A 144,179-nucleotide genomic window follows, 5' to 3' on the forward strand; every position below is an offset into this window, starting at 1 on the left:
GTGTATTATGTGTGTTCTGCAACGTGCAGTGCTTTCATCTCAAGATGAAAGCACTGCACCTCTTCACAGAGACCTGTCAAAACCCAGTGAGTATTAATCTCATCACACTTTGTACAGTCACTTTTTTTTCAGGCCTTGTGAAATTTAAGAATATTCCTTGTGTTTTTCACGATCTGGACATGTAGCAAGAGGTTGTGCCAGGGATGGCTATCGCTCCAGGTAAAGAAACAGGATAAGGCTCAAGATCTCCAGCCATTTCAATGTTATGAGATGGTTTTGTATTATGTCAGTTATAAAATGGCCAAGTGATCATAATACGTTTAAATGGTACTAGGTCCAGCGGTGTCTCCATACTAGAGATGCGCGGATGAGCTAAAATGTCACCCGCATCCGCTGCTTCAAATCAATTATCTACCCGCCATCCACCCGCACGTATAATTTTCTATGATATAGATATCCGCACCCGACCCACACCCGATCGTCACTTTAATTCATCTAATTAATTTCTTTAAGCATGATGTTATCAGATTCAGCGACGTTAGAACTAGTCTGTCAATATCCGATATTAAAATGAAACGCTAATCGTAAAATGCTTTTAAATGAACATTTATTAGTATAACAAAAAGTTTGGCCAAACACAGCTCAAATGATTTGAAATATTATAGCCTACTGAAACATTCCAAAAACAGATATTCAAAGTGACAATTAAGAACTTTTTTTTCTTTCCAGAAAACAGAACATACGTTAACAAAACGGAGCCAATTCAGCTTAAATGCAATATCAGAGTAGCTACTTGGCCTTTTCTTTTCCACTGTGCAAAAACAGAATGGCATCTACTGTGCCAGGATTCAGACGATTGCGCCTCGCCTCTAAAACCCGGCCTGCTGCACTAAATGAGCGTTCGCTTGCAGAGCTTGTTGCAGGAATGCACAATATTCTCCTAGCAAGGCGCCGCAGTCGTGGTAATAGGCGATATTGTTTGTCCCAGAATAATAGCAAATTTTCCTCTGAGGACTCATCTAACTGAAAGTTTGAAAAACAGTATTGGTCCACTTCATCCATCATTCTGGGTAGCTCTTCATCCCATTCTGCGAAGTCCACTTTCTGTTTTTTCGCTCGTCCGCTGCCATGTTCCGCTGCGATGGGGGATATTAAACTTGTTAGTGCACACCGACCAACAGTTTCAGTGGTCTACGTGCTCAGGTAATGCGGGACAAAATTTTATTATTAATGCATTGTATAATTAATTTATTGTATTAATTTTAAAAAGTAGTATTTTTTTCTTTTAAAAACAATAACATTTTGCCTACCTTGTTCTGCCGCTGGTGAGGAGAGAAAGGTGCCTTCTGCGTTCTGGCTGACACTGGGTTCCTCACTTATAAGCTCCCGCACTTGTCTCTGCACCTGTCATCTGGAGTCAACATTTTTAATGATTTAAATCTGGGACAGAGAAAAGTTGCGATCTTGTGTGTGGAAGTTAGGAGCATCTTCTCATCAAGCAGGCTGGATGCGCGATCACGGAGAAGGACTATGTATGATGGATCTCCAAACTTGGGCTCACAGTGTCTCTTGAGTTTGAAAAACCAAAGTAACACCATGTGAATTGTTGGGTATTTTTCTCCTTCAAGCTCATTAATGGCTAATTTGAAGAGAGTGAGGAATTCGATCAAGTGAGTGAGCTGGTCTTGAAAGATGCCCTCCATCCGATGCAGCTGGCCTTTGTCTTCCAGGAGCTGTCTGATGTCACTATACTGTTTTAGTATAGATTCCATCATGTCAACTTTGCTGTTCCATCGAACTTCACATTCTTGAATGACAGTGTGCGTTAATCTTGCAACAGCACCGGTTCTCTTCAGAAACGTCACCAGGCTTTTGCACGTATCTATCATTTCCAGCACGTCTTTGATGCCTTCTGGTGCATTCCTCTCACTGAACGTGTGTCTTAACACAGTGTTCAGCGTGTGTGCGGAGCACGGAACCCAGTGGTAGGTCCGAAGTGCAGCCTTAATGTTCGGGCCCTGGTCACTGACAAAAACAATTTTGTCTGCTGTAATTCCATAACTCATTAAGACAGTGGTTATTTGATCATGGATATTTTCGGCGTTTTTTTTAGATGACTGTCAAATTCCACTGTTGCCAGAATGCGGCTTTCCAGATGCCACTTCTCGTCGATATAGTGACATGTAAGAACAGTATATGCCCTCTTATTAAATTCGTCTGTCCACATATCTGTGGTAACAGCAATCCCACTGTATTCCAAAACTTTTTGGATGGCCTCTGAAAGTTTTTCTTTACCAGCGGCAGCTTTTTGCTTTGTCCTGTCACAAACAGTTTGGCGATGGGGAATGATAGCATCAGCGTCAACTGCACCGTACTTGGCGCCAATATTAATAAGTGTTTGGGCCACTTGGAGAAATCCCTGGCCAGAAACAACATCGAAAGGCCGTATATCTAGACAGCACAGGTCCACGCATGCGTCCACGAGACTAGACTTAACGTCCGGCGGTAATTTTTTGCTGTCCCTACGGATATACGAATGTAAAGTGTTTGTCTGACGCGACTCGCCTTTCGAATTAGCACACACATGATGGACCATATTCGAGGTACCAGTTTTGTGGCTTTCATACACATACAGTGCATCACAGCTGTTGCATTTCACATATCCAGCACTTGAATCATCTTCGTTGACCTCTTCGCTAAAGCGCTCCCACACGGCACTTTTCTTTCCTACCTTTTGTTTGGTTTTTAATTCTCCCTTTTTAAGTTTCTCCCGGATCTGTTTCGCCTCCATTTCTGCATTAAGAAAAGGACCCCCCCTCCACTGTCGACACCCGCGTATTTATTTTACATGAGTGAAAATTGCCGTTTACCTGATCGAAACTGCTATTGAAACACATTCGTATTTTAAATAAATGTTGTTATAAATAATTGTATTTTTAACGAATGATCTCATCAACCCGCGACCCACCCGCAATTAATTAGAATATATTTTTTATTACCCGACCCACCCGACCCGCGGATCATCCGCAGCGCCCGCGGATTTAACCGCCATCCGCGCATCAATACTCCATACACAGCGATGTCTCCAGTCAGAGGTCCATGTCCTGGAACAGTGATGGTTCGAGGCACGCTGACAAAGCCAAACATGACAGATCACGACACGGGTCTAGACGCCATAGTGACGCCTCTAGATGTGATTCCAGATCCCGTAGTGATTCCAGATCCCGTAGTGATTCCAGATCCCGTAGTGATTCCAGATACCGTAGTGATGCCAGATCCCGTAGTGATTCCATATCCCGTAGTGATGCCAGATCCAGTAGTAATGTCTCAAGGCCCCCGCCAGGTCAAGACATGATGGAAGATCAGGGCACAGTGATCTCACCAGCATGGTGAGTTGTCAAAGCACTTTGCAATTCAGTAAGTAGTAACGATGCACCACTAATCGTTACAATATTACTGATTTATTATTTCTCATTTGAAATGGCACAAATCTGTTGAAAGTTTTGTCATATGGTAATTTCTAAAACAGACTTTCTGTGGTGCAGATGCAATGACCGAGAATGGAAGATGGACATTCCCATTAGCTTGGGATGGTAGGTGTTGATTTATCAATTGTATGGTGGTTTCTATCATTAAAGATAACATTTGTTTCAACTTTTTTTTCTTTCTCCTACACTCTACTGTATTTATAAAAAGACTGAAGCTGCTTACAAAGTCATTTGTGTACCAGCTAGCTAGCCTTGCTATTCTTATTTGAGCTAACCATTGTAATCATAAATGTTTATTTTAGTTTTCCAGAAAAAGGTCTTAAGCATGCTGGTTGACCTCCGCAGTTGCCATAAACGAGCACAGCCTGCCTCTTCAGCAGTACACATTGAGCGGATGGAGACCATAGGCCTAGAGGATTTTGAGAGAGAGGAGCAACGCCTCTGTGATGCACAAGCCTTTGATACCCTGGTAATTTTCACAAGTCTGGAAGTAATTGATACTCGCACTCATACACTGTTAGGTTCCTCTGGGTAGTGTCAGTAAACTTAATGGACTTATTCCAACAGGTGCTGCAAATTTCAAGAGTAGGAGGGAAGAACTAGGAATAGGAGGGAATAAAAGCGTCTGCTAAATGACTAAATGTAAATGTTAAAAAAAAAAAAAAACTTACATCACTATTCTTAGCTTTTTATACTGTGCTGTTAATACATAATGTTGTTATGATTGCTTTCAATGTTTCCTCATCTTTAAGTCGCTTTGGATAAAAGCGTCTGCTAAATGACTAAATGTAAATGTAAATGTAGAACACCAAGGACTGTGTCCACAAAGTTCTTGACAGGTAGGTTTCTACATACAGTATGTAATGTGTGAGATGTTAGGGTGCTGTGGGATTTTCAAAGCGTGAAAAAAAAACTTTTCTGGGTGTTTGCATTTTTTTTATTTAACCCTTGTGCACCTCTTGGTACATTTTTCAATAAAAAAAACTCTATTGCAAGTTCACAACACAAAGCATTGTGAGCTTATAGACCAGCGGTTCTTGACAAGGAGATATTTATTAGGGTGGTAAAATGAGGCAACCACCCTAGGGGGACACTGATCAACTTATTATTAGGTGTTTATGATATGCGTAATGTATATATATATATATATATATATATATGTATATATCATTCAAGTTGATTTATAAATCTAATTCATTTTTTCTTTAGGCTCTTCACAAACTCCATGATGGCTCAATTCAATATGAAGGGGAAGGGCAAAAAGGGAAAGAAGTCTTTGGAGAAGACAAATATTTATAGCAATTACACGTAAGCCTCTTTTTCATGTTGACCAAGGAAAGATTATTAGCTCCTGCCAATCTGTTAATGACTTATTTGGACAAAACATTTTCTCCCCGATGAGATTTAAAATACAATGCTGACTTGGTGTATGACAAGATTACCATCCACATCTCTAATCACAGAGGACTTCATAAGGATGAACACTTCAGAGCATCTGAAGCATGCACCGCAGAGAAGTGGAGGACAAACAGCAGTCACTCAAAACTGTGACATTCACCACAATAAATATTTATTCCTGTTAACACATATTTTATAAATTGTCTTTTCTGTGTGTGTTGCTTATGGTTGACTTTTTTTGTCAAAACACTTTCAGTTTAGCACTTGTTTTGTTTTATATTATTATTGCTGTATATTTGTTGTTGTGGTACAGACCTAAGTTAACAGTGCCAGTTAAATAAAGATTGAAATAAATGAGTGGTGATTGAATTGTGTTTCTTGTACCAGTTAACTTCCTGTAGCTTCGTTTATTGCCTCTAAAATATGTTTGATTTTTATGTTGAAAAAACCCCCAAAACAACCACATTTGGACTATATCTAGACCATATATAGAGGTCCTGTGTACGTTAATACTGGACGTTCAGTAGACGTTGAAAAAAGGAGACGTCATCTGGCGTCACAGTCCGCACCTGCGGGTAACCCAAATTGGACGTGCAAAAATGACATACAAAAGACAGTCAAAACCGAACACACGATAACCAAAGCCGTGGGAGACCTTAAACATGCCCCTGGACGATCTGGCGGTAGCGGGCACACTGATTTTGTATTTATTTTTTGTTTATAATCGATTTTCAATTATTTGTACGTAATAATAATAAATGTTTTGTTGTTGCTTACTTTTTTGTCAGTTTGTCTTATTTTAAAATTATAATAATGAATGATGAAATAATGAATATATTTATAATTTAAGTCTAAAAAATACCACGACTTTACCTCGACCAAATTTAGTCTTTAAATGGCTACGACTTGAAAAAGACATCTTTTCACCTTTCACTTTTCAACCATATTTGGACGTCTTTTTAACGACTTATTGCTTGGTGGGTATTCATACAAAATTATTGTATTCATAAAGGGGACGAGCATTCAAGCGCGCTCTCATTCCATGTTCTTCTCTGAAGGCAACTGGCCTTTTTCACTCCTCCAATACTAAAACTAATATTGTATTCATCTAGTTATTTTGATTATAAAGAAATAGTTCATAAAACAGTTTTTTGATCTAGTTCAAGTCAGCCTGAAGAAGGTCGATTTTTTCAAAAAAGCGGTCTTTATGAAAGTGTTTAACCTCATTTTTGGCCATATATTTTCATTTTGGAATTTTCACCCGTTTCTATAATCATTTTTATTGTTTAACACTATTTCCGGTGGGCGTGACGTCATCCGAGGTCGATTTGCACTCGTGGACGAAACCGATTTCACTTGACTACTTTAAAGCTCTTTTCACCTAAACAATTTTTTATAGGACACTTAAATCATGCATCATGCTTTGATGATAAAGTTGGACAAAGGACGTGGCGACTCTACGAAACTTCAGCCTCTAGATTATTAATGATAATTTTAAATCTAACTTTTGTTATTTTGCCTTGTTGTTCTGATGAACATTTCTTCAATGTTCTGCGTGTTCAGAATTGGAGAGAGGCCAGTCAAAGTAAAATCTTGAAGTTTATTGATCAGAAGATTCAAAGTACAGCTGGGTGGGTTGCCTCAGACTCAGTTTTACAAGAGAACTGATATCTTTACAAGAACCGACCACGAAAAACACTTTTACATGGTTATTTATAATATTTTGGTATCTTTTCTTAGTCCGAGAAGCTGATGTCCTTTCTCGGCCGTGAATTCCTGGGAACACGTCCAATCCGCTTTCTCTCCTTTGTTCTGCCTCAGCCAACCAGCTCACACTGCTTGTCCCGACTATTTGTGGAGCATCACACGTAACTCCATACCTCACCAAATTCTGACGAGCTCTGCGTAATCTGATCTTTACACACACACACACACACATATTATTTTGGTACAGAAAGTTCACTCCAAATAAGTCCTTTGGTTAACTCACACACTTGTTATACTTGTTATAACATATTATGCACAGTTAATGATCAATAATGAAATCATAAAGCATATTAAATGTAAAAGCACGTTTAAACCACAATAAAAATCACAATAAAACTCCTCCAGTCCCTCTCTTGACCACTGAAAGTGGTCATATATCATCACAATCATCGTTATCATCCTCATCTAGGAAGTGGTCGCCAGACAATAGAGGCATGGTATATTTTGGGAGGGGTTAGATCTGTTTTTTCTATTGCCGCTAATATTAATCGGTTACATAGTGATCTGATACAGGGAATACAACAGCATCCACATGAGTACAAAATACCTACAAATACAGCTATTGATACCACAATCGACATTATTCGATTTCCATTTGCCTAGTGCCTTGTCTAGCCAATCTCCAATAGGATTATTCACTCCTGAATGTTCCTTTATTTCGATAGACAAAGTTTTCCATCCTTCCAATGCCCTCGTTATTGATCCGTCTGGGGCAGTATTATTGGGAATGTACGTACAGCAAACATCACCAAACATTACACATACTCCTCCCTTTTCTGCCAACAGCATGTCCAGAGGATATGGATAGTTCTGGATAGCCATCAGTGAAGTTGGTGCAAGTTGCTCCGCTAAACCATCTACGGCATCTCTTGTCATATTTGCTAGTCTCATCACATTATAATGCACATAATTAATCCTATCTACATTCTTGTTCGGGGTGACTGGAAAAATAGCAGCTATTATTGGTATATTCTCAAAACCTGCTGCCACTTGGTTCGCTAGCCTGTATTCATCTGGTACACCTCGTGGAATTCCTATCACATCGATATACGTGGGACTATTTAATGTCAAATCTACACTTGAACCTATTGCTCTCCTTCTAATGATGTGTCTCCTACGTCTTCTAGTCAATGTTGCTGAATTCACGGTTTCCGTTCTGACTGCTCTATCTCCTATCAGGGTTATTGGGGCTTAGTTCCATTATCTACTATTATCTGATCACACCACTCCTTGTTTATCTCCCCCAGGTTGCTAGTTGGTGATTGACGTTCAATATCATAGCAAGTATAATTTGCATTCTTTGGTGTAAATGGACCTGCCCGTGAAAGATTGGTTATTGGTGGAAATATTGCTGCTAGTGTGGTACAATTTGCTGGACTGGCCATCCGTGTCAATGCCAACATACACTCATAACCCCACGTATCGTTTTGGTACAACGGGGCTGGTTCAATATATAAATGGGGTCTTGCATTAGCACATCCTACACAATCATCTAAGCATTGCATTTTAAAATCAAATTTTGCCGAGGTACGGGTCCAAAGGCTGGGTTCTTTCGGGGTCCAACCACCGGTATATGCTATTACCTTATTCCATGACGGACACCATTCACCCCTATGGGTTTGCCTAGACTGGTACGCCTTACAAACACTGTCCATATTCCCGTCCATACATACATATACCTCGTACCCCCTCCATGAGCTATTTTTTCCCCCACAATTTATGACAGCGCATAGGTCAAAAGTAAATGATGTGGTCTTACCCCAAACATAGTTAATTACAAGTTGTTCACATGGTAACCTCGTGTCGGCAATGGCTCTTTTGTGTCTCGGTTTCGATATGGTGTTGTTGCTTTCCTGACCCTCAGTTAGGCTAAAAATTATTCCTACTACAACTCCTGAAATTAATAGAATCCCCAACTGCTTACAGTTTTCCCACAGCTTCATCTCGTTACCCTCTCTTGGACTTTAAAGGAACAATAAACACACTCTTGAAAATTTAAATGATTAAACACACAGTATACTTAATGGGAATAAAAATCACACAAAATTTACCAAATTGTAAGGAATAAATGGTTATACGTTAATGAATACGGCAGTATGCAAATCACAATAGCAATAATGAATATGAAAAATAAAGAATTAGAAAGAAAATTAAGATATAGAGATTATGATAAAAATAAATACGAAAATGTTGATAACCCTTGATTAATAATGAGTGTATAGTTATCACTTATCTGTACTCCTGTGAACACCTGTCTCAATATATTCTTAACTTTTTGAAAATCTAATTTGTCCAAACCACATCCTTTTTGCACTAGATTTTTAATGCCACTGTTGTTGGTGCTTGTGTCCCACGTTCTGCTCCACTTTCTGCTCCAGAGATACCCTCCCTCTCTTGGACCTGAGCCCTCAGGTCCACAGCAGTCTCTGACAGTGACCTGTTTGGTGGATCACAGTTAACACAAGAAGACAAGTGATACCAGGTGTCGCCCTTGCCAGATAGACGGACACAATGTGACGTCCTTGCTGTCACTTTCAGAGGCTCCGTCCAGCGTGGCTCATTCCACTTCCTTCGAAACTTCTTCAGGCGAACCCACTGTGAACGGGGCTCGACAGGTTCTTCAGCAATGTCAGAGGGAGTCTGCTGAGATAAATGTTGAATCATAGCAGTCAGTTTGTCAAAATATACACAGGTGTCCGGCTGCAGCGGCGTCGACGGCCCTGGAAAATATCTACCTGTAAGCAATTCAAAAGGTGTAAAGCCAGTAATTCTGTTGACAGAGGAACGTACAGACATTAGAGCCAACGGAAGAGCTGATAGCCATGATAATTTGGTCTGTGCACAGATTTTAGCCAATTTAAGTTTCAGTGTTAGGTTCATCCGTTACACCTTACCTTGCGATTCAGGATGATAGACGGCCCCAAACGCATGCGTTAGGCCCAGCGATTTCTCTACGATGTTTAAATGCTCATTTTTTAAATGCGATCCGTTATCTGAACGGATATGCCTAGGAAAACCGCGGGATATACTGATTTATGAGACATTTAATGACTGCAGTACTGTCTTCTTTCCCACAAGGAAAAGCCTCAGGCCAACCTGTGAATTGGTCAAATATCACCAACAAATACCGTTTCCCTTGCACCCTCTCTACCATGTCTGTAAAGTCAATCACGATTTCCTCTCCTGGGCCTCGCAAGGGCAAAAATGTACCCTTCAACTGTTTTAAGGTTGGTTTGATGTTATGTTTTTGACAAATGTCGCATGAAAGTACAAAGTTGGACACCATAGCTGTCAAATGCCAGGTCAGTGATTGGTGCACAGTCATGTGGTTCCCCTTTGGTGAACAAATCTGCCATGTTAATGCCGTCGTGTTTATATGTTATGTTTGGCGCCGTTAGACATTTGGACAGTTTTCTCTGCCTCAATGGTGAAAATGTAAATGATTCAGAGTTGACAAACGACATGACAGAGTGCGTGGTCAGGACCGTTAACTGATGACCCATCACAATGTGTGATGTCTTTTCAATGATCTTTGCCAATCCTGCAACGAACCTGGAACAAGCCGGCTGGCGTTCAATGGCGTCCATTAGGACACTGACATACATGAGCACACGTCTAGCACTAGAAAAGTACTCCATGTGCGCTATTCCCTGTTTCAGAGACGTCCAGGAAAAATGCCTTGCTGTAATCAGGGCTATGCAGATATGCTGCATGTGACAGCTCCCCTTTCAATTTAATGAACGCGGTTTCTGCTTCAGGGGTCCATGTTAACTTTGCCTGTACATTTCGCATGCCTCGTTCCTTGACCATGTCTCGTAATGGCTTAGTGACTGCTACATACATAGGGATATAGTTTCTGCTGAAACCTGTCAATCCCAGAAAGGAAAGCATGTCCTTCACATTGTGTGCCTTTGGGTGTGACAAAATGCCATCACGTTGGCGATCAGACCATGTTGTGCCTTGGCCTGTGATTAAACGGCCCATGAAAGTAGCAGATGGCCTGCTGACCTGCAGTTTTTCTTTACTAACCTTGAACCCAGACGCATGCAGCTGTCTCAGAATGGCGCCCGTTGCTTTTAAGCAATCTTCGTTGGTTACAGCTGCCAGCAAAAGATCATCAACATACATTATTAGAACGCAATCTACAGGTAACACACAATTTATCAGCTGATCTTTCAGGACCTGATTGAATATCCCTGGCGATAAAATGAAGCCCTGTGGAAGTCTGTTATAAGAATATTGACATTTTTGTTATGTGAAAGTCAGGCACGATTTACATTCTTCTGAGATTGGTATACAGAAAAAAGCGTTGGCAAAATCAATGCATGTGAACCATTGGTGAGCTGGGGTCAAATTTGAGATGGCAGTTTATGGGTTTGGTACGGCCGTTGTTGGTGTTGCCACCAGGCTGTTTACTCGACGCAGATCATGGACTAATCTATATTTGTTTGTGCCTGGTTTCTTGACAGGAAAGATCGGGGTGTTCCATGGCGATAATGACACCTTTCTCCACTAAACCTTGAATAGTGGGCGCAATGCCTTCCTCTGCCTCCCTTTTGTTAGGATATTGTGGGACCCAAACTGGTTCTGTCGATTTTAACTGAAATGTGACTGGCTCAATGTTACAGAGGCCAACATCCGTTGGACCTTGTGACCAGAGGTTGTGCGGTTGGCTGTCAATTAATTGCTCAGCTCCGGGACCATCTGTTAGTTTGCGACCATGGCTTCTTGTAATTTCGAGATGAGTCAATTGGCCCCTGTCAGACGTTTTTTGTGGTACCCAATATGAATCTGTAATATGCGAATGCAAAACCCCAACAATTCCAGAGGGCTCCCAATCGGTCACCAAGCGCAACCTCTTTGTCATAGCTCCTAACTCTCGAGCTTCATGGCCTGGATGCGGTGCCATAGAAATGTGAGGTTCAGCTGTGTCTGCCATTTCATACCATATCTGTTGTTCTGGTGTCAGTGTAACGGGAACTACTACACCCTCTTGTCCTACATATAGGCCATCCCCTGTGAGTGTTCACATTTGGCCCTCAATGTCATGGAACATTTCCTGATATGTGACATTGTCATTTCGGTCATAAAATAGTGTACAATGCAGGGGGTCGATGGGAGGCAAATAAACAGCTAAGTCTTTGATCCAGGGCCACTGATTCTTATACAGTGCCCTGGCCCCTGATTGAGAATCATCTAGTTCCACCCAATATATGTCTGCCATTTCCTGCAAGGGTCCTCCCAACAAAACCTGCTGGTGGCCCTCTCTACTGTGTGCCTGTGAACAGTCGACTTTAGCGCCGTCCGGGAACGTGACTGTGACACCCTCTGGTGAGCATAAAATATTTGCACCCAATTTAATCAACAAATCTCTGCCCGATAAGGGAACAGGTGCTTTTGTGGAGTACAGAAATGAGTGTGACAGGGACTGATTTGCCACTTTCGTGGTAAGAGGAACAGTAAGATGCCAATGTTCTAACCCTCCAGAGAATCCCATAACTCCAACAGTCTTATCACTTAGGTCTTTGTCAGTGATTGTGCCCCTCGTTACTGTTGAGTATGTTGCTCCGTTATCTACCAAAGCTGTTAGTGGCCTGTTGTTAACCACTAAAATCATGTAAGGCTCAGCCAAACCTCGCATGATTGTTCTCTGTTGGCCTCTTCAACAATCCCCCGCACCTACCCCCTGGCCGCATGTTGGGTGCATTTGCGCCTGAATCGAGTGGGGAGGTGGGTGTTGTTGCTCCGGGTGTTTTGGAGTTTGTGGTCCTCTGCCACGACCACTGGACCCACCTCTATGAGGATCCCATCCCCCCGCAGGTGGTCCCATATACTGGCTGTCCCCTGTCAGGGAACAATGTCTCCTCCAATGATCAGTCCCCCCACACTGATAACATGCATCCCTTGGGTGCATCCCTCCCCATTCGGCTTCCCCCTAGCCCATCCGCTATTGCCCCGTGGCCTATACCCTCCCCATGGTTTTATTAATTGGAAATTAGGGACATGTCCTCCCTGAGCATAGCCAAAAGTTTCAGGTGTGACTATGGGAAAAGGTGGGGTCTTTACCCCGGGCTGCCCGTCAAAGCCGCTGCTCACAGGACGTTGTGGCATTTGTTTTGGTTTTTTACTGTCTGCCTTAGCCATTTCTAATTGTAGTTTTAACAATTGTTGCTTTGTCTTTTCTAATTCCTCCTGTTCTTTATCCTGTTTATCGACTGATCTATCAATATGGAACACCAGATGTCTTTCCCACATTTCGTTGCTGGCAACTGGAGTGTCAGGATTACATTCCATTGCCTGCTTGACACCGTTGGGGGCCCCTGTCATTACGGCAGTTCTAAATATATCACTCGTAATTGGATTACCTAGACTGTTTTCTTCTAGCATCTGCTCCCATTCAGCTGCGCATCTGAAATAATAACTTGCTCCAGTCTCACCAAGCTTAATGCGGAACTTAATGTTTTGGTATACGGTTGGGGGTGTTGGAAATTTTTCTCTGAGGGCCCTGGCGATCGCTGTACTGACAGTGGTATACCGTGCGTCATTGGGTTCGTCTTCAAGGTTTGCATCCTTCTCAAACTCTGCCAAATTTGGCTCAAAAGGCATCTTATGTCTCCCACCGCCAAGGTGGTGCCGTGGCACAATGCCATCAACTTTGTAAGCCATCTGCCTCCACCAGATGTAATGGGGGGCAATTTTGCCAGCACAGCTGTCATGTCACTATGGCTCCAGGGCTGGTACTTTGGTACCCCTCGGTTGCCCTGTATCAGAGGCATATTAGTTGCCCCTCCTGACATTAGTTGGGCGTTTGGCACATTTACATTTCTTTCATCATACTCACTGCCTGGGCGACACATAATGTCCCATTATCTCTCTTGAGGGGGAGTGAATTGACAGGCTGGAGTGTATTGACAGGCTCTGGTACGACTCCTAGTACCCTGTGACACTGGGGTAGACATCATAGTTCCTTTACATTTACATTTACATTTAGTCATTTAGCAGACGCTTTTATCCAAAGCGACTTACAGATGAGGAAACATTGGAAGCAATTATAACAACATAGGCAACGAAAATACATAAGTGCATCAAACTAGTCCATTAAAGCCTAGCACAGTATAAAAGCTAAGAATAGTGAGGTTAGTAGTTTTTTTTTTTTTTTTTTTTTTTTTTTTTTTTAAGAAGGAAAGGGAAGAGAATTTAGGAAAAACTCAATCAGCAACGAGTTGACGGAAGAGATGCGTTTTTAGGTGTTTTTTAAAGATGGCAACCGAGTCTGCTGATCTTGTAGCAGCTGGTAGATCATTCCACCAATGTGGAACAGATCCAGTGAAGGTACGGGAGAGTGACTTTTTTCCTTTTTGGGATGGTACCACTAGTCGTTGTTCCTTTGCAGACCGCAGTGATCTGGCAGGAACATAGATCTGCATTAGCGAGTGGAGATACGATGGTGCAGATCCGGTGTTGGTCTTGTAGGCCAGGAGCAAAGCCTTGAACTTTATGCGGGCGGCAACAGGGAGCCAGTGTAACCTGATGAAGAGCGGAGTTACATGCGCTCTCTTCGGTTCATTGAAGACCACTCTTGCCGCCGCATTCTGGATCATCTGGAGAGGTTTGATTAAACATGTTTGTTTAAACTTGCATGCGCTTTTTCCGCCATTTCCCTGATTTTTGGTGTTATCTTAATCAATACATTCTCTGATTCTTTCCATACATTTTCCATACATATCTGACTCCATTTACTCTCCCAAATCTTTCTTTCCTTTTTATGATTTTTTGGGTCCGACTGAGCCATTAGCATATCAACTATTTTTTCCCACTGCATAGCTACCGGGGAACACCCATAAATCACACACTTCCTCTCAAATTCAGACATTTTACACAACAATATTACAGTTTACAATACACAATATACACAGTTTAATCGGCTTTTAGCGTATCTTTATAAATAAAATCGTGACGCGGCCTTTCACCCCATCTTGTTAATATAAATAAAGTCGTGACGCGGCCTTTCACCTCGTCTTGTTAATATAAATAAAATCGTGACACGGCCTTTCACCTCGTCTTGTTAATATAAATAAAATCGTGACGCGGCCTTTCACCTCGTCTTGTTAATATAAATAAAATCGTGACACGGCCTTTCACCTCGTCTTGTTAATATAAATAATAAATAAAATAAAATAAAAAAATATCCTTTTATTCTGATCAACAAATATCATCAATTTCTAATTTGTAATCAATGGTACGGATATACTTCAAACTCAACACATAAATTTGGAATATTCAATCTGCAGAAGTTTGTTTAAACAGGTCTCTGCTTACCTTATCTTATTCTGTCGACAGTGTGTTGTAGTTTAAAGTTGTCACGTCCCGATTTTCGGTCAATCCCTGAGTTTTACAATTCTTTTTAAATGCCTTTTTCTCCAATTGCGTCTAGGGTCACCATCTGATGAACATTTCTTCAATGTTCTGCGTGTTCAGAATTGGAGAGAGGCCAGTCAAAGTAAAATCTTGAAGTTTATTGATCAGAAGATTCAAAGTACAGCTGGGTGGGTTGCCTCAGACTCAGTTTTACAAGAGAACTGATATCTTTACAAGAACCGACCTCGAAAAACACTTTTACATGGTAATTTATAATATTTTGGTATCTTTTCTTAGTCCGAGAAGCTGATGTCCTTTCTCGGCCGTGAATTCCTGGGAACACGTCCAATCCGCTTTCTCTCCTTTGTTCTGCCTCAGCCAACCAGCTCACACTGCTTGTCCCGACTATTTGTGGAGTGTTGTGGAATTTTCTTATTCCTTAATCAAGGTGAGTCAATTTTGACAAACGCAATATACAGAGACATCAGGTACTTTGCAAAGTATTTTATTGTCGTTTAATCTGCATCACAAGCAATGAGCATGGTGCAGAGCAAAGGCCCTCTTTCCTTCTGCACCCAGAGTATGTATATGATTAAAAATGTGACACGCCCTCCCTTTGCCCCCTAACAAGAATCCCGAGCTGGTTTACGAGAAGTAAATTCCAAACAGAACATCTTGGTCTCTGCTCGAGGGCAAAGGCAGAGTGGTATGACGCGTATAGAGAAAAACATGATAACATAGAGAAGAAAACATAGATAAAAACTTCATAAACATATAGACAGACACATCAAGAAGCTAGACTAGAAAATTTCCATTACATTCCCCCCTTTTACCATATTATGGTAACCAAAATCTTTATACTTTGACCCGTAAGATGAGCAACGCCCTTTCTCTTACAGGTTTCATTCTTCTATCTAAACAGTTCTTAAAATCCCACTAGAATTGGTAACACCACCTGCTTCAGCCCCACTCCCCAACTTTAGGCTGTTCAGTCATATCATCCAGCTTCCTGAATGTAGAAACAACAACTGACCCCGAGCATTTTGCACACACCACGCTTTTCTCTGCGGTGATCACATCTAAAACTAACCTACCCTGCAATCCTAATTCCCTACTTCCAAACTGTTCAATTCTGTACTTTACTTACCACCTGGTTCTCTGCACTCTGTCTTTTCTTCGGCCTTGTTGGTGCTGTTTGCAACTGTCAACAGGGTTGTGACTTTGCAGGGTAATTGACCCTTTAGCCTTTTCCGGTCCTCTAAGAGGACTGACTTTTGAAGCCTGCTCGAGTCGCATACACCACCAACAACTGTCATTCACTCCAACCTCTTTCCTTTCTCCAATATCGCCTTTCTCATACCTACGTTTGTCTCTCCTCGGTCTATCCATGTTCTAGCCTCTACTACTTGTGCCTCTTCTTCTGCCTGCTCTGCGTCCTGAAAATTCCTTGGCTGAAATGATATCTGAACCTTCTGACCTGTGTCTTTCCCCTCAATCTCATACACCAATACTGACCTGCTTAAACCTTCATCACTTGCTTAAACCCTCATCACTTGCTTAAACCTTCGTCACTTTCCATATTCTTACTCTCATTTGTGAAATTGCTCCCGTTCCCTCATAATTAAAATTTTCTGAGTTAGAGTTAAGTTTAAAATTTTCTCCTTTCCCTTTTTATTTGGCCGTCCCAGGGGACATAATGGCCCACATTTTAAAATGTTGTTGCCTTATCCACAACATCAACTTAGGTACACGTACCTCTACACAAATACATATTTGTTCCCCAGTACCTAACAGAATTAGGGTAACACTGTCCCTCCCCATACCATTTTATTAAACTTGGAATATAGTTTTGCACAAAAACAAAATTCTATAATCTCTAATTTCTCGGGGTTCGATGCGTCCCCGCCTCGAACAGTTGATTCCCTTTGTCAGCACGACCATTGCGAAGAGCCATTGTGGATGCCATTTTGAGGGCCTACGGTTGGAGTTGCCCCTCCTTGGACCCCTTTTGCTGTGGGAGGCATGTCTTTCCTAAGACTTCCTGGAAGCTGTGTAATGATTTGTCAGCTCCATTTGCTACTGCTCTTTTGACCTGCACAAATATTTTGAGAGCAAAAACACAAAAACACATTGCTTGTAACATCCCCCCTTTTGACGCGTGGTCTAGGCCATGCGTCAAAATCGCAAAAGCAGAGAAAAAATGTTTGGCAAACAGGTGAGGCCATTTGGGCCCCCCCAAACATTGTCTGTGTATTTAAATGAGCACTCCTTCCAGAGTGCACGCTCAGCTGGTTCTGCAAAATGTTTGCATCTCTGCAAGAGAAAGAGTTTTGTTAGTGATTTCTGGAGAAAATCTGTCTGTGGCTCCGATGTTGCTTGCTTTGCTGCAAGGTCAGCTCGTCGGCTTCCTGAAAAAATTGTTTCAGATACAAAAGTGTGTGTGTCACAGTCACACACAACAATGGCAATTGGGAGAAGAATGGCAGATAGCATATCAGCAACCTGTGTGTGATTAAGAATGTTTTTACCATCCGCTTTTACAAAGTTCCTGTGTTTCCAAAGTGTGCCAAAATCATGAGTTACATCAAATGCATATCTACTGTCTGTGTGAATGTTGACACTTTTACCCTCTGCCAATTCGCATGCGCGTGTGAGTGCAATGAGCTCTGCTGTTTGAGCAGAGAAATGGTCAGGCAGGCGGCCTGACTGTACTGTTTCAAAATCAGACACAACAGCAAACCCCACGTGATTCTTTCCCGCCTCATCTTTTCGTGCACTGCCATCTACATAGAAAGTCAAGTCTGCATTTAGCAGAGGTTCGTCTCTGAGATCAACACGTGGCGAGCAGACTTGCTCTAAAGTGGCAACACAGTTGTGTGGGTCACCATTGTCAGTAATTGGCATCAACTTGGCTGGGTTTAGTGTGTTACATCTCCCTACCGTGATGTTTGGCAATTCCAACAACGTCAGAGTATATCTCAGCCACCTCGCTGTAGATAAATGTGACACTCGTTGTTCTAACAGAATCATGGCCACTGCATGGGGAACAAACACAGTAAGGGGAGAATAACCAACAAACTCCCAATAGGCCATCACTGCTTTCTCTGCCGCTGCTACTGCGCGCAGGCACGGTGGGAGACCTTGTGCCACACCATCTAATCTGGATGAAAGATAAGCAACGGGGCGCAGCTGGTCTCCGTGTTTTTGGAGCAGCACAGAGAGCATTGTGCCGTCTTTTTCGTCTACCATTTGTGTGAATGGTTTGTCTGGGTTTGGGATACCTAGCGCAGGCGCAGATTGCAGAGCTCGCTTGAGATTACCAAAAGCCTCAACCCCTGCATCAGTCCATTCAATCTGCGCATTTGCAGTCATGGGCTTCCCGTGAATCAATACCGTGAGATGTTTTTCCATCTCTGTGTACCTCAAAATGAAATTTCTACAGTAAGAGGTCATCCCTAAAAATCTCATTAGTTGCTTCTTTGTTTTTGGGCGTGCGATGTCTGAAATTGCAGACACGCGCTTTGCGGACAGCTGTCTGCCACGGTCAGTAATTTCGTGACCCAAAAAACGAACAAATTTATTTTTGCCAGCTGGACTTTGGAGACATTTTACTTTGTGTTCTTTTCTCTTATCTTTTAAACTGGAAACAAAGGCCTGCGCACCGGTAAATTTGGACATGGCACAACTATGCCTTTATTTTTTTAATCTTTTTAAACTCATTAAATATTGGCCTTATGCCATTGAGGTCTTCTGATTTGAGGCTTCTGTTTTGAGGGGGTATTGCTGTTTGCGTGGATGAAAATTACCCTTCGGCGTTATCACAACAGGCTCACAGTTCCTAATTAACCCAACATAATATTTTTCCTGTTACCAACAGTTGAACGGGCACCTTTCCCGAAATTTCTGGTATGTCAATACTCTTCATTAATCTTTTTGTGTGTGAAAACACTTCAAGTCCCCTTGTTGCTGACAGACAGGCATGATTCTCACGATGGGCGTGCAACAAATTTGAATATTACACGTCATCCCTTTTAACCCATTCTATGGCGTGCGCACATTTGTCAGAAAAACACCCACAGCTCCCCACACCATTGTAATCAACGTCATGAGGCTCTGTGAGGCAAAACTTTCTACATCATATTTACGTAATTCAATATTACATCGTACAGCTGTACGAGCGCTGCACTCGGGTCGTGTTGGTATCATGCTCAATCTGTCATCATACACATTATGACTCTGCCCAGCAAATGAATCGGGCAGCAGTCAGACATGAGAAACCTGTGTTGAAATTTGACACTCCCCAACTCACATTGCACCCTTTTGACATAAATTATTCTACATTAGAGCCACTAGCATTTAGGGAAAACACAGCTAGTTTAGACTCTGGCAAATTTAAACACTTCTTGTGAATCACAGTAGGCTATTTGTTGCCCCTGAATCTATCAAAAATTCAAGCGGTTTGTTGCACACAAGCATTGTGCATTTTAGCAAAGTTCAGAAAGCGTTTTCATTCATCATGGAATGTGAGCTAAGCAGATCTTCATTGCATACAGTAGGAAAAAGCATTTCTTCATTGCATATTCTAAGGGAAATCATACTCACCACCCTCGGAATGATGCCTCACCTCCTCACTTCCATCTACCTTTTCTCTTGACCTCCGCGATCTCCGAGGCTCAGGACAATCATTTCGCCAGTGCCCCGTTCTTCCACAATTGAAACACTTCTCTCCATACATGCCAGAAGGTTTAAAACCTCCTCTCCCTCGCCATCTTCCTATTCTTCCGTGTTCTCCTCCGATATTCATTAGAGCCATGTGGAGTTCTTTATCTTGGATGTTTTTCTTTCGGCGTGTACAGCATGACGGACAATCTCACTCATTCTCCCGCGATCCGGCTCGATGCATGATTTTTCCACTTCTCGTCTCAGCTCTTCTCTGAGGTTCCGCAGAAAAGCGGATCTGAGATGTCCTTCGAACGGACCAATGTCTGGTCCGTCTGCATCAGGTTGAAGTCCAGAATGTTCTTTAAATACTTCCTCCAGTCTGGCCAAGAAATCCTCCACTCTTTCATCAGTCTTTTGCACACAAGCAGCGATCTTATCCAGATTCAGAGCTTCGGGAAAAGTAGATTTTAGTCCTTCTAAGAATTCTTCCAGAATCCTCCTGTACTCAGCATTGCTTGCATGCGACCAGTTGACATGTTCCCTTCTATAATCCTCCACAGGCCATTTACCCTGTAACTTTCTTAGGTCAGATGGTTTCAGTTTGACTTTTAACAGTCTCTCTAATTCTTTCATTGAGGGTGAGAATTCTCTTCAAAATGTCAAAAGTTCTTTGTCTGTCGGTGCTGGTTGCGCTCTTTCCTGCTTTTGACGCACCATCGGCTGTGGTGGAGACGGCACTGGTGCTGGTGGAGACACTGGTGGGGGCACTGGAGCTGCCTCGATCGGGTTCAGATGTCGGTGAGGAGGGACACAATCATCCTCCGGTTGGTGTTTGTAGCAAGTCATAGATGGGGGTAAAGGAGACAGAGGGGTTAAATCATTATATTCAGGCAAAACAGGGTACAATGGAGTTTTCGGTGGTGGCAGTTCTTCCAATGCCTTTTCTTTAAAAACATAGTCACGTCTATTTGCTTCCTTTTCCCATAACCCTAAACATTTACATGCTTCATCATATTTTTCCCTTTCTTTTTTGGACATTTTAAATATGTCTTTTTTCCCCATATGTTCTCTTATTTTCTCTAATTTTGTGGTACTAAATGTACCGTTTTCTGGAAAGTTACCTTTTTCTTTTAAATAGGGTACACCTTGTAAACTTCCCGTTCCCCAATTTTTCCTCATTTCTCTGTATGTTGGTTTATCCATATTCACGATTCTGAGTAGTCCCCCCTCTAATCAGGCTGTTTAGAATCTAACACGATTCAGAGTAGTCCCCCCTCTAATCAGGCTGTTTAGAATCTAACACGATTCAGAGTAGTCCCCCCTTCTTAAATCAGACTGTTTAGAATCTAACACGATTCAGAGTAGTCCCCCCTTCTTAAATCAGACTGTTTAGAATCTAACACGATTCAGAGTAGTCCCCCCTTCTTAAATCAGACTGTTTAGAATCTAACACGATTCAGAGTAGTCCCCCCTTCTTAAATCAGACTGTTTAGAATCTAACACGATTCAGAGTAGTCCCCCCTTCTTAAATCAGACTGTTTAGAATCTAACACGATTCAGAGTAGTCCCCCCTTCTTAAATCAGACTGTTTAGAATCTAACACGATTCAGAGTAGTCCCCCCTTCTTAAATCAGACTGTTTAGCGCTAAGTAGTCTCCCCTTAATCAGGCTGTTTAGAATCTTTTTGACTCACCGTTTTTCACTTTTGTGCCTTGCACTGAGTTCTTTTGGGATCACGTCAGCTTGGGGTCCGGAGTAGAGTTCTCTCATCCCTGTATGGGGTTAGAGCTGGATTTGCTATGTCCAGGATGATCAGTCAACTCTAGTCCGTTCTCCGTCAGCCTTGTGATCCCATACCTCGTCGCCAAATTGTTGTGGAATTTTCTTATTCCTTAATCAAGGTGAGTCAATTTTGACAAACGCAATATACAGAGACATCAGGTACTTTGCAAAGTATTTTATTGTCGTTTAATCTGCATCATAAGCAATGAGCATGGTGCAGAGCAAAGGCCCTCTTTCCTTCTGCACCCAGAGTATATATATGATTAAAAATGTGACACGCCCTCCCTTTGCCCCCTAACAAGAATCCCGAGCTGGTTTACGAGAAGTTCCGTTATTCCAAACAGAACATCTTGGTCTCTGCTCGAGGGCAAAGGCAGAGTGGTATGACGCGTATAGAGAAAAACATGATAACATAGAGAAGAAAACATAGATAAAAACTTCATAAACATATAGACAGACACATCAAGAAGCTAGACTAGAAAATTTCCATTACAGGAGCATCACACGTAACTCCATACCTCACCAAATTCTGACAAGCTCTGCGTAATCTGATCTTTACACACACACACACATATTATTTTGGTACAGAAAGTTCACTCCAAATAAGTCCTTTGGTTAACTCAGACACTTGTTATATTTTTAACATATTATGCACAGTTAATGATCAATAATGAAATCATAAAGCATATTAAATTTAAAAGCACGTTTAAACCACAATAAAAATCACAATAAAATCCTCCAGTGTGCACACTGTAGAGCTTGTTCAGAGGCTGCAGTTTTTGCTAGAGGGGAACTGGAATCCCCTGGTTAGGCCTGGTTTCCCTCTGAGTTTTTTTTTCCCTCCAATGGAGTTTTGGGTTCCTCGCCACCGTTTGCATACTGTTTTGCACTGTTTGCCTGGCCGGGGGGGCTGCTAGAATTTGATAGTCTTATTTAATTAACACTGCATATAGGAATTTATTGTGTGTCTGATATTTGATCTGTTTTTTGACTTCCATAACCTTTTATGTTTTACTTATAGTCAATGTTTTCTTGTACAGCTGCTTTGTAACAATGAAAATTGTAAAAAGCGCTATATAAATAAAGCTGACTTGACTTGACTTGACTAGGACCCTATGGTGCTTCAGGAGATCACCATCCCACAACGCTTCTTGTTCAAGGCTGTCCAAGGAATCCATTTCCTTACCCACTGCAGCACAGCCCAGCCTGTTCAGTGGAAGACATTTCCACGACCAGACTTCTTTTGACCACAGAGGAACGTAAATAATACTAAACAAACCTTTTTCCAGAGACATTGGCATTTCAGGATTACACCCTCAACCACGCCTCAATCACCCTTCACTCCGCCCACGCGTTCATCATCACCCGAGTTCTAATCACCACCAACTGGATCCCATCACCAGCTCACCCTTCATAACCAGCATTCTGCCTGATTTCATCTACTTCTGTGTTCCATCATCTTCACCTGCAAGAGAGACATTAGTAATACGTAGCGTCGTCATCGTCGTCGTCGTCCAGACTGTTTACTCACAATCATCTCTGGATTCCGTTCCATTCTGCATAAAAAAATATTAACCTTACCACCCTGTTTGAATCCTGTCTGAACTCTGACAGCATCAGTGTATTATATATGATTATTTGCTTAAGTTGCTTGTGATATTAAATAGCTGTTTATCAAATGTCTTGCAAATAGTATTATTTGTATAAGATATAAGGTCTTATTAGAGACAGATACAATTATGCTATTCAGCAGCCACCTGTTTTATATTATTTTCAATTTATTTTCCAACATTACCATCCTTTAGCATTTTAGTACCATTTAGTAGTTCAACTTTATCTTGTCAATCTTTTGTTAATACATTCTATTTATTATTACATATGTGTCTACTTTGTGTTTATAATACAGTAAATGATTCTACAAGTTAGCTCAATCTAAAAACCTTCAGATATACCAAGACATTTACTTATGCCAATTAACGTACATCATTTTCATCTTTTATGATCTATTTGGATAATTTTTACTGTTAGGATGAAATTCCCTGGACTGATTTAGATGGAGGGAGTGGTCATCTAACACACACACACACTTGAGGTGATGTGTGACCAAACTCACAACGCCTCTAGTGTCTTGTATATGGCTAACTACATCATTTGGTGCCTGTGTGAAGATCACTGCAGCCGTCAGGGCCAGCAGCCTTGCGTGTGTTGATCTGGCACAGTACATTGTAGACATCTGTGGAGGTGAGTGTGAGGGGCTGGTGCCTGCAGAGGGTCTCATTGTGATGTTTTTCTCTTTGTTGTCTTTGTCAAAGCGAGGATAATAGTAATTAAACTTTATTGCTCAGAGGTTAGAGGATGGAGCTGGCAATTCCAATGTCATAGGTTCGATCCCTGCGATTGCAAATGCTCGAAAACAATTTATGATACTATAAAAAAAATGTAAGTCGCTTTGGATAAATGCGTCTGCCAAAAGCTAAATTAAATTTAAAGTAACATTTACCCATATTAAGGAAGGAGACATCTGTGTCATTCAGCATGGAGTTGCTGGGCTTGTAGTCACTGATGGTCAAGTCAGCTTTATTTATATAGTGCTTTTAACAATTCTCCTGCGTCCTGCCTGCTCTGGTAACCTTTGAACAATGAGAAAAGACTGGCTGAGAGTAGAGTACTGTTCTGCACTCTTAGATGCAACAAATACATCAGTTGTTACTGGAAGGGTTCCTGGTACCGGTTGATCTAAGATTTAAACTGACAGAGTGTGTCTGCCTCCCGGACAGTGCAGGTCAGAAGGTTTCAATGTTTAGGTGCTAGATAGGAAAAGGATCTACCGCTGACAACTGACCGGATGCCTGAGAGAATAGTGCACGTGAAGGACTGTAATACAAGAGAAGTTCACTCAATTAGTGAGGAGCTAAACCATGCAGGGCTTTATAGGCAATAAGTTAATGTGATGCTTTATGGGTAACCAGTGCAAGGTTGACAGAACCGGGCTAATATCCTCCTACTTTTTTGTACGTGTAAGAACTCGAGCTGCCGCATTTTGGATCAGTTGGATTTTTTGTAATAGGCCTGCAGGTCAACCACCTAATAGTGCATTACAGTAATCTAGTCGTGATGTCATAAAGGCATGAATTAGCTTCTCTGCATCTGATGGTGACAGCATATTACATAGTTTAAATATATTTTTAAGATAGAAAAACGCAATTTTACAGGTGTTGGTGACCTGGTACTATCGAATAAAATGCCAAGATTCTTTGCTGAAGATGAGGGTTTTATGGAACATCCATCAATAGTTTAGCAGTATTCTTGGTTGTTATGTATGGAGGTTTTTACTCTTCCACTTTTTTATATCGACTATGCATTCCAGATGGTCTGAATGCCATGTCACATGCTTCAAGGTTCGGAATTGTGCATTATCACATTATTACACTAGTGCCGAGGCTGGCGGGGACTGCATACTGGCTACGGCTTCCCCTTCCTTCCCGGGTTTCGGCACCAGTGTAATACAATTCGTAATGGTAGGGAAGAAAGGAGACAGGGTCGGCGTAGGCTGGGAAGCACCTCACATTTTATTATTTTTGGAGATGTTAAAGGTATAAAACTGTTATATTAAAAGTCTAAAATGTTCTTAGGTTTTAAAGAGACAGTCAACTTTAAACTGAAATCACAATTCAAATTAGTTTACGTTATAATACATTTTACCTGTGCCTTAATTATGTTTTAGATGGAATGGACTAAATTCCAAATATATTTTCGGAGCAGACAAGTAGAAAAAATATGTAAATATTGTTCCGCCCGCTTTCACGCTTACACTGTTCAATGTTTCAGTGGTGTCCCACATTGTCCCACACAAATGTATTACCTGTCCCACATTTGGTTTGTTGAGTGGTGGTCACCTTACAGATGGTTTCAACATATACAGGGATAGTTTCAGAGTTGTATAAAACAATGGATGTCTCATCTGCTAATTTGATCATATGCCGCACATTGGGTAATTACAATGCTTTATTATCATTTCGTTTGAAATGAATATTTTATTTGATCACATTTCTAATAGGCTACAGCTTAGCATAGTTTATTGTCAGAGGTTTAGTCAAATATATTGATCGATACCACATCTGATTGTAATTAAACACAAGAACTAAAACCGGATTTGATCAAACTTCAGCCCTTTAATGCCCACTGCGGTGCTCGGGCCCATTATCAATGCCTTCCACAATATTAAAAAAAATTGGCCATTAAAAAGATAAGAAAAATAAGAAAATAAGAAACAGAGATTTGCATAATATATAAAATATTTTAAAAAGAATCATAAAGATAAAATGTAAAAACATTTTCAAATTTCTAGCATTTCTCCTTTTACAATGTGGTAAAATTTTTATAATTTTGAAGTGGTTAGAGCGTTGGACTTGTGATCAGAAGGTTGCCGGTTGGAATCTCAGTGCCAGCAGGTCATGACTGAAGTGCCCTTGAGCAAGGCACCTTACCCCTGATTGCTCTGCAGTAATGTGCCACTGTAAAAAACTACTTGTAAGTCGCTTTGGATAAAAGCGTCTGCCAAATGAATAAATGTAAATGTAAACAAAGGAGACAGCCTCAGAAACCACCAATGAGTTATTTAAGGTAGAACTGTTAAACAAAATTAGCCAACGTTTCTAAGTAACCTAATGGTGCATCCTCATTAAATGGCAACTACAGATATTACTATTAGAGACTGCTATCTTGGTCAAAACATAACATAAAAAGCATTCATTCTAGGCAGCCATGGTTTATGTGTAGTAATTCAAGTTGCGCTTTAATACAGATCACAGAGCAAAGTTACATGAATAATCTGTAAAAAAATATTAATTTGAATTTAAATCAGTATTGAAACGACTTGTCAAAACCCAAATTTTGTTGTTCAGACAGTTAAACATTAGATTTGTTTAGCATGTGGCGAACACCGGTTTCAAGGTATACAGAGGTCTGAAAGATTCAAAGTTTCAAAACAATTTACATTTTCTGTGATTCGGTTTCTAGTGTATGAACTGTTAACACAGAAAAAATAAGTCATGTAATGCAATGTTTGAGGTTTACGTCTACTATGTGTGCTTTGACAAAAATATAATTTTTTAAAGAGTATTATATTTGAAGGCTTTATTTTTACCTGACATATGTTTTATGAATGTTGGTTTAAAATGAAATGCATTTTTTGTCCAGTTGTAAAAAAAATTGTATACGCAGACATTTGCAAATAACACATTTTAGTGTCGTAATTGCAATACCGTGAAACTTTTTTTAGTTACCATACCATCAAAGTATCATACCATACCATCAAAATATTATGCAGAGTCTTGTTGTAACTTTAAACTTCTTGATTAACAATACTTCTAATCCCTAAGAGAAAAGCAATATCCGCTTAATAATCCAATAAGAAGTCAGGTCTTGGGTAACCAAATAAACTGAAGTCCCCCCGGTAACGAGCATACAGGCGGCGAACATCTCGTTTGCTGATTCCTTTGAAATAGTGCTCCACCTTTGTGCGATTGTACTGGGTTATCCCGGGCGGAATGTAGGGGTATGACACCAGGTCAGCGATACCAGCAGCTTTCAGGATATATGGAGCATCACGCTCAAGAGTCTCATGATGTCCCACCACGTTATAAGAAATATCACAAGGAGCACACAGATCAGTATACGTAAGCCAGTGAATCACATGGTCACCAAATTGCCTGTCCCAATGATGTCGACCTGGTTCATCACCCAAGTACCGAACAAAGTCTTCAAACTGCAAACCAACACTTTCAGTGTCATCACTGTGACTTTTGCGATATTTCTTGATGATGGCTGGGGCAATGTCATGTTTGTACCAAGGTTCATATCGTGGGTTTTTCACAAACTTGTCTTTGAAAGCAGATATGAGACGCTCAAAGGGGTCTCTGACAATGAAGAATTTGAAGTAGGAATTTAATCTGTGAAAGAGAGCAAAACAAAGTTATAAAACCAATAAAATACAATCACAAAGCAAGCATAAGCATACATGAACGTGGTTTCTGAATAAGGGTAACATTGCTTACAACAGGCAGTCTGGCAGTTATTGCCTTTATTAACTGCTTAATGCAATAAAATTCTGAGTGAAATTAAGAGACAAAACTGTCTAATACTCTGATTTCATGCAGCCATCATGTGCAAAACAGAAGGGGGACTCCAGTGAGTAAATACATAGAAATAAAGATGTACAACTGTAGGGTTGTGGCGCTTCACAAAACAAGACAAATTATGGGGACGATATCATAAAAGAACAAAACCCACATTCCTGCATTCTCTAAAGCAATAAACTCTCATTCAATTCACAGGCAACAGCTCTGGTGGACATTCCTGCAGTCATCATGCCAATTGCACAAAACTTGCAACATCTCTGCCACATTTTAGAGTGGCCTTTTATTGTGGCCATCCTAAGGCACAGCTGTGCAATAATCATGCTGTCTAATCAGCATCTTGATATGCCACACCTGTGAAGTGGATGGATTATCAAGTGCTCTCTAACCAGATTTAGGCAGTAAGGACTTGGTTTTGCTGTAATTAGTTAGCAAACTTACTTATCTACTCTTATTTGAGTCATATTATTTTTCAGTACTTGTACTTGAGTCAATTATTTCTAACATTAGGGCGGGGGTGTAAAACTCTATTCCCGGAGGGCCGCAGCTCTGTTTGGCTTCAACACTAATAAAACACACCTGATTCAGCTAATCAAGGTCAAGTCAAAACAAAAAATTATTTATAACAACACAGAAGACAGACAGACACATAGATTTAGCCACACCCTGACAGACACATAGATTTAGCCACACCCAAACAAAAAAACACACACCACGCACGCACAAACGCGCACACAGACAGACAGGAAGACACTCAGACACAAACTCACAGGGGCCATCACCTAGAACCACACACCCAAGATGAAAGAGAAACACAGGTCAAATATCAAACAGACTGCAAATGGTGGGGAGGAACTCGCACATTTTGTCAAGTCAAGTCAAGTCAGCTTTATTTATATAGCGCTTTTTACAATTTAATTGTAACAAAGCAGCTGTACAAGAAAACATTGACTATAAGTAAAACATAAAAGGTTATGGAAGTCAAAACACAGGTCAAATATCAGACACACAATAAATTCCTATATGCAGTGTTAATTAAATAAGACTATCAAATTCTAGCAGCCCCCCCGGCCAGGCAAACAGTGCAAAACAGTATGCAAACGGTGGCAAGGAACCCAAAACTCCATTGGAGGAGAAAAAACCTCAGAGGGAAACCAGGCCTAACCAGGGGTTCCCTTTCTGTCGGTCTCTCGACGTTGTGTCGAAGCCGACAGATGGGGTTCGCCCTTGAGAACCAATCGTCTCTGACTATTTTGAAAAGGCCAATGAAATTGGCGAATGAAATTTGCATGCCGGGCTCCGCCCCCGGATATCCGGGTATAAAAGGGGAGCCGGCGTGCTCATTCATTCACCTTTTGTTCTTCGGAGCCTTCGCATCTGATGACATTCTTCGAATTGCCGATTTCTACGACGCGGTGCAGCGGAGATTCCCCTGGGCGTCCTGGCAGTTTCCAGAGGTATTTTTCTAAAAGAGCAATTTCCTCAGCGTGGCATTGCCCGCTGATCTCTTGGGTGCAGTACACTCATCGAGGACGGGGACGGACACGGTGGTTGCCGCAAGTGTTCGGGGGTCCGATCACTGTGGCAGCCTCGTGGATTCGTCCTGCCCGCACGGCGCGCGGATGGCTATTCAGACGTTGCGTCACTGCGCGCGGATGGCTAGTCAGACGTTGCGTCACTGCGGGCGGACGGCTATTCAGACGTTGCGTCACGTTGGCTACGTTCTGTCAAGAGCAAGCCACCACCTCGTTTGCTTCCCGTTCTGTGACCGCAGCGGCTACGGCCCTGCCGTCAGCGGCGGCGAGCAGCGAGGGTGATGTGGGGATTATCGTGAGCGTTAATCCGTCAGCCGGTCGGCTCGCGGACCGCTCGCGCCCCGTCTCGCTTGTTTAGCAGGTCCCCAAGGATGGTCCTAAGCCATCTTATTCCTCAGCCACGCGCTCGGACACGAGCCGTGGAGATGAGGTGTCTCTTGCAACATCGGAGCGCGACCTGCTGGCATCAGACTCTGGCGATTCCCTGAAGCTCCCTCCCTCGGGAGGTCGAGCACAGGTGAGAGCAGACGTCAAGATGTCAGCCATGCTCGCTCGGACCGCCGTGAGCGTCGGGTTGCGGTGCAGCCCTGGTGCTCGCGGCTGGGTACTCGCACATTGGGCCCGGCTCAAGTGCCAAGTTTTACCGAGCTGCATAAGGAGTTCAGTAAGACCTGGAGCGTCCCTTTCGGTGCGCTTCCGTCTAGCTGACTCTATCGCCCTCTCTTCCCTCGGGGCGGGGAGGCAGCTAGGGACTATGTCAATGCACCCTGGGTGGAGCATGCAGTCGCGGGTATCCGCAGACGGCGGCCACCTGGGGGGCTTGACCTAGACTCACCGTCCAGGGCATGTAAGGTCTCAACATCTCTGGTGTTGAGGCTGGCAGTGCCGTGGACCAAGCTGCCTCCACTCTTACGCATGGCCTTCCTGCAGGCCAGGGCGCTAAAGAGAGCCCCACGGGGTAAGACCGACCCAAGTAGTGCCGCTGCCGACTGGCCCTCCGGGGACCGCGGTGGCAGCGCAGGCTGGGTCGGACGATGTCCACATCAGTGGCCCGGAAAGATGCCTCGGACCCAATCTTGCGCAGGGGGGCGATGTCGAGAAAGGCCACTTTCCCGACTCCCCTCTCGCAAGGTCGGCTGATTGGTGGCGCTGTCAAGGACTGCTCCAGCAGCCTTTTGACAGTGTAGAAACAGACCGGCCTGCTGTGACCCGGCCGCCTTTCGGCCGTCGAGGTCTCGCACGTGGTCTGCCCCCAGCAGCCCTGGCCTTCTCCAGCGTCGACTCCGGTTCTGGTGCCCCCGCAGGTGGCCCCCCGGAGGAGGACGTCAAGAGAAGGACCACCTAGAGAGATTGAACCATCGGGCCCGACCCAGCCTGGGTTGCTGGATGGTCGGACTGGGGCGGTCCCTGCCGCGTCCCAAACACCTTCTGGGCCCCTTCGGGGGCCTAGTGCCCGCCTTCTCACAAGGAGAGGTCTCTCTCTGGGTCCCACTTGCAGCCGCTCTCACCCTCTGAAAGATGGTGTTCGGCAACTCGACGTTGCGTCGTGGCGGCACGCAATGACGAGTATAAAGCAGCCCTCAGCACTCTCGCTTCGACGGTGCGTCGAGCTGCGCCATCGCCTGGCAGGTGATTTAGCGGAGCCGTTCCCCCCGGGGAGAACAGCACTGCTAGTCATTGAACCAACCCCCGCGGGTTGATGAAGTAGATCGCAGCCCCCCCCTGTGAGGTCTCTGGGTGCTTGGTTAGCATTTCAAACCATCACGGTGGCTGGGAGTGTGGTCCGTCTCGGCATTCGATCCAGCTCGCCAGACCTCTGCCGGACTTCAGGCATCCTCTTACCTCAGCAGAGGCAGGGATGTTCCTGTGCTCCAGGCCGGGGCTGCCACCCCTCTGGCGAAGGCGATCGAACCGTCCCCTCGGCCGAGATGTCCAGTGGCTTCGACAGCCGCACTTCATCATCCCCAAAACCAGGGGTCGCTGCATACCTTGAGCAGCACCTTGCAAGGGTGCCGTTCGGGAGGCGCAGAAGCGCGTCCTGGTGTCTGTCAGACGCCAGGAGTGGTTCATGACAACTGACCGCATACTCTCATGTACAGTTCCCTCGGCACTGTCGAGGGGCGGGCATGTCAGTAAACGGGTCAGCCGGGAAGAAGAGAGCAGCTCTCCCTGGCGCGGAGCTCCCCCTTTTCCTGGTAGAGAACTCAACACTGTCTCCATGACGGCGTGCTCGCTCACGAGCACGCACAGTCAGTGCTGAGCTGCTTGAACTTTCAGGCAGCAGCCAGCGGTCCCCTGAAATCAGTTTCAGAGGCTCCTGGGCATGGTGTCCTCGGGGGTGGCCTGTCCCCCTCGGGTTGACGCACATGGGACCGCGACAGCACTGACTACAGAGATGAGTTCCCTGGAGAGCGTGGCGCACCGGCAGTAGGCGTATCGTCATTACACCTGCTGCCGTCGCATCCTAACCCCGAGCAGGTCTTGAGGCCGGTCGTGGAACGACAGACGCCTCCCTACGGGGTGCGGGTGCGGTGTGCAATGTGCGCGCAGTGTCGGGTCGCTGGACGGACCCCCGCCTGCGTTGGCAGATCACTGCCTTCAAGTTGCTAGCTGTCCTGCTTGCACTGATGAGGCTCCGGCCTCTCGTGCAGAGCCAGCATACTGGCCCAGACAGCACGACCGGCGTAGCGTACTAAACCTCAGGGTGGCACTCGCTCGCTGCAGTCATCGCAACTCGCCCAAAACGCCTCCTCCCGTGGAGACAGCAGGTGGCAAAGCCCCTGCAGGTCACATGCCCACCGGGCGTCCTGAACCAGACAGCCAAGCGCTCTCTCGTCAGTTGACACCCCGTGGGAAGTGATGACTCCACCCCTGCGGGCTGGCCTGGGTGTGGTTTGGGCGGGCACAGGGGGACCTGTCGCCTCCCTGAACACCACCCAGTACCGCTGGGCATTCCTTGGACGAGGACCCCCTCGACACGGAGGCCCTAGCGCGCAGCCTCCAGTGGAGACAGCAGGTGGCAAAGCCCCTGCAGGTCACATGACCACCGGATGTCCTGAACCAGACAGCCAAGCGCTCTCTCGTCAGTTGACGCCTCGTGGGAAGTGACGACTCCACCCCTGGTGGAGACAGCAGGTGGCAAGGCCCCTGCAGGTCACACGCCACCGGGTGTCCTGAACCAGACAGCCAAGCGCTCTCTCGTCAGTTGACACCTCGTGCGAAGTGACGACTCCACCACTGCGGCCGGCTTGGGTGTGGTTTGGGCGGGCACAGGTGGACCTGTTGCCTCCCTGAACACCCCCCAGTGCCGCTGGGCACTCCCTGGTCGAGGCTCCCCCCTCGACACGGAGGCCCTAGCGCGCAGCTGGCCGCGGGACAAGCGGAACTACGCTTCCCCCCAGTGAGCTTCATTGCGCAGGTCCTGTGCAAGGTCTGGGAAGGGAGTATCAAGTGCTGCTAGTTGCGCCTTACGGGCCCAACTACACTTGGTCCTCGGAGCTAATACTCCTGACGACAACTCCCCCTGGCCAAATCCCCTGGCGAAGGGCCTACTCGCAGGGGATGGACACGTTGTGGCGTTCGAGCCGGACCTCTGGGTCTGGCTCCTGGATGGGACGAGGAGTTCCTGGATGACCTACCCCCCTCAGTGGTGGAGACTGTCACTCAGGCAAGGGCCATGCCCACAAGGCTGGATGCCTTTAAGTGGCGCCCCTTCTCGTCCTGGTGCTCTTCTCGAGGAGAAGACCCGCGGAATTGCTCGCTCAGGAACGTGCTGTCCTATTGCAGGAGAGGCTGGGGAGTAATCTCCCCTTCCACATTGGAACGTGGGTACCCGCTGTCGCGGTTATCACGTACCAGTTGCTGGTGAGCCTCTGGGGCGGCATGACCTGATTATTAGGTTCCTCTAGGGCGCGAGGGGCTAAGGCCTCGTCCGCGCCCCGTACCCTCTTGGGACCTTAAGGTGGACCTTTGGGTCCCCTTTTTTCGGGCCCTGCCGAGAGCCCCTTCCTCGTTCTGCGAGGGGGGTTGGCTCTCCTGCTGGGGCTCGAGTCCATCCAGAGGGTGAGGCACCTGCAAGCATTCCGTGTCCACCGATTGCCAAATTTCAGGCCCGGTGACTCTCACGTGATCCTGAGACCCCGGCCGACTTACGTGCCCAAAGTTCCGCCGCCCCCCTTTGGGACTAGGTAGTGAACTTGCAGGCGCTCCCACACCGGGAGAAAGACCCAACCTGTACGTGGGGTGTCCAGTAAGCGCATTGCGCCTCTACTCGAACCACAATGAGGGCTTCAAGGCCCTGAGCAGCTCTTGTCTGTTATGGAGGTCAGCAACGGGAGTGCTGTATCCGAGGAGAGTTGTAGCGCTGGGTCGCACACGCCGTCACTACGGCGTGCCGATCCTAGCCCGTGCCCATTTGAGTGACGGTACACTCCGCTCGGGGTGTGACCTCCTCGTGGGCATCGGCTTAGTGCGCCTCTCTGGCAGACATCTGTAGAGCTGCGGGTTGGGCTACGCTATACCTCGCAGAGGCTTACAACCTCCGTGGGGAGTCGGCAGCTCGAGTCTTGCCAGCAGGTGAGACCAGCAGTCGTGGGGCGTACGCCTGCGCATAGCGCCATTCCCCTTCTGAGGTGGACCAGTGCGCTATGGGCTGCCTCCCTTCTTTCCCCAAGGGTGAAGAATAGGCAGTCCGTCCATCCATCAATAGCACTCAGGGCGGCGGGCTCGGCGGAGCAGCCCTGCCGCCTATGGCCGGGTATCAAGCTGAGTTATTACATATAGCTCTAACCGGACCTAGTGCCCCACACGTAGTAACCCCCCACTAGGGTGGTTCCGTCTGAGATGTCGTCATGAGATGGTTCCCCGCGTGGCAACCCATGACCTCCCCAGGTGGACATCCACCTTGCGGCATTCCGCACATACCTCCCATGAGTTCTCCCCTATTTGGTGAGACCATGTTGGTGTCTCCACTGTATTCCCCCCTAGGGTGGGAAGTGGTCTCCGTAGCGCACGTCCTCATTGAAGGAACAGCGCTTACCCAGTAGCCCTACGACTGGATGGCCCTCGCCAATGGGGCCGTCTGAGTTGGCAGAGGGCAGGGGCTACTCATCTTTGCCAAAAGCTCTGGGAGCCCCTGCCTGCCCACTGGAAGGTTACAAATTTCGCGATAGCGCTCACGTGTGGCTCGCCCAGGCCGGTCAACGTCGCTTCGCTAGAGATTGTGACGCGGCTAGTGCCGTGGCGTTTTCCATAGGAACCCCATCTGTCGGCTTCGACACAACGTCGAGAGACCGACAGAAAGGGAACGTCCCGGTTACGTATGTAACCTCTGTTCCCTGATGGAGGGAACAAGACGTTGTGTCCTTCTTGCCACGACAATAGCCGTCCGCTGCAGCAGTCACGAGATGCTCTCAGGCTCCTCAGCACAAAAGGTGAATGAATGAGCACGCCGGCTCCCCTTTTATACCCGGATATCCGGGGGCGGAGCCCGGCATGCAAATTTCATTCGCCAATTTCATTGGCCTTTTCAAAATAGTCAGAGACGATTGGTTCTCAAGGGCGAACCCCATCTGTCGGCTTCGACACAACGTCTTGTTCCCTCCATCAGGGAACAGAGGTTACATACGTAACCGGGACGATTCCAGTTCCCCTCTGGCAAAAACTGCAGCCTCTGCACAAGCTCGACAGTGCTTGCACAACAAGGCAAAATTAAAAAAGTTAGATTTAAAATTATCATTAATAATCTAATAGCGGCTGAAGTTTTGTAGAGTCGCCACGTCCTTCGTCCAGCTTTATCATCAAAGCATCTGTCAGGTCTGGGAATGGATTGCGCCCTGCCCACTCCGGTAACCTTGGACTGCATCCTGCCCGCTCTAGTAACCTTGGAACAATGAGACAAGACTGGCTCAGAGTAGAGTACTGTTCTGCGCTCTTTGATGCAACAAATGCATCAGTTATTATTGGAAGTGTTCCTGGTTCCGGTTGATTTAACTAGTACAGCCTAGATCTTTGAAATATATATAATATGTATACAAGATTAAAAAGATGCGTCTTTAGTCTAGATTTAAACTGACAGAGTGTGTCTGCCTCCCGGACAGTGCAGGGAAGACTGTTCCAAAGTTTAGGCGCTAGATAGGAAAAGGATCTGTCGCCTGCACTTGATTTTGAAATTCTAGGTATTACCAACTGACTTGACACCTGAGAGCGTAGTGTACGTGATGTACTGTAATATGTGAGAAGTTCTCTCAAGTAGTGAGGAGCTAAACCATGCAAGGCTTTATAGGTAATAAGCCAGATTTTTAAGTTTATGCGATGCTTTATTGGTAACCAGTGCAAGGTTGACAGAACCGGGCTAATATGCTCATACTTTTTTGTACGTGTAAGAACTCGAGCTGCCGCATTTTGGACCAGTTGGAGTTTTTGTAATAGGCCTGCAGGGCAACCATCTAATAGTGCATTACAGTAATTTAGTCGTGATGTCATAAAGGCACGTATAAGCTTCTCTGCATCTGATGGTGACAGCATATGACGTAGTTTAGATATATTTTTAAGATGGAAAAACGCAATTTTACAGGTGTTGGCGACCTGGTTCTCAAATGATAGAGTACTATCGAATATAAAGCCAAGATTCTTAGCTGAATATGAGGGTTTTATGGAACATCCATCAACAGTTAAGCCGTATTCTTGGTTGTTATGAAGGGCGATAAGTAACACTTCAGTTTTGTCCGAGTTCAGTAATAAAAAATTGCTACTCATCCACTTTTTTTATATCGACTATGCATTACACTATTCGATGGAATTGCTGTGTTTCATGAGGCTTCGAGGAAATATAAAGTTGCGTATCATCAGCATAACAGTGAAAGCTTACTCCGTGTCGCTTTATTATATCTCCTAGAGGTAGCATGTATAATGCGAAGAGCATAGGCCCTAGTACTGAGCCCTGTGGTACACCGTACTGGACTTGCGATTTGTGTGATACCTCATTGTTTATTGCTACATATTGAAAACGGTAGCATAAATAAGATCTAAGCCATTTCAAAGCTATTTCCTTAATACCAACATCATTTTCGAGTCTATGTAGGAGTGTGCTGTGTCAATGGTGTCGAATGCAGCACTAAGATCTAGCAGCACCAATAAGGAGATACAACCTCGGTCGGACGCCATAAGCAGATCATTTGTAACTCTAATCAGAGCAGTCTCTGTGCTGTGATGTGCTCTAAATCTAGACTGGAAATCTTCATTAATCTCATTCCTTTGGAGGAAGGAACATATTTGAGTTGAGACTACTTTTTCCAGAACTTTAGATAAGAAAGGTAGATTGAAATAGGTCTGTAGTTAACTAGTTCTCCAGGGTCCAGATGGCTTTTTTTGACAAGGGGCCTTATAACAGCCACCTTATATGGTTAAGGGCACATGTCCTAATGTCAGAGATGAGTTAATAATGCTAAGTAGAGGATCTATAATTTCTGGGAGCATCTCTTTCAGTAGATTTGAAGGTATAGGGTCTAGCATGCATGCAATTGATTTAGATGATCTAATGATTTTAGATAGTTCATCGTGATCTATAGTAGAAAATAAACGTAATTTCTCTTTAGAGGCGCTGTAGTTAGTTGTTTGTTCAGCGGGTTTCACTTCTGGTTGAAAAGTTATTATATTTTCTCGAATATCTTGGATTTTATTTGTGAAATAGTTATTAAAATCATCACTGCTATGCTGGTATACAGAATCAGAAGTCCCTGACGATTTATTTTTGGTTACTTTATCAAATAAAAACCTAGGGTTATGCTGGTTTTCTTCTATTAGTGATGAAAGGTAGGCGGATCTAGACGTTTTTAGGGCTTTCCTGTATTTTTTAATACTATCCTTGTCCCCAAATTTTTTTTTTAAAACAATATTTTTAAAACAAAAATATGATATTAAAGCAGGTTATGCCTGTATTGGATTTAATCATGCTGTTGCGTGTTCAAAAATATTTTACTTGGTGATATGTTAAATAAAGATTGTCTAATGTTATTTTAAAATGTATTATATTGAACTTTCTTTGCACTCTAAAAAATGCTGGGTTGTCTTTTTAACCCAACCGCTGGGTTACGGGTCCAGTTGTGTGACGGTTAACTCTTTCCCCGCCAGCCTTTAAAAAAAAACAGTTGCCAGCCAGCGCCAGCGATTTTAAAATTTTCACTCAATTTTGATGGCTCACAGTACATTTTCTATTAATTATTAAATTATGGACAATATATCAAATGAAAGAGCAGAGTCTCTGCTTTCGAACTAAAGAAACTGTATTCTTTTTTATCACCCCTTAGATGTTGGTGGTAGGTAGGTTTCTTAAAAAATGCATCACTTTGATTACACAGCTAAGATGATAAACATTTTTTCGGTCAAAGCCTCCAGATTCCGAACAATCATTAAAAACAGATAAAATGTATACGTTCTAGGTTCAGAGATTCTGAACTTTTACCAAAAGTGTGTAAAAGCGCCATGGCTGTACAAGAGTACAAATTTAGCGGTTTTAGCTACATGTCAAAATAACAGTGAGCTTAGCTCACCAAATATGATTCTCCACCAGATCAATCAAGACCACTTCCATGAAATGATGTGACCGAGGCAGCAGAAGTCTATTGTTCCTTCTTTTCCCACAGTGGGGGAAAAGCCAGTCTCCGAAGAGATGCCACAAACTGGTTTCTGATTGAGGCAGGTATAGAGCAAAAAGAGCGCTTTCTCAGAGTAACCTCGATATTTAACTTTAAAAGGGGGCATGCCCACCTGAGTTTGAATCGACAAATCAGAGTCAAGCAGGGAAGAGGTTCTTTGTCCACTCAACAGTTAATTTGCATCTTTATGACCTCTTAGCGATTTTACAACATTCCAGTCCAAATGATAACATTATGAATATAAAATGTTCTATGGTCACACAATATATATAAACCATCAGGAATTGTAGAGACAAACATATAGATATCAAATATGCCAGGTTTAAATTGCATCAATTCATGATTCATTCGGATATTTGAATACAAACAAGGCCTGAATTAAACTTGCCTACTTAACAGTTTCAGATTATTTAAAAATGGCAAGAGCGCCAACAAATAACCTAGATATTTACATATATTTAGAGAAAGAACAGTTTTGTCAGATAAGTTTCTCTGGATAAACGACAGATTAAACAGAGACTTCTTATATCTCCTTTTGCTTGCTTTGAAGCTTAGGAGTCGTAAATATCCCATAGAGAAACGCTTTCGGAGGGGGAGAACCAACCTAAACCCAGGACCTCCTGGAGCTAGGTTTGACCTTTGATGGCATCAATAAAACAGAGCAGAAGAGAGTGGGGGGGGGATTTATGGCTTTTCTTTCAATGATCCAGACTACAACAAACACAGATTGCCGTAATAACTCATATTTGGCAGGAAACGCTAACTTGTCAACACCTCCCCCTCCTCAATGCCTCAGACTCTACCTTCAAATCCCTGTGTCTTTCAGCGAAGACAGCTGGAATTCGGAAAAAAGGTATATTAGAGTTTTTTTTATACAAAACTATTACTGTAAATCATATGCAAAAGTATGTAAAATTTGGTGGTTCACATGACATTAACAGGTTTGAAAAGTACCCTCTAGCTTCGTTAGCTTTGGTTTGCTAATCTGTTTGCTGACATTGTTATTCACCTTTATCCTGCCTTTTGAATAATTAAAACATATTTTTTGGTAAACATTTCATCTGAAATTTGGAATTTGTGTCACGCCAGTATTGTGTAAAAAGAAAACGTTCTAGTTAGTTGAATTATTTTAAGGCTTGTGTTTACATTTATAATTTGTTTTTTTAAGGCTATAATTAACCTTCTGTACAAGAGCCCCAGAACTCACAGCCTCTGCCACTTTAATTTTTTTCACCCACTGACAGGGAGCAGAATAACAGCTAATGATGGAGAATTTTGTTCAGGTGAAAGAAGAATGAAACTTGGGTGTCCTGATACCATGCTTAAAAGGTTAACTTTATTTAGGTAAAATGCAAATGTAGTTTTTATATGTTCATCATAACCTATTATGCTCTGGGTAGGTCAGTTTTCTTACATTCTTCTCTTCTTGTCCTCTTTATAGATGAACAAACTGATAAAGAAATCCTCCGCCTGGACATTCATTTCCTAAAGTGACACTTCTCTACAAACTCACAGGAACAGAATCCTCTACAGTAAGATTGCTCCGTGTTAAGCAGTACTTTTAACACTCTTTAAAAAATGTGTGAGTTTATATGAAGATGAATGTTATCAGACAAATACAAACTGTATATCTAAAGGGCAATTTATAAATGACTTTTGTATTTATGATAATACATAGGCTATATCTAAAGAGGCATCCATTCTCTATTTGTTGGGTATTATTGCTTTAGGTTTTTACATTTGATTTCACAGAAGTCCTACAAAGTTTGTTGCCTTTCGAAAATTGTTTCCTTTTGTGTCACATCCATAACGCATGTTATTTCCCTTTTTTTATAGAAAACACTGCATAGACAGATGATTTTTTTGATGTTTAAACTCTATCAACAAGGGTTTAGTAGAATATAGATGGTATATATTGTTCAGAATTTAACAATATATAAAAAATACATTTTTGAGTGTTTTTATGTCTTATCTATAACACTGGAATTTCCCTAAAGTATTTTACTTGTGCCACTTTGTAAACTGTATTACGTAAAAAGTTATGAATTATGAATTAAAATCTAAGCAAATGTATTTCATTGATGCCATTAATTTTTCTATATTTATAAACAAATTTTATAAAAAAAAATATTACATCCCTTTTTATTTTTAATTGAATTAATTTTTCATGATCTGACGTCATGGTAAAAGTTTGCGGAAAAAATGCTAAATGTTTTATTTTGTTCAGCCACAGTCTTAAATGGAGCTACATTTTTTTCTTATAACAACATAAACATTGAATTCTGTACTGTTGTATCATTGTTGTGCCATTGTTCACAGCTAAACGAAATGCATCCCACTCTCTGTTGCTTTAGCGCAATGTGGGCAGAACACACACAAATATTAACCTTATTAACTGCATTAACTCATCTTCTGGACTGCAACCTATTAACTGTATTAACTCGTATACTACACCGTAACTTTAATAACTGCATTAACTCATTCACTGCACTGTTACTTCAACAACTGCATTAACTCACCTATTGCACTGCAACTTTAATAGCCAATGTCAATAATTTATGCATACCTAAGTCACTTGCACTATTTTAGTCTAAATTATTATCTGTTCATATCCACCTGTACATTAATGTTCATAGTATATAGCCATCTGTATATATTGTTTTTAGTATATACCTACTGTCATATTTTCATAGAACACACCTACTGCAAAATATTTTTATAGTCCATGCCCACTGTATTATATTACCTCATATTGTATTCTGTATTTATTCTAACTGTATATCCTGCACTTGCTAATTGCACTTCTGGTTAGACCTAACTACATTTCGTTACACTGTACTTGTATATTTGTAATGACAATAAAGTTGAATCTTATCTAATCTAAATACAAAGCTTCTGTACGTACGCACGCACACACACTCCGCGTATATTTGTTTCAAACAGAACTGGTCAAGATTTGAGGCGTCATGTTTTTGTACCTACACATTACACAGGCTGTTGCAGCAATTACAATATTTCCATTTAGTTTTTAATGGCAAATTATTAACATATCTTTTGTTTCTTTGTTAGGTTAATGTGGCGAGGAAGGCGGAACGAGAGCCGTGACGCGGGGCCGGTGGCGTGAGGGATCAGTGCAAGCAGCTGTGCGCGCACCGGTCCCGCATCTTATCACGGAGGAGATTGGGAGCTTAAAAGGACGATCGGCAGGACTGTTGACGAGAGAGGACCGGGCCCGGACATATGTTTAGTTTATGTATGTTTTATGGCCGGCAGTCTACCGTGAGGTGGCTGCCGGTTACTTCAGTGTTTATTGTTTATTTATTTAAAGTTTTATTGTTGGAATGTTCGCCGGTTCCCGCCTCCTTCCTTCCCTTATAACGAACTTTATTATAGTTAATTTTATGTTTGGAGTATTTTTGTTTGTGACTCCGCCAGGTGCAGAACGCAGTTTGATTGCGCGGATTTGAATTTATGATGCGAAAGCATCAACTGTAATAACTGTTTAAACTATTAAAATAGTTAAGAATAAAAATGTAGCTAAAAATGTAGAGTACGGTATTGTCAAATCTCAGATCATGTCATAATACTTCCCATAATATTTTTGCAGACCTCGCTTGGGGATTGCCTAGATCAATGAGAGTTGGCTCCAAATAGCTTCTCCAAAAGTTTTGTGACCATCATCTCCAGGTGTTCCTCAGGCCCTTTTGTTAGCAGTAAAGACAATATCACCTCTTCCCCCATTTGATAAACTGTCCTTTCTATAAATATATGGCAATATACTTGTTGTATGTGGGCACCCTTGCCATCTTAAGTTACCTGTTATCAGTAATGATGCAAGTTTTGATTTAGGCTTTGTTGTATTCATACATTGGGATGATTCACAACTTAACATAGTTCAAGGTATAGCGTGTTTATTATGTAACTACTGCTCTTCTAAGTCCCTACATGATGAGCTATGTTATAATACTATAGCATGCATTGTACTATGTCCATAACTAAGTTCATTTTCGTGTTTCATGTATGTATTGTTTGTGTTTATGCAATCGCCGTTATGTATACCATGTAGAGTAGTTTTAATAAACAACCATATATTCACCTATGATGGGTCTTCTATGCTCAACGGTTACATACTCGGTACCTTAAATTGTGTTTTTTTGATCTGTGCTACATATGCTCATAATCCTCTTTGGTAAAGTCGCGTTACCTATGGCCATGAGATAACGTTAAAATGTATAATATCATTGATGCATCATTCATCATTCTATCACATAAACTCACACGCACACTCAGGCGCACACACTCACCTTCTATAAATCTATCCACTATATTTCAGTTTCTCTATCATCTACGTTCAACAGTACAAAACATATAATGGATGATGTCCCTGATCAGAAAATTACTAACATTCTTCCAAATATCCTTCTAAATATAGAATTGTGTTCAAGACAACAGAATAAAGACAGTTATACAGGTTTAAAACAACCTGAGAGTGAGTAAAAGAAGCAAGAATTTTAATTTTTCAGTTAACAATTTAATCAGTAGTGAAATTACCGATTTAGTACATGCTAGCCGGTTCAAACTTACCGAGACATTCATTTATGAATATTACCTCTGATGGCTTTAGCATTGGGATGTCCATTTTCTCACAAACATTACGGAGCTCTTGAGGTTTTTCTTCAATTCAATCCATTGCATTATATGTAGAATTCCATCTGGTTGCATTTGGCACAACCAGCATACATTCAAGACGGTTTTTAATGGTGTCAGAAGAATAAAATGCCATGCATCATTTAAAGGGTAAAACACTAAACATTAATTTTCAAAACCTGTTTTTGCAAACAATACAATTCTGATCGGCTGAGCCATTATAAAATACTCAAATTATAACAGCTGACCACATTACATAGCTTAAATATCACTTAACCCTCATATTATCCTAGGGGTCAATTTGACCCCATTCAATGTTTAACGTCTGTAAACACATAGTTAGTAACAGTTTTATAGTTACATTTTGGCCCATTAGCTTTCAGTGCGTGTATTATTGAATCCTGTCACTGGGGCGCTCTAGCCAGTGAGAAGCCTATTAGCATAAAAGGATAAAAGAGGAAGTAGGAAGTATGTGTTAACCACATGGAGAAGCTTTCTCACCAATGCTGTCTTGCTTGTTTCCCTCATTTGAGGAAACTGAGGTTCTTAAACTCAAATGTAAGTACTCTTGTATATAGTACTTTAATTGTATATATGATGTCGGGTAATGTTTATTTACATATGGGATGAGTAAATGTGTTAATAGTGGGACTTAGTTTATCTGTTTGTTTGATGCACGCAGTTCAGCGTGCAGTCCTGAGCTGGAAGCTCAACTACTGATAGGACCTTGACCAAAAAGAGATTAATGGTTTTTGTTTTTTCATTCACAAACTACAGTTCACATTACTGACAGTTACTTGGAAACTCCGATATGGCCTCATCAACAAGGCACCAAAGTACTGTTTTCTCTTGCTTCTATGATTACTCAAGGTTCAGTCTTAAGTGACGAAGACACTGCTACAAAAGTCTGAATGAATTACTTTTCCTCATTTAATGAGGACAATTCAGTAAACCTAAAATTAACATGATGTGAGTTTTCAATGTCCTATACACATTTTGTATCATCAGTGTTGGTCAGTAACGTCGCTACAAGTAGTGACGCTACTAGCTAAACTACATTTTTCAGTAGCGTGGTGGTAGCGTCGCTGTTTTCTGAATCAAATAGCTTTTCAGTAGCAAAGCTCTTTCGTTGATCAAGTAGTGCGGTTGCGTCCACACAAGCTAACGTTACATATTCCCAAACATTTCTGAAGAACAAGCTCAAATCTGAAACATAACTGCTAAGTATAACTGATCCTGGATCAGTAAGTGAAGCCCCCACCATACACCCGACCGGCCTCTTCATGTTTTACGGCAAACAGCTTTTTGGTGCATTACCGCCACCTCCTGCTCCGGATGGTGACATCCCACAATTTAAATTATACAGTTTGTCCTACAAATGTACCCGTCTAAATTGAGCATACCCATGCAAACACAGGTGCGTACGCATATGATCACACAACAACGTTTTTGTCTGTTTGTTTTTGTTGCCAAATTGGTTTGGAACAGTTATAATAAACAATTATAATTGTTTATTGAATAAACTATTGAACTGAACATGGAGATTACACTGATTACACAGGGACTGTTTTGACTGTCAACTTTGTTGTGTAGAAGAATAAAAAACTCATTTTCAAGTCATCTGGTTTAGGAAATAATTTAAAAGTTGCCTTATTTGTTTGTTATCTGATGCAGGGAAAATGCCAATCTGTTTGAATGAAAGTTTTATTAATTACTGAGATTGCATTGACTTGGAATGAAGTTAGTTCAATATAAAAAAAAAAGCTTTGATGTAGTAAACTACTTTTGCCACGTTGCTGGAGCTTCGCTTGCTACATTTCCCATGGGGGTAGCTTCAGTGTAGTGAAGCTTTATTTAATGTAGAGTAACTGCATATTCCCTATCATTTTATAATATTCCAAAATCTAACGTAACATAGTATTGCGAGAACCACTGATTGTTCACATGACATGGGGGTAGGGGGAATCTGAATTTTTGTGAGAACTTTCATATTTCCCGTGCCATGGGTGAGTGAAAAACTAAATAATTGAGAGAACTTTTACATTTCCTGTGGCGTGGGGAGGGGAAAACATATAAAAGCGTGTACAAAAGACTTCTAAAAACTTTGTTTTTGCTCTGTGGACACTCTCTTTATGCTCTCAATTCAAATATGGCCTCTACGCAAATGTATTCTGTCAATGAGGTTTTGTCACTCACAGGTTTTCGACAGTGAAAGTGACCAAGAGAATGTGTCTGAGGTAGATGAGGAGGACCCTGGTAATGAGGAATTCTCCTTAAATGAGAATGAGACTCCTAGTGTTGACCCTCCAGTTGTCTCTCAACCACCTGTAGAAACATCACCTTCCAAAAATGGAAAGTTATTATGGTCCCGCTCCCCACTTGAACGTCAGGGTAGACTTAGTGCTGCTAATGCCATCAAAATGGTTCCAGGGCTCACTAGATAGGCTGTCAATATATAATATCAGCATTTGAGCTGTTAATTAGACCATCAATTGAAAAGGATATACTTGAAATAAACTTAAAGGGAAGGAAGGTGTATGGGGACAGCTGGAAAGAGATTGATGTGATTGACTTGCAAGCCTACATTGGGTTGCTCATTTTGGCAGGAGTGTACAAGTCAAAAGGAGAATCAACAGCAAGCCTTTGGAAAGCTGACACTGGAAGGTCAACATATCCAGCCACAATGTCTCTAAAGACATTCCATGCTTTCTCCTATGTTATATGCTTTGACAAAGAAACTGTCATGATTCTGCCGCATGATTCTGATCACGATTCCGCATGATTCTGCAGCATGATTCATGATTCTGGGCAGTCGTGGCCTAATGGTTAGAGAGTCGGACTCATGACCAGAACGTTGCTAGTTCGATCCTCAAGGCCGGCAAGTAACGACTGAGGTGCCCTTTAGCAAGGCACCTTACCCCTACTTGCTCCCCGGGCGCTGCAGTGATAGCTGCCCAGTGCTCCGGGTGTACGTGTGTTCACGACTTGCTGTGCAAGTCGTGTGTTCACTACTCTCTGGATGGGTTAAATGCAGAGGTCACATTTCAGGTATGGCTCACCATAACTGACAAATAGGTCACTTTCACTTTCACATCATGTCATGTTTCTCTTGGTTTAGTGGCTGGATCATAACAGAACCTCATGTTTAATGTGGAGAGAGGCAATTATTGTTGAGGCAATTATTGTTATGGTCTTACATACACTCTCTCTGGTCTCGGCTCTGTTCCCATCCTCTCGTTACCTCGTTATTGATTAATGCCCTACACCTATTCCCCTCTTGATTTGCTCCCTTATTTAATGCCCTTGTGTCTTCTGTCTTGTGTTGTTTCATTGTGGTTGTGTGGTGAGTTCTTGTCAGTCTAGTTAAGTCATGTGTAGTTTTGTAGTTAATGTTTAAAGTTTATTTTAGTCTTGTTTAAGTGTAGTTAGTCTTAGTCCTGTCATGTTATTGTATCCATGTTTTTTTATGTTACCCCCTCGTGGGTGTTTGTTTTATTATTTATTAAATTTGTTAACCCCTTGTTACCCGCTGTCTGCACCTGGGTCCTTTATCCGTGTCTCACCACGAGAATCATGACAGAATGAACCAGCCAGAATCGGACCCAGCAGACAGGGGGATCATTGCTGCAGCAGTCGAAGCCGCCAGGTTACCCTCCAGGGTTAGAGGGTGCAGGACTCCCTTCCAGGGCCAGGAACGCTGGACTCTCTCCCAGGGTTGAGACTGCCGGATTCCTGCTCAGGGCCGAGGCCGCCGGACTGCCTTCCAGGGTTGAGACTGCCGGTCTTCCCTCCAGGGTCGAAGCCGCCGGAATCGTGTGGCCACCAAAGATCCCCAGCCGGGCATTCCAGGTTGGTGCAGCCGGGCATTCCCGCCCGGTGGAGCTGGGCATTTCTGCCCGGTGGAGCTGGGCATTTCAGCCCGGTGGAGCTGGGCATTTCCGCCCGGTGGAGCTGGGCATTTCCGCCCGGTCGAGCTGGGCATTTCCGCCCGGTGAATGCGGCCATTCCAGCCGGTGTATGCGGCCATTCCAGCCCAGTGCATCCTGTCCGTGTCTGTCAGCTATCCGTTCCGTGTCTGCCGGATGTCCTGTTCCGTGTCTGCTGGCAATCCTGTTCCGTGTCTGCCAGCTGTCCTGTTTGTGTCTGCTACCTGTCATGGCGGCTATCGTGTCCGTGTCAGCCCTTGTTTGGACTTCCCTTTGGACTCTTGTGTTCCCTTTCCCTTGGACTCTTGTACTTCCCCATTTTGTTATTGTTTTTGTCAGTGTCACAGTCTGTTTTGTCTTGTTTGTGCCTTGAGGAGCATCAGGTTGCTGCTCCTTTAGGAGAGGCTTCTGTCGTGATTCTGCCACATCATGTCATGTTTCTCTTGGTTTAGTGGCAGGATCATGACCGAACCTCATGTTTAATGTGGAGAGAGGCAGTTATTGTTATGGTCTTACATACACTCTCTCTTGTCTCGTCTCTGTTCCCATCCTCTCGTTACCTCGTTATTGATTAATGCCCTACACCTGTTCCCCTCTTGATTTGCTCCCTTATTTAATGCCCTTGTGTCTTCTGTCTTGTGCTGGTTCATTGTGGTTGTGTGGTGAGTTCTTGTCAGTCTAGTTTAGTCATGTGTAGTTTTGTAGTTAATGTTTAAAGTTTATTTTAGTCTTGTTTAAGTGTAGTTAGTCTTAGTCCTGTCATGTTATTGTATCCGTGTTTTGTTATGTTACACCCTCGTGGGTGTTTGTTTTATTCTTTATTAAATATGTTAACCCCTTGTTACCTGCTGTCTGCACCTGGGTCCTTTGTCTGTGTCTCACCACGAGAATCATGACAGAAACAAGACAGGGTCGACGAGAGCGTGACAAACTCGCAGCAATTCGGGATGTATGGGGCAAGTGGGTCCAGCGATTACCCTTTCTTTATAATCCAGGCCCCCACATTTGGTGTAAAATTTGTATATTATTTATATACAGTACTTTATATATCCATTCTTAGGTCAATCAGTGAGATTTTATGGTGATTAGCGAATTTGTCCATACTCGTGCAATAGGTATTTTGGATGTACAAGATGTGCGGAGTCGGGGTGGTGAGGTGTTGTGGGTTTATTTAAAGGTCTTTTTAAGGACTCACCAAAGATATATATTACCTGACACAAACCTTTGAAAAAAATCCCATTCTGTAGGTTTAAATTGCTGGGGTCAAATTGACCCAAGTGGGTAAAATATGTTATCAGATTTTAGGGTAACAGGAGGGTTAATTTACTTTATTTTATGAAACCTTGCTACACATAATGAAAAAGCCGCATGCATCATGCAACACTGCCCTTAGCTGTTATAAAATACACTGTAAACCACTGCTTCTTCAAACTGAAGAAAATACAGTGCTGGGTTGAAATGACCCAATGCTGCATTTATCAAATTACTGGGTTGTCTTTACCCAACCATAAGTGGTAACAAGCCAGCATGAGTCAAAAACAACCCAGAACTGTTTTATAGAAAAAAAGTTTTCCAAATCGGGGTAAACTACTGATTGTCAACTAAAGTCGGCCAATTTATCGGGCTGATTTTGGGGATTTTTTATTAATCTTCATCGGCAGATTGTGCTGCAAATTAGGCAGGTGCAGCTATGCTTTGTTGTTTAACATGTGACACTTCCTCCTGCGGCAAACAGATTACCACCGGCATAATACAGTGATGTCCCCCTCTGCCTGTTAATTTTTTAACTACCTGAAAACTGTAAGATTTCATTTGTTTTATTCTTCGTGCTTAATCTAACCTTGTATAATTCATTGATTAAATATGATGCTATTTGAGAATCCGATTAACTTTTTGGAACTCTATTGTTAGCGAGCCTTGAACCAAATAGTTTAGGCTACATGCACTCGTCACCAGGTTTTGGTACCTACCAAAACCTGGTGACGAGTCAAGCGGCTAAATTATTACAGATATCCACATTGTATAGCTAGATAAACTCTGACGTTATCAATACTGTTTCCGTACTGGAGAATTTCTCTCCCTCTGAGGCTGTGTATGAGACAGAGAGAAACTCACACTCTGCAGCCTTGTTAAAAGACAAAACCTCTGGCTAAAACGTGCATGTTAACTTTACTGCTTAAATGTGTCTGTTGGCTGGACTCTGTTTATACTTGGTAATAAGGTCTGTTGTGGTCGATTATTTCTATCGAATGGATTAAATAAGTGCACACAATTTAAAAATGAACACGACCGATCAACATAAAGAGAGAAGCCAGGTATTTGTCTGCTCTGAGAGCAGTGAGACCCTGAAACTGAAATGGAGAGAAAATATTTAGCTTGCTTTGGTAAGTTTTTTTTGTAATTAAACCAAACTTTTAAGTCTTCAGCCAAAGTTGAAATCCTGACTTGTTGTTTCCCCTCGTTTACGCATTATGTCCGTATGTCCGTAAACAGTCAGAACAGTTTGAGAAGGTGCTTAAAGGTTTTGAGCAATGACTGCTATCTTGTACCCTGCAATTAACACTTGCTCAATCTTTCTCAATCAAGTTGGACAAACATATCGGCCCAAAAAATCGGCCTCATGTATCTGCCATCGGCTGGCCTGATTTAAAAAAATCAGCAATGGCCAGAGAAAACACCATATCGGTCGAACTCTATTGTCAACAGCTATTTCTCGCCTGTAAGACAGGTGGCCCTGATGGACAATGAGTCTGTGGTTTTGTTATGTGAGGACACTGGACACGCTTCTGCTGAAAGGGAGAAACTTTTCACAAAAATATTTTTGCAAACCTAACTAATGGAATTGTAGTGTGGAATATTACCTTTGATTAATCTCTGTGTCAGTCATGGAGGAAAGGCGAGGTAATCCATTTCGCTCATGGTCATGAACCAGGTTTTCTGGTATAGTTTCAACCTTGGAGAACTTTCCTAAAAGGGAAAAAGAAAGGGTACCTTTTAAATAAAATCTTAAGAGAAATAGACAATTTATTTATATTTTAAATAATAAAGAGCACATTTTATGCAGTTCATATTTTTTCTTTCAAACTTATCTTACCATTGAGAACAATTAGGACCTTCTTCCATTGTGTGTTACCCACTTTAGGTGTCTGGCAGAAGAGAATCTTGTGTTTGTCACAAACAAAAATGCGGTCCAAGACAAATCTGTGCACAGTCGAATGAGTGCGGTTCCAAAAAGACGAATTTCTGCAAACAGTTGATAACCGCTCCAAACGCTTCTTATTCACTGACTGCCAGTCTTTGTGCTCCAATATAGAGGGATAAACTGAGGACTGATACCCACATAAACCACACCATCATCACATTAACACATATTTTCTGACAGAAAACACATAATAAATATGTGCTACAATGTTCTAAGAAACGTCTCGGTTACGTATGTAACCTCTGTTCCCTGATGGAGGGAACGAGACGTTGTGTCGAACCGACAGATGGGGTTCGCCCCTGAGAACCTATCATCTTCTGACTATTTTGAAAAGGCCAATGAAATTGGCGAATGAAATTTGCATGCCGGGCTCCGCCCCCGGATATCCGGGTATAAAAGGGGAGCCGGCGTGCTCATTCATTCACCTTTTGTGCTGAGGAGCCTGAGAGCATCTCACGATCGCTGCAGCGGACGGCTAGTGTTGTGGCATGAGGGACACAACGTCTCGTTCCCTCCATCAGGGAACAGAGGTTACATACGTAACCGAGACGTTCCCTTTCTGTCGGTCTCTTGACGTTGTGTCAAACCGACAGATGGGGTTCCTATTGAAAACGCCACAGCACTAAGCCACGTCACAATCTCTAGCGAAGCGACGTTGACCGGCCTGGGCGAGCCACACGTGAGCGCTATCGCGAAATTTGTAACCTTCCAGTGGGCAGGCAGGGGCTCCCAGAGCTTTTGGCAAAGATGAGTAGCCCCTGCCCTCGGCCACCACAGACGGAGGCCTTGTTCTCTACACGAGAATGTGGACTGTTCCCTCAATGTGGACGTGCACTACGGAGACCACTTCCCACCATAGGGGGGAATACAGTGGAGACATCAACATGTCCTCACCAAATAGGGGAGAACTCATGGGAGGTATGTGCGGAATGCCGCAAGGTGGATGTCCACCTGGGGGAGGTCATGGGTTGCCATGCGGGGAACCATCTCATGACGACATCTCAGACGGAACCACCCTAGTGGGGGGTTTCTACGTGTGGGGCACTAGGTCTGGTTAGAGCTATATGTAATAACTCAGCTTGATAGCCGGCCATAGGCGGCAGGGCTGCTCCGCCGAGCCCGCCGCCCTGAGTGCTTATTGATGGATGGACGGACTGCCTATTCTTCACCCTTGGGGAAAGAAGGGAGGCAGTCCATAGCACACTGATCCACCTAAGAAGGGGAATGGCGCTATGCGCAGGCGTACGCCCTACGACAGCTGGTCTCACCTGTTGGCAAGACTCGAGCTGCCGGTTCCCCACGGAGGTTGCAAGCCTCTGCGAGGTATGGCGTAGCCCAACCCGGAACTCTACAGATGTCTGCCAGAGAGGCGCACTGAGCCGATTGCCCACGAGGAGGCCACACCCCGAGCGGAGTGTACCGTCACTCAAATGGGCATGGGCTAGGATCGGCACGCCGTAGTGACGGCGTGTGCGATCCAGCGCGACAACTCTCCTCGGAGACAGCACCCCCATTGCTGACCTCCATAACAGACAAGAGCTGCTCAGGGCCTTGAAGCCCTCCGTGTGGTTTGAGTAGAGGCGCAATGCACTTACTGGACACCCCACGTACAGGTTGGGTCTTTCTCCCGGTGTGGGAGCGCCTGCAAGTTCACCACCTAGTTCCCAAAGGGGGGCGGCCGAACTTTGGGCACGTAAGTCAGCCAGGGTCTCAGGATCACGTGAGAGTCACCGGGCCTGAATTTTGGCAATTGGTGTACACGGAATGCTTGCAGGTGCCTCACCCTTTGGATGGACTCGAGCCCCAGCAGGAGAGCCAACCCCCCTCGCAGAACGAGGAAGGGGGCTCTCCGCAGGGCCCGAAAAAAGGGGACCCAAAGGTCCACCTTAAGGCCCCAAGAGGGTACGGGGCGCGGACGAGGCCTTAGCCCCTCGGGCCCTAGAGGAACCTAATAATCAGGTCATGCCGCCCCAGAGGCTCACCAGCAACTGGTACGTGATAACCGCGACAGCGGGTACCCACGCTCCAATGTGGAAGGGGAGATTACTCCCCAGCCTCTCCTGCAATAGGACAGCACGTTCCTGAGCGAGCAATTCCGCGGGTCTTCTCCTCAAGAAGAGCACCAGGACGAGAAGGGGCGCCACTTAAAGGAATCCAGCCTTGTGGGCATGGCCCTTGCCTGAGTGATAGTCTCCACCACTGTGGGGGGTAGATCATCCAGGAACTCCTTGTCCCATCCAGGAGCCAGACCCAAAGGTCCGGCTCGAATGCCACAACGTGCCCATCCCCTGCGAGTAGGCCCTTCGCCAGGGGATTTGGCCAGGGGGAGTTGTCGTCAGGAGTATTAGCTCCGAGGACCAAGTGTAGTTGGGCCCGTAAGGCGCAACTAGCAGCACTTGATACTCCCTTCCCAGACCTTGCACAGGACCTGCGCAATGAGGCTCACTGGGGGGAAGCGTACTTCTGCTTGTCCCGCGGCCAGCTGCGCGCTTGGGCCTCCGTGTCGAGGGGGGGCCACGTCCAGGGAGTGCCCAGCGGTACTGGGTGGTGTTCAGGGAGGCAACAGGTTCCCAACAGGTTCCCAAACAACACCCAAGCCGGCCTGCAGGGGTGGAGTCGTCACTTCCCACAAGGTGTCAACTGACGAGGGAGCGCTTGGCTGTCTGGTTCAGGACACCCGGTGGGCATGTGACATGCAGGGGCTTTTCCACCTGCTGTCTCCACCAGGGGTGGAGTCGTCACTTCCCAAGAGGTGTCAACTGACGAGAGAGCGCTTGGCTGTCTGGTTCAGGACACCCGGTGGGCGTGTGACATGCAGGGGCTTTGCCACCTGCTGTCTCCACGGGAGGAGGAGTTTGGGTGAGTTGCGATGACTGCAGCGAGCGAATGCCACCCTGAGGTTTAGTACGCTACGCCAGGCCGGAGCCTCATCAGTGCAAGCAGGACAGCTAGCAACTTGAGGGCAGTGATATGCCAATGCAGGCGGGGGCCCGTCCAGCGACCCGACACTGCGCGCCCGTTGCACACCGCACCCCGTAGGGAGGCGTCTGTCGTTACCACGACCGGCCTCAAGACCTGCCCGGGGTTAGGATGCGACGGCAGCAGGTGTAATGACGATACGCCTACTGCCAGTGCGCCACGCTCTCCAGGGAACTCGTCTCTGTAGTCAGTGCTGTCGCGGTCCCATGTGCGTCAACCCGAGGGGGACAGGCCGCCCCTGAGGACACCATGCCCAGGAGCCTCTGAAACTGTTTTCAGGGGACTGCTGGCTGCTGCCTGAAAGTTCAAGCAGCTCAGCACTGACTGTGCGTGCTCGAGCGAGCACGCCGTCATGGAGACAGTGTTGAGTTCTCTACCAGGAAAAGGGGAGCTCTGCGGCAGGGAGAGCTGCTCTTTTTCCTGGCTGAACCGTTACTGACATGCCAGTCCATCGACAGTGCCGAGGGAGACTGGACATGAGAGTATGCAGTCAGTTGTCATGAACCACTCCTGGCGTCTGACAGACACCAGGACGCGCTTCTGCGCCTCCTGAACGGCACCCTTGCAAGGTGCTGCTCAAGGTATGCAGCGACCCCTGGTTTTGGGGATGATGATGTGCGGCTGTAGAAGCCACTGGACATCTCGGCCGAGGGGACGGTTCGATCGCCTTCGCCAGAGGGGTGGCAGCCCCGGCCAGGAGCACGGGAACATCCCTGCCTCTGCTGAGATAAGAGGATGCCCGAAGTCCGGCGGAGGTCTGGCGAACTGGATCGAATGCCGAGACGGACCACACTCCCAGCCACCGTGATGGTTTGAAATGCTAATCAAGCACCCAGGGACCTCACAGGGGGGGCTACGATCTGCTTCATCAACCCGCGGGGGTTGGTTCAATGACTAGCAGTGCTGGTCCCACCCGGGGGGAACAGCTCCGCTAAATCACCTGCCAGGCGATGGCGTATCTCGACGCACCGTCGATGCGAGATTGCCGAGGGCTGCTTTATACTCGCCATTGCGTGCCGCCACGACGCAAACGTCGAGTTGCCGAACACCATCTTTCAGAGGGTGAGAGCGGCTGCAAGTGGGACCCAGAGAGAGACCTCTCCTTGTAAGAGGGCGGGCACTAGGCCCCCGGAGGGGCCCAGAAGGTGTTGGGACGAGGCCCGACCATCCAGCGACCAAGGCTGGGTCGGGCCCGATGGTTCAATCTCTCTAGGTGGTCCTTCTCTCGATGTCTTCCTCCGGGGGGCCACCTGCAGGGGCACCAGAACCGGAGTCGATGCTGGAGAAGGCTGGGACTGCTGGCCGAAAGGCGGCCGGGTCACAGCAGGCCGGTCTGTTTCTACACTGTCAAAAGGCTGCTGGAGCAGTCCTTGACAGCGCCACCAATCAGCCGACCTTGCGAGAGGTGAGTCGGGAAAGTGGCCTTTCTCGACATCGCCCACCTGCGCAATATTGAGTCCGAGGCGTCTTTCCAGGCCACTGATGTGGACATCATCTGACCCAGCCTGCGCTGCCACCGTGGTCCCCGGAGGGCTCTGACGGCAGGGCCGTAGCCGGTGCGGTCACAGAAGGGGAAGCAAACGAGGTGGTGGCTGGATCTTGATAGAACACAGCCACCGTGACGCAACGTCTGAATAGCCATCCACCCGCAGTGCGGGCAGGACGAATCCACAAGGCTGCCACAGTGGCCGGACCCTGAACACCTGCGGCAACCACCGTGTCAGTCCCCGTCCTCGATGAGTGTACTGCACCCAAGAGATCAGCGGGATAATGCCACTCTGAGGAAATTGCTCTTTTAGAAAAACACCTCTGGAACTGCCAGGACGCCCAGGGGAATCTCCGCTGCACCGCGTCGTAGAATTCGGCAATTCGAAGAATGTCATCAGATGCGAAGGCTCCGAAGAACAAAAGGTGAATGAATGAGCACGCCGGCTCCCCTTTTATACCCGGATATCCGGGGGCGCAGCCCGGCATGCAAATTTCATTCGCCAATTTCATTGGCCTTTTCAAAACAGTCAGAAGATGATAGGTTCTCAGGGGCGAACCCAGCTGTTGGATTCGACACAACGTCGAGAGACCGACAGAAAGGGAACATCTGTTAGCAAAAATATTCTGATGAAAATAAATAAATTAACCTTATAGACACTGAGAAACTTTATTTTCATGTCTCACCAATATAAATGGTCCGGATGCTGCTTTGTCTGGCTGCTGGCCTGTATGAAGATTCATTCTCCTAACAGCTGGCATGGCCCAACCAAACACTGTCCTCCCTACATAGTCTAAAAATGTAATAAGGGAAACTTTTAGAGTGGGTTCAGAGCAAAATATAACAAGGCTTGACATTAGGCGTCGTCCCATGGTTGACAAACTTTGTCATTTACTTCAAGGTAAAAACACTACTTGCATGGAGATTTAGATAATGGCATGACTCTGTTGACACATGAGTCCTTCTGATTACACATGTCAAGTTAAGTAAGCTTTATTTATATAGCGCTTTTTACAATTTCCATTGTTTCAAAGCAGCTGTACAAGAAAACATTGACTATAAGAAAAACATATAAGATTATGCAAGTCAAATATCAGACAGATTATAAATTCCTATATGCAGTGTTAATGAAATAAAACTATAAAATTCTAGCAGCCCCCCCCCCCCCCCGGCCAGGCAAACAGTGTAAAACAGTATGCAAACGGTGGCGAGGAACCCAAAACTCCATTGGAAGAGAATAAAAAAAACTCAGAGGGAAACCAGGCCAAACCAGGGGATTCCAGTTCCCCTCTGGCAAAAGCTGCAGCCTCTGCACAAGCTCAACAGTGCTTGCACAACAAGGCAAACTAAAAAAAACAAGATTATCATTAATAATGTAATAGCGGCTGAAATTTGGTAGAGTCACCAAATCATTTGTCCAGCTCTATCATCTATCAAGACTATTCCAAAGTTTAGGCGCTAGATTGGAAAAGGATTTTTGAAATTCTCTGTATTATCAACTGACCGAACGCCTGAGAGCGTAGTGCACATGAAGGACTTTAATACAAGAGAAGTTCTCTCAAGTAGTGAGGAGCTAAATCATGCATGGCTTTAAAGGCAATAAGCAAGATTTTAAACATATTGTGATGCTTTAAAGTAACCAGTGCAAGGTTGACAGAACCAGGCTAATATGTTTATACCTTTTTTGTATCTGTAAGATCTTGAGCTGCTGCATTTTGGACCAGTTGGAGTTTTTGTAATAGGCCTGCAGGGCAACCAAACTAATGTACCCAGTAGGGATGGCCGATATGGCCTAAAAAAATAATTTCCCAATAATTACAGATATTTATTGCTATAACGATATCAATGACGATAATATATATACATTTATATAATATTATTATTATTATTATTATAAATTTGCTTCTGTAAAATTGCAGATTATGTTATGTTTAAGTTGTGTTCAGTGACTGTGCTGGAAAAACATAAAACACAAACAATTACACAATAATAATTAAAATAAATTACAAGTTTAAAATGTAAATAAAGTTTCTGTATTTCTTTATACTCACATGGTGCAACAGTGGCAAAAATAGTGCAAATAGCAAAAGTAACAATCACAACCATGTCTTGGGTTTCAAATTTACAAGTACAAATGCAAATAATGTTAAAGTAACCTGATAAAGTAAATAAGTTCCGTGAGAAGGACACACAGAATTTACACACTGTAAATTTTATATGTATGTGGAACATGCTAGCACCAATTAGGTAGTTATATTTGTAACACTCTAGTCCCATGGAACTAATTTATAAAACAAATTATCAAAAGTAACGATGTCTTCAGATAGTTTACAAAATAGTACAAAACACAAGATGAAAAATAAAAAAATCTAATCAATAAAATTAATTTGACGATGTAGGAGGGACGAGAGCCGGGATGCGAACAGCTGATGCTCGTTATAACTTACTCACCGGTCTAGTATCACCGAGGACAAGCGACCGTCAGTGAGAGAGGACCAGGCCTTGCTTTTGTTATGGTTTGTGTCGCCGGCAGTCGCCCGTCTATTAACGGTGCTTTTATTAATTAAAAGTAAATTTATGTTCGCCGGTTTCCAACTCATACCTTCCTTTTATGGATTGTATTACAAACGTTAATTCGTTCCATCGTTTACTTTGCTTATCACAAGAGACGCAAATAGCGAATGCGCTGGCAATTTCCGTCTGGGTGGGAATTTTATTGCATTACGTAGCTTCAAACTTCCTTCGTACTCTGGTCTGTGTCTTAGATGGTGGAACAAATTGGACGGGTTTCCACTGTTTGTAACCACCGTATTTCTGCAAACCTTGCATATTACTGTAGTTTGCTCCGCATCTGATTTTCTATAACCAAACCAGTTCCAAATTGTAGAGGTAGCCCCTCGCTTAACAACAAGCTCCTCCTCAACCTTACGTCCGCCTTCCGCTATGCTTGTTTTCACTCCGCACGTGAAGAGTCAGTCGCGCACGAAACCACGTCATCAACTAGACTTATCGTTATTTCCAGCGATGAGAATTTTTCGACGGTATATCGCCCATCCCTAGTACCCAGGTGTCTTTTAAAATCTGACAGAGTTTACAGTTTAAAAATGAGAGCTGTTATTATCCATTTTTGGCAATCAAGTAATCAGGCAATTATTTTTTTTATTACTTTTTGTATTAGTAAGTAATAAAAGTAATCTTGTGAATCAATTAATATGTATTATATGCACATCAACTGGTTTTACACTGCAAAAGACAGATATGCATTAACATCATACAAGTTTGTCAAGTTCTTCCCTGCTGTTGTCCGATATACCAGACCACATGAAAAATGCTGTAACACAAATAAAAACAGTTCTGCCATTGTTTTTATATGTATATATTCAGGCTACTTGACATGTTGGGCAAGTAAAATTCCCTTTCACCTGCACGTCCAAAATATTAATTTGCTACAGAAAAGCATTAATGTCAAGCCCTGGATGAGAAACAAATACTTTCACATACTTTCAATCCATTTCCACAAAAAAATGTATTCTGATTAAAGTGGTAAACACATACCATCTGGCATTCTCATACTGAAGTTAATAAACTTGCTGATGAAGATTAGGATGAGTAGCACCCAGCCACAGGCACCAACCAGCAGCCAATGATGGCGCATCAACATGCCAATAAAGCCTAAAAAAAAACACAAAAAGGTAAAACACAGCACATAATATGGTGTTTATAGAACAAGCTAAATTATTCTAGTAAATAATATCTAATAAAAGTCTCCCGGTGGTTTATTTAGCATATTTAGCATTAAGTGAATACTTTGCTGAAAAGACGTGTCTTTAATCTAGATTTAAATTGGGCGAGTGTGTCCCTCAAATAGTGTCAAGAAGGTTATTCCAGAGTTTAGGTGCTACGTATGAGAAAGCTTTAACACCTTTGGTCGATTTAGTTATTCTAGGTGTTATCTAAAGTCTGGAGTTTTGAGATCTTAGAGAGCGTGATGGGTTGTTGTGTGATAGAAGCTCTGTTATGTAGGTAGGGGCTAAACCGCTTAAGGCTTTATTAGTGATTAAAAGAACTTTAAGTCAATACGATACTTAATGGTTAGCCAGCGAAGGGTTGATAACATTGGGGTTATGTGATTGTAATTTCTGGACCTGGTAAGAAATCTGGCAGCTGCATTCTGAACTAACTGTAGTTTGTTTATTGATGATGCAGGACAACCACTGATTAGTGCATTACAGTAGTCAAGTCCTGAGGTAACAAATGCATGAATAAGCTTCTCTGAGTCAGAAACACATAGAATATTTCGTAAATTGGTAACATGTCTAAGGTGGAAAAAGGCTGTTTTCGTGACATTTGAGATGTGATTTCGAAATGACAGGTTGTTGTCTAATAAAATTTCTAGATCTTTTACTGTATTTTTTGGAGTAACAGTACAGCCTTCAACTTGAAGGTTATAATCTGAAATATTCGTCTTACGTATCTTTGGTCCGATAAGTAATATTTCTGTTTTACAACCCGAATTCCGGAAAAGTTGGGACATTTTTTTTATTTGAATAAAATGAAAACTAAAGGAATTTCAAATCACATGAGCCAATATTTTATTCAAAATAGAACATAGAGAACATAGCTTATTTTTAAACTGACAAATTGTACACTTTTATTCACTAAATTAGCTCATTTAAAATGTAAATTACATGTAAAAATGCTAATTACATTTTAATTTAGTGGATAAAAGTGTAAAATTTCTCAGTTTAAACATTTGCTATGTTATCAATGTTATATTTTGAATAAAATATTGGCTCATATGTGATTTGAAATTCCTTTAGTTTTTATTTTATTCAAGTTTAAAAAACGTCCCAAATTTTCCGGAATTCGGGTTGTATTAGAATTGAAAAGGAAATTACAAGTCATCCAATGTTTTATATCTTCAATACACTCTACCAATTAGCTAGGATAGCTGGGAGGAATCATCTGGTCTTGATGAGATAAATAGCTGAGTATCATCTGCATAACCGTGGAACTTCCATGTTTTTTTAATGTTTCCAATGGACCGCAAGTATATGGAGGGGTCTTAAAACCGATCCCTTAGGTAAACCATTATTTACTTGCGTCGGATTTGATGATTCTGTATTTAAATGGACAAATTGATGTCTATCTGATAAGTAAGATCTGAACCATTGTAGTGTAAGCGAAAGCGATGTACCGGATGTGGCTCATGCATATAACAGTAGCTTGGTGGGGTACACTCATTAAGATCGATATAATCATTTGGTTTAAGCCAGGTTTCGGTAAGACAAAGTATATCAAAACTGTTGATAACTGTGATAATTTCATGTAAAATAACTGCCTTTGAATTTAGTGATCTGATATTAAGTAGGCCGAACTTTATGAATTGGTTTTGGTTGTTTATTACATTGTCTTCAGGTTTAATCACGTTCAGATTTTTTCTCTGACTTTTGCCAAAATTATTATTTTGTAGTATTATTCGAGGGACAGATACAGTCTCTATATATTTGGAAGCCATAATATTTATAACAGTTGAGTGGGAGGAACACAGACTATGGTCACAGTTTTGACATACCAGTGGGAGAAGTAGTCAAACAGTGCGTAGCGCCGTCTAAGATTATGCTTAAACATAAATAATTAGCTAAGTTTAACCATTCGATGCAAATGTAGCTATTAGATGCTCAGAGTTGCACAGTTTCGAAAATGTTTTATTTTTAAAGAAGTATGTTTTCCATTCTAGGAATATTCATGTCAAAGACATGAAAAAATAAAAGTTAATGCTGTCAATTGATTATAATAATTTACTGATTCATTTTTTTTGTCATGATTAATCACAAATTACATTAACGTTTTTAAATATACTTTTACATTCTAAAAATGTAATCTCCAAATTTACATTTAGCAGACGCTTTTATCCAAAGCGACTTACAGATGAGGAAACATTGGAAGCAATTATAACAACATGGGCAACAAAATACATAAGTGCATCAAAAACTAGTCCATTAAAGCCTAGCACAGTAAAGGCTTTAATGTAGAAATTAATTAATTAAAAAATAAAAAAGAGATTTCATTAACAACATAATTATATGAATAAAAGGCAATATTCTGAAATTAGTAATGAAACTGATGTCTCCATTCAATTAATTGTTTTTCTTTATGTTAACATTAATTATAGCCGTTAAACATTGTAAAGTACAGTATAATTGAGTCATCATGTCTAATAGGTAGGACATATACAGAATTTAAATTACGCTTTTAAACACTTTAGTCTTTCATGCTAAATTGTAAATTAAAAGCTACAAAACACATGTAATTGCTCTTTTTTTATCAACATTAATGAAAGGTGGCAGCTTTAAGAGCTGCTGCACACAGATCTGCTGCCCTTTCCCATCTTCACAACTCTTTGCATTCATTTAGGACTTTATTTAATACGTTGAAGTCTGTGCTTACAAAAATGCTAGACAAACTGGCTTTCTGGCATAATCTTGTGTGGTTTAATCAAGCACGAAAAGAGAACTTTACATCGCATCCTAACCAAATGCGATGCTATGAGATTCCTGCGACAAGCAATTTGTTTGTCTATACTGAACGTGGAAAAGGGCCGGGAAGCAACAATCAATCACAAAAGCCAATCAGAACAGATTTTGTCTGTCCACGCACCCGCATCAGCTGAAGAGTGAACATGTAGAGAGATGCGTCCTGTTCTCATGACTTCAGTGATGCCATGCTATAATTTCAGAATCTTAACGTATGTAATCAATTGTAGCCGCTCACAGAAATTGTTAAAACATTTTAAAGCATACTTTGTTTATTTAATCAATAATAATAATCGCAATTACAATATCACAGGGAATATTATAAACAATAATGATTGCCATAATCGTGCAGTCCTAGCATTAAGCTATATTAATGTTGCAATAAAACGTATTTGTTTATGATAAGAAAGAAAACACTGAAAGGGAGCTTAGGGTGAGAAGCTCGGTCACCCGGGAGGAGCTCGGAGTAGAGCCGCTGCTCCTCCACATCGAGAGGGGTCAGCTGAGGTGGCTTGGGCATCTGTTACGGATGCCTACTGGACACCTTCCCCGGAAGGTGCTCCGGGCCCATCCGACCGGGAGGAGACCCCGGGGAAGACCTAGGACACGCTGGTGGGACTATGTCTCCCGGCTCCTCCACATCGAGAGGGGTCAGTCGAGGTGGCTTGGGCATCTGTTACGGATGCCTACTGGACACCTTCCCCGGAAGGTGCTCCGGGCCCATCCGACCGGGAGAAGACCCCGGGGAAGACCTAGGACACGCTGGTGGGACTATGTCTCCCGGCTGGCCTGGGAACGCCTCGGTGTCCCCCCGGAAGAGCTGGAGGAAGTGTCTAGGATGAGGGATGTCTGGGCATCTCTGGCCAGACTGCTGCCCCCGCGACCCGGCCCCGGATAAGCGGTAGAAAATGAATGAATGATGAAATGAAAGGGAACAAATGTGTGTTTTTCCCGTGTTAAACATTGATGAGACATTACCTGTCGTTGGGTCCTAAAAACATTTGAATATGGAAAGAATATGGATTTCTATATGCCGCTCTCGAACAGGGCTCAACGAAAAACATAGAATGCCCTGATAGTGGAATTCGTTTTAACCAGAAATTGTATTTCATTTTCAATCCTCCCATGTTGTCTGTTCCATATGATTAATTCAGATTCAAAACCCTTCAAGTCCGTCAGATGACTTTTCATTTAAACAAGCATTTTATCAGGCTCCTCCATTTAACATTACTTCCAGCAAAACTAGATATTTCACAATGGGCAGAGTGTGGTATTTTGGGGTTTTGAAGCAAAATTATTTGAGTAACATATGCTATGAGTGGAGTGCATTAACTTAATCAAAGTATGTGACAATGTGAACAACCTATTTTACTCAGAATAAGCAGCATGCATGTCATGTGTCACGATCGTCAGCTGGAGTGCCCATGAACTCCAGTAGAGGGCACTCCACTCAGGACTCTGGTATTGTAGAATTTTCAGCTTGGGTTTTTGCAATCAAATCTGGGAGGGACCTTAAGACAACCGTGTGGCGAATGCTTCAGAGTATCTTCTCTAATCACCTTTCCATTACTACAACCTGGACCGGTGTAGGGAATAAAGTATGTTTTACAGACCTGTTCCTGAAGACCATTGTTCAAAGTAAGTTGGATATTTTTTTTATATTTAAATAGATGTGTATTGCCTTATGCTATTAAAATGGAATGACAAATTTGTATTTTCTACAGGAGCCATCCGGAAGAACCCGGCATGCCACTGATGAGGCTGTCCAGGTTAATGTTACGCATTACCTGAAAGGAGCATCTGACAGTGAAGGTAGTAAAAGGCGGCGAACAGCTGAGAGGGACCCACAGCCCTTAAACCTAGGCTGACTTCTGACACCCCAGCATCACTGACTATTGGAACCCCTAAAGAAGCCAGAAGTGTCACACTACACTCACCCAATCCACACTTCACTGTGGAAATTCCTTATCTTTTTTTATTCCCTGTGACCCTGCCTTGAGGGCAGCTCCTCGGATAGATCTACTTTTATTCTGTCAGTGTGCTTATATTGTCCATATTTATTGTTGGTCACTAGACTTTAACCTCGCACTGTTGGACTTATTTGTACTACCACCATGACATGTACCTACTATCCTTTTGTAAGAAATCACTTGTAAATGTGATGTTATACCTCAAATTATTTGGTATCCTGCACATTCTTTGGTACCAAATATCCTCATTACTTGATACAATGTTTACTGGTAGCCTAATTCTTTTCATCCCAGAGCTGACCTCTTTAAATTATTAGCAGTTATTGTAAGTGTTCTAATTTGCCTGTAATGTTTTTTACCAACATTTTTTTGTAACAATGCATGTTCTTTAGTACTTTATTTTATTTTTCAGTTATTTATATTTCAGTGCTCTTACACATCTTGTTTCAATGACGGTTACTGTACTTAAATGCAGAATAAAAACGCCAAATGGGAATTTGTCTAGATTGATCACTAATTATTCTTGATAAACTGCATGCTAGAAATATATAAATATTTAATATATATATAATAAGCGACGGCAAAACGCACGAAAATAGCGCTTGCCTCCGACGGGCCGCGGAAGAGCCGCCTTTGATATAACGGCGGGCCATCCGCGGAACGAAGGCGGTAGAACGCCGTCTGCCGCTTTCAAATAGCGGCTGCCGCCGGCGGGGCGCTGTCAGACGCGTTTGCGATAACGCCTATCTGACGCTTCTACTGCTGCCGGAGCACCGCTGGTGGTCCGCCGACTCATTGCTATCTGGGATGCATTGTTATGTGTGAGTTTGCTGCGTCTGACTACGCAGCGCTTTTTAAAGTATAATGTGTAGGCTAAGCTTGCTTTTATCAACAAAAACACGTGATGCAATACGAACACGACAACCATATTGTGTGGACATTTATATAGACAGGCTGCTTAATGAGTGGTTTTTACTTTTGCTTTGCGTGAGGTAAAATTCGCTTGTTCTGTAGCCTACTTTAGAAACGATCACGATCTATAAGATTCGCTTGAGAAGTAGACTGTGGATGTCTTTGGAATCGATCACACCATTAAATCATCAGATTGCAACACTAAACAGCAGAGTACTTGATGCGTACTCAATCAAATACACGGTACTATTCCGCGGATACCCGCGGACGCGGATTCCGTCTGGCCCTGACAATAAGGTACAGCATTGTAAAATTAAGAATGTTTAGCTTAGAGGGGATCCCCTTCTCCACAAATATAACCAGATTATTATTTAGCCAGGAATGTATTCAGTGAGCTTAACTACTTCACAGTCCATTATTTTGCGGGATTGCATTAATTTATGCAGAAATTAAATCTAACAGTAGTGAAAAAAAATGCTGGTTATTTAAATGTAATGTATTGATTAACTTTCAAAGTATAGTACTCTCCTCACGAACCCTTCAACCAGACTGAGCCAACAAGGACTCGTTAAGTAAGATCTGGGGTTCGAACCTTCTGACACACAAAGCGAAACGCACACGTGATTGGACAGAAAGTGAGGCTTCATTTGTCATAGATCACGTGACTCTCGGAAACCAATACACACCCCGATACGGGGCTTCACTAGAAATTGTGTCACATTTGCGATACGCACCTCGAAGCTTCAGTGTCATACGTAACATCACTAGCATATGGATCTGAACGTCTCTGACCCCACGTTACATCATGACTGTTGGGTCTGTTGATTTTCTATTACTCTATCACACCTAGTGAAATATTTGCCATATAGAAATATAATTTCTACCAAAAACAGTGACTGATCTGGTAAGTGGGCAACAACACAGCTGGGGAAATGTGGCAAATCTACAATCCACATTCATGTCTCTCACGGTGACCATTCCCCCACTAAACCAGACCGAAAATATAGTCTTCAAGTAATGGCTTGAAAGCGTGCTTCTAGGCAATGGCAGTGTCACATTGTGGTGGATGGCAGTTAAAATATTCTCCGAACTTCATCCCATATTTTGAGAGAGCTGCTAGCATATAATGTTTACTAGTCAGTTTGGCCACTGTTATGGGTGGGACCAGTGCTGCAAAAGGCATAGAGGAAAGGGAATGGTTTGTAACACTTTGTTCGATGGCGAGCCAAGATGGAAGGTTACTTACCGGCCTCACAGTTTTAAAACATGTAATTAGGGCTGGGCGATATATATCGTCTGCGATTAATATCGGGATTGTTGTGTTAACGAGTTGTAATTGTGTTGTAATTACTCTGAAAAAACACTCCAAAACACGCATTAAAACTCCACACATTCAGAGGCTGCAGCAGGGCGTCACATGATTGCTGTTGTATGCATACACGTCGTCATCTCTCTCACGCACAAACTACTGTACTGTACTTGGGTAGACATTGAGACTGCTTCCGGTAGATGGCGCTTCACCTCAATGCGGCTGAATCGATTTGTTGTATCACTGCACTTGCACTTTCTTTCATATTAGTGTATTTTCTTCATAGCATACATTGTTACTTATCACTGTCGTTGCTAACTTATCCTGATATCTCAATAACCCTCTCCTGGTTATTTACTTGAAGATCTTAAACCAAAACACTCAGCACCGTTAGCATAGCACAAGCGTGCTAGCGGGCTTTCTGTTTACACTGCTAAATATCATCTCGCCTTCTAGTTGTCTTGTGTGCTAACGGTTTCTCTCTTAAGCGTATATTCTAAGAATCATCGAGCAGCCTTGGTAAATTGGAATTACTCTTCAAACCCGGTGAGTTATGGCTTCTTCTCTCAGAATTAGAGTCTCGCATCCAATCTTTATCTGAGGATAGTAAGAATGTAAGGAGCTTAGAAAACAATTTGGATGCGAGCAATATTAGCGCACTCAGTTCGGTTCCGGTTGAACAACCCCCGCAGCTGGGAAACTTTGTGACTGTGAGACGGCGTAGTCCCAGGTCAAAACATCACTTAACCGTTCCAACTACAGTCTCGAACAGGTTTGCCCTGCTGAAAGTGCCCTAGTTATTGGGGATTCTATTGTTCGGAACGTTAACATAGAGGCACCAGCCACCATAGTCAAATGTTTACCGGGAGCCAGAGCGCCTGACATCAAGTCAGGCCTGATATCAAGTCAAATTTAAATGTGCTGGCTAAGGCTAATCGTAAATTCGGTAAGATTGTTATTCACGTCGGAACAAATGATGTTCGACTCCGTCAATAGGAGATCACAAAAGATAATATTAAAGAGGTGTGTGAGCTCGCAAGCACTATGTCAGACACTGTAGTATTCTCTGGCCCCCTCCCTGCGTATTGTGGTGATGAGATACATAGCAGATTATCATATCTAAATGGCTGGTTGTCTGAGTGGTGCCTGCAGAATGTTATTGTTTTTATAAATAACTGGAAGAGTTTTGAGGGCAGACCTGACCTGTTGTCAAATAGAGACTGTGTCTGTCCCCCGGATTAGCAAACATAAAATAATGCGTAAACCACTTAAAGGTAATTTAATTAACGTTAAACTAACTAAACATGAACATAATACAGATAATCAACTGTTACGACTCGGATTGCTAAATATTAGATCTCTCTCTAATAAAGCACTTTTTGTTAACGATAAGATAACAGATCATAAAATAGACATGCTCTGTCTGACAGAAACATGGCTAAAGCCAGATGATTATATTGCTTTAAATGAGTCTGTCCCCCAAGATTACTATTATACACATGAGCCTCGCCTAATAGGCAGAGGGGGAGGTGTTGCTGCACTTTATCGTAACTCTTTTAGCATTTCTCAGAAGTCTAATCCTAAATACAATTCTTTTGAAGTCATGGTACTTGATGCATCAATACCTAATACTAAGGACAAAACATCTTTACAATTTATTCTGGCCAGTGTATATAGGCCTCCAGGGCACCACACAGATTTTATTAAAGAATTTGGTGGGTTCTTATCAGAACTAGTACTGGCTGCAGACAGAGTCCTTGTTGTTGGTGACTTTAACATTCATGTAGATAATGACACAGATGCTTTAGGAATGGCTTTTAAAGACACTCTTAACTCCATGGGCGTTAGTCAACATGTGTAAGGACGTACTCACCTTCGTAATCATACTTTAAATTTAATATTGTCTTACGGTATAAAAGTGGACGACGTAAAAATCCTTCAGCAGAGCGAAGACATTTCGGATCATTATCTGGTATCATGCTTGCTTCACTACCCAAGTATTAGACAAATATTGTAGAACAATAACTTTGACTACAAAATGTGCGTTTCTTGACAATTTGCCTGAATTGTCTCAAATCTCTAGCATGAGTAATAACGTTGAAGATCTTGACTTTACCATTGAAAATATTAATGCCACCTTCTCGGAAACGGTAGACATAGTTGCTCCTCTGCGCTTAAAAAAGATTAAAAATGACAGACCGACACCGTGGAATAATGAACACACTCAGGCTCTAAAGAAAGTGGCACGTAAAATGGAGCACAACTTTAAGAAAACTAAATTAGAGGTATTTCGTACTGCCTGGGAGGATAGTATTAAAAAATACAGGAAAGCCCTAAAAACGTCTAGATCCGCCTACTTTTCATCACTAATAGAAGAAAACCAGCATAACCCTAGGTTTTTATTTGATACAGTGGCTAAATTAACCAAAAATAAATCATCAGCAACTTCTGATTCTGTATACCAGCATAGAAGTGATGATTTCACGAACTATTTCACAAATAAAATCCAAGATATTCGAGAAAAAATTATAACTATGCAACCAGAAGTGAAACCCACTGAACAAACGACTAACTACAGCGCCTCTAAGGAGAAATTACGTTTATTTCGTAACTATAGTCTACGATAGACTCGAAAAGTCTATGTCGGCATAACATTAAGGAAATAGCTTTGAAATGGCTTAGATCTTGTTTATGCAATGAGGTATCACGCAAACCGCAAGTCCAGTACGGTGTATCACAGGGCTCAGTTTTAGGGCCTATGCTCTTCGCATTATACATGTTACCTCTAGGAGATATAATAAAGCGACACGGAGTAAGCTTTCACTGTTATGCTGATGATACGCAACTTTATATTTCCTCGATGCCTCATGAAACACAGCAATTCCATCGAATAGTGGAATGCATAGTCGATATAAAAAAGTGGATGAGTAGCAATTTTTTATTACTGAACTCGGACAAAACTAAAGTGTTACTTATCGGATCGAAAACCGCCCTACGTAACAACAAAGAATACTGCTTAACTATTGATGGATCTTCCATAAAACCCTGATCTTCAGCTAAGAATCTTGGCTTTATATTCGATAGTACTCTGTCATTTGAGAACCAGGTCGCCAACACCTGTAAAATTGCGTTTTTTCCATCTTAAAAATATATCGAAACTACGTCATATGCTGTCACCATCAGATGCAGAGAAGCTTATACATGCCTTTATGACATCAAGACTAGATTACTGTAATGCACTAGGGCTGCAACAACGAATCGATAAAATCGATAAAATTCTATTATTAAAAATGTTGGCAACGAATTTCATTTTCGATTCGTTGTGTCGCGCGACTATTAAGCCACATGTTTGAGTATAAAAAAAAGTTGATTGCGCCACGCAGCATAGGGGAGGTAGCATATTACCTATAAAGCATTAGGTAGCATATTACCTATAAAGCCTTGCATGGTTTAGCTCCTCACTACTTGAGAGAACTTCTCACGTATTATAGTCCATCACGTGCCCTACGCTCTCAGGTGTCAGGTCAGTTGGTAATAACTAGAATTTCAAAATCAAGTGCAGGCAGCAGATCCTTTTCCTATCTAGCGCCTAAACTTTGGAACAGTCTTCCCTGCACTGTCCGGGAGGCAGACACACTCTGTCAGTTTAAATCTAGACTAAAGACGCATCTTTTTAATCTTGCATACACAACACTATTATAATATATATATTCCGAAGGTTTAGGCTGCACTAGTTAGATAAACCGGAACCAGGAACACTTCCAATAACAACTGATGCATTTGTTGCAACAAAGAGTGCAGAACAGTACTCTATTCTCAGCCAGACTTGTCTCATTGTTCCAAGGTTACTAGAGCGGGCAGGACACAGTCCATGCCCAGACCTGACAAATGCTGTGATGATAAAGCTGGACAAAGGACGTGGCGACTCTACAAAATTATTAATGATAATCTTAAATCTATTTCTTTTATTTTGCCTCGTTGTGCAAGCACTGTCAAGCTTGTACAGAGGTTGCAGCTTTTGCCAGAGAGGAACTGGAATCCCCTGGTTAAGCCCGGTTTCCTTCTGAGGTTTTTATCGAATCGAAATTTATCGAATAATGGAATGCATAGTCGATATAAAAAACTGGATGAGTGACAATTTCTTATTACTGAACTCAGACAAAACAGAAGTGTTACTAATTGGACAGAAAACCACCATATGTAGCAACCAAGAATACTGCTTAAGCATTGATGGATATTCCGTCAATGTGTGACTGCTATCTGTGCTGCTGTGTGAAAAAAACGGACTCTGTATTCTACCTCAAGTACTCAAATCGGATTTTCTATCTATTGTCATCATCAACGATCCTAGTGAGGATTAGTTGTTCCTTAATGAACACTCTACCACTTGTATGGATGGTTACGGTTTGCAAAAAATCCAGCTCCAAAAGGACAGGGTCACGATCGGGGCGAACAGTACTTCCCCCGTGCACCAGGTGCAAATTTGAAATTTTACTTTCAGTCGACCTTTCGCAGTCATGTCCTTTCCCGATTCTGCATTATGGAGACGTGTCAGCGTTGTAGCTGTCTGCATACTGCGAGGAAACTGTTGATACAACGTCTCAGAGATAACTGTTGCTTCAGCTCCCGTGTCCACAACGGCTTGTGTTGGAATGAAGTTTATGGTCACATCCATAAGCAAACTCGGGCCTCTGTTTTTTGCACGCCCCACTTGTGGTGTGGGGGACTGGCTCCACCAGCGTTCAAGCCCTTTTAAAGTGATACCGGTTTTCTGATTGCTGCTGCTTTGCCTAGAGTTTTGTCGCGGGGTTAATGGCCTGACACACTCCCTGCAGAAATGCCCTTCTCCCCCACAGTTGTAGCACAAACCTACTCCAGTGCGGTTGGGGCTTGGCGAATTTGTTCCTGTTCGTAGCCTGCCATCTTGTGTCGGAGACCGCCCTCACCTCCTGTGCTGATTTGCATCCTCTGGCTTTCTTGGTTCCCTAGCTGCAAGGTTATTGAGCTTCAATTGTAGCCACTCCATCTTTTGCATTAGGATGTTAAACTGATCAGCAGACACACAGCTCTTACTCATCTTCTCCATTTAAACTGTTAGGAACGCAGTCTTCTGTGAGAAAACAGCTACCTGGTCTGTAGTAGCGTAGCTCGGACTTTGAACTCTGCGTGAAACTGCCGACACATAGCTCTTACTCATCTTCTCCATTTGCTCTGTTATGAACGCCGTCTTCTGTGAGAGAACAGCCACCTGGTCTGCAGTAGCGTAGCTCGGACTTTGAACTCTGTGTGAAACTGCCGGGGAATCAATGGACTGTTCATCATCCGCCCAGGAAATACGTTATAGCTCTGCCCTTAACATCAATATCGCGGTCCACAGTAGCTCGATAATTGTGCTCATGGGCCTCCACCAATCTCTGAGCCTCCACTAATGAATGGGGATCTTTGTTCATTACCTCATAAGCAACTTTCTGATTATGAAGTCCCTTGAGGAAGAAGTCGGTCCAATAAATCTAGGGAGACACTCACTGAGGAGCTGGCAGCGGCTGCTGACATGCCCACTCCACAGAGAGCACATCACAAGCCTGTGTATATCAGTGGAGACAGCACCACAGGCCGTCTGAGGTGCAGGTACTGCCATGCAAAGACTCCTGTAAAATGTTCTTCATGTGATGTGCTTTTTGCCAAGCCGTGATTGTTATAACGAGTAGCATTTTGCCAATAACCTGGGATAGAGTAGCTCTAAGTTTAACCTTGAAATCATGAATATACCCAATGTTTCAAGAACAGTGTGCACTTTACTTTGGGTATGTCTTTTTTAGGCGTTTTTGCTAAATTTAACAGGAATGCAGAGGGGTTTTTATTATGATTATTATTGTTTTTTTATTTTATTTTTTTAATTATCAATTTTCCCCGATAAACTTTACAGATGTACTTAAGGAGTGGAGCAATTGAGTCTCTTAGCTCTGTGAATTCCCTTGCAGTTGAGTCCACACGGTTCAGCTAGCTAGCCTCTCGTCCTGAAAGATTGTTAACAAATTAGCTTATTATCCGCTGTTGTCTCGCCAGCGTCCGACGGTCCTTTCGTTGGCAATTGTAGTTGTAATTTACAGATGAAGTCTCCACTTCTGACACCAGTTGTCATGTTTTCGTGGTATTTAGTTAGCCTCTGTGTGGATGCGTGGGAGTAACGAGCCACGACAAAGAGGTCGCTCTCTGAGCATTTACATAACCTGTAGACAACTAGAAACTCCTCTATTCCCGTAACTCACACATACTCTCTGACTGACACATAAAACAGCCAATAGGAATAGAGACAAGATGAACACAGAGGATATCTTAAAGGGATCATGCTTTTATTTGCTACAATGTTACAATCTGGAAACGGGCTGTCGGACAGTAGCCCCGCCGCTTGCGACATCCTCAGACATCATACACTGTTTTAGCACTCAGTTCCCTGTACTAAACAACTTCTAAACAAAATAGTATGTTCTGTGCATCCCGGCCACGAGTAGGGATGGGTACCGAAACCCGGTACTTTATCGGTTCCGGGGCTAAATTGTGAAAGACCGAAGTATTAATAAGCTCTGACGTAAACGGTTCTGCTGTCGGTACTGGAGAAATTAAGAAAAACATTTCCTATTTATTATTGCTAAATATACGTTACCTAGCATATTTTCACTGACAAACCGTTTCTAATTTGCGATAATATTAAAGACATTTAACAAACGTTAATAAAATAAAACAAACACGTAAATAAAAGACCAGCAGCCACCTCATGGTCGACTCCCGGCCCCCAAACATAAACACCAATTCCGGCCCTGTCCTCTCTCACTGACAGTCCGATCGCTCGTCCATTTTATGCTTTACAATCTCCTCTGTGATACGAGGCCCCGAATCCCGGTTCTCGTCCCGCCTAACTCGCTACATGTGCATAATGTGCAGACAGAAAAATGCAAAGTTTTCGACTGTCTAGCTAATAGTTCATCATCCACATCCTCAGGTACGTATGCTAGCCTAGCAGTCTTCATAAATAACACCGACATAAACATTGCATAAGGTTTCTTTAAGTTAGTATGTAATAATTTAATAAACACACATCACATTAAAAAATAGCCTACATATAAATCAGCAGTAGCCTAAATAAATCTTAAACATTAAAACTGCTTTCACAGTACTGCATTTAAAATGGATGAATAATAATAACTTATGATTAAAAAATAATAAAGCTGAGCTTACCTAAAAATGAATTTGTAGTGATGAAATAAGATATGTTAGGTCAGTAAAGAATGTTTTAAATAGTGAAAACAACTCTAGCTTTAGTTTTGTCTTTCATAAAAAAACACAGCAAAAAGTACCGGATCGATAAGTGGTATCGATAAAAGTAGTAATACCGTTAAAACCTTAACGATACCCATCCCTAGCCACGAGTGCACCTTCTGAGAGCACAGTCAGCTTTTGTGAGCGGAGTTTGGAGGAGAGACGTTAACTGAAATGGTTTTCAGTCAGCATGAGTCAGAATTGCATGCATTTGATTAAGGGTGCTCCGATTGATCTGTCGCCGATCATAATCGACCGATAATTGCTTTGGGGTGTTTGATCGGCGATCTCTATAAAGGCCGATCACATGACGCAAAACTTGCGAGAACATTTTTTACGCGCTGCTAAAAATGGCTTCACCAGTCTGGCAATTCTACAAGCTGTGTGAAAAAGACAACACATTAGCAATCTGCAATGTGTGTTCCAAGCAAATCCCTCGAGGCGGAAAGAAATTAAAATATTTTAACACCACCAACCTCATCAGACATTTGAAGGTTACTCATGTAAAGGAGTATGAGGAGTTTTCAAAATTAGCTAGTGCTAAGACAGCGCGAGACCGTTCAGCAACTCACGTGCCACTCACTCAGCTGTCGGTAACAGTGCCGTTTCAGAGACAGCAACCCTACAGCAGGGACAGTAAGAAGCATAAAGACATTTCTGACAAAATAATGGAATTAATTTGCCTAGATCACCAGCCACTGTCTATTGTGGAAGACTAAGGGTTTCGGCGACTCATGTCCTATTTAGATTCACGTTACACTATTCCCGGGCGTAAATATTTCACTGATGTTTGCCTGCCGCAGTTATACCAAACAGTGTTTACATATGTTGACAGCCTTATGAAGGACAACATAACAGCCATTGGTTTCACTTGTGACATTTGGAGTGCGAGTGTATGTCCCATGTCCATGTTGAGCCTCACTGCGCAGTTCATTCATGAAAACTTCGAACTACAAAAAGTTGTTCTACACAAGAGTTTTCAGGATCATTGCTGCTGCATTCAGCGACATGTTTCGAGCATGGGGAATCCCGAAGGAAAAAGTGCATGTTATTTTAAGGGATAATGCAAAGAACATGGAAAAGGCCATGAGGGATAGCAATCTACCCAGCCTGCCGTGCATGGTGCATTCACTCCAGCTCACCGTGACCGAGGGCATTATGTCACAATGCAGCATCACTGATATGATCGCCTCTGGAAGACGGATCGTCAGCCATTTCAAACACTCCCCGCTTGCCTATTCACGACTTCAAAGTGTTCAGAAGCAACTGGGCCAGCCTAACAAGAGACTACAGCAAGATGTACCTACCAGGTGGAACAGTACTGTATATATGCTGCAAAGTCTGCTAGAATAAAAACGTGCCCTGTGTGCTTATGGAGCCGACTATGAATTACCCTCCACGTTCACCGCCAGCCAGTGGAAATTCGTAGAAAATATTATTTCGCTACTTGCCCCATTTGAAGAGCTCACGCAACAGATCAGCTCATCAACTGCATCGGCTGCAGATGTTATACCATCCATCAGAGCTTTAACTTGTCTTCTTGAGAAAACAGCCGAGACTGACCAAGGCGTAAAAACTTCAAAAGCCACGTTGTTGGAAGCGGTCCAGATAAGATTCTGTGACATTGAATCTGAGCGCCTGTATAGCATCGCTACAATCCTCGATCCAAGGTGAGAATATACACATTCATGTGTGTGTGCGCGCTGTGTGGCGGTCAGAGCAAATTAAAGAGCATGCAAATTAAATGAGTATTTAAAAAGTTTAAATTCTAAATTGATTTAAAATTTTACTATTCTTGCAGGCTCCTTAATTCATATCGCAAGAATATGTATCTTTGGTCTTAATTATTGATACAAGGAGCTATTACTGAAATGAATAGGCCTAGTGTAATTGTTTTTCTATTGTGTAGGCTGGTATTTCCTTCAAATTATGTTAAATTTGCTGTAAACATAAGCATTTAGAACTAAGAGTTAATAATAAGATTAACAAAAAAAATGTTGGGAGTATGCTAGGCTGACTAATCGTAACACGAGCCAATCATAACCTTCAAAATTAAATAATAGAACATTTCTTAATAAAGATTTTCCATTTTTCTTATTTTTCTGTGCTGCTACATATTTATTTTCTAACGTGGAGCAAATGTAACCCAATTATTAAAGTATCCGATTCAATTTTTTTACAAATTCATATTCAATTCAAATAAATTAATGATTGTTTTGTTTTCTTGTTAATAAAAGGTACAAAGACATATATTTCTCTGATGCAGTAAAGCCCCAGATACGTGGGCTGCTTTCCGAGGTCCTGGCCATTGGACTGGAGCAGCAGGATGGTGTGGCGAGTTTGGCTGTCAGCGGGTCCGGACCCCCATAGAAAGTACCACGAACTGGCTCCTTGCATGCTATGTATGCTGAGTTGTTGGGTGGAGATCGGGAATGTGGTGGCAGTGACATCAGCAGCTCGGCATCACAGTTGAATCTGTACCTGTCAGAGGCAGTTATCCCACAAAGCGGACAGCCACTTGTTTATTGGCAGAATAATAAAAGCCGCTTTCCGGCTCTCACAAAAGCAGCACAAACCTACCTCTGTGCACCGTGCACAAGTGTTGATAGCGAGCGACTTTTTAGCACAGCAGGCAATTTTTAGATGAGAAGAGGAACAAGCTGTCAGCCAAAAATGCAGAGACGCTTATATTTATAATGAAAAATCTGCCGTTGATGCTTAAGAAGTAAGCTTTGGGAGATCTAATAATCTCTATCTCCCCTCTCTCTTTCTCTAACTCACTCTCACTCTCTCGACCTCTTATATGCCCACAAAAAAAGCAAAGTTATAGATACAGATATGGAAGTTGTTACTTATTTGTATTTTTTGTTGCTGTGCAGTGTGCACCTGTGGTCCTTCAAGTGTATTAGAAAAAAATGATGGCTGACTGACTCAAAACAATAGTTTGGCTATAGCCTTTTTTGTTGCAGTTTTTAGTTTAAAGTCTAAAGCTAAATTTAAAGATGTTTAGATGTTCGGTCTTTAACTGTATTTTATACACTGTAAAAAGTCGTTCAGTGCTATTGTTCATATGACTTAATTTAGTAATAATTTATTTATTTTTCTCAGTTTTTTGAGTTATCAATAATTAAAAAGTGTGAATAGTTTCATTTTATACAATAAAATTAGTTTCATTGGACTTGTGGGAATTAAGATCAATATATAGATCGATATAAAAATGGATAAATTTTGTTTAAATCAGATGTATTTTCCTACATGACATGATTGTGAACAAAAGCTTGAAGCTGAGAGTTCTACAGTTGCTAGATGTTGCCAGAGATCGGAATGTGGTCAGTAAGTGGGGGGTGCATGTTCTGCTTATGTGTGTGTGTAACAAGAAGCATCTTCTTTTGGGGGAAGGAATGTGCACACTGAAGGATTTTATTGCGGTATTAAACGTGCCTTTACATTTAATATGCTTTATAATTTCATTATTGATTACTAACTGTGCATAATATGCTGAAAATATAACCAAGTGTGTGAGTTGTGTTAGCCAAGAACTAGGGGTTGATTTTGAGGGTATTTTTCCACAGGAAACGGTATGTGTGTGTGTAAAGATTAGATTACACAGGGAGCCCCATGGAAAGTGGTGTGTAGTGTTTCTATATAATACATTGCAGATGTTCAAGAGCAAAGTAGTGTAAGCCTGGTTGGCTGAAGACAGGACAAAGGAGAGAGAGCTGATTTGGCCCTAGCTGAAGAAGAGATGCGACGTGAAATATTATAAAAGCTGTGAAACTTTTTTTTTGGGGGTCGGTTCTTTGTGTAAGACTTTACGTCTGAGAACTCACCCAGCGGCTGTATTGTTTGAGACTTCTGATCAATAAATTTCAACATTTTCTTAACTGGCCTTGTAAATAACCAGGATTTATGTAATTTTCTGTTATAATTTAATTCATATTAATATTACTGTTTTTATTATAATTTGGATTGTTCCTTTACACTCTTTATCTATTATCTATCCGATGGAGACTTTAATTTTGAAAGGCGGCTTGGGAAGTGCACGGTATCTACGCTCGCACGGAAATCAAAAAAGGGACACGAGAGAGCGCATGTAGACGGTTCACGGAGTTCATTTGAGGATTAAGGACACTTTAAAGCACATTAAGTCGCTGTTTGTTATTTAATTTGCAGTATTTTGTTTGATTTTTACCTTTTGTTTAACACCTGGTTGGAAAGGAGAACAAGGTAGTTTAAAATGTATACACACAATTCATCGTGTCACTATGAGGTTTTTATGTTTGTTTCTGATTACCAGTAACTTTTTGTTCCTTTTGTTTAATGTTAGTATTAATTATCAAATATTGTTGCTGTTTAATACAATGTATGTTTATATGTTATTCTAGCTCTTACGGTGTTGTGCAGTTAAGGGCAATAAAAACAAAGGAAGACAGTACAACAACAGTGCATGAGTTCAATCCTTTATGCTTCAACCGGGCTGTTACAGTAAGAGCTTGATCCCATTGTTCATTTGCTAATATAAACGATGACTGAACAAGAATTAAATTTGTGCACTCCTGTGAAAGATATTGAAGTATTAAAGTTTGTACAAAACAAAAATACAAATGAAGTGATGGAAGATCAATCTGAAGTTGTAAAGAGAGATGAAGTACGTCGCTCTGTTCGTGAACGAATCCCAACAGAAAGGATGCTTGCATATCATAGAGAGGAGTCAGAAAAGGCAGAAAGAAAGCTTTGGCAAACATATGAAAAATGGAAAGCTGAGGCCCGAAAGGCGAGAGAGCAGCTGAAAACAGACATTCCTGAAAGTCAGCTAGCATCACTAATAGACACATTGGAAAAGGAAAGGGATGATGTGATGAATGCGTACATAAGAGCTCGAAGTCATGCTACTCCGCCCGCTGATACAAGAAGAAGAATTGATGCTTGCGATGCCGTGACAAAGGATATTGTAAAGATTGCTTATGAGAGGATAGCAGGTGTGGATGGAGACTTTGACAGCGAGAGAGTGAGAGGGCATCTTCGTGAATTGCTTGATAGAGAGTATGCTCGTTCTATCTACGGTTCTACAGTCTCACGTATCAGCTCCGAGTCAAGCACACCCATAAGTCAACCTTCACGGAACTCCGTCCTGATGGCAAAACGAATAGAAGCAGCAGCAGAGCTTGCAGCAAAAGAAGCAGAATATGCAACAGTAATGGAAGAAAAGGAACAAAGGGAAAAAATACGACTTCTAGAAGAGAAACAAAGGAAAGAACTTGATGCTGAAAGGAGTGAGTTTGAAAAATTACAAGCAACAAGGGAGGTAAGAGCAGCGAGAGCAAGACTAGAAGTGTATGATCAGGAAGAAGCCGGGTACTCTGCTAACCAGAACGATGAGCTACACAAACCTGTATCGGTCTCAGTAAAGCCAACACTCCATGATAGGTTATCGTCGCCAACTCCAAATGCTGATGTGTCATATCTTGCGCAGGCTGTCCAAGACAGTATAACGTTAAACAGACTGCCCGTGCCAGAGCCTACAGTGTTCAAGGGCGACCCCATTCACTTTATAGAGTGGAAGGCTTCATTCCGATCACTCATTGACAAGAAACATATCTCCTCAGCAGATAAGTTATACTACTTGAAGAAGTATGTTGCTGGGTCTGCTCTGAAAACTCTAGAAGGCATGTTTTACAGAGACGATGAGGAAGCTTACAAGGATGCGTGGAAAAGACTTCACGATCGTTACGGGCAACCATTCATCATACAACGAGCATTTAGAGAGAAACTGGCAAGCTGGCCCAGAATCCAGCCCAAGGACTCTGAAGGACTCAGAAATTTCTCAGACTTCCTGAATTCATGTAGGGATGCTATGCCGCATGTGAAGAGGTTGGAAATACTCAATGACTGCGAGGAGAATAGGAAACTTGTGAGCAAAGTTCCTGATTGGGCGGCTGCCCGCTGGAATCGTCAAGCCACGCAAATGCTGAGTGAGACCCAAGAATTTCCAACCTTTCATCATTTTGCCCATTTCATGTCCATTGAGGCTGAAGTAGCCTGCAACCCAGTCACTTCCTTTAATGCTCTTCATGCTTTTGAAACTTATAAGGAGAAACATAACATTAACGTTAGTAAGAACAGGGCTAATGTCTTCCATACAAAGATAGTCACACAACATGAGAATCCAAAGCCCATGGGTAAAATCGTTAAACCATGTCTGTTCTGTCAAAGCAGTGAGCATCAAATTCATGATTGTTCAAAATTCTCTGCAAGATCTCTTGAAGAGCGAAGACAGTTTGTAAAGGATATGAAGCTGTGCTACGGATGTATGAAGCTCAGTCACAGTGCCAGAGAATGCCGCTCCAGGCATAGCTGTAACACGTGCAAGGGAAGACATCCTACTTGCTTGCACGATGACAGCTTCATTAGAAAGGTAAAGTCCTTCTCCGTTCAAGGCTCAGACAACACACACGAAGGAGTTGCCACAATGTCGCTGAGTGTAGAATCTGGATGTACACCTCCTAACACCTCAATGATTGTGCCAGTGTGGCTGTCTTCACAAAACAACCCATTTTCTGAGAAACTTGTTTATGCTCTGTTAGACACACAAAGCGACACAGTTTTTATTGAACATGCCGTAAGTCAAATTCTAAAGGTTGATTCATGTCCAGTGACACTTAAACTCACTACTATGGTTGGAAAGGATTCATTGATATCAAGTGAAAGAGTTTCCGGTCTTAGAGTTAGAGGCTTTAACTCTACAGAGTTTCTAGACCTTCCTACTGCTTACACTAAGGACTGTATTCCTGTAGATCGATCCCACATTCCTACCAGAGAGACCGCCAGGTGTTGGAACCATCTTGCTTCTCTGATAGACAGAATTCCCCCACTTCAAAATTGTGAGGTTGGTCTGTTAATAGGCTATAATTGTTCCAGAGCTTTAGCCCCCAGAGAAGTGATTCTTGGAAAAGACAATGAGCCCTATGCAGTTCGTACAGACCTCGGTTGGAGTATTGTGGGCCCTTCCTTGACACCTCATGAGTCTCAAAGCGGTGTTACCCTATGTCACAGAGTATCTATCAAGGAGATTCCTGCTGTAATGCCAATTGATGTGATCAGAGTGCTGGAGTCAGATTTCAAAGACACAGAAGAAAACACAAAGGTGGTGTCTCAAGAGGACATTATGTTCTTGAATAAACTCGAAGAAAACATCAGAATGAATCATGAAAGTCACCTGGAAATGCCTCTCCCATTCAAGAAAAGACCACATCTTCCAGATAATGAGCCTCTTGCTGTCATGAGACTTCAGCATCTAAAACGAAGATTAATGAAGGACCAGGAGTACAGGGAGCATTATGTTAAATTCATGGAAGAGGTAATAGAGAATGGTGATGCAGAAGGACTCATTGATGAAGGACGAGAGGGAGAAAAATGGTATATCCCCCATCACGGAGTGTATCACCCGAAGAAGCCAGGAAAATTACGAGTGGTTTTCGACTGCTCTGCCAAATACAAGGGAACCAGCTTGAACGATCATCTTCTTACAGGCCCTGACCTATTGAACGGCCTGATTGGCATTCTCTTGCGGTTCAGACAGTACCCTGTGGCATTCATGTGTGATATTGAGCGGATGTTCCACCAGTTCCACGTTGACAAAGCAGATCGTGATTACTTGCGATTTCTGTGGTGGAGAAACGGAGACTTTAACTCACAGCCCCAAACATTCCGCATGAGAGTTCATCTGTTTGGTGCATCATCGTCGCCCGGATGTGCTAACTATGGACTGAAGCATCTTGCAAGAAAAGGTGAGCATCTATATCCCCTGGCTTCTCAATTCATCCTGCAAGATTTCTACATGGATGATGGAGTCTCCAGCATTGAAACTGCAGAGAAGGCTATCAAGTTAGCTCAAGAAGCTCGCCAGCTTTGTGGGCTAGGAGGTTTAAGGCTGCATAAATTCGTATCCAATGACAAGGCAGTTATGGAGACAATTCCACCCTCTGAGCGTGCTGTAAATGTCACCGTTGTCGATCTCTCACTCACTGACGAGCCTTTAGAAAGAGCCTTGGGCATCTACTGGCATTTGGAACATGATTATTTCAAATTTCGTGCCATTGTTAAGGACCAGCCAGCAACCCGTAGAGGTATACTGTCTACTGTGGCATCATTGTTCGACCCTTTAGGATTTCTTGCTCCATTCTTGCTCAAGGGAAAGACTATTCTTCAAGAAATGTGCCGAAATGGCATGGGCTGGGACGATCCCTTACCCGAAGGTTTGCAACCAGGATGGGAGCACTGGAAGAATGATCTTGTTAATCTGGAGAAGATTGAGGTCCCTCGTTGTATCGTGCCTGCTGGGTTTGGGAGAATCACGAAAAGAGAGATCCATCACTTTTCAGATGCCAGCATGAGAGGATATGGCCAGTGCTCATACCTTAGGCTCGAGAATGAGAAAAATGACATTCATTGTTCTTTGCTTATAGCGAAATCAAGAGTAGCCCCCCTTAAGGTCACAACAATCCCTCGTTTAGAGTTAACTGCTGCGGTCGTGTCAGTGGCTGTGAATGATATGCTAAAGGAAGAGATGAACCTGGCAGATGCAGATGTTTATTTCTGGACTGACTCTCAAGTAGTGTTAGGCTACATAAACAACGAAGCCCGTCGCTTCCACACGTTTGTCGCAAATCGAGTACAGCGAATTCATCGCACTACAGCTCCTCGACAGTGGCGATACATTCCCTCGGATGAGAATCCAGCCGACTATGCATCACGAGGTCTGAATGTTAACGACCTTATCACTTCCCGCTGGTTCAGAGGACCAAAGATCTTGTGGGAAAGGCAAATACCTCCCCCTGTAGACGCTAACACACAACTTCCACTTGGTGACCCAGAGGTCAGGAAGGCTCAGTCTCTAAACACGCAAACCGTTCAGTATTCTTGCATATCCAATAGTCTAATAAGGCTGTCCTCGTGGTCCAAAGTCATCCAAGCAGTTGCACGTTTACTTCGGCGTGTCAGAAAAGACAAGTCAAGCGACCACAGTACAGTGGCAGAACGTGAGGATGCTAAATGCATCATCGTCAAGGACTTACAGAGTCAGACCTATACAGAAGAGATCGCTTTACTTCGTAAGGGCAAACAGCTCCCACGCAGCAACAGGCTATACAATCTAGATGCCTTTGTCGACCATGACGGAGTGCTTAAGGTGGGAGGAAGGCTCTGCAACGCTTCTGTTCCTAACTCTGTTAAATATCCAGCAATAATTCCAAAGGAACACCATCTCACAGAACTTCTTATCGCTGATTGTCATGACAAAACGGCACATCAAGGAAAGGGCTTGACTATAAATGAGATCAGATCAAGAGGATTTTGGATTACAGGAGTAAACAGGACTGTAGCCTCCTTTATACGACAGTGTGTGAGATGTCGCAAATTTCGCAGACCCACGGAAGAGCAAAAAATGGCAAACTTGCCCTCCGAGCGTATAGACCCATCCCCTCCATTCACGTACTGTGGGATGGATGTTTTTGGTCCATTCATCACCAGACAAGGACGTAAATCATACAAGCGCTATGGACTTCTCTTTACCTGTTTCTGTTGCAGAGCAATCCATATTGAGTTGCTGGATGACATGTCCACAGATGCCTTTATTAATGGGCTGCGTTGTTTCATCGCTATTAGAGGAGCAGTCCGTCAAATAAAGTGTGACCAAGGAAGTAATTTCATTGGAGCCAAGAATGAGCTCACCAAGGCCATGGACGAGATTGACATAAACCGTCTGGTAGCGTTCTTAGCAGCAAAACAATGTGATTTTGTCTTCAACGCACCACATTCAAGTCACACCGGTGGAGTTTGGGAGAGACAGATTAGAACAGTGAGAAGTGTCCTTTGTTCCACTCTGTCCATGTCACCTGGACTCGATGATTCTTCTCTGCGAACCTTCTTCTATGAGGCCATGGCCATTGTAAACAGCCGTCCGCTCACTGTAGATAATTTAAGTGATCCCTGCAGTCCTGAGCCCCTAACTCCCAATCATCTACTCACCCTGAAATCAACCCAAGCTCTACCACCCCCTGGCAAATTTGTAAGAGAAGACATGTATGCTCGCAAGAGATGGCGCCATGTCCAATATTTAGCTGAGCAGTTTTGGGGACGGTGGCGCAAGGAGTATGTGTCTAATATTGCAACAAGACAACGCTGGCTTAAACCAAGAAGGAACATGCAGGTGGGAGATATAGTCTTGGAGAAGGCAACCGATCTGCCCAGGAATGAGTGGCGCTTGGCAGAAGTTATTGAGACTGTGGTTGACAAAGATGGCTTGGTGAGAAGAGTGAAGATACGCTTTGGAGACAAAAAACTGGGGAAGGATGGTAAACGTCTGAACAAACCCTCAGTAGTTGAGCGCACAGTGCAGAAACTAGTCCTGCTACTGGAGGCAGCCTGACTTTCTTGATGTATCCTTTGATTTAAGCAGTTCGTAGTAGAATTTGTATTCGTTTTAGTTTTACATCTGGCCTTAAACATTGACAGTTTACCTTGGGAATCATTTGTGACTAAGGTTTAAAATCTATAGTAACATATGATTGGTGGGAGTGTAAATAACCAGGATTTATGTAATTTTCTGTTATAATTTAATTCATAATAATATTACTGTTTTTATTATAATTTGGATTGTTCCTTTACACTCTTTATCTATTATCTATCCGATGGAGACTTTAATTTTGAAAGGCGGCTTGGGAAGTGCACGGTATCTACGCTCGCACGGAAATCAAAAAAGGGACACGAGAGAGCGCATGTAGACGGTTCACGGAGTTCATTTGAGGATTAAGGACACTTTAAAGCACATTAAGTCGCTGTTTGTTATTTAATTTGCAGTATTTTGTTTGATTTTTACCTTTTGTTTAACACCTGGTTGGAAAGGAGAACAAGGTAGTTTAAAATGTATACACACAATTCATCGTGTCACTATGAGGTTTTTATGTTTGTTTCTGATTACCAGTAACTTTTTGTTCCTTTTGTTTAATGTTAGTATTAATTATCAAATATTGTTGCTGTTTAATACAATGTATGTTTATATGTTATTCTAGCTCTTACGGTGTTGTGCAGTTAAGGGCAATAAAAACAAAGGAAGACAGTACAACAACAGTGCATGAGTTCAATCCTTTATGCTTCAACCGGGCTGTTACAGGCCTCTCTCCAATTTTGAACACGCAGAACATTGTTTTAATGTTCATCAGATGGTGACCCCGGACGCGATTGGAGAAAAAGGCATCTAAAGAGAATTGTAAAACTCGGGGACTGACCGAAAATCGGGACGAGACAACTTTTAATTCAACACAGTGTCGACAGAATAAGATAAGGTAAGCAGAGACCTGTTTAAACGAACTTCTGCAGATTGGATATTCCAAATTTATGTGTTGAGTTTGAAGTATATCCGTACCATTGACTAGAAATTTAAAATCATTTGTATTTGTTGATCAGAACAAATATAGAAAAACCTTTTAAAACGCCCGTGGGTATTGAAGCCCCATGGCACGCTAAAAGTTATAGAAAAATCTTTTAAAACACCCGTGGGTATTGAAGCCCCATGGCACGCTAAAAGTTATAGAAAAATCTTTTAAAACGCCAGTGGGTATTGAAGCCCCATGGCACGCTAAAAGTTATAGAAAAATCTTTTAAAACGCCGTGGGTATTGAAGCCCCATGGCACGCTAAAAGTTATAGAAAAATCTTTTAAAACGCCCGTGGGTATTGAAGCCCCATAGCACGCTAAAAGTTATAGAAAAACCTTTTAAAACGCCCGTGGGTATTAAATAAAAAAGGTCCCGCGGCACGCTAAAAGCCGATTAAACTGTGTACATTAATTGTGTATTGTATACTGTAATATTGTTGTGTAAAATGTCTGAATTTGAGAGGAAGTGTGTGATTTATGGTAGTTCCCCTGTAGTTATGCAATGGGAAAAAATTGTGGATATGCTAATGTCTCAATCAGAGCCGAAAAATCATAAAAAGGAAAGAAAAATCTGGGAAAATAAATGGAGTCAGATATGTATGGAAAATGTGTGGAAGGAATCTGAGAAAGTGTTGATTAAGATCACTCCAAAAATCAGGGAAATGGAGGAAAAAGCGCATGCAAATTGAAACAAACATGTGGAAGGAGGAAAAGATGTGAAGTGGTTAGAGAAGAATAAGCATAAAAAGGAGGAAGAGAAACTGAGAGAAGAATTACGTTTGTGGACACGCATTGCGCTGACTGCAATTGCTTTGAGTTCTCCTAAAAAAAGCACAGAACATGTGTAGTCGGAGAAATCAAAGAAAGAACTGATGAGAGAGTCAGGAAGTGCAGGGGCCAGTATCTCGTGTCATACTGAGACCGCCCCTTTGTATCCTGATTTGAATAAGCTGTTGCCACCGCCCTACATACCAGCATCACAGCAGGTGCAAGTGAACGTGAAAGATTCCAGGGTGGAGGTAGACATGCCAGATCTAGATGTTTTAAAGGATCAAATAAACGTGTTGACAGCACAATTAGAACTAATGGTAAATAAACAGGAAACCATACAAAGAAAGAATAGCATAACAAGCCAAAGTGCACGTGTAGTGCACAATGAGGAGGAAGACAAAGACATGAAGGGACAGGGAGCATGTAATAACAGTGAGGATGGAGGGCCACTCCAGGTATGTAGGGACGTAGTTATTAAAGGAACTATGATGTCTACCCCAGTGTAACAGGGTACTAGGAGTCGTACCAGAGCCTGTCAATACACTCCAGCCTGTCAATTCACTCCCCCTCAAGAGAGACAATGGGACATTATGTGTCGCCCAGGTAGTGAGTATGATGAAAGGAATGTTAATGTGCCAAACGCCCAACTAATGTCAGGAGGGGCAACTAACATGCCTCTGTTACAGGGCAACCGAGGGGTACCAAAGTACCAGCCCTGGAGCCATAGTGACATGACAGCGGTGCTGGCAAAATTGTCCCCCATTACATCTGGTGGAGGCAGATGGCTTACAAAGTTGATGGCATTGTGCCACGGCACCACCTTGGCGGTAGGAGACATAAGATGCCTTTTGGGCCAAATTTTTACTGTTTCTCAGATGGCAGAGTTTGAGAAGGATGCAAACCTTGAAGACGAACCCAATGACGTACGGTATACCACTGTCAGTACAGCGATCGCCAGGGCCCTCAGAGAAAAATTTCCAACACCCCCAACCGTATACCAAAACATTAAGTTCCGCATTAAGCCTGGTGAGACTGGAGCGAGTTATTATTTTAGATGCGCTGCTGAATGGGAGCAGATGGTAGAAGAAAACAGTCGAAATAATCCAATTACACGTGATATATTTAGAACTGCCGTGATGACAGGGGCCCCCAACGGTGTCAAACAGGCAATGGAATGTAATCCTGACACTCCAGTAGCCAGCAACGAAATGTGGGAAAGACATCTGGTGTTCCATATTGATAGATCAGTCGATAAACAGGATAAAGAACAGGAGGAATTAGAAAAGACAAAGCAACAATTGTTAAAACTACAATTAGAAATGGCTAAGGCAGACAGTAAAAAAACAAAACAAATGCTATAACGTCCTGTGGGCAGCGGCTTTGACGGGCAGCCCGGGGTACAGACCCCACCTATTCCCATAGTCACACCTAAAACTTTTGGCTATGCTCAGGGAGGACATGTCCCTAATTTCCAATTAATGGAACCATGGGGAGGGTATAGGCCAGGGGGCAATAGCGGATGGGCAAGGGGGAAGCCGAATGGGGGAGGGGTGCGCCAGAGGGGTGCATGTCATCAGTGTGGGGGGACTGATCATTGGTGGAGAGATTGTCCCATGGCAGGGGACAGCCAGTATATGGGACCACCTGCGGGGGGATGGGATCCTCATAGAGGTGGGCCCAGTGGTTGTGGCAGAGGACCACAAACTCCAAAATACCCGGAGCAACAACACCCACCTCCCCACTTGATTCAGGCGCACATGCACCCAACATGTGGCCAGGGGGTAGGCGCGGATTGTTGAAGAGGCCAACAGAGAACATTCATGCGAGGTTTGGCTGAGCCTTACATGATTTTAGTGGTTAACAACAGGCCACTAACAGCTTTGGTAGATACCGGAGCAACATACTCAACAGTAACGAGGGGCACAATCACTGACAAAGACCTAAGTGATAAGACTGTTGGAGTTATGGGATTCTCTGGAGGGTTAGAACATTGGCATCTTACTGTTCCTCTTACCACGAAAGTGGCAAATCAGTCCCTGTCACACTCATTTCTGTACTCCACAAATGCACCTGTTCCCTTATTGGGCAGAGATCTGTTGATTAAATTGGGTGCAAACATTTTATGCTCACCAGAGTGTGTCACAGTCACGTTTCCGGACGGCGCTAAAGTCGACTGTTCACAGGCATACAATAGAGAGGGCCACCAGCAGGTTTTGTTGGGAGGACCCTTGCGGGACATGGCAGACATATATTGGGTGGAATTAGATGATTCTCAATCAGGGGCCAGGGCACTGTATAAGAATCAGTGGCCCTGGATCAAAGACTTAGCTGTTTATTTGCCTCCCATCGACCCCCTGCATTGTACACTATTTTATGACTGAAATGACACTGTCACATATCAGGAAATGTTCCATGACATTGAGGGCCAAATGTGGACACTCACAGGGGATGGCCTATATGTAGGACAAGAGGGTGTAGTAGTCCCTGTTACACTGACACCAGAACAACAGATATGGTATGAAATGGCAGACACAGCTGAACCTCACATTTCTATGGCACTGCATCCAGGCCATGAAGCTCGAGAGTTAGGAGCTATGACAAAGAGGTTGCGCTTGGTGACCGATTGGGAGCCCTCTGGCATTGTTGGGGTTTTGCATTCGCGTATGACAGATTCATATTGGGTACCACAAAAAACGGCCGACAGGGGCCAATTGACTCATCTCGAAATTACAAGAAGCCATGGTCGCGAACTAACAGACGGTCCCGGAGCTGAGCAGTTAATTAACAGCCAGCCGGACGACCTCTGGTCACAAGGTCCAACGGACGTTGGCCTCTGTAACATTAAGCCAGTTACATTTCAGTTAAAATTGACAGAACCAGTTTGGGTCCCACAATATCCTAACAAAAGGGAGGCAGAGGAAGGCATTGCACCCACTGTTCAAGGTTTAGTGGAGAAAGGTGTCATTATTCCATGGCGATCGCCATGGAACACCCCGATCTTTCCTGTCAAGAAACCAGGCACAAACAAATATAGATTAGTCCATGATCTGCGTCGAGTAAACAGCCTGGTGGCAACACCAACAATGGCCGTACCAAACCCATATACTATATCTCAAATTTGACCCCAGCTCACCAATGGTTCACATGCATTGATTTGTCCAACGCTTTTTTCTGTATACCAATCTCAGAAGAATGTAAATCGTGCCTGACTTTTACCTACCGAAAATGTCAATATTCTTACAACAGACTTCCACAGGGCTTTATTTTATCGCCAGGTATATTCAATCAGGTCCTGAAAGATCAGCTAATAAATTGTGTGTTACCTGTAGATTGCGTTCTAATAATGTATGTTGATGATCTTTTGCTGGCAGCCGTGACCAACGAAGGTTGCTTAAAAGCAACGGGCGCCATTCTGAGACAGCTGCATGCGTCAGGGTTCAAGGTTAGTAAAGAAAAACTGCAGGTCAGCAGGCCATCTGTTACTTTCATGGGCCGTTTAATCACAGGCCAAGGCACAACGTTGTCTGATCGCCGACGTGATGGCATTTTGTCACACCCAAAGCCACACAATGTGAAGGACATGCTTTCCTTTCTGGGATTGACAGGTTTCAGCAGAAACTATATCCCTATGTATGTAGCGATCACCAAGCCATTACGAGACATGGTCAAGGAACAAGGCATGAGAAATGTGCAGGCAAAGTTAACAGGGACCCCTGAAGCAGAAACCGCGTTCATTAAATTGAAAGGGGAGCTGTCACATGCAGCATATCTGCATAGCCCTGATTACAGCAAGGCATTTTTCCTGGACGTTTCTGAAACAGGGAATAGCGCACATGGAGTACTTTTCCAGAAGCAGTCTAGTGCTAGACGTGTGCTCATGTATGTCAGTGTCCTAATGGACGCCATTGAACAACGCCAGCCGGCTTGTGCCAGGTTCGCTGCAGGATTGGCAAAGATCATTGAAAAGACATCACACATGGTGATGGGTCATCAGTTCACGGTCCTAACCACGCACTCTGTCATGTCGTTCGTCAACTCTGAATCATTTACATTTTCACTGCTGAGGCAGAGAAAATTGTCCAAATGTCTAACGGCGCCAAACATAACATATAAACACGACGGCATTAACATGGCAGATTTGTTCACCAAAGGGGAACCACATGACTGTGCACCAATCACTGACCTGACATCTCGTGTTCGCCAGGACTTAACTGCAACCCCTATCCCTGAAGCCTCAGACGTGATTACACTTTTCACGGATGGGTGCTGTTTCAGAACTCATGACGGCTCTTTGGTCTCGGCTTACTCTGTTGTGCAGCAAACAGACTTAGGTTACACCACTAGGGAAGCAGCAAAAATAGAAGGCAAGCAGTCAGCACAGAGAGCAGAACTAATTGCGGTCACACAAGCACTAAAACTTGCAGGCTCTGGTAAAGTCAACATTTACAGTGACTCAGCTTATGTCGTGGGTGCTGTCCATGTCGAACTCGCAGTTTGGCAAAGGAGTGGATTCGTCACTACATCTGGAAGGCCTATAGCACATGACGCAGAAGCACGTGCACTGTTGGACGCATTGAAAATCCCAGCAGCTGTTGCTGTCATAAAATGTCAGGGCCACTGTAAAACAGACAGTGCCGTAGCACGGGGAAATGAGGCTGCTGACTTGGCTGCCAAAACAGATGCAGGCTATCAGGTGACCATGATGGTACAGACTGACTGTTCATATGTGAAACTGTTACCATCTTTCAGCAGAGAAACACTTGTGGCCGAACATGGCAAATGCACACCAGAAGAACTGTCGACGTGGACAGAGTATGGGGGCCTGTGTGCACCAGATGGTCTGTGGCAGGCCCCAGATGGCAGACCAGCATTGCCCATGAGCCTCTCACGCTCTATCATGAACCAAGCACACACTATGTCGCACGTGAGTTCAAAACAGATGATGAAAACATTGCAATATTGGTGGCATCCTTTTTTGACGGCTATGGTGTCTAACTTTGTACTTTCATGCGACATTTGTCAAAAACATAACGTCAAACCAACCTTAAAACAGTTAAAGGGCACATTTTTGCCGTTGCAAGGCCCAGGAGAGGAAATCGTGATTGACTTTACAGACATGGTAGAGAGGGTGCAAGGGAAACGGTATTTGTTGGTGATAGTTGACCAATTCACAGGTTGGCCTGAGGCTTTTCCTTGTGGGAAGGAAGACAGTACTGCAGTCATTAAATGTCTCATAAATCATTATATCCCGCATTACGGTTTTCCCAGGCGTATCCGGTCACATAACGGATTGCACTTCAAAAATTAGCATTTAAAAATCGTAGAGAAATCTCTGGGTCTAACGCATGCGTTTGGAGCCGTCTATCATCCTGAATCGCAAGGTAAGGTCGAACGGATGAACCTAACACTGAAACTGAAATTGGCTAAAATCTGTGCACAGACCAAATTATCATGGTTCCCTTTCTGTCGGTCTCTCGACGTTGTGTCGACAGAATGGGGTTTGACTTGAGAACCTACCTTCTCTGACTGACTTGAACAGGCCAATGAAAATTGGCGAATGAAATTTGCATGCCGGACTCCGCCCCCGGATATCCGGGTATAAAAGGGAGCCGGCGTGCAGCATTCATTCACCTTTTGTTCTTCGGAGCCTTCGCATCCTGATGTTGACGACTCCGCAGAAAATATCTACGTGTTGCTGGTCTTACGACGTGGTGCAGCGGACTGTCCCTTTTCCTGTGACTTCCCCTGGGTGTCTCGGCAACCTCCAAGGCATCTCTCTAAAGAGCGAGCCCTTTTCAGGGCTTAGAGTTTTTCCAGCGCGGCATGTCCCGCTGTGCTCGTGGGTGCGGCGCACTCATCTAAGAAGGGGACGGACACGATGTCTGCCTCGTGTGTCTGGGACTCCAGCACGCTGAGGCAGCGTTTGTGGATACATCTTGCCCGCACTGCGGGCGGATGGTAATTCAGACGTTGCGTTCACGGGTAGCTGCGTTCTTCCGAGAATCAGCTGCCACCTCGAGTGCTTCCCGTTCTGCGGCAGCAGTGGCATCAGCCCTGCCGTCCGCTTCGGCGAGCACCGAGGGTGATCGGGGAATTACCGTGAGCCTCAATCCGTCAGCCATCGGCTTGCGGACCGTTCACGCCCCGCCTCGCTTGTCTGACCGTCCCGGAAAAGGCGGTACGCCGCCCTGTTCCTCCGTCACGTACTCGGACACGGGGCGTGACGACGATGAGATGTCGCTCGCAGCATCGGAGGGCGACCTCTTGGCATCCGACCCCGACGAGTCCTTAGAGCTTCCCCCGCCGGGGGGTCGAGCTCAGGATGAAGCGGACGTCGAGATGTCAACCATGCTTTCCCAACGCTCGCCGTTGGACACGTGGTATCTGGGGACCGGCCGTGACTCTAAGCCACGGTCGGCGCCGGTACCATTCTTCCCGGAGGTGCATGAGGAGCTCAGTCGGACTTGGAACGCCCCCTTCTCGGCGCGTGCACGTCAGACTAGCTCGGTCGCCCTGACTACCCTCGATGACGGGGCAGCTAAGGGCTACGTCGACATCCCTCAGGTGGAACGTGCAGTCGCGGTGCACCTGTGCCCGCAGACAGCTGCCACCTGGAGAGATCGACCAAGGCTCCCTTCCAAGGCTTGTAAGTTTTCGGCATCGCTGGTGTCGAAGGCTTACAACACTACGGGTCAAGCTGCCTCGGCTCTTCACGCTATGGCCATCCTGCAGGTCCATCAGGCCAAGGCGTTGAAGGAGTTGCACGAGGGAAAGTCCGACCCAGGGATTATGCAGGAACTCCGCACTGCCACTGACCTCGCTCTTCGGGCGACGAAGGTGACGGCGCGAGCCCTGGGTCGTACGATGTCCACATTAGTGGTCCAGGAGAGACACCTATGGTTGAACCTTGCGCAGATGCGGGACGCTGAGAAGGTTCGCTTTCTCGACGCCCCCATCGCGCAGGGTGGGCTGTTTGGTGATACGGTCGAGGACTTCTCCCAGCAGTTCTCGACTGTAAAGAAGCAGACGGAGGCGATAAAACATATCCTGCCCCGCCGTGACCCGGCCGCCTATCGTCCGTCGAAGTTCCGCACGGCGTCTGCTTCCCAGCAGCCCCGCCCCTCTTCGACTAAGACTCCGGCCCCAGCGCCCCCTGCACAGGCGGCCTCCCGTAGAAGGACGTCGAAGAGGAGAGCACCATCCCGTCACCAACCTCCGCGGAAGCAGAAGCGTTCCTGACGGGGTGAACCCAGGGAGATCGAGTTCACCGGGCCCGACCCAAGCAACTACATAGCTGGAGGGTCGGATTGGGACGGTACCTGCCCCGTCCCAGCAACACCAGCCGGGCCCTTTTCAGGGCCTGGTGCCCACATTCTCACGAAAAGAGCTGTCTCTCTCCCTGGGTCTTTTTCGGCGAGACACACGGTTGGGTATACTCTCAGTGGCCACCAGCACCCTCAGTCAGACGGTGCGGTATGCCGCGATATCGCCCGACAGGCACCTCGGCAGAGCCGCTCTCCTCCCCGGGGTCCCCCCCGCGTCAAGGGAGCCGTACTGCCAGCCATCGAACCACCCCCCACGGGGGCAATGACTCAGATCGAACCTCTGGTCCCCCTGTCTCGGCACCTGGGAGCCTGGTTGGCTCTTCCCAGACCAGCACGGTGGCTAGAGCGAACGATCCGTCTCGGCTATGCGATTCAGTTCGCCAAGCGCCCGCCCAAGTTTCGGGGCATCCTCTTCACATCAGTGGGAGTAGATGCTTCCGTGCTTCGGGCCGAGGTCGTTACCCTTCTGGCGAAGGGGGCGATCGAGCTCGTCCCTCTGGCCGAGATGTACTCCGGGTTTTACAGCCCGTATTTCATTGTCCCCAAGAAAAGTGGCGGGTTGCTCCATCTTGGACCTGCGTACCCTGAACAAGCACCTACACAAGCTGCCGTTCAGGATGCTAACGCAGAAGCGCATTCTGACGTCCGTCAGGCGTCAGGATTGGTTCATGGCGATCGACCTGAAGGACGCGTACTTCCATGTGTCCATCCTCCCTCGTCACCGGCCGTTCCTACGGTTCGCTTTCGAGGGACAGGCATATCAGTACCGCGTCCTCCCATTTGGTCTGTCCCTGTCTCCTCGAGTCTTTACGAAGGTCGTGGAGGCCGCCCTCACTCCCCTCAGGGAGCAGGGGGTGCGCATACTCAACTATCTCGACGACTGGCTCATCTTGGCGCACTCGCGACATCTGTTGTGTACACACAGGGACCTGGTGCTCCGGCACCTAGACCATTTGGGGTTACAGGTCAACCGAGAGAAGAGCAAGCTCTCCCCTGTGCAGAGCATCCTTTTCCTCGGTATGGAACTCGACTCTGTCTCCATGATGGCACGTCTTTCTTCCGAGCGTGCCCAGTCGGTGCTGACCTGCCTGAGGAGCTTCAGGCAGCAGCCAGCGGTCCCCCTGAAACGTTTTCAGAGGCTCCTGGGACACATGGCCTTCATGGTCTTCAATGACCTTTTTGCGGACAGGGGTCCCTCTTGGGCAGGTTTCGAGGCGCATCGTGGTGACGACCGACGCCTCCCTGCAGGTTTGGGGTGCTGTGTGCAACGGGCACGCAGTGTCGGGTCTCTGGACGGGCCCCCGCCTGCGCTGGCATATCAATCGCCTAGAGTTGTTGGCGGTGCTGCTTGCACTGAGGAGGTTCCTTCCCCTCGTGCAGGACAAGCACGTGCTGGTCCGGTCGGACAGCACGACTGCTGTGGCGTATATCAACCGACAGGGTGGTATTCGTTCACGGCAGCTATCGCAACTCGCCCGACGCCTCCTCCTGTGGAGCCAGCAGGTGACGAAGTCCTTGTTAGCCACTCACATCCCGGGCGACCTGAACCAGACAGCCGATGCGCTCTCTCGTCAGTCGACGCCACGTGGAGAGTGGCGGCTCCACCCCCGCGCAGTCCAGCTCATTTGGGTGCAGTTCGGGCAGGCACAGGTGGACCTGTTCGCCTCCCTGGACACCACCCATTGCCCGCTTTGGTACTCCCTGACCGAGGCCCCCCTCGGCACGGATGCCTTGGCGCACAGCTGGCCGCGGGACAAGCGGAAGTACGCCTTCCCCCCAGTGAGCCTCATTGCACACGTCCTGTGCAAGGTCAGGGAAGAGGAGCATCAAGTGCTACTAGTTGCGCCTTACTGGCCCAACCGGACTTGGTTCTCGGAGCTAATGCTCCTGACGACAACTCCCCCCTGGCAGATTCCCCTGACGAAGGACCTTCTTTCTCAGGGGAAGGGCACGTTGTGGCATCCGAGACCAGACCTCTGGAACCTCCATGTCTGGCCCCTGGACGGGACGAGGAGATCCTGAGTGGTCTACCCCCAGCGGTGGTAGAGACCATTGTTCAGGCTAGGGCCCCGGCCACGAGGCGGTTATACGCATTGAAGTGGCGCCTCTTCTCGTCCTGGTGTTCTTCTCGTGGAGAAGACCCACGGATATGCTCGATCGGGAGCGTGCGGTCCTTCCTGCAGTCGAGACTCGAGAGCAATCTCTCCCCTTCCACGCTAAAGGTGTATGTAGCCGCTATTGCCGCTCATCACGGACCAGTTAGTGGGAAGTCTCTGGGACAGCACAACCTGGTCATTAGGTTCCTGAGGGGCGCGAGGAGGCTGAGGTCAGCCCGTCCGCGCTCCGTTCCCTCTTGGGACCTCAATGTGGTCCTGGCGGGCCTCCCCGGTCGAGCCCCTCGGAGATGCCGCTCTTTCTCATCTCTCGATGAAGACGGCTCTCCTAGTGGCGCTCGCCAAGAGGGTAGGGGACCTACATGCATTTTTCGTGGCCACGGATTGCCTAGAGTTTGGGCCTGGTCAATCTCACGTTATCCTGAGACCCCGGCCTGGCTACGTGCCCAAAGTTCCCACCACTCCCTTTCGGGACCAGGTGGTGAACCTGCAGGCGCTCCCTTCTGGGGAGGAAGACCCAACCCCTTCCGTGTTGTGTCCAGTGCGCGCGCTGCGCCTCTGCCTGGACCGCACGCAGAGCTTCAGGAGCTCTGAGCAGCTTTTTGTCTGTTTTGGAGGTCAGCACAAGGGGACGGCTGTCTCCAAACAGAGGTTGGCGCACTGGATCATGGACGCCATCACTATGGCTTACCGATCACAGGTTCTCCCGTGCCCGCTTGCAGTGAGGGCACACTCCACCAGGGGTGTGGCCTCCTCGTGGGCACTGGCGCAGGGCGCCCCTCTGGCAGACATATGTAGAGCTGCGGGTTGGGCTACGCCCGGCACCTTCGCAAGGTTCTACAGCCTCCGCGTGGAACCGGTATCTGCCAGAGTCTTACGAGACACCGCCAGGTAAGTCCGGCAGCCGGTGGGCGTACGCCTGCGATAGCACCCCTCCATAGGTGAGACGTGGTGCTATCCGGCCTCCCCCTCTTCCCCCCACGTGGGCGAAGAGTAGGCATTCCATCCATCACTAAGCACTCCTCGGCGGCGGGCTCGGCGGAGCAGCCCTGCCTCCCTTGGCCTGTTTCTGAGCTCTAGCAGTGACTCAAACAAGGCCTAGTGCTCCACACGTAGTAACCCCCCCACAGGGCGGTTCCGTCTGTTGTCTTCTCATGAATGGCTCTCAATCGATGGCCCATGACCTCTCCCAGGTGTACTTCACCTGCTTGCGACACCCTCTCGTGTCTGCATGTTCCCACGTGCTCTCCCCTATCTGGTGAGACCGTGTGTGGATCTCCACTGAACTCCTCCCTGCGGTAGGAAGTGGTCTCCGTAGCGCGTTCCCTCAGGGGGGAATGACGCTTCCCAGTGGCCTTACGGTGCCGGGCGGCTTCTCGCTGTTAAGAGAACTAGGCCGCCGTCCGTGACGGCCGGTGGAGGGGGCTCCCATCTTTTTAGAAAGCTCTGGACTCCTTCCCTTCCGCTGGAAGGTTGCAATTCATGCTAAGCGCTCACGTCTGACACGCCCAGGCCAGTCAGCGTCGCTTCGCGAGGAATTGTGACGCGGCACAGCGCTGTGGCGTTTTCCGAGGAACCCCATTCTGTCGACACAACGTCGAGAGACCGACAGAAAGGGAACGTCTCGGTTACGTATGTAACCTCCGTTCCCTGATGGAGGGAACGAGACGTTGTGTCCTTCATGCCACAACACTGGCCGCCCGCTGTAGCAGTCGGGGCAAGATCCTCAGGCTCCTCAGCACAAAAGGTGAATGAATGCGGCACGCCGGCTCCCTTTTATACCCGGATATCCGGGGGCGGAGTCCGGCATGCAAATTTCATTCGCCAATTTTCATTGGCCTGTTCAAGTCAGTCAGAGAAGGTACGTTCTCAAGTCAAACCCCATTCTGTCGACACAACGTCTCGTTCCCTCCATCAGGGAACGGAGGTTACATACGTAACCGAGACGTTATCAGCTCTTCCGTTGGCTCTACTGTCTGTACGTTCCTCTGTTAACAGAATCACTGGCTTTACACCTTTTGAATTGCTTACAGGTAGATCTTTTCCAGGACCGTCGACACCGCTGAAGCCGGACACCTGTGTACCACTTTCACATTGTGTATATTTTGACAAACTGACTGCTATGATTCAACATTTCTCTCAGCAGACTCCCTCTGACATTGCTGGAGAACCTGTCGAGCCCTGTTCACAGTGGGTGCGCCTGAAGAAGTTTCGAAGGAAGTGGAATGAGCCACGCTGGACGGAGCCTCTGAAAGTGACAGCAAGGACGTCACATTGTGTTCGTCTATCTGGCAAGGGCGACACCTGGTATCACTTGTCTTCTTGTGTTAACTGTGATCCACCAAACAGGTCGCTGTCAGAGACTGCTGTGGATCTGAGGGCTCAGGTCCAAGAGAGGGAGGGTATCTCTGGAGCAGCAGAAAGTGGAGCAGAAAGTGGGACACAAGCATCAACAACAGTGGCATTAAAAATCTAATCTAGTGCAAAAAAGGCTGTGGTTTGGACAATTTAGATTTATAAATCAATATATATTGTTGTTATTGTCATTTTTCATATTTTAATATTCACATTTTCCATATTTACTATTTTTCATATTTTTATATTCACAGTTTTTATATTTTTCATATCCAGTATTTTCCATATTTTTCATATTTTTATATTGCTATTGTGATTTTTATATTGTCATATTCATGAACGTGTAACCATTTAGTCCTTACAATTAGGTACAGTTTGTGTGATTTTAACCATATATATTTTTCCTTAATCGCATATTCCCATTAAGTATACGGTGTGTTCAACCATTTAAAATTTTCAAGATTGTGTTTATTGTTCCTTTAAAGTCCAAGAGAGGGTAACGAGATGAAGCTGTGGGAAAACTGTAAGCTGTTGGGGATCCTATTAATAATCTTAGGAGTTGTAGTAGGAATAATTTTTAGCCTAACTGAGGGTCAGGAAAGCAACAACACCATATCAAAACAGAAATACAAAAGAGCCATAGCCGATACGAGGTTACCGTGTGAACAACTCGTAATTAACTATGTTTGGGGTAAGACCACATCATTTACTTTCGACCTATGCGCAGTCATAAATTGTGGGGGAAAAATAGCTCATGGAGGGGGTACGAGGTATATGCATGTATGGACGGGAATATGGACAGTGTTTGTAAGGCGTACCAGTCTAGGCAAACCCATAGGGGTGAATGGTGTCCGTCATGGAATAAGGTAATAGCATATATCGGTGGTTGGGCCCCGAAAGAACCCAGCCTTTGGACCCGTACCTCGGCAAAATTTTATTTTAAAATGCAAGGAGATTACAGTGCAAGCCAAAATCCACTCACCCTTTCAATATCGACCAGAACGGGATCAGCCAATTATACAGGGGAGTTTTTCCTTATAATGGGGGTGCACATGCAAGGAACAGATAGAAAAGCAGTAATAAAATTTGTTGTGGACAGTTCACCTGAGGAGGAAAGAAATGGGACAGTAGCGGAGCCATTATCGGTAGGACAAAAGAATGGGGCAGTAGAAATAGATTACACCATGTTAAAACCAGAAGATATGATAGAAAGAGCCACAGGATATGGGGAAAATAATTTGTGACTGGAATGGATAATTACCACAGCCAGAGAACAGAGCTTAGATGATTGTGTAGAATGTGCTAATGCAAGACCCCATTTATATATTGAACCAGCCCCGTTGTACCAAAACAGTACACAACGGCTATGAGTGTATGTTGGCATTGACACGGATGGCCAGTCCAAAGAATTGTACCACACTAGCAGCAATATTCCCACCAATAACCAATCTTTCACGGGCAGGTCCATTTACACCAAAGAAAGCAAATTATACTTGCTATGATATTAAACGTCTATCACCAACCAGCAACCTGGGGGAGATAAACAAGGAGTGGTGTGATCAGATAATAGTAGATAATGGGACTAAAATAGGTACGTGGGCTAGGGCAGGTTTGTATTATTATTGTGGAGATCGAAGATTGTTAACTAGGATACCTGAGCAGGCAAAGGGAGTGTGTGCTTTGGTAAGACTGGGAGCCCCAATAACCCTGATAGGAGATAGAGCAGTCAGAACGGAAACCGTGAATTCAGCAACATTGACTAGAAGACGTAGGAGACACATCATTACAAAAAGAGCAATAGGTTCAAGTGTAGATTTATCATTAAATAGTCCTACGTATATCGATGCGATAGGAATTCCACGAGGTGTACCGGATGAATATAAACTAGCGAACCAAGTGGCAGCAGGTTTTGAGAATATACCAATAATAGCTGCTCTTTTTCCAGTCACCCCAAACAAGAATGTAGATAGGATTAATTATGTGCATTATAATGTGATGAGGTTAGCAAATATGACAAGGGATGCAGTAGATGGTTTAGCGGAACAGCTAGCACCAACTTCACTGATGGCTATACAGAACCGTTTGGCTCTGGACATGCTGTTGGCAGAGAAGGGAGGAGTATGTGTTATGTTTGGTGATCTTTGCTGTACTTATATTCCTAATAATACTGCCCCAGACGGATCAGTGACGAGGGCATTGGAAGGTTTGAAAACTTTGTCTATCGAAATGAAGGAACATTCAGGAGTAAATAATCATATTGGAGATTGGCTAGACAAGGCACTAGGCAAATGGAAATCAGTATTAATTTCGATTGTGGTATCAATAGCTGTATTTGTAGGTATTTTGGTCTCATGTGGATGCTGTTGTATTCCCTGTATCAGATCACTATGTAACAGATTGATATTAGCGGCAATAGAAAAGACAGACCTAACCCCTCCCAAATATACCATGCCTCTATTGTCTGCCGACCACTTCCTAGATGAGGACGATAACGATGATTGTGATGATTTGTGACCACTTTTATTGGTCAAGAGAGGGAATTAAGATCAATATATAGATAGATATAAAAATGGATGATTAATTTTGTTTAAATCAGATGTATTTTCCTACATGACATGATTGTGAACAAAAGCTTGAAGCTGAGAGTTCTACAGTTGCTAGATGTTGCCAGAGATCGGAATGTGGTCAGTAAGTGGGGGTGCATGTTCTGCTTATGTGTGTGTGTAACAAGAAGCATCTTCTTTTGGGGGAAGGAATGTGCACACTGAAGGATTTTATTGTGGTATTAAACGTGCCTTTACATTTAATATGCTTTATAATTTCATTATTGATTACTAACTGTGCATAATATGTTGAAAATATAACCAAGTGTGTGAGTTGTGTTAGCCAAGAACTAGGGGTTGATTTTGAGGGTATTTTTCCACAGGAAACGGTATGTGTGTGTGTAAAGATTAGATTACACAGGGAGCCCCATGGAAAGTGGTGTGTAGTGTTTCTATATAATACATTGCAGATGTTCGAGAGCAAAGCAGTTTAAGCCTGGTTGGCTGAAGACAGGACAAAGGAGAGAGAGCTGATTGGACCCTAGCTGAAGAAGAGACGCGACGTGAAATATTATAAAAGCTGTGAAACTGTTTTTTTGGGGGTCGGTTCTTTGTGTAAGACTTTACGTCTGAGAACTCACCCAGCGGCTGTATTGTTTGAGACTTCTGATCAATAAATTTCAACATTTTCTTAACTGGCCTCTCTCCAATTTTGAACACGCAGAACATTGTTTTAATGTTCATCAGACTTCACCATAAATCGATTTTACAAAACTAATTTTAAAAGTTTATATCAGATGTAAAAAGACACGACCCGCCCACCTACATCAACAGAAGAACAAGTCCGGGCAAATCCTTAACTCTCGTCTGTTCCTGGAGTTCATTCGAACAGGATTTTCCAACGAGACGGATATTTATACTTCATGTACATCTCATGTAAGTAACCTTTTGTATTGTTGAAAGTTATATTTTACCCTAATTAACGTGTTTGTAATTACTTCAAAAACATTGTCGTGGCTTCGACATAGTTTGGCAGTGGACTCTAGCTGCTGAGTGCTAGCTAGCTAGAGCCCGACCGATATATTTCGGCCGACCGATATTATCGGCCGATATGAGCTAAAGGCATTTAAATCGGCATCGGCGTTTATAACGGCCGATAAAACATGAGAAACAGAGTCTCATGCTTCACTCATGTTATGAGTGTTGCATAGTTTGCCCACCAGAGGGCGGTCTGCAACTCCCCAGTTTACAACAGCGCCAGAAATCCACTACAGAAGAAAGCTCTCAGCAAGCCAGTGGCAGCATTACACCCGGCATGGAGATACTGTTTTGACGGTGAGTCTGTCGTTCGTCATGTGAAATGATTGTAGATTTAGTTCATACACTGCATATAAAAACGGTGTGGTAGTTCTAGCTAACAGTCCTATCATTATCACTTCTAAATATTCTGTAACATCACTTACAGCCGCTAATGCATTGCTATATTAGATTAGCCACAAAGCTAACTAAAAAGTGAAAGTGAAAGTGACCTATTTGTCAGTTATGGAGAACCATACCTGAAATTTGCCCTCTGCATTTAACCCATCCAGAGAGTAGTGAACACACGCACAGCAAGTGGTGAACACACATACACCCGGAGCAGTAGGCAGCTATCACTGCAGCGCCCGGGGAGCAAGTAGGGGTAAGGTGCCTTGCTCAAGGGCACCTCAGTCGTTACCTGCCGGCCCTGAGGATCGAACTGGCAACCTTCTGGTCACGAGTCCGACTCTCTAACCATTAGGCCACGACTGCCCGACTGATAAAACCATGTTTATCAGTGGAAGAACGCGAACGTTAATAAGATGTCAAACTATAACGTTAGCGTTTAACTTATTCTAAATATATCTGCAGTGTTTCCCACATAATGACCGCGTATCTGTGGCAGGAGGCGCGTGTAGTAAATGACTAGAAGTTATGTACAACGTGCCTCGAAAAAACAACTGTTACGTTATTCTAACGCTAATCAAGTTAAAGTTTGCCTGTTCATTCATTCCTGCCAATATATAATAATTAATTCCTGCTCATGCACAGACAGTTGTGTAAGGTTACAACGTTAGGGGAACGTTAGGGTAACGTTATCTAAAGGTTACAACATTAGGGGAACGTTAGGGTAACGTTATCTAAAGGTTACAACGTTAGGGGAACGTTAGGGTAACGTTATCTAAAGGTTACAACGTTAGGGGAACGTTAGGGGAACGTTATCTAAAGGTTACAACGTTAGGGGAACGTTAGGGTAACGTTATCTAAAGGTTACAACGTTAGGGGAACGTTAAGGTAACGTTATCTAAAGGTTACAACGTTAGGGGAAAGCAGCTTCACAGACATAACAGGAAAATGTTGTAATAATATTGTTAAATATAAATAGGTAATAGGTAATACCTATTGCTTGACAAATAAAAACAAAAAATATTTCTCTATATTTCTCATTTTTGCCCATTATTATCATTATATGTAATGATGACATAAGTAATGATACATGGTGATATTATTAATACACACGCTTATTCTTTCTCTGTCTCTCTTTCTGCCCTACAGATGGCTGAAAAAACAGGACGATGTAGCAGCAAAGTGTGGGACTACTTCTCCACAGATACCTCAAATGAAGTGTCCTGCAATATATGTGCAGCTAATGTAAGCCAGGGGTCTATCAAAGCGAATCAGAAAAACACTTCCAATTTGTGGACTCATCTGAAAACCAAACACAGTGAGCTATATAAAGAGGCACAGCAGCAGAGTGAGGTACAAAAAACTCTTTCTGTTAGAAAACAGCAGCCTACACTGCCACAAGCATTTGATAAGGTACTCAAATGGGGTCCATCAGATCCAAGGGCAAAAAACCTGGACAAAAAAGTAATGGAGATGATAGCGACAGACATCCAAGCTTTTTTCTGTGGTGGAAGGTGTGGGGTTTAGAAGGCTGTTGGCTGCTGCAGAGCCTAGCTACAATCTGAAGACAGAAAAGTTTTATCGCACAGATAAATTGCATCATGTGCATGCAAAAGTGGTGATCAAGATAAAGGAGTTTTTGGCTTTTGAAAACGCAAAGCATATTGCATTTACAACAGATTGTAGGTCAGGGTCCACTGAGTCGCTAATGAGCTTGACTGCTCACTTCATCGATGAAGAATGGAACAGGGTGCAAGTTGTCCTAAATGTGAAAGCCATGAGTGGATCTCACACTGGTGAGTACATTGGACAGTTGTTTTTAGACATGCTTACCGAGTGGGATATAGACAGTGAACGTGTGCTGCTGGTGCTCAGGGACAGTGGAGCCAATGTTGTTAAGGGGATGAGGTTGGTGGAGATGCCTGACCTCAGCTGCAGTGCTCACACCCTCCAGCTTGTTGTGAATGATGGTCTCCAGGCACAGAGAGCTGTAGGTGACATCCTGGCCAAACTGACGAGGTGTGCAACCCATTTTGGTCATTAAGTCCCTGCCAAGCAGAGGCTTGAAAAAATTCAGAAGGATGTTGGTCTACCTGAACACCGCATTCTCCAGGCATGCCCAACCAGATGGAATTCCACATTGCATATGCTCCAAAGGATGCAGGAGCAAAAGAGAGCAGTGACAGTCTACTCTGGGGACTTTGGACATTTTACATGTCCAAGTGTGGAGGAGTGGGACCTGGTGGAAAAGCTGATCAACACACTGGAACCAATTGAGGAAATTACTCTAGAAGTGAGTAAGTCTGATGCATCTACATCATGCATCATCCCCACCATTGAGGTTTTGAAAAGATTTCTGGAGACTCAGGGTCCTGAAACTAGAGGAATTCAGACTTTGAGGAAGGTCATGCTCGACAGCTTAACCAGAAGGTTTTCCAAGATTGCAGAGTCCAAAGAAACAGTGCTGGCCTGTGTGCTGGATCCTCGTTACAAACAGCGTCCCCTCTCTGACAGCACAACCAAGAAGGCCAAAACCTGGCTTGAAAAAGAGGCAGACAAACAACATCATAAGGATGCCGAGGGATATTCAAAGAAACCTAGGATGGAGAAGTCCCTAGACCAGAAGCAGAGTGTGCTTGACCATCTCTACGAGGACATGTTGCAGAGCCAGCAAACAGTGACAGGGGTGTCTGAGAGTCTGAACGAGGAGCTGGATCGGTATCTTCAAGAGCCCGTTCTTGATCGCAAAACAGGTTTCAGTATTTATTTTTCAGTGATATCAAATTAAGTTATTGTGAGATTCTAGAATCTTGGTCATTGATGGTTCCCATGAATGCCATGGTTCCCATACATTTACTCGCTGTAAGTAACCTAGGAGGATAATATATGTTTCCTCAGATGATATATGCTTCCTTAAAAGGATGTATCTCATGGTGTGTTATAAGTGGCACCGACGTATAACCAAGCACTAATAAATTGTCCTAGACAGGAATAACTAACAATGTGTGATATATGTGCTGTGCAACAATGTGAGGGATTTGAGCCCAAATCTCACTTCCTCTTTTGCATATATATAAACTGAACCCATTTGTAATAAACTTTGACTTTGAGTGAACTGTACTTCGGTGTCTGCTTCATTCTTGGTCCCCGGGCTCGGTTCTTCTGATTGTTCCATCGACTAGACTCATCAACTCGTAAAAGCTATTATCTAGACAAAGTAATAATCTTACAATTTGGGGGCTCGTGCCGTGAAAGGGGGAAAACCTCTTCGAACCAAGTGACCAAAGCTGAGCTGAGGCAACAGGCGCACCGACGATCGGGCACAGACCTACAATTAAAAGGGTAAGTGTTTTAAAATATTTCTTTGACAAATATTTGATTGACAAATGTTGGTTGAAGTAAATATGATGCTTACCCTGTAGGATTTTTGTGTTTGATATTTCGTAGAGAGACGAAATAGGTTCTAATACTTATGTTAGTGGAATGGTTTAAATTCCATTGTTGTTCCGTGGCGTCGGACAACAGTAGTTGTTGGACAGCTATTAACGCACAAGTAAAAATACGGTTCTGATCAAACTGTTGATATTGATCGCGGTGCAGCTTGGCAGTCAAAAACAGAGCTTTTGGCATTCAGAAACAGATTTGTTGGTTCAGAAAAAATTGTTCAGAGAAACAAAACTTAATATTTGAATCATTGAACAGAAACAAAATTGTTAAACTGGTATCGCATGTTGATATATTGTGACTGGAAAAGAAGGTGCAAAGAGGGGCGACCGTGATTCTCGGGAAGTCGCGTGAGAGCTCACAACGTAAGCACCCAGAAAAAGAAGGTGAACCGATTCACCCACGGTCACAATACGATACATGCAATATAGTTGAAACAGTTGGTCGATTGAACATTCAAGGGTTCCTAAAACACTAATCCACTCTAACAAGGGGAAACTTATTAAAGTTTCCATTGCTGCTATTTTATTTTGATTTCTGCATTATTAGCTTTACTGCAATTTTTTGAAGTGAAAGATGGGAAATTCGGTTTCGAGACCATTGCCTGGCGAAATGCCAAACGCATTTATGTATAGAAATGATCAAGGTTTTTATGTCGAACCATATGTCAGTAATCTCGCAGGGTGGTCAGAGAAAATGACACCGCAAATTGATACGCCGTATCCCAAGGGACAAAAAGTATGGTGAAAGAAGGATGGGGTGACCCAAAATGGGATTATACATACATGCTTAAAGCTTACGCTGTATGGAAGGATTTTAAAAAGGTGTGGGACGAAGGTCCTGAGAAAAAACAAATGCTTGCTTATGTTGCAAAGCAAGGTTTAGTTGAAAAGCCGCCATCATACTCCGCTTTTTGCCAGCCCGAAACATTGCCGTCAGCCCCTGTGTCGCAGACAGCTTGTCTGAAAAACAGTTCCGACACCATTCGATCTCAGAATTCAATGGTTTGGATTCGGGCCGGTAATAACGTAAATATAAGACCGCTAAAAATGTCTGATATGGAATCAATTTGTAAGAGCTTACCGTCCCCACAAGAAGTGGGAAAATATGTGACTGTTTTAAAAACGCACACAAAATATGCAAATTTTTCAGGGAGTGATTTCAGGGCAGTTTTACTGAGAACACTCGAAGGGGATATAACTGAACAAATGATAGTTCAGAAATGCCCCACGTTATCACCCGACAATGATAAAAAAACCCACATGAATTCTTCTGGGAAAAAGCTGTTAATGTTGACACATTTTTCACAGAATTAAGAGTTTTTCTCGATGAACGTCTCGGAAGCAGACAAGATTTATCGTTTGCTGCCAGTACTAAGCAAAAACCGAAAGAATCTGTGTCTGAATTTTTTGTGCGCTTTCAGAGGGCGTGGACCGATGATTCTAAATTGCCATTGACAAATGAATTAAAGCCTCTGTTTATTAACACAATGTTGAATAACATGAATGCAAAGCAAGCGCAATTGATCAGAATCACCACATCGAATTTGCACGAAATGACCGTAGAAGCTCTAGGAAAACGGATAAGGGAGTTAGATGCATCAGGTGGTTTCACTGTAAAAGTAGAAAATGCTATGTTTACAGGGCACCAGAAAAAGGGGAAGTATAACCGCAATCAAACTTCTAACCCCGAGCTCAAACCATCAAGGACTCACCAAAAGGGGAAGTCAGATATGACATGTTTCCATTGTGGTAGGAAGGGCCATTTTAAACGAGACTGCTGGCAGTTGCAAAGGCAGAATGAACCTAACAGGCATCCATCGCTCCATTACCAACATGTGAGCAGGCAAGTGGCTCACACACGCCTGTTTCCTGTGGCAGTATGCCTGCACGGGTGGATTCCATGATTAACCCTTTGTTATGGTCTCAGTTCAAGGATGACACTGGTTTCATTGACATGGAACCATATAAAGCAAAGCTTAAAACAACTAAGCCTATTTACATTAAACAATACCCTTTGTCAAAAGATAAAGAGGAAGGTATTAAGCCTTGGATTGAAAATTTTGTCCAGCAGGGTGTCCCCCACCAACACATTCACCATACAACACACCAATTAACCCTGTAGTGAAAGCCGATGGAAAAACTTGGCGATTAACGCAAGACTTGAGGGCTATCAATCAGTTAATTATACCACTGGCACCAATTGTGCCTGATGTTCCGACTGTTATGAATTCGGTACCTTACTCACACAAGTATTTCACTGTCATTGAATTGTGTGCAGCTTTTTTCTCTGTGCCGGTACAGCTGGAGACTCAGCCATTGTTAGCTTTTACATATAGAGGGCAACAATATTCCTGGACACGCCTTGTACAGGGATACGCAGACTCGCCCGCTGTCTTTTCGGCAGCAGTGCACAAAACTTTGGCAAGGATGATTGATTTGCCGTCAACGGTATGTGTGCTTCAGTTTGCAGATGATATCCTGGTGTCGGGAGAGACGGAGGAGGACTGTGAAAAAGCATCTGTGATTGTTTGCAATGTGCTTGCGGACGCAGGTTTCAAGGCCTCGAAAGAAAAACTGCAATGGGTCCAGACTAAGGTGAATTACTTAGGTCATGTACTGATGCAGGGCCTCAGAGCAATATCCACAGACAGGATCCAGTTGATAAGAAGCATTAAGTCCCCACGAACAGTACAGCAGCTCCAAAGTTTTCTGGGACTAGTGAACTATTGTAGATCGTGGATACCTGACTGTGCGATCCACGATAGGCACCTGAGAGGTCTGATTGATCACAAAACTCCGCCAAACACACGTCTGGACTGGACTGCTGAGGCAGATGAACATTTTGATGCATTGAAAGCAGCCATCATTAAAGCACCAGCACTGGGTTTACCAGACTATACCAAGCCTTTTCACTTGCATGCTAGGGAGACGGAGGGTGTAGCTGTAGGTGTCCTGGTGCAACTGCATGGTTCCGCATATAGACCAGTAGCATATCTGTCTAAGAAATTAGATAACATAGTCACAGGTATGCCAGCATGTCTTCGTGCTGTGGCTGCAGCTGCTCTGATTGTGCAGATGGCGGAGAAAACTGTTTTATCACACCCAATGACATTGTACGCGTCACATCAGGTCGGCGCTATTTTACACAACATGCAGACACAACACATGACAGCGCAATGGCGCTCAGGGTATGAGGTTATTCTGCTGGCTACAAGAAATCTTATTATACAAACGACAGAAAGCATTAACCCTGCTTTGCTGGGACTTTTAGGTGTTATGGAGATAACCGATTTGACTATTGATCATGATTGCATCTTTGAACTGACAACCTCTTGTTCTTCCAGGGTCGATCTGTTGGATACGCCCCTGGATGGGGGGGAACACATCTTTGTTGATGGGTCTTGTTCAAAGCCCTATGATGGTGTCTACCTTTGTGGCTATGCTGTGGTTTCAGACTCAGGCGAAGTAATTGAAGCTTTTGCTCTAGACTACAATTCGGGGAGGATGAACAAACGTTAGGGAACCGCAGGGCTGATGAAGCTGCAAAGACAGCAGCCAGAAGTCAGATTAAATCAACGTTTCACCAAAAAGACGAAACACAGATAGCAATGACCGTGCACATAACGAATATACCAGATATCGACATCAAAATTGTACAAAGTCAACCGACCCAGGCAGATTTGGAGCATTGGAGCAAAAGTGGTTGTGCTCCGGACGAAAGGGGGATCATAAGAGATGAAAAGGGTAGAATTGCAATACCAAAGTTAGGATTAATTATTCTAATAAGGCACTACCATGGTTTGTCTCATACAAGCTGTGCAAAAGTTGTTCAGGCAATTAATCAATTGTATTGCATTGCTGATGTGCATAAAACGGCAAAACTCGTTTTGGACGCATGTCTAACATGTGCGCAGGTAAATCCGCACAAAGCAATTAAGCATGATGCGTTGCCACACCCAGAATCACCGTTCCAACATGTACAGATCGATTTTACTCATATGCCGCCGGTAGGAAATCTAAAATATCTTTTGGTCATCATTGACCGATTCTCAAAGTGGCCAGAAGCATTTCCGTGCGCGAAAGAGGATGCTAAAACGGTAGTTAAGATCTTAACGAAGGAGATAATACCGCGTTATGGAATAATTTCGACTATCGAAAGCGATAACGGGACGCCATTTACGTCAAAGGTGACACAGCTCCTAGCAAAAGCTTTGTCTATTGATTGGCACTTCAACATTCCGTATCATCCGCAGAGCTCAGCAGTCGTAGAACGATGCAATCGCACGCTAAAGACTCGTCTAACGAAAGCCGCACTCGAAACGGGGAGAAAATGGGTAGATTTGTAGATGGCCCATGGAGTCAACAGTGCCAACCCCCTAATACCCCTGAGGTACACTAAGGGCCAAATTGATCTATTCTCATATCATATGGATATATTCGAAAATGACTCTTTCAGCGAGTGCACTGTTGATGATGCTCTTGTTGAATTTGGCCCAGTAATTATTGGGATAGTGATAAACGCATTGGACGAAGCTCAAACTCATTTACGGATAATACTGAGATATGAACAGGCAGGGCAAAGAGTCTTATACTCATTTGAGGAGATTGAAGGAGAAATAAGAGTAAAAACGAAGACCCAAGATTTGATTTATATTTGAACCGAACCCAGATTATTTACACAATTCCTGAAATCAAATATAACTTGAGGAATGTGGGGGATGAATAGAATAACTGGTATTATAGCACTTGTAGGGATAACAGCAATAAGCATACGTTTATATTGGGAGACGCAATGTAACAAAAAAGGAAATGAAACTGTGATAAAAAGAGAACTAACTAGAAGTTACCCAAATGAGTGGGGGCCATCAAGATAGGAGGAGCTCTCTAACAGGTTCCAAGGCAGAGATGTTGTGCTTCCTGTACTACAACCTGCCACTTCTCAACTGGCAGTACTAAGGAGCACCCTGTTCAAGACATTTTTCAAAACACTGTTCAAATATTAAAGTTCAGAGGTAGACAGAGTAAAAGTCTAAAAGTATAATTTTTAAAAAGTAGTGAAGTAGGAAAACCTCTTGCCTGTGTACTGTATATATTGAGAACATTCTACATTGTTTTAATTATATTTTGGTATTATTTATTAATTTTATATTTTATATTTATTTATTGTATATGGAGCTATACATTTAACTTATTTTAATTTTATTATGGTTTTGTGGAATATTGAATTTGTTTGGTATAGCTCTTTTACTTTAACTTTAACTTATAATTTATTTACAGTACACACTGTTAAAACCAGCTTCAACTGGAAGTAAATAAAAGTGTTAAATGTTTAAAACCAGACTGTTTTGTGATCATTTTAAATCCGTTCTTTTAAATCCTGGAGTTCCTTCTGCTCTCACCTCTCAAGATACCACCCAGAAGCTAAATCCCTTAACAAGTCTTTCATTTACCTGCCCTTTGTGTTAGAACCCTGGATTTCAAAATGAAAAGGATTTTTTTTAACACATAGGTCATCATCTCAAGAATAATGAGACTGTTAAGTGTGTCTTCATAGGATGTGATCACCAAACAAATGTGTATAGGATGTTTGCAACACACAAACACAGGAACCATACTCCACATACATCACAAGATTTCAAACCAGGGATTATCTGTGGGTTAGCAGAGGAAGCATTTGATTTTTTAGCCTCTGAAGAGGATAAGGTCCACAATGATGCTAATCATGAAGGCAGTAGCACTAATGCACACTATGAAGAGGAAGATGGAAGCAATATAGTTGTAGAGTATATAGCATCCCTCTTGTTGAAATTAGAGAGTGTTCATAATGTTTCAGTTCGGTGCATTGATGAATTGGTTGATGATCTTCACTTCATAGCAAATTCTGCACGCATATATTCAGTTAAACGTATCATTGTTTCACATTTTATGAAAAATAACCAAACCATTGATGACACTGTTGTGACATCTTTGGTGGAAGAATTGTGCAATTCCAATCCCCTAAATGCAGCACTTAGTAGTGCTGGTCCTCTATCCTCATCGTTCAAGAGATGAAGTATTATGAAGAAAAATTTGAAGTTGTTGAGCCAGTTGAGTATATCCTTGAACCAACTGAGAAGAGAAGTTTCCAGTATATCCCAATTCTTAAATCTTTGACTCAGATTTGGGGTAAAGAAGATCTTAGAGAAAAAGTTGAGTAAAGAAAAGGACAAGTCATCTACTAAATATGAATCATATCAAGACGGTACAATCTATAAAGAAAATCATTTTTATTCTGAAGAACTAAGAATTACACTTGTACTGTACATTGATGACTTTGAAATTTGCAATCCACTGGGAACTTCAAGAAAGAAGCATAAGATTACAGCTGTATACTGGGTGTTTGGGAACATTCCACACTCATCTCGGTCAACTCTGAGCTCTGTGTACTTGGCCCTTTTATGTAAAGCAGTGACATCAAAAGATTTGGCTACGAGGAAGTGCTTGCCCCTTTGTTAAAAGACATTGCTATCTTGGAGCGTGATGGCATCTACATTTCCTTAGTTGGACAAAATGTAAAAGGAAGTGTGTTTTGCGTTACTGCAGACAATCTTGGAGCACACTCAATTTGTGGATTAGTGGAAACATTTTCTGGACCATTCATTTGCAGATTTTGCCTTGGACAGCAATCAGAATTTCAAATAAAGGAGGTGAGGTCTGGTGCATTTTCTGCTTGCACCCAAGAAGCACATGCAGCTCATGTATTGACTGTCAAAGAAAACCCTGCCTTGACACATTGTTTTGGTGTTAAAAAGGCTTGCCCATTGACTGAAAATCTGAGCTACTTCCACTGTGTCACTGGCTATCCACCTGACCTATTACATGACATTTTTGAAGGGATTGTTCCCTTGGAACTGGGTCTGTGCTTCAGTGTTTTCCTTTCTAAGAAATATTTCACATTTAGTGAACTTAACAATGCTATTTCACAGTTTCCATATAAGTGGGCTGACAAAACTAACTCTCCTCAGCCAGTGCCTGCTACCTTCTCCTCAAGAAAAAAGATTGGAGGAAACGCGCATGAAAATTGGGCCCTCATGCAACTTTTGCCATTCATTATTGGGCACAAAATACCTCCGAATGATCCAGCCTGGCTTCTGCTGATGTCTTTAAAAGACATTATTGAGCTTGTTGTGGGTCCAGTCCATAATGAGGAAAGCATTGCATATCTTGACTCAAATATTTCTGAACACCGACACCGATTCCAGGAAGTGTTTCCTAATGAACTTTTAATCCTGAAGCACCACTTTTTAGAGCACTATCCTGCATTGATAAAAGCTTTTGGACCAGTGATAGCTTTCTGGACGATGCAGTTCGAAGCAAAGCACAGCCAGTTTAAACGGATTGAAAGGCATACTGGCAACTTCGAGAACATTCTCATGTCCCTGGCTACAAAGCACCAGCTTATGATAAGCCACAACCTGCATTCCACGACACTTTTATGTGTCAAATGATGAGCAAAAATCTTCTAAAAATGTCAAGAAACCAAAGAGGGCAGAGGGGAATTATTTACCCTCACACCCACATGGTAAAACAGATGACACCCTAGAGAATCTGAGACTTGACCTAATTGCTGCCCATCAGACAAAGGACTCCGTTAGGAGCACAAATGATATGATGGCCAGAACATACAGCTGGAGAAGACAGGAAGTGGTTGAAGACAGGAAGTCTCCTTGTGTGGCTGACTTTAAGGAAAGATGGCCTGCCCTCTTCGAACCATTCCAGGTAAGTTACTTACTCTGTTTTTCCTGACACTACTCACTTCTGAGAACTTTTTGGAAATTGTGACTTGGACATGAGATAGTAGACTCTACTGCTTTGCATAAAGTTAAAATGTTGCTAATCTTTAAACCCCCTTAAATAACAGTCAAACATTTGCTGTCTTACAGGTAAACGAGGAGTTCCGAAGATGTACTGCGGTTCCCCTGGAAGCAATGTTTATGTCACAGCTGGACAAGCACACCCTAAAGCTCCTAGAGCTCTTTAGTGCCAAGGGAGGAGCAACTGGTCAACGCATCAATAACTTATTGATGGAACTGATACAGGTGGGGCAAAGGTAGGTACAGAGTTAAAAGGTACAATATTAATCAATTGGAGTAGTTTGTTTTTCAGTTATCTTGCTTATCTGGGTAGTTTTTTTTGTTAATTCTTTTCCTTAATAGTCTCAAATGTTATTACTATTAATATAATGGATAAAAAAGAAATACGAATACAGACCTACAGTAATGATTGCATTACAGGGTTTGAGTGAATTTACCAACCAAAATAAAGTATTCATTGTTGTTCTAACTAGGACCCAAGTGTCACTGCAGTGAAGAAGAGAGATGTCACTCTGAGATGCCTCTTTGAGTAAATGGGAGAGAGTGGACAGGAGCTCATCTCTGATTACTGTGTAAGTATTGTCTCAAAGCAGGTTTGGGTCAGTCTAGTGAACAGGTTTAAATTGTGCTGACTGTTAATGTGAACTGACTGAACCAGCATTTGGCAGGTAGAGGTGGGGTATTTGCTTTTCATCAACAAATGACATTGTTAGTCTTGAATACTTTATCTTTTATCTCAAAGGGGGCTGCAGAGACCACTGTTCATGAGGACCTGTGAATGAAGAATATAAGCATATATGGCTGTCGTGAGCCAGATGCAGTAGGCAGTAGGAATCATCATTGAGGGAATACCAGTAGGTATCCATCCAAGGTTTCCAAAACATTTGAGGTTTTTCAAAGACTTTTCGTGGGACTTGACACATTGCGCCCAAGTACCTGCCTAGGTACTCAGACATGAATGTCACTCTGCACTTGTGAACAGCTGTTTTCTTTGTCTGTTCCACCTCATTATTGGACATAACGTTGAATGTTGTAATGATATGTCCTTGTCATGTTCTCTATACTATGTTACGGGTCATAATTTGTGGTGTGAAAAAAAAAAGTTTATATTTTATACACACAAAATAGCCCTGCTGTTTTCAAGATGTTTTCAAAAACACACTGTGAAGGTTGAGGACAAATGCTCATGCTTGTGACCTTTAATGTTAGTGTTAAATGTTTAAATATTATGTACACACTGTACTGTGAAGGTGTTTTACTAACCTGCACTTTATAGGCTGAGGTCATACTTTCTTTAATGTATGAATACAGATGTTATTGATTGTTTATACTGTCCAGCTCATTGCTACCAGGGCTCTAGAGTGCGACTAATTTGGTCGCACATGCGACCTAAATTCTCAATGGTGCGACTTAAAAAAATCTGAGGTCGCACCGGTGCGACCAGCCGTTCGACGGAGAAAAAAAGTCTCCGCGACTCAAGTCTCCCTGTCACACATAAGTCCCATTACGTGGTCTAAACCAATTGGAGATAGTGTAGGGCGGACCCCCCTCTGATTGGCCGTGGTCCAGATGGTCCTGTACGTGCGTTTACATTTGAAATCGCGAGTGGTGCAATCAGACAGAGATAGAGGTGAGTAGAAAAGATGAAAAGAACGATTGAAAACCTTTTCGATAAAACTCCGTGCAATAATCTTAAACATTGCTCTGACACGGAGCCATCAACCTCCCAGGTTATGTCAAGCATTGGTCCGAAGACGGTGTCAGTACACGATCCGTTCCACCTGCACGATCCGTTCGCGCATGCGCACCACGACGTTGTAGAAACCGCTCATGCGCAAATGATGATTTAGTTGTGCGATGATTTACGACACTGCACGATCTGTTCCACGCTTGCGCAGCTTTGTTTTACTTTGTTTATATTTTACTGTTAAATTAAATACAATACTCAATTTACTTCGCTGCTGTCCACCAGTTTGAAATACTGTAATGTTTAACCCCCTAACCTTGTAGTTCTTTCTTCATGTAAATTAATATAGTCTAGTTAGACATATGTGTTATGTTCCTTATTGGCTTCTGTAAACGCCATTGAAGGGATTATTTTACTAGTTTAGATTAAATGGATAGATATATTAGCCTATATAGACCCATACTAATAAATTACTACATTTAAAGTTAACTAGTATTATCAGAATTTAATAAAAAACGACAAAAACCGTCTTTGACAATACTACTGAACTCAGATCGAAACACTGTAAGGTAAATAGACATGCCATACAGCAATGAATCGCAAAATGGAGTTTGGAGGAAACTGAAGATTTGCAGTCGATAAAAATACTTTATTCCACATGTAACCAAAATCATCCATGTTCATGTTACAACTCTATTATTTTGGATTGACAACCACATAAACACATTGTAATGGTAACGTAAGCAACATTTAAAAACATAAAAACAGACTCGCCGTGAACGGTTCAACTATGTAACGTTAGCCTACAAAACAAAAAATATGCTGCCAGTTGTGCCACCTGGCCGTCAAATGTTTCATCGCCTGCGTCACGGTACCAATAGTGTAGGAAAACAATGACGTTTTCTAATACGTAATTACGCGCATGCTCAGAACGGATCGTGCAGGTGGAACGGATCGTGTACTGACACCGTACATGGCATTCCTAATCGACGGAGACACAGATTTTGTAAATGTATCTAAACCAACTGAAATGTATTTCAGTTCAGTGAAGCATACTTTCTCAGTAAGTTACCTTTCTTTGGTAAAAAACTAAATTTTTACCAGATTGTTAGTTAATCATTAACAAGTCAATATCGCCTAAATGGGATCCTGTCGAAAATTTGGGTGCACCCAAATTTTATGCTGGTGCACCTAAGAAAAAAAATTAGGCGCACCAGTGCAACCAGTGCAAAAAGTTAGTCTAGAGCCCTGGCTACTGTTTGGATATAGCTTTGAGAATTGTTACAAAGTGCCTGTTAACTTGATATTAAAATGTTTTAAAATTATACCGTAAAAAACTATACTGTGAGGGTATTCAACTAAACTGCACTTTATACACTGAGGTCATGCTTTCTTTAATGAATGAATACAGATGTTATTGAGTGTTAACACTGTCCAGCTCATTTTGAATATGGTTCGTGAATTGTTACAAAAGTGCATGTTAACTTGATATAAAAATGTTTTGTATATTATGTGTACACAGTAAAAAACTATACTGTGAGGGTATTCAACTAAACTGCACTTTATACACTGAGGTCAGGCTTTCTTTAATGAATGAATACAGATGTTATTGAGTGTTAACACTGTCCAGCTCATTTTGAATATGACTTGTGAATTGTTACAAAAGAAAATCCTTTTCAATATTAACATGTTTATACTGTCCAACTCATTGCTACTGTTTGCATAGGGCAATGATTTAATAAATGTTGGAAATTGACATTATAGCAACTCATTATTTGAAGCTGTTTACACTTCCAAAACAAAGAAAGGGCAATTTGGTAAAAATTAATAAATCAGAGGACATTAACTAAAATGTTACCTATTTTAATTAAGTTGAATGTGTATAATATGCTGCTATTTTTTTTACATTGATTGTACTCAATTTATTGGCTTTTTCTGAAAATGCTACTTAATAATATGCATTTTAATGTATGCAAATAAATTAAGTTGTACTACTCAAAATATCAGTTAGTTCACTAAACTTGCAAAAAGTAGTTGGAAAATGTTGTCTTAATTTTATTGAGTTAGATCCATGTAACAGTTTTAACAGGGTATTCTACATGAAAGTTGGATTTGTCAAGCCCTAAGCTGTTCCCAATAACCAAGCACAGGCTGCTAAGTTAATATGCTGAACATGTTGCTAATACAGTTGTCAATTCATGATAAGTTGTCTTCTCTTAATTGTAATACGTAATGTACATATCGTTTAATAAATAATGCTACATGATAAATACAAGGCTTCAAATAGACCCTGTAATTGGTGATCGGTATCGCGTGATACAGCTTCCAGTAATCGGGGATCGGCCCCCGAAAATCCTGATCGGAGCACCCCTACATTTGATGTTTTGTTTCTTTAAATCATTTTGCAATGTAGCCGATAATAATCCAACAGTTTTCATTTATTCATATTTTTATTTTATAGGCCTAAAGTTGAAAGACACTTTTTTATTAACTGTTCTGTTGTAGGGGTACAAAGTAACTTGCATTACATTATTTTAGCAGTCAGTTATAGGCCTATTATAGACTATTAATGAAGGGAGAGAGCTTAATTTTTTGTTGTAATTGACTTTGTTTTGCTCAATTTTATTTTAAGTTATATTGTATTTTAGTGAAAAGCAGGACAAATTATAAAAAGCACATTTTGACCATTTAGTTTATGCAATAGTGAAAAATACGGCTAAATTGATAGAAGAAATGCAAAAAAACATGTTTGGTATTTGGACAGGTGTTTTATTTTTATTTGGCCAAGAATGTTTTATATCGGCCAAGAATGTTCATTTCGGATCATTCCTAAACATGTTGTCATAAATCAAGAAATTTCTCTGCAGTAGGCTTTTTCATAATGTCAGGTTTTTTAAATTACAGAAGTATTGGTTACTTTTAAATTCTTTGTCTGACCATAGAATATTTGAATAGTAAATTAATAATTTTGTTAATGTACCCATTAAGCACAGACAGATTTGCTGCATTGAATTATGTGCATTTTAAATGAAATGCTTTTGTCATTCAAAATAGTTTTATTTTATTGAGAGATAAAGAAACACTTACATATAGTCTTATTAGCAGACGCTTTGGTGATACATCGCAAATAAAGTTATATGTATATAGCATTTGTCTTTGATTATTGATCTAGCAATTTACTATATGTATCGATTTTTATTAAAGCTTCTGCATATTCTAATGCATACAAATGTATGTTACTTGTGAACTTCACTTCACCTGACCCAATAATTTTAAAATTGTGATTTGTATGCTTAAAAAAAATCATAAAGCCACACTTAATAATATTACTCATACAACTAAATCCTGCATGTGGTAAATACTGCAGAATTATGACAGAAGTAGTATCCAGTACTGCTGAAATATAACAGGAATATTGCACAATGCCACACAAATCCTGTGGTAAACACTGCAGAAATATGACAGTAATATCACAGTACCACAAACATATAACATAACGTTATTAAACAACAGAAACCCCTTTGGTAATTGTTGCAGAAATGTGACAGTAGTGCCACAACGTGATGCTAGCACAAGAATATTAGGCTACGGGAATACTACATACCGTACAAAAAAATCCTATGGTAAAGCTCTTCCAAAGAAAACAACAAAACAATACCATACAATTACCACACAATCTTTCTGCGGTATTTTTTATGTTTTATCACAAGGAATGCCACAGGGTATTTTTATAAGGAATGTCTGGCCCACAAATCATTAAGAGTCCCTTTCTTCCCATCAAACATTGAATTCGGCCCAACCTTTTTAACGCAGATCAGAGCAATTCTTCTGTGTTCCGTTATCTCATCTAATCGAAGTGCCGGGTGTCATTTAGGTGGTTCATTTCTGTGGACATTGTTTATTTCCAGCAGTGATGTGATGTTCCTCAACAAAGTATCTAAGAACGGTCATACGGTAAAAGAAAATAAAAGTAAAGGAAAATAGCATCTATCAGCGCAACCCTGTAACCCCGGAGCCTGATTCGTTTTTCCAAAACCACGTGATCTTTGACGTCCGAGAGAAGCTTTCTTTACGCAACAACCGCGTGACTGCTTCCTCCGCTATGGAAGGCCAAAAGGGACAAAACGTGTGAAACTAACGAGAAAAGAACGCTTTGTCAAATATTTCTGTACACGTAATGTGTACAGAAGAAATAACGCGCGTACACATATAACGCATGACGTTCCAGTTACGTAATGATTTGGTACTTTTTGCAAATTTCATGACTTGCCAACAGGGGCGCTGCCAGGAATTTTGGGCCCCATGACAAAAAAATCGAATTGGGCCCCTTTGGTGCAGCTGTTGGCTCTCTAGGACCTAACTGTCCAATCAAAAGTTTTAAATAACTCTAATCAAAGGCTTGCAATTGTCTTGCTTCTTGTAGTTCAATACTAGTAGGCTACTAGCTAAACATTTTCTGCTGGTGATCTGTAAATGCAAGCCTGCATACAGTATGCAGTTCACTATTTGATGCAAGATTAAAAGCCACCATAAAATGTCCATTCTCAATGTATTTTTATTGTAAAAATATTGACAGATTTAAAAAAAAGAAAAAACCTAAATATATATTAACTTTTTAATCAAAATAAATCAACATCATCATTTCAAAACAATGAAAACAGCTGATTTTTTTTACTTAACTGCACATATATGCCAACAACTCATTTCCACATCAGGGTTATTATAGTGCTACAAAACAGGTCAAAGTAATCACTAAATCAATAGGTTTTTTAGGTTTGGAATATGGTCATTACAAAACTAACAGTCCTAGTGACATCAAATTAAAAGGTAAGTTAACATGGGACAAATAAGAACAATGGAAATATATACCAATAAATGACACTAACACTACAGAACATTGACCCAAATTACCTATAGTTCTGTATTATCATCACTTGATTACATACATTAGATATGATAGATTTGTGTGTGTGCAAGCTTCTCAAATACACTGCCCTTCATGGTGGGAGTAATAAGGCCTGTATCTATAGATGTCATTTAACGGCCAAAATTCAGTCTAAATGAACGCATCAAACTGGATTATTTTAACATTGTCTGTAACTTGCATGCAGGTTGATTGTTTCTAAATGCCTCTAATACAGACAAGAGGTTCTTTTTTATGTCATAATGGTCATTATGTGAGAAAATAATTTGTGTTTGATTTCTGTCATTCATAAATATTCCACTTTCTTTTTTGTTATGGTAAAAAGAGCAAGCGAGACAGAGAACCCCCCACAGACTCCATGGAATGATGTGAAGTCATTAATACAATGTTGCTCACCTTCTTCACTGGGACAGGGAGGCAGAGGCGGTCTTAACATAGAGGCATAGGTAGGCAGCTGCTTTGGGCACCCTACCAGCAGGGGCCCCCCAACAAACCTAAAATATTTCAAACTAACAAAACCCTTATCATCATGAACACTTCAAAAGCATGGTAAATTGTATTAATATTCGTAAGAAATACGTTGAAACTTTGAAGTTGTAGTTAAAATGTCCCGTTTATGTTTATCTGTCACTACACACATACACCCTCTTCTTTCACAATCAAATGGACTAGTCCGTAACCGTGCTCGCTGCGAAAGATAAACACACACCAAGATGGCGGCGCGTGAACATCGCGAGGCTCAGCGTCTCTCCAGTTTTAGCTTTTATATAGTGTATTTCTTGCTCATCTCGGGTCTGTTCGTCCAGAACAGTCGTGCATTTACATCGTACACCCGGCAGGAGCTTTTGGATATCAGTTTACGCATGTCCGGAAGTTGCATCAGCAACATTCAACTCGTCCCTGAGATCGTCAGAACATCCGATGCTACGCACCTCACACGGCCGGGCGGAAGTGCTCGTCGGCGGCGTCGAGATCGTAAACAAAGGCGGGGGAAGCGCGGAGGGCTAAGAGCTAGGCTAAAGCTAACACCACACCGGCTCTCTTTACCCAGCATTTTCCTTGCTAATGTTCGATCATTAGTGAACAAAATGGACGAGATTAGACTCCGCATCATCAACAACAAAAGACTTTTGAACTGCAATGTCATAATCTTCACGGAAACATTGCTACACAGCGGTATACCGGACAACGCTATTGAGTTAGCGGGCTACAACACAAACCGGGCGGATAGAACGGCAGAGGAATCCGGTAAGACAAGAGGAGGTGGATTGTGCATTTACATCAACAAAACTTGGTGCACGAACTCTGTTATTGTCGGGAGACACTGCTCGGCTAACCTTGAGTTTCTCATGGTTAAATGTAGACCGTTTTATCTGCCACGGGAATTCACTTCCACCATTATAACGGCAGTTTATATTCCACCGGATGCTGATGCCAAGCTTGCTATGAAAGAACTTCATGCAGCCATCAGTAAACAACAGACTGCTCACCCGGAGGCTGCATTTATTGTTGCGGGAGATTTTAATCACTCAAACTTAAAGACAGTGCTCCCTAAATTTCATCAGCATGTTTCCTGCCACACAAGAGGAAACAAAACTTTGGACCATGTCTACACAAACATGGCTAAAGCTTACGCCGCGACACCCCTCCCCCACCTGGGTCAATCTGATCACCTTTCTTTGTTCCTCACCCCCAAATACATTAATCTCATCAATCGTGTGAAGCCATCAGTGAAGACCATCAAGGTGTGGCCTGCGGGGGCAGACTTTACACTCCAGGAAAGGTTTCTACACACAGACTGGAGTCTGTTTGCTTCTCAGGCCACCAGTGGCTCTCACACGGACATCAACAGCTACACCTCTTCTGTATTGGACTACATAAATTCCACCATTGATAGTGTCACAACCCAGAAGCAGATCACCACGTACCCTAATCAGAAGCCATGGATGAACAAGGAAGTGCGCCTCCTGTTGAAAGCACGTAACACTGCCTTCCGATCGGAAGATGCACAGGCCTATAGTACTTCTAGGGCAAATCTGAAGAGGGGCATCAAAAAGGCCAAGCACTGCTACAAGTTGAAGCTAGAGGAGCATTTTTCCAATTCTGACCCTCGACGCATGTGGCAGGGCATCCAGGCCATCAGTGATTACAAACCCAACCATTCCACCCCCTTAGCCACAGATGCCGTCTTCCTGAACGAGCTTAATGACTTTTATGCTCGCTTTGAGAGAGACAACAAGGAAACAGCTACCAAGCTCACACCCTCTGCTGACCACCCAAACATCATTCTAAATTCCACTGATGTTCACAATGCACTAAGTCGGATCAACGCGCGCAAGGCTGCTGGCCCAGATGGCATCCCTGGTCGCGTACTCCGGGCATGTTCAGAGCAGCTCGCTGGGGTCTTCACGGACATCTTCAACCTGTCCCTCGCCCAAGCAGTGGTTCCAGCATGCTTTAAATCCACCTCCATTGTGCCCATCCCCAAAAATTCAAACCCGACGTGCCTGAACGACTACCGCCCGGTAGCACTCACACCAATTGTCATGAAGTGTTTTGAGCGGCTGGTCCTGGCACACCTAAAGGACTCTCTACCACCCACACTGGACCCATACCAATTTTCCTATCGAAACAATAGGAGCACAGATGATGCAGTCTCCATGGCGCTGCACTCCGTGCTCACACATCTGGACAATAAGGACACTTATGCACGAATGCTGTTTGTAGACTTCAGCTCTGCTTTCAATACCGTCATCCCTTCCAAGCTAATCATCAAACTTGGAAACCTAGGCATCAACAACCCTACCTGCATCGTGGACTTCAGGAAGGCGAAAGGAGACACACACGACCCCATCCACATTAATGGAATGGCTGTTGAACGTGTTTCCAGTTTTAAGTTCCTGGGGACTCACATTTCGGAGGACCTGTCCTGGACCACCAACACCTCATGCCTGGTCAAGAAGGCTCACCAGCGTCTCTTCTTTCTGAGGACACTGAAGAAGAACCAACTGTCTTCAACTATCCTGGTGAACTTCTATCGCTGCACGATAGAGAGCATCCTGACCAACTGTGTCACAGTCTGGTACGGGAACTGTTCTGTTGCTGAGCGCAAGGCACTGCAGCGGGTGGTGAAAACAGCCCAGCGCATCACAGGGACTACACTTTCTGCCATTGAGGAAATCCAGAAGAAACGCTGTCTGCGTCGAGCTCGCAGCATTCTCAAGGACTCCTCTCACCCCGCTCATAGACTGTTTACTCTCCTGCCTTCTGGTAGGCGCTTCCGGTGCCTTCGGACAAGAACCAGCAGACTAAGAAACAGCTTTTTTCCCAGAGCTGTTTCATTATTGAACTCTGCCCCCCACTGATTCCACTACCTCTCATACCCTTAACTCCAATGCTGCTACAACATTGTTTACATTGCACTACAGGGCTGCATGCATGACTGAACTGTACACACCAGTACTTCATGTATCTGCTCTACCGGACTGTTTACACACACACAGCATCATTTGCACTCTATACTGCTCACTTGCACACCAGGAATATTTAACTGAATGCTCATTTGCACTAATGGACCACTTCCATAACTGCATTAACCCATCTACTGCACTGTAATTCTATTAACTGCATTGCAATCATCTATTGCACTGTAACTTCAATAACTGCATTAACTAACCAACTGCACGGTAACTCTATTAACTGCATCTACTCATCAATTGCACTATTACTTCAATAACTGCATTAACTAATCAACTGCACTGTAACTCTGTTAACTGCATCTACTCATCAATTGAACTATTACTTCAATAACTGCATTAACTAATCTACTGCTCTGTAACCTTATTAACTGCATTAACTCATCTTCTGGACTGCAACCTATTAACTGCATTAACTCATATACTGCACCGTAACTTTAATAACTGCATAAACTCATATACTGCACCGTAACTTTAATAACTGCAACTTCAACAACTGCATTAACTCACCTATTGCACTGCAACTTTAATAGCCAATGTCAATAATTTATGCAAACCTAAGTCACTTGCACTATTTTAGTCTAAATTATTATCTGTTCATATCCACCTGTACATTAATGTTCATAGTATATAGTCATCTGTATATATTGTTCATAGTATATACCTACTGTCATATTTTCATAGAACATTCCTACTGCAAAATATTTTTATAGTCCATGCCCACTGTATTATATTCTCACTATTGTATTCTGTATTTATTCTAACTGTATATCCTGCACTTGCTAACTGCACTTCTGGTTAGACCTAAACTACATTTCGTTACACTGTACTTGTATATGTGTAATGACAATAAAGTTGAATCTAATCTAATCTAATCTAAACACAGAGTGACAGGAGGACTGGGAATGTACACAAACAGAGACGAATCAAGACAAATATAAACGCACAATGAAACGATCTTACCCAAGCGGCTCAAATAAAAGAAAAAAGCCAAAAGGCAGCGATAAATACATGGCAACGCTGCCAAAGATAACACATTGTTTCAGTACTGTTGATGAGGATACTGACAGGAACAACAACGACGTCCAAAGTGTTAAAAAAGGCCTGTACAGCAGCAGCTAGCAGTGAAGTGGCGCTTCCGTTAACCAAGAAGAAATTGAAGAGGATTCATGTTGTTGCCGCCCGCTGTCCCCGGCGACACTGTTAATGACGTTGACACAGATTAGGTGAAAGAGTTGTCCAGTGATGGCCACTTTGACACTGATGATGACGATGATGGGGCTTTGTTGAGTCAACTGCCTAGTTTTGCTAGTAATAGCCACAGCCCTACACTGATAAAATATATTTTGTGGCGAAGTAAATAACGTTACTACAGAAAAAGCTAATTTAACCCTTATGTTATGTTGGGGATGTTTTCGTCCACTATGTGTTGCTGTTGAGTCTTAATTTGGCCACAACTTTCTCTGTGTCACATGGAATGATTTTTGGTGACAAATCTTATTTTGACACATATTTTGGGGAAATGCTTTGAACATTTTTAAAAAACTGAACAATACACTGTGAGCAAATTCACAACCGTTTCACAATCCACTCAATTAAACTTACTGTAAAATACTGTAAAAATCTGATTGATATTTGGTTTCAAATTCTTTTGCATAAATCTGTCAATCAACCTCAGTCCTGATCAAAACTGCTAAATGTTTAAGGAAAAATCCTGGATTTTAACTCTTTTATTGCTAATGATTTCTTTCAAAAACTGAAAAAAAGATTAGTAACAACATTGGCTTTGATGCATTGTTAGTTTTTGTGCAGCATCAGATTCAATGTTTTTCTCCCTATCATGCATCAATCTCAAATGTAATGTCAATTCACTGAGAATATCCTGTATCTTGTATATGTTATATTGATATTGATTTGATTGACATTTATATAGGCCTATTGACATTTATCGTTTTACGTTTTTTTTACTCTGTTTCATTGTTACTACAACTCTGTAAAGGTATATATATCAGCCAAAACAGTATTTTTACAGTTTTTTGGGGGGAAAAAAACATTGCTCCACTGTAAAATACGAGCCATCACTGTAATTCTTGTCATGATCGTGATGGGAGAACCCAAGTGCAGGCTGCAGATGAATGGGTAAAAATAGACTTTAATTATAAATACAAAACAAACACCCGCGATGGGGAAAACCACTAACCTAACTAAATATCAAAAGCAGAAAACCATTCCTTCCCACAAGGGTGTCAAAAAATAAACAACCCGGAATAACGTACCTGAAGGAGCATAAGACAATGGACAAGAGGGCATTAAATAGGGAAACTAACAAAGGAGATAACAATGGGCAGGTGTGGGGAATCTTCTTCTTCTTCTGTTGTTCATATGGCGGTTGGCAAACCAACTAAAGGTGCATTTCCGCCACCTACTGGGTTGGAGTATGGAGCACGACTTGGTTGAATACACTTGAAAAAATAAAAAATAACAAAATCAATTATATCTTTTTTACCATTTCTGTATCCTTAATAAATTTTAATAATTTCTTGTGTATTTCATAATTTGTTCCTTCTCCTAATATTTCCTTTAGTGAATAATTGCTTACACCCCATCCTTTAGTGACTGAATTAATTCAAGTCTTTCTCTATTGTATGCTATACATTCTAATAATATATGCGTTACTGTTTCAGGATATCCACATTTATTGCAATTACCAGTTTCATGTTACCTATTTTATGTAGACTTTGGTTTAGTGAAGTATGCCCAATACGTAATATTGTAATTATCAACGATATAAATTAACGCTTTATATCATTATGTGAAAAACCGTGGTAAAATTTATATATGTGAAAGTACACGCAATATAAAGACGCGCATGTCAATCATTAGAGAGGCGCGAGTTGAGGCACATGTATAGTAAACGTGAGCAATAACAAATGAATGTGTGTGTGTGTAGTGTCGTCTTTGAATGATAGAGTACTCGTTTCTTCAAAGATTTTATTTATTAATTTAATCAGCTATAGACACTATTTTATAAGTTAATGTCATGTTTCCATGGTTATTGAGCTTATTTAGACGTGTTAAGAGTGCCCTCGACGCATTTACCTCAGTTTATATTATTGAAATTGCAGTGAAGTTTTGCTGTAGTATGTCCATCCGTGTACCCTCAATTTTTTTCTCACATTTTGTTGCTGTAAGGCTGATGATAAGTTATTAGATATAAATATACTTCTGAATATGAATATATTCCAATTGCATAGTATTGTATGTCGTAGTTTGTTAGTGCATAACGGCCAATACATGTCATTCTAATTGTTTCTTTATTATTTTTTATTATTGTAGATCCACCCTCACCTGATAATCTACCTTTTTACAATAAACCCTTGAACTGATTCTTAATGCTGCGATCCAGTGATCTTACAGACACACCAGAAGATAGGTTTTAGAATATTCTTTAACATATTTAACACACAGTCTGGTTGCATATACTGTATGTATATATGGTCATTACATACACTGCAGAATCTGGAAAATGTTGAACATTTAAGAAAGGCAAGAATTTTGAAAACAAAGGTTTGTTTTTAATTTTGATTTGAATTTAATTTCCTTAATTTCCTGAGCTTGATTGGCCTGGACTGTCCACTGATAGTCAAAACGATCATACAGGTCCTGCATGTCCCCTATCCAGCACTTACTATATTTAGCCACAAACATTTAAACAGTGATGCTCAAAGAAGTGAACATGTTGCACTTCTAAGACTTTCAACATCTTCCTAATTCTGCAAGTGTGTGTTTATATACATATGAATGTATGTATGAATCAATGAATTAAGAATGAATTCAAATGTAATTTAATTAATGTGAAATTGAACATGTACTATCCAACATCTTTTTACAGAAATAACAGATCTTTAAACATATAAACACTTAATAATGTTTCAGAAATGCCAAACTGAATAACAGATCTGAGTACAAACATCATCAAGCCCAACTTACAGTTTTAGACTCTCCAAATTGGACTAAGAACACAAAGGTTTGTGGCATACAGCAAAAATTACTTTTAAACAATGTAATCATTCTTTTGTGTATAACACCGCATGTGGGCATATTTTGTTTTTTTCTGACACTCCTGTCACTCCACTCTTCAGGTCGTCATACAACTCCCAGAAACATGGAGGCCTCCTACAGTAGGCCACATAATGTCCAAGAGCATCCTGGGTTAAGCCTCCTTTGAAAGCAATGACTGCCCTTAAGGTAAATCTCTTTCCTTGGAGCATCAGACTGGTTGGAAATTCACACAAAGGAAATTCTGTGGAGTTGCTTCTTCCCAGGTCAGTGTCAATCCACAGAAGTTCTCTTAGACTGTAACTGTGGGAAACTCTCCCTGCACAGAGCATTGTTTCTGAGGTAGACTCTGTCTTGAATTCAGAGGGACACTGTGTTGGATTTAGGATGGGCCTGAGGCAGGGGGATTCTGGAAGGTTAAGGCCTTCCTCCACTGCGGTCTGAAGATGAGCCATAACCAGAAGCCTGCAGTACAGCAACAGAAGAAGAAACAAATGGAATTTCCCTTGTTACCTGTTTGTTGAGACCGCAGTACTGAGAGGAGCAATGTTTTGTCAAGGTAACACATGTACGTTTTGTCATTGACTTTACAATGATTGTAGAGATATGGCACTCTACATTGATCTGAAGAGCACCTGACTTCAAATTGACAGCTTTGAATATTTCACTCAGCAGCTCTGCCCTCTGTGTGTAGACCTGGGCATTTAGACCATTTGTGGTGATGGTTTTCACAAGCTGGAAGACGTTACTGGTGTTTTCACTTTGAACTATATTTCCGAAAGTGCCACTATCGCAGAAAGCACAGCATAAACATTGACAAAAAGCATCAAAAGCACAGGTGTTTAGAACGGAGATTCTTGATTTCCTGAATTTAACAGGCTGTTGATTATTTCCGTTTTTTATCATTTCCACTTTTAATTTTTTCCCCTTTACAGATGGATCTGCTTGGAGCCATTCAGGACAAGGAGATAGGTACGAATTTCTCTTCCTCTTTTTGGGCGGAACTGCTAAGCCTCTCCAGTTTTCAACCATGTCTTCATCTCTTGGATGGATGTTTGTGACAGTGTCAGATTTTGCAGAAGAGGCAGCATCCATTTCTGGTTTTCCGTCTACATTGCAAGTTGTGGTGGGTAGTGTATTTGCTCCTGTGATGATGACTGTGGCAGGATCTGCATCTTCTTGACCCTTTTTTTCACCTTTTTGTTTTGCTGCACAAATCCGCATGTTGCCTTCAATGAAGGACAAATGTCGAGCAATGAATCGATCCACCCGCATAGGCAGGTTTTCATGCTTGAAAAGGCCGTGTTTGATGTTTTTTAACTCTGCCTCAACATTAGCTGAACTTGCAGTGACGACAGAGTGGTAAATAATTTGCAAGCCAGATTATATTAGGTATAATCTCAGGTAGGAAGTGCATATTATCTCTATCACCATTTGCCAGAGCAAGTGACCTGCTCTCCTCACATATGTCTGTCACCCACTGCTTTAGGTCTGTCTGTGTTTGGTCACATGGATCCAGTTCGTCCAGGTCCTCACCCTCTACGTCTGGAATGATCACACACTCTTCTGCAAATCGGGCTTTCAGGTATTTCTTGCATCTTTCAGATATGAGGGGTAACTCCCTTGCATCGTCCATGGATTGTGACTACAGAAGCTGTGCTATTGACCTCACATAGAAATCTTTGATGCGATATGGTTTTTTCCGCAAGCAGTCCCACTGGCATATCATCTTGTTGCAGTGTGCCACATCAACCCGTACAAAACAAGAGGGCACTTTTGCTGACTGTTTCCCAAGTAAGACACCACAACACTCATTGATGTAGGTCTGGAGATCCCGATGAGACGTAAATGCTTTGACCAGAGCTCCGAGCAAAGCCAGAGAAAAGTCACTCACAACCTCTTTTGGAGTTGGTGCACCTGCACGCAACCATTCTGTCATCCAATGTGTTATTGCATTAACATCATGTCTCTCTGAGAGCATTTGCACCACTGGGACACCTCTGCTCTCGTCAACTGTCAGAATGCCCTGATATAAAAAGATATGACCAGAAGTTCCATTTGGTTTCTTTAGTTTCCTCACTACTGAGCCAGTTGCATCAAAACTCACAGTGGGGTTAGTAGATGTCTTTGATAATGTCTTGTAGAGATACATTTGTGATTGACTCCAATAGTGACAGAAAAACTTGTCCAGTCCAATGTCTTTAATGCTTCCACTGTGAGGTGCACTGTATTTTAGCATCTGCAGTGACAAAATAGGATCCTTGTCACCTAATTCTAAATCATTTCTCTCTTGCTTTGCTTTGCGCAGGGTGGCCAGATTAGGCAGATGGCTTGGCTCGGGATCTCCAACGTCCATCAGTTTTGTTGCCTCTGATGCCCTCCATACATGGGGTTCCATTCTACCCTCACATAGTTCTTTGGATATCTGCACACGCAATTGACCAGACATTGAACGCTTGGGACAGCCAGTGTGCAGGGTGTCATCAGTGTTTGTGATAAAACACTTGAGCACCATCTGGCTGTTCATTTCAGGCTCTCGGTCACATTTTATTAGAATGTTGGCATGACACTCCTTACAGTTGCCTCTGATTTCAATGTATTTCTCTGTGTCTGATGGGTAGACCTTAGCTCTTTTAAAGGCAAATGTGCAATGTCCACATATTTTGGGTGAGTTTGGAGCATGTCGATGGGCTAATGACGTTATCGCCTATAATTCAATGTCTAATATTTACAAAACCGTAGCAGCACAAACGCAACTTTTCGCGGCACAAACCAGCACAAACAAGCGGGACTATTTTCGGTGGTTTTGGAGCATGTCGGGGGGATGAGTGACCTCCGAATGACCTAAAATTATTCTTCTATTATCTGAAAAACTGAAGCAGCACAAACGATTTTTTTTACGGCACAAACGGAGCAGAAACGATTGAGGCTATTTTGCAAATGTTTTCTGTGGGGAGGGGGGCCAACTTCACGCACATCAGCAGCCCGCCCCTCTTTGACTCAGACTCTGGCTCCAGCGCCCCCTGCACAGGTGGCCTCCCGGAGAAGGACGTCGAAGAGGAGAGCACCATCCCGTCACCAGCCTCCGCGGAAGCAGAAGCGTTCCTGATGGGGTGAACCCAGGGAGATCGAGTTCACCGGGCCCGACCCGAGCAACTACATCGCTAGAGGGTCGGACTGGGACGGCGCCTGCCCCGTCCCAGCAACACCAGCCGGGCCCTTTTCAGGGCCTGGTGCCCATATTCTCACAAAAAGAGCTTTCTCTCTCCCTGGGTCTTTCTCACAGCCGCTCTCACCCTCCGCAGGACGGTGCTCGGCAACCCCACGTTGTGTCCCGGCGAGACACACGGTCGGGTGTAACCCTCAGTGGCCACCAGCACCCTCAGTCAGATGGTGCGGTGTGCCGCGATATCGCCAGGCAGACACCTCGGCAGAGCCGCTCTCCTCCCCGGGGTCCCCCCCATGGCGAGGGAGCAGTACTGCCAGCCATCGAACCACCCCCCACGGGGGCAATGAATCAGATCGAACCTCTGGTCCCCCTGTCTCGGTCCCTGGGAGCCTGGTTGGCTCTTCCCAGACCAGCACGGTGGCTAGAGAGAACGATCCGTCTCGGCTATGCGATTCAGTTCGCCAAGCGCCCACCCAAGTTTCGGGGCATCCTCTTCACCTCAGTGGGAGGGGTAGATGCTCCCGTGCTTCGGGCCGAGGTCGCTACCCTTCTGGCGAAGGGGGCGATCGAGCTCGTCCCTCTGGCCGAGATGTACTCCGGGTTTTACAGCCCGTATTTCATTGTCCCCAAGAAAAGTGGCGGGTTGCGCCCCATCTTGGACCTGCGTACCTTGAACAAGCACCTACACAAGCTGCCGTTCAGGATGCTAACGCAGAAGCGCATTCTGACGTCCGTCAGACGTCAGGATTGGTTCATGGCGATCGACCTGAAGGACTCGTACTTCCATGTGTCCATCCTCCCTCGTCACCGGCCGTTCCTGTGGTTCGCTTTCGAGGGACAGGCATATCAGGATCGCGTCCTCCCATTTGGTCTGTCCCTGTCTCCACGAGTCTTTACGAAGGTCGTGGAGGCCGCCCTCACTCCCCTCAGGGAGCAGGGGGTGCGCATACTCAACTATATCGACGACTGGCTCATCTTGGCGCACTCGCGAGATCTGTTGTGTACACACAGGGACCTGGTGCTCCGGCACCTAGACCATTTGGGGTTGCAGGTCAACCGAGAGAAGAGCAAGCTCTCGCCTGTGCAGAGCATCCTCTTCCTCGGTATCGAACTCGACTCTGTCTCCATGACTGCACGCCTTTCTTCCGAGCGTGCCCAGTCGGTGCTGACCTGCCTGAAACCTGGGACACATGGCGTCCTCGGCGGGGGTGGTCCCCCTCGGGTTGATGCACATGAGACCGCTACAGCACTGGCTACAGAGCAGAGTTCCTTGGAGTGCGTGGCACACCGGCAACAGGCGCGTTGCGATCACTTCCTTCTGCCGGCGCACCCTAACCCCATGGTCTTCTATGACCTTTCTGCGGACAGGGGTCCCTCTTGGGCAGGTTTCGAGGCGCGTCGTGGTGACGACAGACGCCTCCCTGCAGGGTTGGGGTGCTGTGTGCAACGGGCACGCAGTGTCGGGTCTGTGGACGGGCCCCCACCTGCGCTGGCATATCAATCGCCTAGAGTTGTTGGCGGTGCTGCTTGCATTAAGGAGGTTCCTACCCCTTGTGCAGGACAAGCACGTGCTGGTCCGGTCGGACAGCACGACTACAGTGGCATATATCAACCGACAGGGTGATATTCGTTCACGGCAGCTATCACAACTCGCCCGACGCCTCCTCCTGTGGAGCCAGCAGGTGACGAAGTCTCTGTTAGCCACTCACATCCCGGGCAACCTGAACCAGGCCCCCCTCGGCACGGATACCTTGGCGCACAGCTGGCCGCGGGACAAGCGGAAGTACGCCTTCCCCCTAGTCAGCCTCATTGCACACGTCTTGTGCAAGGTCAGGGAAGAGGAGCATCAAGTGCTACTAGTTGCGCCTTACTGGCCCAACCGGACTTGGTTCTCGGAGCTAATGCTCCTGACGACAACTCCCCCCTGACGAAGGACCTTCTTTCTCAGGGGAAGGGCGCGTTATGGCATCCGAGACCAGACCTCTGTAACCTCCATGTCTGGCTCCTGGACGGGACGAGGAGATCCTGCGTGGTCTACCCCCAGCGGTTGTGGAAACCATTGATCAGGCTAGGGTCCCGGCCACGAGGCGGTTATACGCATTTAAGTGGCGCCCTTTTCTCGTCCCGGTGTTCTTCTCGTGGAGAAGACCCACGGATATGCTCGATCGGGAGCGTGCTGTCCTTCCTGCAGTCGAGACTCGAGAACAATCTCTCCCCTTCCACGCTGAAAGTGTATGTAGCCGCAATTGCCGCTCATCACGAACCAGTTAGTGGGAAGTCTCTGGGACAGCACGACCTGGTCATTAGGTTCCTGAGGGGCGCGAGAAGGCTGAATCCGGCCCGTCCGCGCTCCGTTCCCTCTTGGGACCTCAATGTGGTCCTGGCGGGCCTCCAGAGGCCCCCCTTCAAGCCCCTCGGAGATGCCGCTCTTTCTCATCTCTCGATGAAGACGGCTCTCCTAGTGGCGCTCGCTTCCATCAAGAGGGTAGGGGATTATCTAGAGTTCGGCCTGGTCAATCTCACATTATCCTGAGACCCCGGCCTGGCTACGTGCCCAGGGTTCCCACCACTCCCTTTCGGGACCAGGTGGTGAACCTGCAGGTGCTCCCTTCTGGGGAGGAAGACCCAACCCCTTCCGTGTTGTGTCCAGTACGCGCGCTGCGCCTCTACTTGGACCGCACACAGAGCTTCAGGAGCTCTGAGCAGCTTTTTGTCTGTTTTGGAGGTCAGCACAAGGGGAGGGCTGTCTCCAAACAGAGGTTGGCGCACTGGATCGTGGACGCCATCACTATGGCTTACCGATCACAGGATCTCCCGTGCCCGCTTGCAGTGAGGGCACACTCCACCAGGGGTGTGGCCTCCTCGTGGGCACTGGCTCAGGGCGCCTCTCTGGCAGACGTATGTAGAGCTGCGGGTTGGGCTACGGCCAGCACCTTCGCGAGGTTCTACAGCCTCCGCATGGAACTGGTATCAGCCAGAGTCTTACGGGACACCGCCAGGTAAGTCCGGCAGCCGGTTGGCGTACGCCTGCGATAGCGCCCCTCCCCAGGTGAGACGCGGCGCTATCTAGCCTCCCCTCTTCCCCCCACTGGGCTCCTTTCCTTCCACTGGAAGGTTGCAATTCATGCTAGCGCTCACGTCTGACACGCCCAGGCCAGTCAGCGTCGCTTAGCGAGGAATTGTGACGCGGCACAGTGCTGTGGCTTTTTCCGAGGAACCCCATTCTGTCGACACAACATCGAGAGACCGTCAGAAAGGGTCCTTCATGCCACAACGCTGGCCGCCCGCTGCAAATTTCATTCGCCAATTTTCATTGGCCTGTTCAAGTCAGTCAGAGATGATAGGTTCTCAAGTCAAACCCCATTCTGTCGACACAACGTCTCGTTTCCTCCATCAGGGAACGGAGGTTACATACGTAACCGAGACATTTTCAAGTACCTTTTTAACTGGATGCCTTTCATGTCGTTTTACATTGATCCAGTATCTCATCCTTAACTTTCTCCTACGAACTTCTAATGGCATTTCTCCCATCTCTACTTGAATAGATGGTACTGGAGATGTTCTAAATGCACCACAGCTAATCCTTAGAGCTTAGAGCATATGTCCTGATTAACAACATGTCTCTCTCCACATAAAACACGTGGGTCTGTCATGATTCTGCCACTAGACTAGAAAATCAAGACAAGAGATGGCAGAATCGTGACAATTCTTGCATTTTTTAAATACTTTTTTTCACGGTTAAATATATTAAACACTGTATCGCTAACAGAAAATACCGTATTATAAATATACGAGCCATCACTGTAATTCTCGCATTTATTTAAAAAAATACTTTCTCACAGTTATATGTATTTAACACTATATCTCTAACAAAAATATACCGTAATATACATATTTGAGCCATAGCTATAATTTTTGCATTTATTTTTTGTATAAATTACTTTTTCTTACTGCTAAACTTAATGGCCACTGCCATGTTGGATGTGCTTCTTCTGCTTCCCGGCTAAACTAAATATCGGCAAGGAGTTGACCTAAGGTGGGGCGAATGATGCCTGGGGCTATCTCAAGTAAAATCAGCTTTATGTATATAGCTGTAGATTTTTCATTGTTACAAAGCCGCTGTACAAGAAAACATTGACTATAAGCAAAGTATTTGAGGTAATGCAAGTCAAAACACAGGTCAAATATCAGACGGACTATACATTCCTATATGCAGTGTTAATTAAATAAAACTAAAATTCTAGCAGCCAATGACAAACAGTGCAAAACAGTATGCAAACGAGCAGGAATCAGAGGGATTAACGGCAAACTCTACACACAACATCACAAATAAATTGGATGCAAGCGGTAGATGCACGCAGTCTCCAACTCGGCGATGCAATGCGCCCGAATAGTGTTGAGGATCTAAGACAGTCGCTAAGTAAGACAATCCGCCAATATAACTTTGAAGAGCTGTGTTTTCGAACAGAACACAGTCACCAGGCGACGGCGCGCCTCCCGGGTGCCCGAGCTTCTCACCCTATCGCTAAGGGATCGCCCAGCCACCCTGCGGAGGAAGCTCATTTCGGTCGCCTGGATCCAGGATCTTGTCCTTTCGGTCATGACCCAAAACTCATGACCATGGGTGAGAGTAGGAACGTAGATTGACCGGTAAATTGAGAGCTTTGCCTTGCGGCTTAGCTCTTTCTTCACCACGACAGACCGGTACATCGACCGCATTACTGCAGAAGCTGCACCGATCTGTCTGTCAATCTCGCGTTACATCCTTCCCTCACTCGTGAACAAGACCCCAAGATACTTAAAATCCTCCACTTGAGGCAGGAAACTGAGGACCATGAGGACTGAGGACCATGGCCTCGGATTTGAAGGTACAGCTTTTCATTCCAGCCGCTTCACACTCGGCTGTAAACCGTCCCAGTGCGTGCTGAAGGTGCCGGTTTGAAGGGGCCAAAACGACAACAATCTCTTCTAGGCCAGTCGATAGTCCTTCTCCATGGCCTCACCAAACTCCTCCCAGGTCTGAGTTTTTGCCTCCACAACCACCCGGGCAGCAGTCCGCTTGGCCTGCCGGTACCCGTCAGCTGCCTCAGGAGTCCCACAAGCCAACCAGGCCCGATTGGACTCCTTCTTCAGCTTGACGATTTTCCTTACTTCCGGTGTCCACCACCGGGTTCGGGGATTGCCGCTTCAACAGGCACTGGAGACCTTATGGCCACAGCTCCGAGCGACCGCTTCGACAATGGAGGTGGAGAACATGGTCCACTCGGACTCAATGTCTCCAGCCTCCCTTAGGATCTGGTTGAAGCTCTGCCGGAGGTGGGAGTCAAAGATCTCTCTGACAGGACACTCGGCCAGGCGTTCCCAGCAGACCCTTACAGTGCGTTTGGGTCTGCCGAGTCTGTCCAGCTTCCTCTCCCGCCATCGGATCCGACTCACCACCAGGTGGTGATCAGTTGACAGCTCTGCCCCTCTCTTAACCCGAGTGTCCAAAACATACGGTTGGAGGTCAGATGAAACGACCACAAAGAATATCATCGACCTGCAGCCTGGTGCCACGTGCACTGATGGACACCCTTATGCTTGAACATGGTGTTCACAAACTGTGACTAGCACAGAAGTCCAATAACTGAACACTGCTCGGGTTCAGATCAGGGGGGCCGTTCAACACACAAACAACAGTGAGAGACCTATCCCCGACCCATAGGCGCAGAGAAACGACCCACTTGTTCACCGGGGTAAACTCCAACACATGGCGGGAGAGCTGGGGGGCTATAAGCAAACCCACACCAGCCCGTCGCCTCTCACCATGGGCAACTCCAGAGTGGTGAAGTGTCCATCCTCTCTCGAGGAGTGTGGTTCTAGAGCCCAAGCCATGCATAGAGGTGATCCCAACTTTCTCTAGTCGGAACCTCTCAACCTCATGCACCATCTCAGGCTCCTTCCCCGCCAGCGAGGTGACGTTCCACATCCTTAGAACTAGTTTCCGTGTCCAGGAATCTGGCTGTCGAGGCCCTCTCCTCCGACTGCCGCCCGAACCACTATACACCCACACGTGGTGAGCCCACGGGAAGGCTGCCCCACGTCGCTCCTTCGGGCTGAGCCCGGCCGGACCCTGTGGGGAAAGGCCCGGCCACCAGGCGCTCGTATACGACCACCGATCCCGGGCCTGGCTCCAGGGTGGTGCCCCGGTTGCGCCATACCGGGCGACGTCACGGTCCTTGAAATGTTTAGCATCATAAGGGATTTTTGAACCACTCTTAGTCTGACCCATCGCCTAGGACCTGTTTGCCTTGGGAGACCCTACCAGGGCATATAGCCCCGAACAACATAGCTCCTAGGGTCACTCGGGTACTCAAGACCCTCCACCACGTTAAGGTGGCAGTTCAAGGAAGGGCTCCCCATAAGGTTTGAGTACTCCCCATTGAACTGCTTAAAGTTCTGTAAGAGTGGACGGGCAACAGAATCACTTACAAGTATTAAAGCTTATACTTTGCTGGTACCGCTTACACCATCAGATGTAACCCAATCAAAGCCACGATCATGTAGATTAATGCACTCCTTTACAAATGGCTCAACAAAGAACGTTCATCTGAGGCTTTTTAGCTCCAAACCACAATGCTGTTAACATAATATTGTCAGATCTCAGATTGGGAGGTAGTTCATTTAAAATGCACAACAGGGGCCATATGGACTGTGAAGAGGATTTGAACAATGGTACACCATCACAGTTAAAGGTTATCAAAAAGTTAGGGCCTATCATTCAGAGGTGTGAAGGCATCTAAAGTCTTTTTATAGAGCAGACCATCATATACATCATTAATTAGGTGAGCATTTACATTATCCTTTTTATTGACAGTAGTTTGTGGTAACTTGTGTTGCTCAATAATATTTCGTAGTTGTGCTTCTAGAGGGAGGACAATAAAAAAGTTTCCAGATTTCATGTGCTTCTTTGCATCAACTTCTTTGCTGCAAATTCTACAACCTACACTTTCATCTTTTTCTTCCATTAAGAGAGTACAATCTGAACAGAAATGCTTGATAAGAATGTAGTCCTTATAATCAGACATATTTTTGTAAAAATGGTGTTTAGAAGTTGACACTGAGTGTTCACAAGTGATAACATTTATGACTTTAAATGTGTCTTTTAATGCTTCATCAGTCAAACTATGTTTGCATTTTAGAGCTAGGAGGAGCAACTCAAGTTATTTTCTTTGTTTTCCATGTAGTGCTTTCTCACTGTATTCTGGGACTGCCCACATGGCTTTCATTGCTGGGTGTTTTCTCTATAATTTTATCCCCTGTAATGCCTTGGATCTCATCACTTGATTCTTCTTCATAGTCAGTCATGTTCTGTTTGACCTCCACTTTACTGTGTAGGATGCTTGAATCATGAGGTATAGTTGATTCCTTTACTTGTTGCTGAAACTCAAAGTCAACACATTATTTCTCATACATAAATGTCCTGCTATGACAAGTTAATAAGAAATCATGTCTTTTCAACAGTACTTTTTACAAGTTAACATACATTTTGGGATAAATGTGGCATAATTGAGATTTGCGACAGGAGTCAGATTTCAATTATAATGTTAGGAGGTGAGCATCAAGATTATAGCGGAAGATTTGGTTTCAAAGCACACTGCAAAAGCACGCAGATTTCCCTTAATAAATCACAATATAAAATTTGCCAGGGCCCTCTGCTGATCGCACGTGTCCAGTGGTGTCAGGTCCCGGGTTTGATCTTCCTTCACTTTATCTCACTTTTCTTTATGCCATTATTTCCATGTGCGCAGCTGATGCAGCTTGGCAATCAGCCGAGCGGCTCAGCAGCGCACACCTGTTTCTTATCGCTCATTATTTTCCTTCCTATTTATTCCTCTCTGTTTCTCTCCTTCATTGCTGTTGCGTTGTATTTACTACATCACCCTAGCCATATTGCCTTGTCGGGTTATTTTCTAACCTTGCTCTCTTCTAGTTCCAGTTTTTGTGTGTACGTCAAGCAGCGTATTGAAAAAATACCAGTCAATATACTAGTATTCTGAGTTATTGTTTGTTAAGAGCGCAGTGGCACCAACCAAGAAAGTTATAAATAAAACGTGAGGTGCTTCACAGCATACGCCGACCCTGTCTCCTTTCTTCCCTACCATCACAAACTATATTACACTGGTGCCGAAACCCGGGAAGGAAGGGGAAGCCGTAGCCAGTATGCAGTCCCCGCCAGTCTCGCCGTTTGCGGAGGTGATTCAATCCCTTTCGGCACTCGCCTCTCCACAAGATGGGTCCTCAGGATGATCCGGAGGCATTCCTGGAACTTTTTGAGAGATCTGCGGAACTAGCAGGCTTGGTCTCAGGACGACTGGTCAGCCCGGCTCATTCCTCTGCTCTCCAGAGAAGCGCAATTGGCCGCACAACAGCTTCCGGTCCAGAGTCTGTTCGTTTACGAGAGACTGAAGAGAGCCATCTTACAACGGGTCGGCCTGGGTCCCGAACAGCACCACCAGAAGTTCCGCTCTCTGGAGTTCAGGGAGTGCTGCCAGCCGTTCATCATGGCCCAACTGCCGCAGATGGCTGCTGGCTGACCACGCGGACGTGGACTCCATCATCGATACGGTGACGCTGGAGCAGTTTGTGGCGCGGCTACCAAGGACGCCAGCGGAGTGGGTCCGGTGTCACCGGCTGACGTCGCTCAGCCAGGCCATCCAGCTGGCGGAGGACCAATTGGTCGCATGCTCAAGGGTCGGCGTACCTCCATCTTCGCTCTCTCCTTCTCACCTCCTCGTCTGTTCTGCTGGTTTTTAACCGTCTCCCCAACAATTACTGAAACAAGACACAGGTGTTTACAATGTGCAATTGACCTACTTACACACCGCTTACCTCACCCTTTCGCTGCCAACTCTGCTTAACTACGCCCCCTCCACATAGGGTTTCGCCAATTTTTATCGGCTATTCATCAGGAACTTTAGTCAGGTGGTGGCTCGTCCATGGTCCCATATTGCCCTGGACTTTTTTCTGGTCGGTCTCCCTCAGTCCAGCGGCAATACTGTGATTTTGAGCGTCGTAGACCGCTTCTCTAAAGCGGCCCATTTCATTGGTCTTCCCAAACTCCCTTCGGCCAAGGAAACGATCAGGTTTTCCGCATTCACGGCCTTCCTGAGGCTGTGGTTTCGGACAGAGGTCCTCAATTTGCCTCCCAATTTTGGATGGAGTTGATTCCATCCAGAGACCAACAGGCAGTCCGAGCATGCCAACCAGGACCTGGGTAGGATGCTCCGATGCACGGCTTCCCACAATCCTTCCACCTGGAGTCAGCAGTTAACCTGGGCTGTCTCCATTCATGTGTTGTCTTGGTTACCAACCCCTGTGTTTCCTTCCCAGGCCGTCGAAGCTGCGGTTCCCTCTGTCCAGGCCTTTATCCAACGCTGCCGGCGCACCTGGAAAATTGCCAGGGAAGCGCTCATCCGGTCCCGGGACTGTACCAAGCGTACCGCCGACCGTCACTGCCGGAAGGCACCTAGATACGTATGTGGGCAACGGGTTTGGCTTTCTACCAAGGACCTCCCTTAGCGGGTACCGGCTTGCAAATTGGCACACAGGTTCATTGGAGGAGTCCTGAGGAGAGGAGTTGGGTTCCGGCTCGGGACATTCTGGACCGCTCTCTCATCGATGCCTTCCACTGCAACCATCCTTCCTCAAGCGCGCCTGGAGGTGGGGATACTGTCAGGTCCCGGGTTTGATCTTCCTTCACTTTATCTCACTTTTCCTTTATGCCATTATTTCCACGTGCGCAGCTGACGCGGTTTGGCAATCCGCAGAGAGGCTCAGCAGTGCACACCTGTTTCTTATCGCTCATTATTTTCCTTTCTATATATTCCTCTCTGTTTCTCTCCTTCGTTGCTGTTACGTTGTATTTACTACATCACCCTAGCCATTTTAACTTGTCGGATTATTTTCTAGCCTTGCTCTCTTCTAGTTCCATTTTTTTGTGTGTATTGTGGATTACTTTGGACTGTTCTGCCGTTTAGGATTACAGTTGGGATTACGTATTTGCCTTCTCCCTCTGGACTCTGTTCGAACCTCGATCGACCCTTGCCTGTTGTGTTTCCTCTTTGGATTACCCTCTCGGACTGTTCGCACCTCGACCGACCCACCGCCTGTCTGACCCTGTCTCTGCCTAACCCTTGGACTATCTGAAGCTCTGATCAGCTATATTATTGTTTTGTTCCTGCTCATTATTATCTGATTAAACCTTTATTTTGAATCTGCTTTTGAGTCCTTACCTTCTGTACCTGACAGGTAGACCCGTAATCATTCCCTGAACTCTTTGTATTTAATATTAATTTGCAATATGATTTCATCGATACATTCCTGTAAAATTCTCAAAGAATATAGGCTAGCCAAGTGTACTATTGTTAAAAATAAATATTACATACCCTCTCCACCAATGTTGTGTTGTTCGTGGAATGTTTTTCCTCTCCAGTAAGTATTTTTTGTACTTCATCTCACTACCATCGCACACAACACAAACGTTCAATGGTAGCGAACTGACGGTCTTTGGAAGCCTGGCTGGGTTCGAATCAAAATCAGTTAATGAGGGCAGAACAACGCACATGTGTTTGACCTTTCGAGCTGCACAGTTATCAAAGTATTGTTTCTTATTTTGAATTATTTGTATTAAAAATACTTTGATGTCATACGGCGATTGGTTTGCGCTGTTATTATAGTTTTCATAGCATATCAACCTATATTGTCCATAGCAACGGTATTGCTGCCACAAATTATATGTTTTGTTGTTAAAAGATAGAGCATTAGCATTATTCCAAACTGATTATAAAGTATAATTAAATTATCAATCCATTATTATTATTTCATTTAATATTATTAGAATCCGAATTCCTTTATTGTCACATCACTAACAACACATGTGCTGTAGTAAGTGAAATTCTTAAGAGCGTGCACACGTTGGTGCACACACGTTGGGTTTTATGTTTTATGGAGACATTCTATAGGCGTAATGGTTTTTATACTGTATAAACTGTATATTCTACCCCTACACATAAACCTAAGAATCTCAGAAAACGTTCTGTTCCTTTAGATTTAAAACAGATAATTCTATATGATTTATAGACTTGTTTCTTATGGGGACAAAAATATCCCCATACAGACAACGATTTTTGATCCTGCCATCTTTATGTGGACACTTTGTCCCCACACTATAGATTTCCCCAGGACCACACACACACACACAATATTCTGATATTACATGTATGTAAATAATGCTTGGCAGGGTTTAATGGTATAAAAGATACAGTTCATTAAATATTTTATTGTTGTGCTGCTAATTGTATTGTTTCAAAATACTTTTCTTTTTGGCTGCATTACTGTGGCCTTTAACCAAGACGTATAACATATGTTAATGATTATTGGATAAAGTTTTTAGATTTGTCCAAAACAGTGCAGAATATTTGTAACACTGAGTATTTTAGGCCTTCATGTAGGCTGCGTTGTGCGTTCCACTTTAATTCCCAGTGTTGCGTCATATCCTGCTGCCTATTTTAAAAAGGTGCACCAAAATACAAAGGTAATCTAGCGCGTCAGCCAAATTGCGCGCATTCAGGATAGAGAATGGAAGATGAACATGTTCACCCTTGTGGAGTGGAAAGAAGAAACGGATAATGAAAGTTGGAGCATTGTTCAAACAACACCAATAAAGAACTATAATTATTTCTTAGACGGATTGGACAAAAGATCTGTATATTTGATTGAGTGGAGAGGCGGATTGGTGTGTACGACGCAACGGTGCATAAAATTGCAGGTATTTTATTAACTCTCATTATAATTTAATTGTTCACATATTAATATTGCACAGATAATCAATTTTAAATAATCGCTGAAATGCATGAGTCATTTATGTTGCTGCTGATCAGATCGAAGTTTAAATCGGATTATGGAGCACATCTATCCTGTTTAACTGTTGCTCGGTTAAGCATGGAATATGGCATACTTTGAGCGTTAAATTATTATTTTCTAGTTTGCATGTTTAAGAGCTAACAAAGAGTAGATTACACTGCCCTGAATTCTTGAATAATATCTTTTATAGTCAGTTTAAATGTAGCAGGGATGTCTGGATTGTGGATCCATTACATGTGCACAACGTCTGTACACTACACTGAGCAGGGGTTTAAGCCTAGCCTAGTCAGACTAAAAATAAGATGTTTTATATAAAAAGTTAATCCTTAAACCACACCTAACGTTACAGGATTACAAATATATTTTTGTCATTTTCTCTCTTAGCTTTAGTTGTTAGTTTCTTTTGTTTTACATTTTACAATTTATATTCACAGTGTCATGATTCTGCCTGCTCTTGTCTTGATTTTCTGGTCTAGGGGCAGAATCATGACAGACCCACGTGTTTTATGTGGAGATGATCATATTATGGTCAATCAGGACATAATATGCGTTCTCTCCTGTCTCGTCATTTGGCCCTGCCCCTCTCGTTTCTAGTATTGCTCTCCTCATGTGTCGCATTACCCACACCTGCCCATCGTTATCCCCTTTGTTAGTCTCCCTATATAATACCCTCTTGTCTATTGTCTGGGGCTCGTTGGTTGTACAATATCCCTTGCTTGTACTCCTTACTGTGTCCTTGAAACCTTGTCAAGTAACGTATATTCTAGTCTTAGTGTTTAATATTGAGTTCTTGTTGAGTGTTTAGTAATCCGTTTATCATATTTGTTATTGTGTACTGTTTTGTTACTCCCTCGTGGGTTTTTGTTTTGTTCCTGTTTTATTATTTATTAAAGTCTTGTTAACCCCTTCATCTCCGCTGCCTTGCAATTGGGTTCTTCCACTACCACGATCGTGACACACAGTCCACTCTTGAAAAACTAATGAGAAAACAACATCATTCCAGTCCAAAACTTCTGAGCAAAAGAAAATACGGGCCAAACCCTAGGTTTGCTGAAGAGGAGACCAGTAACGACAGACCATCTAGCCCCAAAAAGGTTAAAACATTGGCTAAAAAATTGTTTCTTGAAGATGAAATAAAACAATTGTTGTATTAATTTGCTAATCTTTTACTTCATTTTGAAATTATGTACTTAGAATAAAGTATCCAAAGTTAACTACAATTTCTACAGTCAATACAAGCAGTCTGTCAGAATTATGTTGCTGTCTGTTTTTATTTATTGCATATAAAGCAAGTCCACATATCTGTTTACCTGTTTTATTGTCTCCCTGCTGTTATTTTTGAGTTTTGGGTAAACTGGTCTTAATTCTCTGCTAAAGAAGTCTAATCATATAACTGAAGCTGTTGTGCTTTGATTCCCTGTATGCTAATTCCTTGATTAAAGGTGAAAAATCAGACAGCTTAAAATGTCCCGAACCGTACTACCAACTTATTAATTTGTAAAGTGGTCCAAGAAATGATATTACACGATTAGTGTTTGTTGAGGTTGTTATTTGTTATATTGTTTTTGTACTGTTCTTATATTGTAAAAAGCTATTTATCTCATCTACTTTTTGACAATGGAGGCAAAATTAATCAGACAGTGTGATGTCATCATTTACATTTTTCAGCTCTTTGTTTTTATTTTGTATGTTTTTAAGACATTTTTTATTTATGTCTGTTTAAAAATATGTTTTTCTGTCATGTTTTATATAGAAGCAAGCTAAGGTTGGAAATTTGGACAAGGAGCTTTTTGAAAAAATAAAAGAACACCATGGACTTCCTCTATTCTCTTCCGCCGCAACTTTAGTTGCTCCAACTTCACCTGGCTCACCTTCTCTCACACCACCTCTTCCTAAATGTCCAACTACACCTTCCTCAGCTCTACCTTCACCTGGCTCACCTTCCACATCCCTGCTTCCTAAATGTCCACCTGCACCTTCCTCAGCGCCACCAGCTTCACCTCCCTCATTGTTGCCTGCTTCTGGTTTTGCTGACATAAAAGGGCAATTAAAAGCAGAAAATTAAGTCCTGAAAAATGAATTAGAAAATCTGAAAACAAATGTTGTCAGTTTTAAGTGTTTATTACATTATTTCTAAATACTAAGTTCTTAAGGTTGATGATGAATATTAACATTAAGCACGTCATATAAGTTTGCCCTACTCTAAATCAGTTTGAACTGTTTTGCTCCCTAGAAATGCCAAAAGTCCTCAACATGATGTGCAAGCTGGGGCAACAGAGCACACAAAAACAAATGGCATTGCGTTCTACCTTACCGGAAAATGTAAATATGCTGTTTGCTAAACCTGAATGTCATTCAGAAACTATAAAAAAACGTATATTTCTCAGGTAATGAAATATAAAAATTTACACTAAACTAATTTTAAGATGAATTTGATTTTAAATTATTTGTGATTTTGTGATTTAAATGATTGTGACTCACCTGATTTTAAATTAAATGTGTTGACTTCATGATCATCACTAACATTTTCTATATTTGTAGTAGTCGTGTTTTTTGATTGTCCTCAAAATAAAAAGATTAATCTTAACATCATAAAATAACTGCTGAACATGTGTCAAATATACAGAAATGCTTAAAAAAAAGAAAATATTTTAATTGATTGTTCGGATAACATAAAAAAAATTAACAATCAAGTGAATGTAAACTTTTGTCCTGGGCTATTTTAGATATAACTTTTATAACGTTTAATATTGCTTTATAATGTTAGTGTATGTCCCCTCTCCACAGCTTGAAATTCACCCTGGTGAAGTTTATGTGCCCAGAAATGTGTTATGGTCAGCAAGCCATGCAAACAGCCCTAAAACCATGGCACGGATGCTTCTTCTTGGGGTTTTTGACATCAAACATTCTAACAACATTCTAACAATAAAACTTTAATTAAATAAACAATAAACACAGATGTAAAGACCGGCAGCCACCTCACGGTCGACTGCCAGCCATAAAACATACACACAAACTTAACACAATGTCCGGGCCCGGTCCTCTCTCGTCAACAGTCCTGCCGGTCGTCCCTTTAAGGTCCCAATCTCCTCCGTGAGAGATGCGGGACCGGTGCGTACACAGCTGATTGCACGCCACCGTCCCCGCCTCACGCCTCTCGTCCCGCCTTCCTCACCACACAGCTCATTTTCAGCGTCTTACTACGGCAAGGTTTATGTTTTGTATGAGTTTTAGGTTACGTTTTATGGTTGATTTTTCCCTGTTTGACCTGTAGACTAGAAAATTAGCTCTAAAAGAAAATCAAGACATGATAAGGCAGAATCATGACACGTTGATATAGTGGATTTATTGGTACTGCGTGCAGTTAATTTACCGTGGTTTGGTAAGCTACCAACGGATGATTTGGGGGAAATTCTAGCAGGTAATGGTTACTTTTAATAACAATGTTTATTCATGTCATAGGATCCTACCTTTTTCTTGTTCTCGTTGTCCTGGACATTTACATTTATTCATTTGGCAGACGTTTTTATCCAAAGCGACTTACAAGTACTTTTTTAACTACGTTAAAGCTACTGCTATTGAACACTCAGCTCTGTGGTCTCTGCCTCTGCGGATTCTGCCGCAAAAGCT

General features: G+C 43.4%; 1 protein-coding gene across 1 annotated transcript; it reads right to left on the reverse strand.

Annotated features, from left to right (window-relative positions):
* Positions 1 to 25,444: 25,444 nt before the first annotated feature.
* On the reverse strand, positions 25,445 to 117,058 carry chst10 (carbohydrate sulfotransferase 10). Its single transcript, XM_079462363.1, has 6 exons — positions 116,818 to 117,058; positions 57,577 to 57,693; positions 54,708 to 54,814; positions 49,449 to 49,683; positions 49,216 to 49,321; positions 25,445 to 27,406 (listed from the first exon to the last, which is right to left on the reverse strand). Exons 2-6 carry the CDS (start codon positions 57,680 to 57,682, stop codon positions 26,854 to 26,856), a joined length of 1,107 nt encoding a protein of 368 aa, XP_079318489.1. The 5' UTR covers positions 57,683 to 57,693; positions 116,818 to 117,058; the 3' UTR covers positions 25,445 to 26,853.
* Between the last annotated feature and the right edge of the window lie 27,121 nt (positions 117,059 to 144,179).

This window comes from Barbatula barbatula (genome assembly GCF_947034865.1).
Source record: "Barbatula barbatula genome assembly, chromosome: 8".
Taxonomy (NCBI): domain Eukaryota; kingdom Metazoa; phylum Chordata; class Actinopteri; order Cypriniformes; family Nemacheilidae; genus Barbatula; species Barbatula barbatula.

Bases quoted from the DNA above. Each gene is read 5' to 3' on its own strand.
- chst10 (XM_079462363.1), bottom strand. From the start codon at position 57,682: ATGTTGATGCGCCATCATTGGCTGCTGGTTGGTGCCTGTGGCTGGGTG. The intron at 49,684-54,707 runs GTGAGACATGAA...TGTGGGTATCAG, and splicing joins CATCCGGACCATTTATATTG to TCCTCAGTTTATCCCTCTAT. The intron at 27,407-49,215 runs GTAATATTCCAC...TCTCTTTCACAG, and splicing joins GACACAGAGATTAATCAAAG to ATTAAATTCCTACTTCAAAT.